The 144179-nt window shown below is 33.9% G+C and overlaps 2 protein-coding genes across 2 annotated transcripts in view; one reads left to right on the top strand and one right to left on the bottom strand.

Annotated features, from left to right (window-relative positions):
* The window catches only part of LOC129231701 (uncharacterized), a 13727-nt gene extending 935 nt beyond the window's left edge, over positions 1-12792 (bottom strand). Inside the window, exons 1-4 of the mRNA XM_054866064.1 lie at positions 12666-12792; positions 9555-9699; positions 7528-7634; positions 998-1066 (exon numbers count right to left, since the gene is read on the bottom strand). Of these exons, the coding sequence (XP_054722039.1) occupies positions 998-1066; positions 7528-7634; positions 9555-9699; positions 12666-12684 (340 nt within the window). The 5' untranslated portion in view covers positions 12685-12792. The remainder of the gene's footprint in view (positions 1-997; positions 1067-7527; positions 7635-9554; positions 9700-12665) is intronic.
* A 22642-nt stretch (positions 12793-35434) lies between these two features.
* On the top strand, positions 35435-114845 carry LOC129231700 (WD and tetratricopeptide repeats protein 1-like). The gene is made up of 15 exons (XM_054866063.1): positions 35435-35503; positions 39569-39634; positions 56402-56448; positions 71696-71807; positions 80353-80540; positions 86340-86541; positions 88487-88598; positions 90416-90613; positions 90726-90855; positions 94480-94653; positions 96323-96461; positions 101646-101685; positions 107624-107813; positions 109618-109810; positions 114642-114845. The coding sequence occupies exons 1-15, from the start codon at positions 35435-35437 to the stop codon at positions 114843-114845; spliced, it is 2064 nt and encodes a 687-aa protein (XP_054722038.1).
* The last annotated feature ends 29334 nt before the right edge of the window (positions 114846-144179 follow it).

Here is a 144179-nt window from a genome sequence, read left to right as displayed (position 1 = left end):
TAAAAATCACTGTAAAATAAATCCTAGCAGTTTGAGATTATTTAAAGCTGGTAACAGTTTTATTCCTTCATTAAAAGATATAGTTTTATTTTGATAACAGGGCCACCAAGAGTCAAGATGGGACACTTGGTCAGTTTGGTACACCAGGTCCTTCTCCCCCCCCCCTCTCTCTCACAAAACTTACTCTGATTCCAAGCTGTCCCCCTCTCTCCTCCAACGGCTGACATGCCTGACATAGCGTCTGGTCGGCGCTGTTTGATATTAAGGGTATTACTCATTTTTAAAACATTTGAACTAATTTAGGGCTGAACCAGAGTAAGAAAGAGAAAGATAGTCAATTTTAGAAATTCAATTTTAACATGTGGGAAAGTGGTATTGCCAAAAATTTTGAATCAAGTTCATGTTATTAACAAATTTTGTGCAATCTACAAAATTTCTTTAAAATATTAACTATGGCAAGGAGTTGAAAAACTAAGACATTTTTAAGTTTAATCTGAAATAGATATAGTTTGATGTAGTTTGTCATTGTCCAAGAAATGATTGTTTCATAACATAAGCCAAATGATGACAGTGTTACATTAGGTAGCTTCGAACTAAACTCTAAAACATTGACAATTTTTAACTAACTTGAATAAAATTTAAAATTTCACAGCATTTTATAAGCTTTGCAATTTTCGTCCTACAAAGTTAATTTGCGTTTTTTCCTTTTTTTGAAAAAAAAAGTAAAAAAAAAACCTTTAACATTTAAACTTCTGAGTACTTTTGTCTGTTTTATATAGTAAAAAAAATATTCCTTTAATCACTTACGGCACTAAATGATAGTCAATATCAACTTTTAATGGCTACCTTTGAAATGAAATTAATTAATTTCTGGCGTAGTATCTGCACCCAAAAAAAAAAAAAAAACAAAGCAAGTTATATCTGGGCTCATTAATAGTCACTGTTCAGAGATTTCACTTCATTGCATTTTAATTTACATTCAGAAATAAAATATAACCTGATGGAGCAATTTTATGACTTCTACCTTGTAGAGCAATGATCTTGCGTTTTTTCTTCCGCTTTAATCCTAAAAATATACAAAAAGGATAAGTTTATTATGTAAGCACAACATTTTGGTAAACTAGTTACATAGAGTGACAACATTGCTGCTAGTATAAAATAATATACAGTCAAACCTCGTTTATCGCGGTTAATTTGTTCCAGGCTTTACCGCGATAACAGAATTTTCGCGAAGTAGGATTCTGTATTAACTAAATATTTTCTTAACTAGAGCACATAAACTTACTTAGGACAATTTAAATAGGTTTTTAACATAGTTATTAGAGCATTTAGACATGAAACAGCACCTTAAGCCACCATTACATTTTTATTACTTAATATATTACACAAAATATGAGAAAATGAGATATATTAGACATAATAGATATCACATAGTTATTTATTGGGAAATAAAACTATATACACAACTGCAGTTCTTACACACTACTACTAATCTATGAAAATAGCTTAACTTATTCGATGAAGAATTAATTGCCAGTTAGTGCCCATATGTACCCCCGTTCTTCTTCTACATTTATCCTCATTAAAGATATTGCGCATACAATTTAAAAAGCCAGTACACTGTTGAACACCATTTACAGATGCGTTTATTCCCTAGTGATTTATACTTTCCAGTTATAGGGTTTAACAGTTAAAATAAAATAGCGATTCCTACACTTTTTTTGGCAATTTTATACCTCCACTCCCTCAACTAGTACAACTACAGCCCCTGAGAAGAGCTTACTTTACTTGGAAGACATACCTTGGTTATTCTTTTGTAGGAAAAAGTTTACAAGAGTGCATAAAAAAGGCTAATTACTATACAGTCAAACCTTGATATCTCGAACCTCCTTATCTCGAAACCCTCGATGTCTCGAAACAAAAATTTTCTCCAGCATTTTCTATAAAAACCCTATGTATTTTCCATAGTTATCTCAAAATTTATTTTTCGAAACCCTTGATATGTCGAAATTTTTGCACAGAAGCAAGTTTCAATTATCGTTTTGCTTTGGCAATGTTTGTAGTAAAACCAGTTCCAGGGACAATTGTTTAACGTTTTTCATCCCTTTTCTTGGAAATTTTGTGAATAGGGGATTGGGGCAAGATAATTAGGGGAGTGTTGGTATGAAGGAGTTGCAGTGTTTTCCCCAGAGTTTAGAATCTTTGTGCATTTCTCTCGAATATGTTGTCCATTTTGAGGAAAGGGGTTTGATTTTTCGTCCGTCAATTTTCAAGCGAAAACGGAAAATGCGTTCCTCATTTTCATCATTCAGCTTTTTTAACTCCTACAAAATGGCTGCTGAGAACTTTTTTAGTGCGAGGTTACTGGCTAAAAATAAAATTAGAATTTTTACATTTTTAGGTGAAAAAAACAAGTTAAAATTGTTGTTCATTTCAAAATTTTATCCTGAGCACTCGAAAGCTTAGGTTAAAAATGTACTCGGCAGGATAAAGCGTTGCGTATAAACGAGAAGATGGCAAATCGTATCTGGAACGGAAATTTTCGTTCCAATGTTTTTTTTTCATCAGCATAGAATTCTAATCCAATTTTCCAATTTTGCCAATAACTTTCGGCTAAAAAAAATCTCATATTTGGCCTGTTTTTAAAAAAGAAAGTTTAAAAGGCTCAGACTGATTTGATTGGGTAAATTAATCCTTGCTTTCTGACCGACTGAGCTGAGTAGCTCAATCAGTATACCATTCGGCTGATAACACAAATTACACTTAAAAAACTGACTCAGTTCAACAGATTTTGATTTTGTTTCTTAACTGCTTGATTAGGAGAAAAACATGTATTGGCATCCAAGCCGTAACACTGTAAAAAAGTTCCGAAACTTTACTGATGATATCCATGAAACGTTGCGGGATTTCACGGGTTTTCACCTATTTCCCCGTAAAATCAAGTATCTTTGCAAAAAAGTTTCCTGAATTGCTTCACGTTGTACGAATGCAGATTACTAACTGGTGTAAAAAATATGTTTAGCTACCAGTTTGAAGATTAACTGAGTTCATTTATCATCATCAGTGTATCGTTTTCAGTTAGATTGTGGCCCATTCAGGGAGACTAAGCTTCCAATGAGAGCGAATAAATTTCTGGATAGCTGCAACTTTGCAAAGCAAGAATTGCAGGCAGTGAGATTGGGCATATTACTAGCAACTCCGCCTTAGCACTCTGGCTATGTTTCCATTGATGCTTCTTGAGCTTACTTAGATAGTCTGGAAGATTCTAATCAATTTTATTACAACTACTGAATTTCCTTTAAAAGCTCTAGATTGGCTTTAACTGATAAGATCTCCATAGTCTTCATAAAGATTCACGACTAATTTCAGGAAGATTGCTGATTTTTAACAGAAACGTTCCTGGTTTTTGCAAGATATGTTAGTAACACAAATTGGGCAAAAAAGCTGCCCATTAATTTCCAGAAACGTTTCTGAATGATTTTTACCGTGAACGGTTAAAGTAGCCTACTATGGGAAATTATAAAAATTTTCAAAAAAAAACTTGTTTTTAATCTTTGCTCAGTTGATTAAGGTGTCATGCTGATAGTCAGAATGGCGTCAGTTCAAATCTGTGCCAATAAATATTGTTTTAATATTTTTATTTGTTTTGTTTTGTTTCCATCAGAGATTCACATAGCCACGATTGTATTTGCCACAACCCGTTTTTTCACATTCACAATTACTGCTGTTTCACGAATAAGAACTTTTAATGATATTTATGTTTGCATTGACGATTCGTACAACCAAAAAGTGAGTAATGGTCACATTATCACTACTAACATTTTATTTACAGGGGCTTTGTTACTGTTATCTTCAAATTACATGCCTTCTTTTGTGCCAACATCCGTGTACTTTTTTTAAATTATTTTTCATAATGTCCTTTCTGTGAAATTTTTAAAGAGTGAAAAACCACATGAAACGATTTAAAGCACAGTGCAGAGTTCCGCACGGGTCCCCAAGTCCCTTATCTTGATAATGGAGCCCACCTGTGTAGCTGAACTTGAGTAACTCCACAACTTTCACACATAATTCTAAGAATTTCTTTCAGTATTTCCAGACTGCATACCTTTTGTAAATATATGTCAGTCTTTCAGACCAATAACAATCTAGTCAGGTCAGCGATAGTTACTTTCTTTCAGCGTATGCTGTAAGTATTGTTCTTCATTACATTAGTTTTATTAAATAATATATATTCTATTAGCTGAAGCAAACACTAAAAGAAATCATTTAAAATTCTTTTTCATATCATAAATCTCTAGGGCGGGGAAAAGATCAAAATGGGAGCGCCAGCGTAATAACGTACCGTCTTAAAGAGACATAACTACACTTGGGTTAAAAGGATTTTTGTCTCTTAAAGAGGTGGTCACATTTTTTTTCGGGAGAAGGGGAGGGGGCTCGATAAAACACTGGAAAACAAAGGTTTCGTTACATGAAACATTTATAGTGTTCCTAGGGTAGTTTTTGACGCTGATTTCAAATATATACTTAGACTTTTTCCCACCACCCGCAGTTTTTGTGTAATCATAGGTTTTTAAGTAATTTATTTTTCCCGGTGTTTTCCCATATCACATAACAATAAACACCCATATTTAACAACTAAAATTTTGTCATAAAGACAAGAAATGTGGAGATAGATCACAGGTTATAGTCAGGTTTGCTGGTACTGCTGTGGTAACATGGTAGACAAGTCTTAATGGCACTTCATTTTTGTGATATACGCTACCTGAATTGAATCATTTTCTGTGTTTTTAAATTTTGATGCAAACAAAAAGAATTCATAGGTTTTACTCTAAGAAACATGATTTAGTATACTGAAATTGTATTGACTCTGTAATGGATATGTTTGTATTTTAATATCAAACAGTTGAGACTTGGTATTAACGTTTTCAAAACTAGTTTAAAAGCTATACATTACATGATTGAAACACGTTGCCTTGGGTATCACTAGCATATTCAATCGAAATGAATATATAATAATCGAAATGAATATATAATCGAAATGAAACATATGGAGATTTGCAAGTCTTTTCTGGATTAATCTTTGTTTAGACTTTGTAACACTAGAGCTGAATTTGAATACTTTTTATAATACTTTACTTTTACTTTTACTTACTTTTACTTATTTACTTTAATAATACTTAGAACCAGAATTTCTAAGTATTGTTAAAGTAAAGCTAAAAAATTGCAGGTTTGAAGAGGTCCACATTCTCAAAATGAATAAATTCTTGCTGATTAATGCTAGACACTTAAGAGAGATGTTCCTGATGCCAAATACACAAATACAGGAAGAAAAGAACAATAGCTAAGTTTTTGATCATTATTTTAGTGTTAGTCATGCATGTTAATTTGTGCATTTCATTCAAACTTTTGTCTCGTGTTACAAAAAATCTGTGGGTGATGGAGAAAAATTGTTTGCATATTTGAATTTTCAGCTCATCATTTTACATTAAGATGAGGTATTTTTCTAAATGTAACAGAAAAAAAGTTTTCTTTTTTGCAGACAAGTGAAATTGAAAAGGGCACCATCACTTTTGTGGGATGGGCTCCCCTAGCTAAATCTGCAATAGAGAAATGCCATCAGGGTAGAATATTAAAAAAAACAAGGTAACTTGAGGAAAATGAAATTACGAGCTGGTCAAAATGAGTACCTACTTGATATGGTTAGAATAAATTTAAATTTCAAAGTTTTAATTAATAAAACTAAATGTTTTATTAACTTGAGAACTAAGCCCTGTATCGAAAAACAAAGGTCACTTGCGGTAAAAGAAATAAAGAACTGAATAAAATGCATATGTACATATGATTAAAACAAAATTAAATTTTAAAGCTTTAATTAGTGAAACTAATTAGCCAGATAATTTGAAAACCAGTCATAATATCAAAAAACCTGTTACCTGTGGGAATAGAAATTAAGAGCTGATTACAATGAAATTAAATGTATTCATGAAATATGATTGTAACAAAATTGGAATTTTTAGGCTCAATCTGTCACATTGATTAACTACAAAACAAGCAAGCTAATAAAAAAGCAGGAACAAAATATTCTAGCAGTTTATTCTAATTATAATAACGAAAGCAAAGGGGGGGGGGGGCATCTATCAGTTTTCCAGTAGAAAACCCATATTCCCCAGTTTTTTATGTATACAGTCGGCGCTCATTATAACGACCACTCATTATAAAGACCAATCCATTATAACGACCAGTGGTAATAGTCCCAACTTTATTCCAATGAACTCTATGTTAATTTGCTTCCGCTATAACGACCGCTCTGCATCATTTAATCCAATACAGCGACCGAATTCAGCGATTCACACTATTCCTGGTGTTTTTTCCAATGCTACTAATATGTAACTTGAAATGACCTACATTACCGTCTACGGACTGGAAGAAGGTGAAGATTACAAAGTGGGTATCCTTACAGCTTTGCATCTTTCTAAATCAGCATGGAATTCAGAAAAGACCATCAAGAATTGCCTCCACCATGTTGATTTTAAAAAGCAAAGGAAAAATGCTTAAACGATTTTTCAGGCAATCCAAGATGAAAATTTCGATCAAAAAGATGAAATGATGTATAAAATTTCTAAAAAAAAAATGAAATTGGTAGAAGTGTTAAACTTTAACTGTTATGCTAAAATCAATTATGATTTATAATGTGTCAAACACGTGTCTGTCAGAAAATGAAGTACCTCTCGATATTGTGCACAAAAACAAATTAATATATCATGATCAGATGAAGAAGAAGAAATTGAGACCAAAGTTCCCAGTATGAAAAATGTTTCAAATGCTCGAGAGACTTTTTAGTTTCTTTGAATGGAAAATTATGTTTTGCAAAAATCATATGTGCAAAGGAAAGCAACTCTTTCTGATTTTATCTTCAGAAAATAAATGATTTGTAAGCACTGTAATACAATTTTTCCTATATTTTCTACTTAGAAATATTTTGTCATATTTTGCACCCATAATTAAAAATGAAAAATCCCATGATAAAAAATAATTTGGACATTTTACTGGAATCTTTAAAAAAGTGCCAATTGTATTGGAACAACGGAACATACATGATGCATGCGTATATTTTTAAAAAATTCTATCTCTTATAATGACCACTCATTATAAAGACCTTTTTTTCTGGCACGGAGATGGTCGTTATATCGAGCGTCGACTGTATAGCTTTCATGCCGTCCTTATAGCACCTGCTGACCTTATAATTATGAGAATCAATGCAATAATTATACAAAAACTAAAGATAGGACGCTTTCATTATTTTATTCAATCAAAAATCACTGCTGATTTCATTCAAAAAAGAAATTCGAAAAAATGCCATAACACAATTTTTTCAGAGAAGTTTTTATTTTTCAAGTTTTTCCAGGAATGTGTCACTGTGTTGTAGTTAGCTTGTGCTTTTTATGCAACATATTTTGGACATGCAGTCCAATTTATTATGTTTAATGAAAATACATTATCCTAACATCATAGTAAAATTTAACTGACCTGCAAATATCTCTTTTGAGGATCGTAGCCTTTTTGGCCTATGCTCTGCATATGCATCCACTTCTTCCACAGGAAATTTCGTCAACAAATTCTGATTCGTTTCCCACCTAATAGGAAATAGTTAACTGAAATTAATTATAAGAAGAAATTGACAATGATAAACAAAAATCCACTGTTTACAGGTACAGATTCACAGGTAGAGGGAAGTGATTAAGGCACCTTCCCTCCTAAATTGTGTTGTTGCACAGGCTTTCAAAAATTACCGAAAAATCACAAAAACAGTTTTATCATTTGTCAGGAACAAGACATTTCAAAGTGATTGCAAGCTTCTAAAAAGTCAAAAATCAGATTGATCAAATTATTACTACACAACAAATGAGCATAAATCAAGACCAATATTTTTAGCAACAGCAAGTACTACGGTTAGTTAAGAAAGCCATTTAACTAAAAGATTAATATATTAATTTTGTATCATCAACAGGAAATGTACTTTGTTTTATACGCCAAGGCCTTTTTTCCATACGAAATTTCCCTAGTTCACCATTTAGGTTTTTGGCCATAAGCCAATGTGTCCAGATTTGTTTCATTCACTCCTGTTCCTGGAGTATCATACATATTGCCCATTATTTGAGCAGCAGAATTAGCCATTGGAGAGTGATCGTTAGAAATATTTTCTAACACTGATGATAGTACCTGAAAGAATGCAGTTGGAGTTTATTGACTTGTAGATCACTGATAAACAGGGGGACAAGAAATAACTTGGACAAACATGATACATTATAATTTTAATGCTAATGAAAATATTACAACCAAACTTCAAAATTAATATAAATACATTATTTTATCCAACATATTTACAAATTTTCAAAGTGGCTACCTTTAGCCTTAATACAGAGCTTTAAACGTGTCCCAAATTTTCGGCTATGGGCCACAACTCACTTACTAGTATTTTATTCAATTCCTTGCAAAAGGATTTTGTTAGGGATGCCAAAGTTTTATAAGGTTTAGCACACACCCTTGTCTCCAAGACCTTCTTGTATTGTTAAATGATGTCAATGACCCCAATAAGTAATGGTTTGGGGTGGGATATGTGCTGGTGGGAAAACACCACTTGTTATTGTTGATCAAGGGGTATAGATTAATCAAGAAATATATCACAAACTCATTTTGGAAGGTGCTGACTTATCTTGGTTGCAAAAGTTCTTTGGAAACAAAAGATGGACCTTCCAACAGTATTTAGCACCTGCACACAGAGCCAAAAGCACTTAAGATTGGTACTAGACACATTTTCGGAACTTTATTGGAGCTCAAGAAGCCAAAAGTATTTCCTAGATTTGAACCTGAATGATTATTAAACAAGGGTGTGTGTGCCAAACCTCATGTAACTTTGGTTTTCCTAAGGAAACCCTTATACAAGGAATGGGATAAATTATCAGTAAGTGAGCTGCAGCCCACGGCCCAAGTTTTTGTGAAATTTTTTAAGCTCTGTGTTAAGGCTAAAAATAGTCACTTCGAAAATTTGTAAATATATTAGACAAAATAATGTATTCATCTTCATTTTGAAGTTTACCACCCCTAAGCACAGCCCTGAGTAGATCCAATTTTTTAAGCACATAGCAAAACATCTTTCGAATTTATTTTCAATCAGATATTTCTTAAATATGAAAATTGGAAAATTCTACTTCCCAAAAACAACTCACATATTTAGTCTTACTACAACATAGTAACAAAGGTCATAGTTAATGAAAAATAATTGTCATTTTAGCATATTGTGCATAATAATACAATTAATACACCGCTTTAACTCATTCTATAGAAATTTTCTATTAATCATTTTCTTTAATAATCAGCCTTTTTCGATGACATGGATACAGCCATTGAAACAGTTAATATAAAAGAGTTAAATCTAAAGTTAATATAAAAGAGAAAAAAAATTCGCTAAATAGTGAAATTTGTTTAATAGAGGTTCGTTAAATTGGGGTACAACTGTTATAATAATAATAATAATAACATACTCTAGTCCATACCTTTTATCAACAAGCTCTTTATATTTCTCTATGTAGTCTCTAATTACTTTAGTTGATTCCTCAAGAATATAGTTCTTAGTTGATGTCAAATGAGTCTCCTTCAGATACACATTTTTCAAATCCATTGCAGGCACAACAGGAAATGCTTAAAAAAATAATACTGTAAGGTATATTTTACAGCATAAGTAATAAAACTGCTATTGAATCTCTTTACTTAATACAACTTAATAAAAATATCTTTTATGCCACACCAAATACATTTTACATTTATCACTTTTAAACTGTTATACTGTATTAACTATAATGTATGAAAAACAAAGCCACAGTAGAACATTGCCAATCTGAACTAATAGGGACTAATGCCTGTTCAAATTAAAATAAATTTGGACTATTACCCAAAATTCTAATAAAAATATTAGGGGGGAAATATGTGCAAAAACAAAATGTAAGCTGGAAATTGTCAGTACTAATATCTCTTAACATCTTTGATTCAAAAGCAGTAGAACAATGATCTGTCTCTCCTTTGTATTGAATTTATTGAATGTACCCGAGGCTAGTGGAGACACAACTGGTGACTTTCGATATCGAAGCCTATCAGTTATATATAGATAAAGAACTCATTTATTTACTTCCGATTAAGCCATAAGATGATTGATCACAAGAAGAAACTGGTGAATCAGAAAATGTTTTTGTTCACTATTCTGAAGCTGCAAATGCACTGTGATATATAGAGCAGAATGAAAATGTGAGATCAAGAGACAGTGTTCATGAAATGATGCGCTGGCATAATATTGCTTCCTTGTCAAGAATAATATCACTTTGCCAGATAAATTTGAGAAATTTCTTAGCCTACATTGTTTTTTTAAACCAGTGTTCAAAAGAAACAGTGATTAGTTGCAGAGGATGCTAAATGGTAGAAGAAAGCTGAATTCATTTACTATCTGATAGTGACTATTATTCTGCACAAACAGTCGAACATTTAGGATATCACTGTGTGAATTCCCGGGAACTGCCTAATATTTAATTAGACAACTGCTGAAATTTGTTTCAGCTATTGGACTCTACTAGGGGTCCTCATGGGGATAGTACAATAGATCAGGGGTTGATGTGCTTGATTCCGCCTCCCCCCCCCCTTTAACCTCATTCATTCAATGCTCATTAGTAATAGTTTGCAACTAGAAATTTTAACAACCATGCTTTCAGATTCAGTCATTTTTTACGCGAATGTTTTTAAAAAAGTAATAATTTGATGATCATAATTTTACATCCAGTTGCATATTTTTACTAGCTTTATACTATATGCAGAATAGATTTTTTTTTCCTTAATTCAGAGATTCCTCTTTCTCTTTTTCAGTCCTTGAATAATGGTGCTGATCCTACGAACAATTGTGGAATTGTCTTCTCTGACACTTTATCACCCCCCAATCTTTAGCAAAAGGGACACGTTTCAACAAAAGGGCTTTTAGATAGAAGCAATTACAAATTGCTGATGGACACATTAATGTGTTTTGCTACATATTCTTACTTTGAATATTTAATGTTTATGTACATGGGTACATTAAAGTAAAGTTGTAAAATAAATATTTAAAAAGAGAAAGTTGATTTTTTACATGAACATTTATGCAAGGCAGCTTTTATAATTAACCTATATCCATAATTTGATTAATAGGCAAACTAAACTTTAGTATTATCTTACAATAAACTGCTAGATTATTAAATGCTGCCTTATTAAAGTATAAAAGTTGTATCTACATCAGGCCAGGATCTTTAAATTTTGCTCCCTCCCCCCCCCCCCTGCAAAAAATCAGCAGGGCCTCCTAACTGCCTACTAGACTTCTACACCACAGAGAGCCACAGGTCCCTGTAGTACAGTGCCCTCCCCCCCTCCTCACACTGTGGGTACGCAGATCTAAGCATGATCTACATGATTACTAAGGAAAATGGAATAAGTGTTGCAGACCCCCCTTTAAAGGCTTAATATTTGTCACTAAGGTTCAAATATCCTTAGCAAACTACGCAAGATATGCAGATACCACTTTTTTTCTAAAGCTTTTATTAATATTTTGCGTTTACAAATCGCCAAAAAACTTGAGAGAAAGTTCAATTAAATTACTAATGACTACCAGGTGACAATAACTCAATTTTGATAAAATGTGCAGATACCATATCTGTGCTTAGCACAGCAGTATAAAGATGATCTTTTTTTCTTCTTTCACTTGTAAAGACATGTTGACTGTCGTACTTTAACCCATACTTAACTTTACATGGCTTATACACTAGCAAATAACAAGTCATTCGCTTGGGTTTTTTGGCATCTGACTGTATTTGGAACATTCCAAATTCTGTAATACAATACAATATACCTATTGTTTCTCTGTAATACAATATACCTATTGCGTTCAAGTCAAAATAATACCAGAGAATATTCAAATATGTGTATATATATTATCACCTTGAAGAGAAGTACTGCTACTTCTTTTCAACAGTGTAAAAAGATACAGCATTCTATTTTATAAGTGTTGTACAGGATGAAGAAAAAGGCGTAAAGGGGAAATGATCCTTTAAAAATCTTCATTTTTTTTTCATTTTAGTTTTAAAATAGTATAATCAATCATCAGTATCAACACCTGCCCACATCTGAAACACAAATATTTTCCTTTAATTTTTGAACAGTACAGTTTTTTCTCTGCTTAACGATTCTGCTTAAAACAAACTTTGTTTGAAGAATATTTTCGGTTTCGGGTCTGCTATACCATAGAGAAATTCCTACTTTAGGACAGCAGCGTTTCTTTTAAACTTCAATTTAAGGGTAAAAAGTTCTGGTTGAAATATTGTGAGGAATGATCGATTATATCTGCAATTTGGGACGAACCTGCCCTAGTTTGAATATACACACACAACTTAATTCACATTAAATGAACCGAAATTTTATTTTTTGATTTTTTGCAGCATCGGTTCACATGACATAGCTTATTTCCAGGAAGCTGTGTAGTTATTTGGGGTAAAATAACCAATGAATAACAAATGTGATGTCCCAGGGAATATACGTTCCGAAGCACATATGTTAGCATAATACAGTGAAGTTTTATATGAATCCTCAAAATAAAATACCTTGGGAACTTGACATCATTCCTAATATCGATTTTGAGTTTTTGTATACCTTTCTCCTCTCTTAAAGTGTAGCGTTTCAAAGAAGTTCTGATTAAATGCAAAGATGTATCTTAATAATGGACATTGCATCACTCTTTGCCGGATTGCAATTTGCAATGTAAACAAACAAAGATTAGAGCGAGCACCGCCCGGCAAAACATATTGCCATACAAAAGAGAAAAACATTAACACCAGCATAGGAAAGTATCAACCATGGACTCCATGGTATCAACTAGAATCCTTATTATAGGAACTCTAGTTTCAACGAACTAAAATTCTCCTTCGCCAAATTTTTAAAGCTAAAGACCGATTTTCAAGCTACATTTGGAAACAGGTACCGAGCCACAAGCGGTCGAAACGGTTGAGTCCCTATTTGAAAACGCATTGAGACTCGATTAAAGAGGCTGCGTTCGGAAATAATCCATCGGTTATTACACCGCGTGATTAGTCCGGTGTGGTTATGACATATCTGGAATTTTTCTAGGAAGCCTGGTAGAACAGCTGTGTTTCCGAACGCCCGTGGTTACACCGCGGTAGTTCTAGTTTAGCAGCAAACGACGCTCCAATCAAAAGCGTAACTTTCGTGATGGAAAAGTCACGTGCGTTACGATCAAAACATGAAACACGACCGGAATGCCCAACACAGACTTTGTGACGTTGGTGATCTCGCTAACCGCTTCCACACAGCGGTGCGACAAGTTGCTACAAAGTCGACCGCCAGAAAACGACCGCAGCGTTTCCGAACGCGGTAGAGTGACACGTCACCTGTTCCACCGCAAGCGTTTCCGAACGCTTGCGGTGGAACCGAGGCGACCGATCCTTGTTCCCGAATGCACCGAGAATGTTCCGCTTATGAGAGGATCGTTCATTCTTTTGATCCCTTCATCCAACTCGTTCATTTGAACGACTTCGTTCATTTAAAAAAGTTGCAGGTGATCTCTCTGCACGACATACTCACGTTGAAATGTTTCATGAGATCAGTAATATTCTTTGTAGGAAAAATAATTTAAAAGTAAGAAAATATGTCTAGGAAAAATGAATAAACAAACTTTATTCAGGTTTAGATGCATAAAAAGCAATTATAGTTAATTTTGTAAGATATTTCTAATATTCCCAAGTGGTAAGATTTATTTTCTTTTCCAAAACTCTCAGGTTCCATTTCAGCATGTCAAAAAATTAAGTTATTAATTTTTTTCAGTTGCAGTACTGCATACATAATTATAGTTTTACTAAAACCAATAGACCATGTATGACGAAAAAAGTAACAACACATATATCAGTAGCTCAGCCGAATACCGGATAGCTTAACTTTAAAAAAAAAAGACTCGCCTAAAAATATTAGGAAGCTTCAAAATTATTCCACGGTACCGATGAGAACAGAAAAAAAGAAACACTTAAATGGGGAAAAAATTAGACAGAAAAAAGAGTAAAAAAATGAAGCCACATTAATATATTGATTGTAGTTGATAGGAATGTTATAAAAGACAAAAGGTTTGCCATAAAGTGATAAAAGGAGTTTTTAGAAATAACTTTGGCGACAGAAAGCGTGAGAAGGATGTTAGCAGTTGCGTGGGATAGGCAGGGGTGTGCACAGGGTGGAGAAGGGCCACCTGTTGGCCCGGGCCGGAGCCTGAAGCATGCCCAATATGTTATAAACTAAAGGTGAAATATAGAGGGGTAAACAACATGGAGAAGGAGCGGAAAAGTCATTTGTGACTCCCCAAAATTTCTGTGAAAGCCCCTGGGGCATAGGCGGATTTAGGACTAAGTTCCTGGGGGAGGGGAGGGGTAGCAGGATTTTTTTTTTTTTTTTTTTTTTTGAGCAACATTAGTTTTAATCAAGGCTGGACTTAGACGTAACATGGCTCAAACCAGTTCAGGTTTTTGATCTCTTTTGTAAGGTTATTAAATAAAGCCCTCCCCCTCTATGTTGTTGTTTTCTATTCCTGTGCCTCCCACGCTTTACTTTTTTTGTGTTTTGTGTTGCTTGCTGTCATTTTGAATTGAACTTAAGAGGGAAAATGCTCTTAAGTAGAGTATAGAATATCTCCAATTTTTGGGGGTCCGGGGGTTTCTCCCCCCGGAGGAATATTTGTAAAATAGATTTAAAATTCTGCGTTTTGAAGTCTTATTAGGGGTAATTGGAACTTACAAAAATCTTGGGGGGAAAAGAGGTAATTATACTCTTTTGGAAATTACGATAATACCCAGTAAAAACTGTTTTTGGGTCGACAAATCAATGACAGCGGTATACTCAGAGAGAAAAAGCAAGGGAGAGCAGATGATTATGCATTGTTATTTGCTTACATCGACTGTCGGTTCAATTCAATTACTTTTTGATCACGCCTCCAACCCACCCACAAATACAACGACGAGTTCAATACAAAATGATCAGTAGTAAAAAATGCTTTAAAAGAAATGATGTACAGATTTAGAAAATAGGTAAAAAGAGAGTAACATGCTGCCCATTTGGACAATTCATAATTTATACACTTGATAATGAATGAAATTGAAGTACGCTTTGCTTAGGAATTTCAAAGACTGACCTAATTCTTTTCAAGGACCCAAGAACAATTAAGATTTTTTAAGGCATTTCATTTGCCCTTTCCAGTCTCTGAAATTTAGTACTAGATAGTACAATTTTACAGTATTGTTCTAACTTTGTAAGAGCAACTATTTTAAATTTAAAAGGAAAAAAAAATCTATACCTTTCCCAATACACCAATTTTTTTCTCAATGAGGAACATGCATGCAATTTTATTTTATTTCATTAAATGAAAATTTAGGCCATTTTATAACGATAGATACCGATTTTAATTCATTCGGGCTGAAAGTTATATTTTAATTAATTCTTAAAATCTCCCGATTAGCCCCGCCGCCTTAGTTTCCCTATCTCCGCTGATGACGTCAAGATTCATTCCGCTCCCCGCTCCTTCTGGCGCAGGACGCACGTGCGTGTATAGAACATCGCTAGCATTCTCAAGATGGCTCCACGTACAAATTGCCGAACTGCAAGTACTATATTGTATCTCATTGCAAATATTCAGCATCGTACACAACAAGTTAAATACTTTAAGTGTACCAAGAGATAAAAATAGTGCAATGCCATCAACACCATTTAAAAAGAGAGAGAGAGGGAAAAAAAAACTAAAATGTAATTTTCACTCTTCTGTTGCAAAAAAAATTTTACAGAGACTCACAGAATTGTATATTAGCTATACAAAATTGTTTTACTTTTTATAAAAGCTATTCCTGATCACTATTCTTTCTTTTTTTTTTTACTCTTCGAATTGAAACAAGTTTATTTTCTTTGAGGATAGAATGTTATTTTTCATGTATTGATTTATTTCATTTTGCTCTGCTTCAACTATTGCATTCAAAACAGTTATTGAACTCAAAAGTCTCTATTTGAATTTTGAGTAATTTTTAAGATTAAAAAAAAATGAAGGGGCTTTTTGAATGATTTGCATCTCTAGTCTGCAAAATTCATGAATAAAAATAATAATAAATAAATAAAATACTTAAAGAGCAAGCAATAAAAATGAGGAAGAAACGTATTGAAGAATTGATCAATTCTCAAAAATTCTTAGTTAAAAATCATATTTCCTTTTTACTTCGAAACATATGGAAAAAAGTATAAAATTCGAAAGTAGTTACAGTAAAGATTAATATAGTTTTCATTTATTAATTTGTATTACTTTGCTGTGTTCTAACTTCTGCGTCCAAAACCCGGGTTGTATGGAGACGTGACGTTAACGCCCCCTCCCCCCATACGAACAGAGAAATGAAGCTGGTTCGTTGTAACTTCAATGCACAATAGACGAGCGTCTTCGTAATTTAATTGTAAATGAATAAAAATCTGAATTATATAGGTGCTAAATATTAAAAAACTATTAAATGAAACTTTTATTTATATTTATTAGGTGTTAGCTTTTCAAAAACAATTTTCGAAAAAAGGAATACTGTTAAAAAACTACGCATTTAAATCAATCTGAAAACCATTGTGTGCTATTTTTCAGATCAATAATAGCAATTTGAAAAGGCAAAAATATATATATATATATATATATATATATATATATATATATATATATATATATATATATATATATATATATATATATATATATAAAGAGAATGGGGTTGTTTCCGAAATTTAGAAATATTTTTTTCTGAAAGAGCATGCTTAAAAACATAGGATTTGACCATTTTTTTAAATAATTTGACAAAGTTTAATACTTTTACAAATCATTTTAATCTGTGCGCAGATTCAACTTCCTTTTTTACACTTCTGCACATGACATCACACGTGATGAAATACCTTTCACTGATGCCATTAGCGCAGAGCGCAATATTTAATTCGCTTCTGAATTATCATAACCTGGAAACGCGCTACACAGCAAGCGTAAACATTCAGCGTGAAAGTGGAGTGCGCGTCAAATTTCATCACTTGTGATGTCTTAAAGACCACGCCTTGTTTGAAAAATTAAATAAAAGTTAAACGTATTGAAAAAAAGATTTTCCTGACTCCGTGTTATTTCTTTTTCATTCTATTAACTTCAGTGACTAAAAGTACTTTTGACTGATGGAAACAACTCCATTAGGGAAAAAAAGCGCGTAAATTTGACGAACAAAGATAAAAAAGGTAAAGTTGATGTCTGCTTAATGTTATAAAGTATTAAATTAAGATGGTTTATTCCCCCATATTCCATGTGGGGAGAGGTATCTTATTTCTAGCTTTGGCACTAGCAATTTGTTTGATATCTTCTAAATTTGTTTTTTGAGCGTCATTATTTTTCATGGCTAAAATGGCAAGTAGTGTTAATTTGCTCTGACTCATTGATGAACACAAACACTGTTTTATGAATGTTAGTTGGCAAGCTATGACAATCATTCAGGGCCTAATTAAGGAACAGGCCTACTAGCCCTGGGCCTGAGGTCCCTCTTCCTAAGGGGCCCCGAATTTAAAAAAAAACTTCTGCACAGCATTAAAAAATTATGTATTTTTGTGAAAATGAAAAAAAGAATCTTTAAAGTAAATGTTAAACATCATTTTGTGTTGACTTAAAGTGATAGAATAGAGGGGGGGGGGGGCTTCCACAGCATTGTAGGCCTTAGGCCTCACATTTATTAGTCGGGCCCTGCAGTCACTGGCACTGCTCTAGTTTGTAAAATTCTTAATGGTAGACTATAAATATAGAAATAAATCATTCATTTTTGTTTTCTTTATGAATTTTAAAATTTTACTTTAAATTGAATTTATTTTGAATTAGTTAATCATGTACAGCTCAAAATGAATTCTTCTTGTGTCGAATTTTTCAAGGGGGGGGGGTCTAAATAAACCCTACGCCCATGACATATAGAGGTGTCAATTAATGCTCTGTATTTATTATATTGTGTAAACAATTGCACTTTGAAGTAATTTACTTGTGAATAAAATATTGATGTCCAATTCAAAGTAAATTTTCTTGTTGTATGAATTTCGGGGGTTGAGGATGGGTGATTCAGCGAGGATGTACACCCCTTCCTCTTCTGAAGATGAAAATAAGAGCATCTTTGTTTTCGATAAACAACGGCAATCCACTCTGCACTCCTATCCCCTTCGTTTCGACTCCTTCGGAACCGGTTCTGTTGTAACCCAGGGACTGAATCTTGACGTGTGCATGCTCCTCCCCTTTTTGTGTCACGTGAGCTTCGCTCCGTTTTAAGCTAACTTTAAGTTGTAATTTTGAGGAATCCAATCCAGTTTTTTAAAAACTGAGTTGATTTTTGGGAGTTTTAAGTATTAGTCTAATCAAATCAATCAACGTTTCGCGATTACCCGACTCATGCAAGTTCCTCATTCTTCAATAAAACTTATATGTTATGAAGTTTTGATTTTTTTCAATCAAATAACATTTTATATTTAAATATAAATTAATTTATAGAAACTCAAATGACGTATGGGTTTATTTAATAACCTTGCCCTCGTGTTATAAACATTATGACAATGTTCCTAATTAAAATCTCTCTCGTTGCATAGTATCTCGGTGACATTATATTGGGTTTAGTATTGTTAAAGGTTCCGGTGCAGCTTCAAACTTTCTTGAAATGGCGACACAGTTCTTGAGAAAAACGCAGGAGATTTATTTACACTATGTACATGAAAGATCGTTAACAACTGCTAAATTCACCATAGCAATTAGGCAAATATCAATTATCACCGTATACTCAACGATGGTACACGTATTTAAATCCAAATACGCAAACCAACACAGCGAAAAAGAAGGCTAATACACACAGAGCAAAATACATGCTCTCAGCCCAACGGCTCAGTCGAAACTGACTTTTTATCATGCGGCACGGCTGTTTGTAGACATCGAAAGAGATCTTCTCAGATATTCCAGAAAATCCTACTCCGTTCTACAAATTTCTCATTTCTTTCCATTCGCAAATTTTATCATTCAGAAATGAGGGGACCGTATACTTCAGCCGAATGTACGGGGGCTGTATATTCATTACAAAATACTATTTACATGTTACGTTGCTACAATAATTTTAGACGAAAGATAATTTAATAAGCGCCAAATTTAGCTAGATTACGACAAATTAATCATAAAAATATTTACTATTTACAGAATTTGTAACATTGCCCCCTTCCCAAGGACTGCACGTCCCGAGCAGTACAATCCCCAGAAAGGGTTTGGGATTCGCTCCCGGAAGTTTTGCAAATTTTAAAACGTTCTTTAAACTTCTTTTAAAACGTTATTTCAGACTTCTCTTCTTCTGACTTAAGGAGGAACAAAAGGGTTCGGCGGTTCTCCTAGTATTTTTTTTTCTTTTTTGAACTGATGAAATTCACTACTAACTACTACCACTACTATCTACTCTAAGAACTCAGTATTAAACTTCCTTTGTGGAGTTAAGAAAAAAATCTCCGGATTTTTTTATTTTTTTTCTAGGTTGGAGCCTTAAAAACGTAGTTTTACGCTATCTAGGGGAATTCTTTTCCTGTTTTTTTTTCCTCAAACTCGATTCTTTATAATGCAAATTTAGGTCGTCTTTCAAATTAAAGAAAGGAAGGAGTGCTCTCGGAGATTTTATAACTGAAAATTTTCAAAATTGAAGTTTTAAAACTGAAATTTCAGACAATACTTGGTGACGTTCGGGTAATCTAACCCAGAATGGTTTGAAATTAAAATCTTAATATTGAGGAAATCTTTGATGATGAAAAAAACGCCGGAGCAATCGCCCCCTTGCTTCCCCCCCCCCAATCGCCACCACTGAACCGCACCGGGTGATTTACCGTTCGACCACACTTTAAGCTGTTTAATTGGTTGATTGAACCACGTGACATTTTTGACCAATTATAAGTACTTTTCTCCTGCGTGTTATTCGTCTGCGCCGTGTCTGCGCAAGTAACCGGTGATCAACCGCAAGCGTTCCATGAAGCATTTGATGGTACGCAACCGGTAGGTAACCACTGATGTCATAGCTGCCATGTGATCAACCTACCGGTAGCTACCGGTTAAGGTCGTCGAACGTAAGCCTCGACTGGTCGATTGGTGACTAACTGCAGCGTTCTATTATCTACCGGTAGACTGCAAATTAAACTGATTGGTTGATTGAAGCGTGTGACTTTTTTGGCCACTAATAAATATTTTTTCACCTGTGTGCTGTTCGTCTAAAGTCATAACTGTCATGTGATCAACCGACCGGTAACTGCCGGTCGAGGTCGACGAACGTAACCTATAACGTTAACGTATAAGTATAGTTACTGAAAAATTGTCTTGCCATATTCTAAGAAACACTGGATCTATTACTTTTACCAGTTATGCTTCATTTTAAAAGAGATAAAAGAAACTAACAGAATAATAAATGCACTGAAAATTTATTTTTTAATGTTGTTATTAACAATATTATTATTAATAATGTGCATGATGAAGGGGGTCTGGGGCGCAAGTCTGTGGCTACAGACGACCTTGTTCAACGAGTTGACAAAGCGGTTAAGGAAACGAAGATTCATGATAAGTGAATTATCGATGCAATTTCCAGAAGTTTCAAGATCGTCCCTACATTCTATAGCTCTAGAACTGTTGCGTTACAGAAAAATTTGTGCTCGCTGGGTACCAAAAACACCGTCAAAAATCACTTTCGATCATTGGCGGCAACCTTCTTTAAGGGGGCTACAGAATACCAGCAAATTTTAGGGGGCCCGGGGTTTTTTCCCCCGGAGAAAATTTTGAAATATATTATGTATAATTCTGCATTTTGTGGACATATAAAGGATGTTTGGAACTACAAAAATATCAAGGGAAAACTGGGAAAATTATTGTTTTTTAAAATCATACACTATTTAACAACTTAAGATGGTTCAAAATAGAAATTGTTTTTTGTTCGACAAATCGTTGACATTAAATGACGGAAAGGAAGACCGAGGGAAATGAAAAGATCACGCATTGTCACTTGCTCAGATCTGCTTTCGGTATAGTTAAGTTTTTGATCAGCATGGTATACACCAGGGCCGGATTAACGTCTATTTACGTCCCTAGGCCAAACTTAGAGATTACACCCTCCTACTCCCTTCACATATTCGAAGTGTATCGAAATCGTATCCCCCCCCCCCTCTTCTTTCTCAAAGGCGTAGCAGCGTCCGGGAGATAAGTGAAAATTTCGCGCCCCTTCCCCAGTTTGAAAATTAAGGGATGGGTTTCATTTTCAATTTTCCCATGGTTAATGTTCAAAAAGGGGGGGGGGGCTGTGGATTTGCCGGTGCACTCCAGAAATTTGCCAAAATTGACGCTTCAGAAATGCAATTTTAGGCCATTTAACTCGAAGTAACGGTCATCTTTGATGATGTTAGAGAAAGGGATCGGTTACGGAACTCTCCCCCTTCCTTTTCGAAATTAAAGTCATAAAACTAAGTTTTTGAAAAACTTTAATGATGCTGGGAGACAACGAAGAAATTGAGGTCCTAAAACAATTTTAGAGGATATTTTCTTGATGAGCGAGTTGCTTTAGCAAGGAACTTATTTGAAATTAAAGACTGCAACATTCGAAGACATCTTTTATGATGTTAGGGAAATGGATGGGGTTAAGCCATTCTCCCCCAGAAAGTTTTCGAAATCAAAAACCTAAATACTTTATTGTGAGTCATCTTTAATAACAAAAGGAGGAGGGATGGAATTGGGTAACTCTCTTCCGTAAATTTTTCGAATTTAAAGTCCTAAAAACAAAGCTTTAGACAATTTTAATAATGTTGGAGAAAGGCTGAACTCTGCAGCTATCCGGATTTTTTTTTTTTTTTTTTCTAAATTCAGGTCCTAATCTTAGGCGATTTTAAATGAGTTGGAGAAGGGGGTAGGGGATACTGAAGTCAAGGTCACTTCCCTGGAAAATCTTTGGGCTTGAGGACTTAAAAACAAAGTTTTAGACGATCTGTTATGATATGAAGCCTTTGAAAAGAAAACTCTAAATATGCATTTGTAGGACTTCTAATGCATCTGATGGTGCTGGGTAAAGGGATTGGGTTTGAGGACTCTTTTCCGGAAAATTTTCGAAATTTTAGACCATCTTCAAAATGCTAAGAAGGGGAGGGGGACCCTCCTGCACAGATGTTCAAAAGTTGAGGTCCTATGAAAAAAATCTCGATAATGTTCGGAAAATATAGAAACACTCGGAAACTTTTTGAAACTAACGTTTCATAAAAAGCAAACTCAGAAAAACTTTGAAGATGTTAGTAGAAGTGGGTTGGGGGAATCTCTTCGGTAATTTTTTTCTGAAATTAAATTTATAAAATTCGCAATTTTAGGTTACCTTTGGTGACGTAACATGATGGGATTAGGCTCATAAAACGCCTCCCTCCCCACATTGCTACGTCCCGAAATTTTCATTCATTTCTTAAAACATGTTATCAAACATCTTGCCTCAATTTTTCTTTTTCAAAAACATTTAACTGTTTTGGTTTTCCATTGTGAAATTTTCAAATTTTCCGCCTCAAAATTTTTATCTGTTTGGAAAACAAATGTCTGTAGCCCAAGGAAAAAGCTTTTACCGGTTTGAGCTGAGATGATATTTAGCAGTGATATCTGAAGTATTTTTTCCCCTTTTTATTTACATTTAGTTATCATGACTCTTGAATTCCTTGATAGTTTCATTTTTTACCTTGAAAATATTTAAAACTGCTGGTCTCTCTCTGTAAATATATTTAATTTTTCTTTTATTTTTATCAACTTTATTGTGATCTAGATGATGTTTTGAAAAAAAAAAAATATTCAGAAAAATAATATGTTGGAAGTGAAACCCAATAACAGAGGTAATTATAAAGGAAAAGATAGAAAATTGTGTCAAAGAAATTATTTATTAGGAAACTTGTATGCAATGCTTAGTGCGGAGAACTAAAGCAGACTATGGTGAATATTTTGTGTACAAAATAGGGGATATTATTGGCAAAGGCCGCAGGAGGTCACCGTGAACTCCCCAAAATTTCCTTATGCGTCAAACAATGTCTGACAGTTTGAAGACAACATAAAAATATTCTTTAAAGGGATGTCTATTGTCTGTTTTCGTTAGATTTTGCTACACGTGCAATTATGCATACTCGTGTTTTGTCATTCCGTAAAATTTGAAACTTCATTCGGTAAATTAATAATTTCATCCTTTCAAAAATTTAAGCTTCGGGCGCCGCTAATTATTGACTGTCAAAACTAAACATGAACTAATAAATTATTAATTGCAAAACATATACTTATTGACATGATTTAAAGACATCAAGAGAAAAATTGTTTCATGAACAAGTTTTTTACATTGAACACTTTCTATATCATAGCTTTACCGAATTTTGAAATCATTGTTCAAATCAAAGATATTGAAAATTTAGTGTCACCGGGTTTTGAAAACCAGTGGGGGTGCTCAAACACCGAGCACAATGGACCAAACAAGGGCAATTTTTCAGAGCGTATAACTCTCAAGAAAATGTGCTTCAGTTTTATAAACAGAAACACTAGGTGGAAAATATCTTATTTTACTTCGGGTTTTTACCACAAAAAAATTTTACGTGAAAAAAATAAATAAATGAAAATAAAATAAAGTAAAATAGAATGAATTAAATTAAAGCAGAGAAAATTTTAGTGAGAATCAAAACACAAGTAGTTTAGGAACAAAAACACAACAGTATAATTTGTTCTTTTTGTTAAGCTTAGCTAAATATTTAAAAATTCGTCCCTTTTTGTATGGCCTCTTTTTTCTGCTTGTAGAAAAAGAGGCCATACAAAAAGGTTTTCATCAGTTTTCTGCTGATAGTGGGGTTGCCCGGCACCCCCGCAAATATTGGGGGGGGGGGGGTTGCTGGAGCATCGCAGCGCCCTCGGAGTCGGCGCCCCTAGAAAATTATCTGTTTTGACCAGAAACAGTACCTAGACTCAAGCATTACGCCCCTTCTCCTCTAATTGCTTTTTTCTGCTCAGTGGTAAGGTCCCAATCAGTTCTAGCTGTATTTTTACTGTCCAAATACTAGCATGCCATTTTCCTTTTATTTTTCTAATGAGCTGTTCATTTTCTTCTCCTCCTGGATATGCGCCCTTTTTGGCTTACGCCCCTAGGCCAGGGCCTAGGTTGGCCTATTGGGTAATCCGGGCTTGGTATACACATTTAGAAAACATGTATTTATAAAGTGGCATCTTGCCAATTCGGACAATTAATATTTTATACACTTGATAAGAAATGAAATTGAAGCACTTTTCATTAAATTTCAAAGCTAAATTTAATTATTTTCAAGGAGTCAAGAACAATTAAAAAGTCATCAAGCTATGGAGGGTCCCCGGAGGGGTGTTGCAAGTTGCTATTGCACTCCCAAGAGAGTCTCACACATGTTCTATAGGATTGGAGTCTAGAGATCTGCTTGGCTAATCCATCCAGTGAATATTCTCTCCTTCAGGAAATTCGTCGACTGCAAGAGCTCTATATGTGGCCTTGTATTAAAATCCATTAAAATTAACTCAGGGCTAAAAATTAACTCAGCGCCCCTCAAGAGGTGAGCATAGGGCTCCAAGACCACATCCCTGTACCTCGCAACTGTCACAGAGCCTCTCTCAAAGACGTGGAGGGGTGTGCAGCCATCGAACATGATGCCTGCCCAGACCGTCAAACCTCCTCCTCCATAATGGTAAATTTTGTGGATATTGGAGGGCACGTATCGGGTCCCGGGGGCAGCTTAACCGACTATTCTTGTCCTGCGTTCATGTGGATAGAAGCAGGAACCCGCTATCTGCCCTCCAATATCCGCGAAATTGACCATTATGGCGGTGCTGGTTTGACGGTCTGGGCAGGCATCATGTTGAATAGTCGCCCACCCCTTCATGTTTTGAGAGAGGATTGGGCGCCGCAGATTAGGCACCGTCACTTGGGCGCCTAGCATATAGGGTGCCGGGAACATTGAACGTTGGGCATATTGGGCGCCGGGAACATTGGGCGCCGGGAATATTGGGCGTTGGAACATTGGGTGCCGGGATGCACCAAATATTCGGTTCAAATAGGTACACGGCCTACTTGACGGACAAACTAAATGTTCGTTTCAGCCGAGTACAGTTAGATCTCGAAAACTCGAAGCTTATAACTCGAAATATTCCTTTATCTCAAAGTTTTAATTGGGTCTCAAACTCTTGAGACAGTTGTGGAAACTTCTCATAGCTTGAACTACCAATAACTCGAACGTTTTAGCAGGTCTCTTGGGACTTCGAATTATCAAGTTGTTGACGGTACTTTGATATTAGGCGCTCGATTTGTTAACAAATGTATATATTCGACAATTGGTTAACAGCAAACACATTAATGAAAGTTATAGTATAGTATCATAGTACAAGTATTGGTATCACATTCAAAGTAATATTAACGCAGGAGAAAGCTTTCGGAAATTTAAATGTTGTTATCTTTCAAATTTTTTTATGTCTATGATATATCAATCTTACAACAGAAGGAAGTTGATCAAGTGATGAACAAAAATGTAATAAAATACCAAACCTGAAAATTAGGTAGCAACTATGAACCAATAAGTGTCTGTGAACTGAAATGCTACAACAGGAGAATTGATTTAGTATGGCTATGACACCAAAGCTTCCTGCCATAGCCATTCTGCGTGAACACAGGGCAGAAGAAACAGCAGAAAATCTTCCATCTTCTTTGACAAAATAGCTTGACAAGAATAGGAATTACGACTTCACCATCGTTTTTTATAACAATTTAAGACCAGTGGATTTTATTCCAGGGTTGACTACCTTGAACAGAAACGGCCAACTGTTCAGCACAGTGGTTGGAAGTAGCGCGCTACAAGTAGCGACGCTACTGTAGTAGCTACATTTTTCAGTAGTTTGTAGTGTAGCGCACTACTTTTAAAAAAGAGTAGTGTAGTGAGTAGTTCGATACAAAAAATAGTAGTTAGTAGCGATTTCGGAAAACTACTTTTTAATAAAGATTTTTTTTTTAAAGAAACAATTCGGTTCAAACGAATTTGACTCGTGCAAATCTTACGCGAGTACATCAACGGATGCAATGAGAAATAAGGCTTATAAAAATACGAGGTGACCTCTGGCATATCATTTTGACGCCATACGTTCTATCTGTTTGACGCCATTAGTTCGTTTGCAATTGTAATTTTCATAGTTCGCCAAAATTTGTATTGAATATAGAGCTTGACTTAAAAAGAAAAGTATATATGAATTAGCGATAACCGTCAATTTAGTAACTCCTTTGTTTTTTTCTGACTGTCGGGAATGTCCCGTGGATGAACGTTTTAAACTTCAAAGAGATCCAACACTGTAAAAACATTTATTTTCGCGAAAATGAAGATATCGATGATTTTGCGAATTGAAAATTTCGTTAATTTTATATGAACAAACCTAAAGTTGAAAAGAAAAAAAATATATAATACATATATTTCGTGAAGCTTAAATTTTCAAGCTACTGTAAATGTTATAGATGAGGATGATATTGAATTGCCCTTGCCGGCTTACAATGAATACGAGAATTACAGTGTTATATAAGAGAAGAATAACGGACATTTGGGGGGGGGGGGAATAAATAATAGATAATTCTTAGTAATGTTCCATGTTGAAATGAGCTAATTTGTCAATCTAAACCTTTTTTCATTCAATCCTCTTACCGTGTGTGTTTGCATTAGTGTGTCTGCCAAAAAGCGAAAATTGATTTTTCAGGTCGCACACCCTTTTATAGTTTCCCGCTTACATCAAACCAATTGTAAAAAAGTTTCATATAATTTGAACAACTGCACCAGTGCCAAATTAAAAAAAAAAAAAAAAAATTTAGAAACTCGAAATTTCTGTTGATAAAACGTTGCCTCCCTATACCCCGCATGCACCACAAAAACATTTATTCAAATTAGAAAACATTAAGGTATCCCCTACACTTGGCCTAAAATTATAACTTTCTTCAAAAAATTGTTTTTTTTTTCGATACATATTTTTTAAAATTTTTGGTAAATTTTACGAAATTACCAAGCTGAAAAATATCAACAGTAAAGTAGGTAATTAGCGTTAAACAGAAATTTTTGCTCTCCTGCAATATTGAAGTCTTCCACATAGTACTCAAAGATATGGATTTTTTCAGGGTTAAGTTGAATTTTTCATTTTAAATGTATTATTTTTTTGTTACTCATTTGAAAATGTTAATCTGAAAATGAGCTCGCTAATAATTTTTGAACTTGATTTTTTATTTAAATTCATGTTTAAATTTTTAAAAGATGAATAGGAAAAAAAATCAATTATTTAAAGAAAATTATAATTTTTAGGCCAAGTGTGGGGTATCCAAATGGTTTTTAATTTAAATAAATATTTTTTGTGGTACATGTGGGAAGTAGGGTTTAGGGGCAACGTTTTATCAACAGGAATTTCGAATTCTTAAAAAGTTTTTTTTTTGGAGGGGAGGTGGGAGCTAGCATACAAGTGCTGGTTTACACTTTCAGACGAAAGTCGGCACGGTTTGCCGTTATTCAACAAATTATATGAAACATTTTTTCAAATTGTTTTGACATAACTGGAAAAATATAAGAGGGTATGACTTGAAAAATCGACTCATTTTTTGTGGGACACACTAAACCCACTTATTTTATTTTATTTCATTTTTATTTTTTATTTTTGTTTATTTATTTATTTTTTGAAAAGTAGCGAAGTAGCGACTACATTTCAAAAGTAGTTTGTAGTTGCTACTTTTTTAAAAAAGTAGTTGTAGTTGTAGTTAACTACATTTGTAAGAAAGTAGCTGTAGTTGTAGTTCGCTACCAAAAAAATGTAGTTTTTCCAACCACTGGTTCAGCATAATATATTCCCAGATTTTTAGTCTTATCAGTCACAACGTACCTGTAGCACAGTAGAGCTGTGTGATTCTTTAAAGAAGACTTTGTGTCTACTTTATTTCTGTTCACGAGGTATTCATAAATGCTGATCATTGAGGTCGCGGGTAATGATCGACAAACGAAGACTCGTTTTCTTATTTCTGTATCTAAAGGATCGGGAAGATCAAATCCGTTGATAGACTATTTTTGAGAATAGCGAAGCCTATTATACTCATTTCATGCATTAAAATACGCAGGGGTGCCCACCCCCCTAAAAATCGTGGACCCCCACTAAAGAGAGAAAAATACTCCTCAAAACAACCCTCCTAAAAACTTCAGTGGCGCAGTCTGCGCCATGACCCCTCCTAGGTGGGCACCACTAAAATAAGCAAAAGATATGATTCTACTTAGAACTGAAAGAAAACAAAATTGCCTGAACGCTGCAAACATCAATCACTAGCAATAGATTCGCGCTGAACCGTAAGTTCAAGGGAACCCGTGACGTCACGTCCTTTGACGTCAAGGGTTTATTTGTTGCTCTCTCGCTAGGTGGCGTGTTGGTTACTTTCAGTTCCCAATAAAGCTGTACCCACTCCAAAGTTAACGCGACGACAGAAACTGAATCGTAACGATAGTAACTCTCACTGTGCATAAGAACCAATGAAATTCGTAGAAACAATTGATTTTTCCCTGCATTGAATGTCGTGTACCGTTCAGACGGTTAAATAATGACTTCAATGTGGATTATGTTTGTTTATGTTAAAATATGATACTCTAACACTTATTTATGTATTTCTTACTTTTGAAGTAGGAAAAATGTTTTTTTTTTTCGTGGCATAGATATTTTTCCAGATAAACTGAAATTTTCACCCTCGGACAAGCTATATATTTTATTAATTTTCCATTGACAGTTCAGGTAAAGAGAATGGATCACATATAGTGACTTTCTATAAAGGCACTTTATGTGGTCTAGAGAAATTGATTAAGCTATGATTTGCATTCCTTTTTATCTTAATATTTTGGGATGCATGAGTTTTTAATTTCAAGAATTCAGCAAATTGATGGGGAAAAACTCGGTTAATTTCAGCTTGTAGGAAAGCAACTTAGGGAATGATACGCATTGAATAAATATTTTGAGATTGTGTGAATTTTTTCATGTGCTCTTCTGTTGCTCATCTAAGTGCACCTACTATTGTTTTCTTCATCTAAGACCAGAAATAAATACCAGAAATAAACATAAATAATGTTTCAAATTTCTGTCATTTAAGTAAAATTTGTTTTAAATTTTTTCTGAAGCTTTTAGTAAGTTAGTCAGCCAAGTACTGACTAAAAAATTTGTACTTTAGATGTAGAGTATGAATTAGCTTCTTTGTAAATGTTACAGTTGCAACAATTAATCAAATGTTTGTGAGCAACACTTTATTCACAGCCCTCAACAAAAAGATAGAAGTTCTTCACATCAAACATCATCATAAATGCATTTCTTGTTGTTTCTCTGGGTGCTGAATTATTCCCGGATGGTTTCTCGAAATTCATATTTTAGTGCAATAAATACATCAATGTCAACTGGAAAAATTGCCCGAAGTTTGTATTTTACTCCTGCATTTTATGATTCTTTTTCAACTGAGTTTCTTTATAAAAACAATGACAAAATAACATCTCTAATAGTTAGAAATTCTGGTAAGTATGATACCTTGCAGGAGGCAGTCAGTACCTTAAAAAAAGGCCCAATTTATGCTGCTGTATTCAGAGCCGGTCTTAGGTCGATTGGACTGATTTAGCCCAATAGGGCCCTGCGATGTCAAGGGGCCCGATGACGAAAAATCATTTTTCTTCTTGAGAAAAATACAAAAAAGTTGCATAAAAATCAAAAGTCAAAAAGTAATATTAACTGATGTTTAGGGAGTGTGGTGCTACTTTTGTCCAATTCCGGGGAGAGAGGAGGTTTCTGAAGCTTTTTCCATCGTAATTAAAGTTATTAAATGTGTATAAAAAACTACTTAAATGCAAAATAAACATTTAGAAAAAATTTAAACAAATGACGGTTTAAAAATCTTAAATCCTTGATCTTACTGGCTACATCCTGTACCCTGTGGTCTAAAAAAAGAAATAATGGGACCCCAATGCAAAATTTATTAATGTTTATCGTGAATTATTAATGTGACTAATAACATAAGGGCCCCTTGCAGCGCCTCATAAGATGGGCAAGCTTCTCTTTTATTCCCATTTAATTAATTAATTTTTTTAATCTGTGTCAATACCTTAATAAAAACAATCAAAATGAACTCATCAGTAGAATGGCAAATGCAGTTATAGCATTTTATGCAAATATAGTAGAAAATATAAAAGCAGCAAAGGTACCATGAACAAATGTCTCATACAATTAGATATGTGTCAGATGGGACACTACCTCATACATTAATCCAGTATAAATGAAGAATTTATAAAAATGTATTAACGGTGTAGAGTAGAACCGGACAAAATTCATATAATGTGCTTAAATGACAGGGTTGTAGTTTTTGGCCAGACAAAATTGATTTTGGCTATGCCACTTTTACATACAGGCTAAAACTGGATTTAACCACCATAGAGCTAGCCAAAACTGAGTTGCAAAAGAATACACTAATATGTGTATACTAGGGTGTTCCCTAAAAAAAAAAAAACGAAAGTCGATATTTCAAGTTGCACATCTTCTTATATTTTTGGTTTTAGATCAAAACAATTGTAAAAAAAGTTTCATATAATTTGAAAGTTTTTTTTTTCTTCGGAAGTTTGAAGTTTCATGTTGATAAAACGTTGTGTACATGTACCTACATGTACCACAAAAATATTTATCCGAATTAAAAAATATTTAGGTGGCCAACAGAAAGCCTAAAATTTGTAATTGTCTTAAAAATATCTATTTTTTCTATACATTTTTATAAAAATGTGAGATATATTTCAAGAAGAAAAATATCAACAGTAAACTTGGTAATTAGCACTAAATAAAATTTTTGCTCTGTTTTAATATTTAAATCTCCTACCTAGTACTCAAAATATGGATTTTTTTCTAGCTTAAGTTAAATTTTTCATTTTAAATATATTATTTTTTATTACTTTTTTGAAAATGTGTTTGCATATGATTTTTGAGCGTGATATTTTATTGAAATGTATGTGTAATTTTTAAAAAGATAAATCGGAAAAATCCATTTTTTAAAGGAAATCTTAATTTTTTTTTCAGCGTAGTAAACATGGCTGGTTTACACTTTCAGGCGCAAAAAGTCGGAGGTTGCCCTTGTTCAAATTACATGAAACTTTTTATTACAATTGTTTTGACCTAAAAGGAAAAATATTACAGGGTGTGTGACTTGAAATATAAACTTTCGTTTTTTTTTGGGACATATGCATACAGTTTGTATGCATAATGTTGCATATTTTAAGGCATAATTAAGAGAAATAGGATGTGTTTTTTATCATAATGGTAATTTTAAAAACTGATTCAATGATTTAAATGCGACTTTTCTTATATTAACATTAATTTAAATTGTTCATAATAAAGACAAAAAACACTTGTTTATTTGGAATACTTAGCAGCCTGCAATATAAACTAATAGCTAGTCTTCGCAAAACTTACAACATGTATTCAATGTATTAAAAAATAAGTTACATACTTTTATTAAATTTGAAATTCATTTTGTGCACATAAAACTATGAAACAAGTAGTAAAAAGCAGTCGAAAACTTTGTACTATGGAATGCGTAAAATGACACAACGTGTATAAAGTACAAATAAAGTATTAAAATAGAGTTAAAAACTCGGCAAACAGCTGTTTTGGGGCTGTCAAATGCAAACCTCTTCATCAGTGCATAAAAAAGAAACGAAAAGCCCGCACAATGCAGACCAAACAACAAATGAAAGAAAAATAGAATCAAGCAATGTAAATGGACATGGAAACCAGAAACATTGCCTCAAAGAATAGCAACGACACCTATAGTGCGAAAAAAACCTTAAACTTGAGGTTAACTTGACAGATGGGGCATTTATAGTATTTCTTGTCAGTGTCAAATGACATACATAGGACAGACCCGACGCTCTCTTAAATTCCGCATTAAAGAACATGAAAATTATGTCAAGAAATAAGATTTAAAACATTCCTCTATTGCACAACACTGTTGGTCTTTGAATCATATTTTCAATTTTTCTTCTGCCAAGGTTATTCATGGTGTCTGTGTTCTTCCATTTATGATTTAGATTTTTGGGAATCCTAGTACATTTGGAAAAATTTTGCTTCAGTAGTTAATGATTTGTCGAGTACCCCCCCTTCCCTGGTGTTTAGAAATCTTATCTTTAAAAACTTTTTTCTGTTTGTGACGTTTTTCTGCACTATAGGTGTCGTTGCTGTTCTGTGACACAATGTTTCCGCTTCCATGTCCATTTACTTTGCTTTATTCCATTTTTCATTCATTTGTCGTTTGGTCTACATTGTGTGGGTTTTTTGTTCTTCTTTTATGCACTGATGAAGAGGCTTGCATTTGACAGTCCCGAAACAGCTGTTTGCTGAGTTTTTAACTCTATTTTAATACTTTATTTGTATGAAACAAGTATATATTGTGCTATTTACACTATTCGAAACATTAAAAAAAATATGTCACAGATTTCTCCTATGATGTAACTAACCTTTTGGGACATGGCACCATTTATTATTTGCGTGGTTTAAATTAACTGTTTACTTAAATAATGATTAGTTACTGATTATAGGATTGATTTTCATATTTCTTTTAATTATGTACTCGTTTATTTTGATTTTTAACTTCATTATTTTCTATATCCACATCCAATGGCCAAAACTGGACAAAACTGATTTTATCCAAGCCGGTTTTAACCGGTTTTATCTATGGTTAAAACCACCAGTGGTCAAAACTCTTACAACCCTGTTAAATAATAACTTGACTCATTAGGATTGAGTGTAAATGATATTCAAAGTCAGAGATATGATATTGATGCCAATCAGTAATGGATCCAGGAAAGGGGCTATAAGGCAGCAGCCCCCCCCCCTGAAAAAAAAGATCTTCCAAGATCATCTAAAATTTTGGCTTCAGGACAAATTTTTGAGGGAGAGCTCCCGAACCCACCTGTTCCGAACAGCATCTAAGTTTATCTGAAACTGCATTTTTGAAACTTCAATTTTGAAAAATTTCTGAGGGAGAAACTTCAATCTCTAATCTTTCCCTTAAGGTCATCAAATATGGTCTACAACTGTAGATTAAACTTCAAGTTTGAAAAATTTCTGTGGGGAGTCTAGAGCCCCGTCTCTTCTACTAACAATTGCACTTTTGAAATTGTAATTTTGAAGACCTTGTACCTATGTTGTACAAGGTAGTTAGTAACTTTTCCTTTATATGTATACGTAGCGGCCTATCCACTGAAATAATTGAACTAAAATTTTAGGTATGGTTACTTGAAGGTATATGCTCCAGATTATGATGATTTTAAACAACACAGTGATAAGGGTTAAGGTTACAGTGAACAAAAATAAGAAATTTCTAAAGACAACTTTAACTTTTAACTTGTGCAAGCTGATCAGCGTATTGAAAAACCACAAACGATCGCCGTGTAATGAAATTTACTTGTTGGCAAATTCAAGCACCAACTGAAGAAACACTCATTTTACTCTGTATTTTAAAAGTTTTTCCCTCAAGCAATGATTTTTGCTTGGTGTTTAGTGATTGGTCCTACTTCTGTTACTTTTCACTCCAGGGTCCCCCTTACCTACCACTGTTTGTGGTTTAGCCAGTTAGATGGAATCCTAAAGACAGCTCAGATTTTTTGATCCAGTCCAGAAACCGTGCAATCCCTGGCCCAGTACCTCCAGAAGTATCGTTTCACTTGGAGGATTTTGTGACCATGAGCATATTTAACGTCCACCAGTCACCATTAATGAAGACAGATCTTCGACCGGCTAAGATCGAACCTGGGTCCCTCTGGTCAAAAGTCTGATGCCTTACCGATCAGGCCACCACGTTGGAAAGTACTTCTGCTACTTTCCAACCCTGCGAGTTACGAAAAGTAAGACAAAAATCCTCTTTTATATTGTCACTAGGACTAAAAATTCTTATCTTTGCAAATGCTTTAAGCCTGCAATTTTGGTCTCGCTCACTCGTTTCAAAGATATTCAAGGTTTTTCAATATGCTGATCAATCTGCCCAAAAGATTTGGTGCTGCATTTCTAAATTTTATTACTGTGACCATAACCATGAGCATTGCACTGTTTAAAATCATTGCAGTAATGAGTATTCATGTTCAAATATCATACATAAAACATTAGTTTGATTGGCTCAGTCTTAGTGGTGAATTGCTGCTAGGACTTTATGCGTAGGAAAAGTACCCTTTTTTTTAATCACCCTGTCAATAATATTTTATATGTGTAATATTTAACAGTAGTAATGCAGGTGGAAAACATGTTAGTTTTAGTGCCAAGCCTTTTTCCCATAATCTTACCCTCTCGAATCTACACTATTTCACACGCCAGGCCACATTTACTGGTAAAATTTTTTTTTTTCTGGATAAAACATCTGTTATATTTTATCTTAAGCACAAGAATGTTTAATCACTTTGGTTTTGGGGGGTAAAAAACTTTAAAATCACATAAATTCATTAATTTATCTTTCTGGTCAATTATTGACATTGATCGCATTTTAGACAACCAGTAATTGACCACCCTTTAATCCTAGCATAAGTAGTTAGTTGCAATTTTTTTTTATTTACATGGAACACATATGAGTGAGCAGCATATCGCAGTAAATGAATCTGTAGAATAAATTTAACCTCGAGAAATGCATTTAAACATTTTCATCTCATGACAGTTCTCACTACTAAGAATAGTGACTTCCTTGAAGTTTCCTAGCTGTCATCTGCTGTAAATGTGCAGTCATAACCGCCAATTAAAACTTGAGTTACAACTATAAATTATACCCGAGCATTTCATGGGACGCTAGAAATTTGTTATAGCAATCTGATTAAAAATATCTACTTATTTATTTTTGTTTTGTAAATTTTTGTGCTGGAGTGGTCAATTACTGCCTGGCAGTCAACTACTGGCAAATCCCCCTAATTGAGCTCTGGTGTTATTTATGAAGCAAGAAAATACCAATTTCTAATATTAAAATGTTGAATAATATTTTTGTTCAAAATTTGTCATGGGTTTTGTGCTGATTGTTTTTAATTTAAAACTATTATCTATCTCAACAATGAAAACATGTTTCAGTGGTTTAAAATGTTCAATTAGTTTTCTCATGAGCTATGAAATCTATATTTAAAAAACTTTGCTACCTATTTTATGGACCACATTGCATTATTCATTTCATTGCTCAATTACTCTTTTAGATAAATATATCTGGTCTCTGTGATGATTGATAGCTTTGATTGAAGAATGTTTGAACTGGGGAATTTGATCAAATACCAGAACAGAAGAGAAAGAGAGGTAAGATTTCTTTTCTATGTAGCACATTATCCCTGCCGTAATACAATGTCAAAAAAGGAAGACACATTTTGTGTCTTGCTTTTATTTTTTAAAATTGTTTCAGTTCTAGTGCAGTTATAAAAAAATACAATTAGATATTATGCTGTAAAATGATCAAAGATGCCTTGAAATAATTTATAACCTTTTACTCAAATTAGTGTTGATATGAAAAGGATTTCTCGGAAAAGATCATTAGCATTCCAGATTTTTTTATTTCTTTTTAATTGCTCCAATATCTATTGCTATCCTTTTATCTCCTCATCCCCGAATGGGAAAAATAACCTATATAGATTTTTCAAAGCACACTATTTACTGGTTTTTAGATCTACATCACTTACGTAGGTAAACATGCGACGGTATAGATGTGATATATCCCCCCCCCCCCTGGCTAGATTTGAATTTTTAGCTCGTTACGAAAATTGCCAACGTTGGGAATAATAATTTTTTCGGTAACTCTAGTAACCCTGGAGCATAGATCTGGGAAGCAGAGACTTGAAGTAATTCTTTTCGCACATGGCCATGGTGGAGATAGGTGCGCATATGTTCCGCTCTTAGGGAGATTTTAGTTTGAAGTAATTTTAAGTTGGATGCTCTAAAATAAAGTTTCAATTCAAACTTTATTTTAGAGTATTCTTCTAATTGTTGCTACTTTCTGTTAATTTAGTTCAGTTTAATAATTTGAAATGAGTTCTGTTTGCAGTGTTGTTGAAAAATTTCAATTTCAATTTATGAATGAAACATCTTTTACTTTTTCATCCGGTTGTCCAACCTTTGGACATACCGGAGTGCTAAACAGATCTTTTATTTACAAATTAATTGTTTGGACGTACCAGAGTGCTAAACAGATCTTTTGTTTACAATTTAATTGAAAATCAGGATGTATTTTTAGATTTTTTGAGGGAAATTGGGTTGATTAAAAATTAAATGATATGTTCTCAATGTTACTCCATAATGAAAATTAAAACAGAAAAAAACTGTTCGTATGGGTATGTGTTTGTTTGTAAATTGGTAATTGGGGGGAAAACTTGTGGCAAAGAAACAACAATCAGGTGGCAGTCATGGTTTAGTTTAAGCAAATTAAAATTGGAAGAGATATTTTTGTTGATCTTTGAAATAGTAATAGGTACAAAAACGGCAGATATAGAAAAACAATATTTTTTTGCTTCGTATACTTTAGCAGACTGGAGAAATTATATAAACTAAGAAATATTATTTCTGGAGAAAATGTTCTAGCTTTTTTTTCCAATTTACATAATCTTCACCCCTCCTTTGGACAAACATAGAGTGAAATTTTATTTTTGCATTTCAATTTCAAATTATTTCTGGTGTGAAACTTCTCCTATCTATATTTATCGTCGCCTAAGTGAGCTCTAAAATATGTTTTTAGGACAGAGAAGAGCTCCTGAATCTCCTTCCACTAACAATACTATAAAAAAAAGCTTAGTATTGCTTTTCTAGCTTTAATGTCAAAATTTTGTGGCAACACTCTCCGTTCCCTTAACAAGACTAAAAAAGATTAATTTTCAAGCTTGAAACATTTCCTTTGGAGACGACTTATTCCACCAAAATTTAAATTAAAATTATATTTTCAGTTCTTCAATATAAAAAAATTTCAGAAGACAGCCACCAAACCCCAATGCATCTTCTAGCTTCGTCCAAGAGATCCTGAAATGCGTTTTAAAGACTTTGATTTCGAAAAAGTTCTGGAGAAGATCTTTGAACACTCACTCTTTTCCTAATATTCTTACTATAAAAGATAGAATAAATTTGTCTTTGAAACTTCAATTTCCAAATTCAGCTGAAAAAGATACCCAAATTCTTTTCTATATACTTAACGTCTTTAAACGCAACCAAAAATTGCACTTCTAAAGCTTCAACTTTGATAAATTTCCAGAGGGTCCCCCCGAGCACCTCCCCCTAGTATCAGCACAGATAGCTTTAAATTTCGTTTCAGAAAACTCTTTGGAATCTCTCTTCTTTACATACAACCTAAAGACTTTTTTAAAGAGATTTTTTTTTTTGGGGGGGGGGGAGGAAAAGAGGCCAATAGAGTCAAGAGAAGGCACCTCTTGACTCTACACACCCTAAGGCACCCTCTTTTTCCTATATCTTTCCCTAACTTAAACCTTAAGTCACATAGGACCTCAATTTTGAAAAATTCCGGAAAAAAGACCTGACATCACTTTTGTGAGGTTAGGAGATCCAGAGGCAGCCTGTGAACTTTTTCCATTTCCCAAATGCAAGGCCACCAAGGACAGCCTCTTGAAGACTTAGTTGTTAAAATATTTTTATAGAGTGCCTCCAAAACTTCCCATTTCCTAAATTTAAACAAACATCGACTAAAATTGCGTCTTTCAGACTTCACTGACGAAACTTTTCTAGACCGGGCCTCTGAACCCTCTTCATTTGCTAAACATCACCAACTATAGCCTAAACTTGAGTTTTCAATGTGGAAAAACTTCCGGAGGAGAGCTGCCTAGTAACGTAAATTCAGCAGAAATTGCGTAAAACTCCTTCTTAAAAGCTCTTAATTTTGAAAAAATTTGAAGATAAATCACCAAAGAATTCCTCTCCTAACGTCCCCAAAGATAGTCTGTAATCTTGTTTTCCCCTGAGTTCTACAGCGAAAAACTTTCAGAGAGAGCCCTGGACCTTCCCCATCAGCTCAACGTTATCACAGATAGCATAAAATTGCGTTCTAACCTTTTATTTGTGCAAATTTCTGGAAAGAGCATTAGATCCCCTAATATCGCTAAAGAAAGCTTGAAATTGACTATAGAAAGGAAAAATACTTGGGAACTAACTTCAATCCCATCTCACCTAACTTTACCATGAAAACCTTACGAAAATAGTCTTTTTGACATCAATTTTTCAAATTCTACGGGAGGGTCCTGACCCCCTTCATGCATCCGCTTCTTTTTACTACCTTTCTCTAGAAATAGCTGGGGTATAACGTTTATACTCTAGCTTTTACCTTTCACTTTTTTAATAGGGAGCCATATCATGTTTGCACTCCTCCTGCTATGCGAATGTATTTTTATCTACCAATGTGATAATCTACTCAACTTTATATGAGGTTTTTGCCTGATCATGGTTTTAGCTACTCATGAGCAGAAAGCTAGAGTGCAGCTGCAATCTCTGGATGCTGTAACTGACCTTTTGGGTGTGTGTTTGCTTGTAATTTCGTCTTAGCTCTGGTCATGGGGTGGTAAATTGTAGCTTTATATCCAACTGAGGTGCATATAGTGTTTTCATACCTTTACAATGTTTGAGAAATTATTTATACTCATCAGGATAAGTTTATTTCAAGTAAAAAGCTGTATTTAAAGTCCTAAATTTTTCGGGAGAGGGACCACTAACAGAGAAAATTTCATGTTTAAAAAGGGATGTCTGTCCTCCTAAGAGAGATCCCCCCCCCCCCCCCCCGAGATTCAGAGTATCTGCAAAAATGACAAAAAAGACCCTCTAAAACAGTGACTCTCCAGTTGGACCGAGGTTAGCCCTCCCCCCTGCTGGAGTTCTAGATCCGCCACTGTATTGCGTACATGAGTTTTTACCTATTTTGTGGATTATATGCAAATTTTTGCTAATCAGTGGTTACCCGGCCATCCTATTCAGCGAATTAATAAGAGATCTGAAACTTACTTATTGTCAGAGAAAGAAGAAACTATTTGAAGCTTATTGCATATGTAAGAAATTCACACATGTAATCGATCCTCTCTTTGCATGTAAATTCTCTTCACATGTTATCGAACTTATGAATGTGTGGATATATTTCATTAATACAGTCAAACCTCGTTTGCGCGAAATCACTTAACGTAAATTATTGCTTTACATGAAATGCTCTTTTGATCCTGTAAGTAAACAATTTCTTAATAATTTGTCAGAAAAGCGGAATTCTGGTTAACATCAAATAACAATCATGGTCCTGTGAATTTTGTGTTAGCGACAAAAAATATTTAGTATTTTTTGAAGCATTATGTTGTATCTTGTTTTCTTATAATTTTTGAAATTTATCTTTTTTAGGATGATTATGCTGTTAAGTTTCAACGTAAGATGCATGTTACTAAAGAGCTTATTAACCGCTTAGGCTTAGAAAAAGAGATGAAGGTAGGCTTTCAGAATTTCTTTACTTATTGTTGCATTAAAATTGCAGTGTAAAAGAAAATTAAATTCTGACTGATACAAGCTTGGGGTTTTTTTTTTTTGAAGTTATGATGTTTAGCTATTGACACATCTTTTTTTGCATAAGTGTAAAATCTTTTATGTCTTTTTCATTAAAACCTGAGATCTTGTCTAATATTTTCCTGAAAGAAAATTAATAAATAAAAAGGGTAAATAAGTTTTAAAAAAAAGGAAATTAATTAAATAAAAAAGAAGCTAATTTGTGAAATTAACACTGCACAGCAAAATATAATATATTAAAAAGCGATTATCAATAAGAGTGATGTATCCTCAGGAAAATAAATATGCATTAATGCTTAAAAGCATAGCGTCAGGAGAGGTGAAATGGTTATGTGGGGTGAAATGGGTAGTTTATTTATCTTTTGAGTTACGGAAAAGAAAAAAATATTTTTTTAAAAAAAATAAAAACACTCATGTTATTTACAATAGTTTGACTTTATTTTGGTTCAAGAAAAAACTGAATGGAAACTGTCAGTTTAGTGGCAGCCTTTTTGTAAGTTATATTGTAAAAATCAAAACTAACTGATATCATTGTAACTTTGTTTTCAGGATTTTGTTTGTATTTAGATAGCATTCTTTTGCTGTTATTTTCATTAAAGGAAGATTCCTTCGTCAACTGAAAAAATCAGAAAAGAAAAATTTCATAGATTTTAATAAATATGTTAAATTTTTTTAAGTGGGGTGGAATGGGTATAATACCAGTGTTGGATATAATTTGAGGTTTATGGCCTACAGCTAAGCTGAAAATTAGGCAACTCATTTCCAACTAAAAATTTGAGGTAGTGGTCTGCCCGAAGAAAATAAAACATGAATCATTCTTTACACTGAAAAACATTTATTTGACACATATTGAAAATTGGTTACAACACAATGATTTGTTCCCCGGGAAAAATTAGAAAAAGAGATCTTACAATGAGTCCATGCATGGATTAAAAGTCCTGTTGGTGTTCCAAGGTGACGCCTCACCGGTCGTTGGACAGCATGGCAATTTCCACGAATTGCAGGCAGGTCGATTCACACCGCGTGAGCAACAGTTCACCACATCAGGGAAAGGTATACCAGGGATGGACGCGATCTTCTTCCGCAGGAGAACAAAAGACCCACATCAGGGAAACTTAGAACTCTTTGCTTTTATAGACGTCATCACAACACGCGGGTTCCAAACTCAAAACATCATCAGTGCTTTTCCAGGAAAAACTAGACCTCACCAAGAGGCCAATAGCAAAAAAATTTAGGATGACATTTGACGAACACGTTCACGGGACACAGACAACACAAGACGAGGAGACGAGTAGAAGTAAAAAAACGAAGCGAAGCGATCGAGCTCCTGCCGGTCTGCGTATTTATAGCCAGATTCGGCCTTTCCAGAAACAATGTGACGTTACCTAATTTGCATATTGCCAAAACAACACAACCCGGAGAAAACACAGCTTGCCGGTTGCACAATTCTTATTTAATTTGGCATTCAGCACTTAACACCTCAACATGATTTCATCACGTCATTGACACGTGCTCTTTCGGAAGTTTACCGACATCTGCCGAATGACAACAACCAATCATAGCATGCCGCATGTTTTCCAAACACTTCCGATTCAAACTCGGACATTTGAGTGTTGGCGGCAGGTGGATGGGATTCTTCGCGCAAAGTTTTCTCTCGGAATGGCAAAAGGTAAGTCACAAAATGATTTTTCTTTTAAACAATATTGGTGAAATCCTTCAAGAACCAAAAATAAAGGCATTTAGCCCAACAAGTTCCCCCCTCTTGAAGGAATTTCATCAAAAAAAACACATTATATACATTAAAAACATTTAACTACATTCATATTATATTTACAAAAGATACATTTGAAAAACAGTTCAAAAATTTGATACGCCCCCCTCATTTAATCCCAATTAAATATAATTTTACAAAGTTTATTTAAACAATTCTTAGATAGGGGTTTAGTGAAAATATCCGCGATGTTTATATTTGTCCTCACATATTTAATCAAAAAAATCTTTTGCTCAATTAAATTTCTTAAAAAATGGTACCTTACATCAATGTGTTTTGTACGGGAATTCTCAATGGGAGACTTAGAAAAATCAATTGTTGCAGTGTTATCACAATAAATAATTGTATCTCTAAGCTGGAGGTTTTCAATATCTAATTCACTTATTTCTGTGATTATCCTCTTCAGCCAGACCATTTCTTTTGCAGTTTCACCAAGTGAAATATATTCTGCTTCCATTGTGGATAACGCAACACATTTATGTTTAAATGTCCTCCAATTAATCGGGACCCGATCAATACACAAAATTGATCCTCCCATTGAGACCCTATCCTCCCGATTAGCGGCGTAATCGGAGTCTGAAAATCCCCGTAGATTTACACTATTGATTGAACTTAAATTTAGTTTGTATGATATTGTATGCTTTAAATACCCTAGCAATCTTAATAGAAAATCCCAATGCTTTCTTCCGGGATTTGCTTGAAATTGGGAAAAAATATTCACCGCATACGAAATGTCAGGTCGGGTCTTCCCCGCTATGTATGCCATACAACCCAACAAATTTCTGTATGGGAGCTTTTCTGCTTCCCTTTTTTCTTCCTCAGTTTTCGGGCAGTCGTCCTTCGACAAAACTGTACCCTTTGAGATTGGGAGGGTTGAATTTGGCACATAGTAGTCAGAGAATAACTCCAAGACCTTCGAAATATAAGAGCTTTGGTGAATGAAAAGATTATTTTTATCTTCCACAAATTCAATCCCCAGGAGCTTTCTGGTTTTCCCCATTTCTTTAATATCATACATACTTTTAATTTCATTGATTACCTTTTTAATTAAATTTTCATTTTTTGCTAGAATTATTATATCATCTACATAAATAAGAAGAAAAGTATTTTTGTCTCTATGGTATACACAATTACATCCTTTTAATTTTTGAAAACCAAAACCACGAAGAACACTGTCTATTTCTAAGAACCAGTTTCTTCCGGACTGGTGTAGTCCATAGAGAGACTTCTTCAATTTACAGACAAAATTAGGGTGGCTTTTACTGACAAAACCCTCTGGTTGTCTCATGTAGATTTGTTCCTCTAAATCAGCATACAGGTAAGCATTTTTTACATCAATTTGTGAGTGACACCATTTTAAAAGACATATAAAAATAGAAAAGAAAACTCTTACAAGTGAAAACTCAATTACTGGACTGAAAACTTCAGAATATGACTCAATTGACTGACGGTCCCCCCTAACAACTAATCTGGCCTTGTATCTTACAACTTCACCCCTGTCATTTACCTTGAGGTCGTAGACCCACCTGTTTCCCAAAATTGGTTTCCCCTCTGGTGGGGGTACAAGGTCCCACACCTCTCTTTGGTTAATGACATCCAATTCAGACTCCATGGCCAGTTTCCAGTTGTCCACCTCGGGGGTAGCCATACATTGCCTATACGAGTTCGGTATAAAAATTTCTACCAAACTTGCTTCTTCACTTTCTCCCGAACTTTCACTGTCGTCACAGATTTCCCCTACTGTTGGATTTTTAGATGAAAAGTCAAAAAGTTTTGGTTTATACTCTATTTTATTTTCACTACAATATTTTAGAACCTGTTTTAATGAATTTAATCTTACTTTATTTTTACCAGCAATTGTATAATAAATATCAGTCCTATCCCCGGTCTTTCTCTTTTTGGCTTCTCTAACCCATTTAATTTTTTCACAGGGAGTTTGCTCAACACTCTCCTGGATTTCCTGTTCAAGTTGAACTTCACTTATAGGCCTGATAAAGTTAAATTTTCTCTCATTTTTATTTTGGACTTTTAATTCCCCCCATCTTTCATTTTCATTAAACTTTACGTTAATAGTTTCTGTGACTGTTCTGGTTTCAGGATCCCAGATTCTGTACCCTTTGGTACGTAAGGCGTATCCGACCATGATCCCCTTGGTAGCCCTCATATCTAACTTTTTTAGTTTGGACCTAGGCTGACCTACATAGGCAGTACACCCAAAAATACGTAGGTGCCTCACTGAAGGTTTACGTCCAGAAAACAGCTCGAATGGGGTCTTGTCCATATTTCCTATTACCGTCCGATTCCTTACATAGTTGAAACAAAGAGCGGCTTCAGCCCAAAACTCATCCCCCAATCCAGAATCCTTGAGCATAGACCTCACACCATTCATTATGGTTAAATTATACCTTTCTACTACCCCCGTTCATTTGCGGGGTGTAGGAATTGGTCCGCTCTATTTTTATTCCCTGATTGGTGAGATAGTTTTCAAAATCTTTGTTAACAAATTCTGTTCCATTATCGGAACGGATAGCCAAAATTTTTGAATTCAGGAATCTTTCAGTCCTTTTTTGAAAATTTACAAAAACATTAAATGCCTCATTTTTTGTTCTTAAAAAGAAAACATATGACTTTCTTGAGAAATCATCTATAATTATAAAAATATATTTCTTTCCCCCCAAGGACTCGGTCTGAAGGGGTCCCATCAGGTCCATGTAGAGCAATTGAAGTGCAGAATTAGTACGCCTTTCTGGCATAGATTTAAACGAGCACTTCCTCATTTTCCCTAATTGACAAGGGTCACAATTGGGTTTTTGCCCCTTCTTAATCTCCAGTCCTTGGACTGCACCAAGTTTACTCGTTTTGGTGATACTTTCCATATTTATATGGCAAAATCTCCTATGCCATTTTTCCATATCAATACTGACCATATTGGCCCCTTCAGACGGGTCCTTGGTCTTAAAAAATTTGGTATAATTAACATGTTCACAATCAATATAAAAATTTGGTTTAACATGATAAAGTTTATTTATTAAATTTGCTGTAAATAATTTAACATTTTCTTGATTAAAGACACAGATCTTTCCGGGCAACCATTTGAGCTTATAGCCCTGTCTATCTATACAAGAACCAGAAATTAGGTTGCGTCGCAGTGTTGGAGCATAGAAAACGTTATTCAATGTGATGGTAACTAATTTTCCATCTGATTCAATTTTAAAAATCACTTTCCCAATGCCCTCTACCTGGCTCTTCACATTTCCTACAGCTACCTCCATTTGTGTGTTTTGTACAGGCTCTAGCTCGGCAAATAACGATTTATCTCTACAAAAATGAGATGTACTGCCGCTATCCAATAGCCATGTATCCTCACATTTTGGGTAGGTAGTGTTTGCAGAAATTTCGTTTTCATTTACTGAACAAAACATTCCTGCCCGAGGGTCTTCTTTGGCTTGAAATTTAAAATTCCTATCCTGTTTTACTTTATTACGGCTCCAACACTTCGACGCAATATGCCCTTTCTTTTTGCAAATGTAACAAACTTTATTTTTAGCAAGAAATTTACCCCTACCATTTGCCATTCCGGAGTTTCCGGGTTTTGAAAACATTGCCGAATTTTCTATATTAGGCTCTTCGGCCAAATACCTAATCCTACCTTCCTCAGCTAGTAGTTCATCTTTTACTTTCGAGAAAGTAAATTTCTCTCCTTCCCATCTGTAGATGGCTTGAACAATGCTGCTGAAACTAGGAGGTAGATACCGTATCAATTGAAAAGTTCTGAGTTTTTCTTCCATAATATATCCATTTTCGACTAGTTGGTTAAAAATTCCCCCCAACCTTGCAGCGAATAATCCCACCGTTTCACCTTCTTGCATTTTGCAAGAGAAGTAGGATTCCCACAATGCGGCTACTCTGGCCAAAGATGGGGGTTCAAAATTTGCCTTAAGGGCTTTCCAGGCTTCATTAGGATCTTCCAAATTATCAATTAACCTTTTTGTATCTTTTTCCAAGTTTAAATAGATGATGGCTAAAGCTTGGCCACATCTTTTTCTGTCAGCACTAGTTAACTCCCCTTCTGGTTTCTTTTGGGTAATCTCCCATAAATCCCTTTCTATGAGCACCATTTTTATATCTTTGGACCAGGTAGCCCAATTATGGGAGCCCAACTTCTCAACGTTTCTATAATCTTTCTCCATAATAAAGAAATGATTCAATTTTCTCCGGGCAGATCAACCACACGACTCTGCTACCACCTGTTGGATATAATTTGAGGTTTATGGCCTACAGCTAAGCTGAAAATTAGGCAACTCATTTCCAACTAAAAATTTGAGGTAGTGGTCTGCCCGAAGAAAATAAAACATGAATCATTCTTTACACTGAAAAACATTTATTTGACACATATTGAAAATTGGTTACAACACAATGATTTGTTCCCCGGGAAAAATTAGAAAAAGAGATCTTACAATGAGTCCATGCATGGATTAAAAGTCCTGTTGGTGATCCAAGGTGACGCCTCACCGGTCGTTGGACAGCATGGCAATTTCCACGAATTGCAGGCAGGTCGATTCACACCGCGTGAGCAACAGTTCACCACATCAGGGAAAGGTATACCAGGGATGGACGCGATCTTCTTCCGCAGGAGAACAAAAGACCCACATCAGGGAAACTTAGAACTCTTTGCTTTTATAGACGTCATCACAACACGCGGGTTCCAAACTCAAAACATCATCAGTGCTTTTCCAGGAAAAACCAGACCTCACCAAGAGGCCAATAGCAAAAAAATTTAGGATGACATTTGACGAACACGTTCACGGGACACAGACAACACAAGACGAGGAGACGAGTAGAAGTAAAAAAACGAAGCGAAGCGATCGAGCTCCTGCCGGTCTGCGTATTTATAGCCAGATTCGGCCTTTCCAGAAACAATGTGACGTTACCTAATTTGCATATTGCCAAAACAACACAACCCGGAGAAAACACAGCTTGCCGGTTACACAATTCTTATTTAATTTGGCATTCAGCACTTAACACCTCAACATGATTTCATCACGTCATTGACACGTGCTCTTTCGGAAGTTTACCGACATCTGCCGAATGACAACAACCAATCATAGCATGCCGCATGTTTTCCAAACACTTCCGATTCAAACTCGGACATTTGAGTGTTGGCGGCAGGTGGATGGGATTCTTCGCGCAAAGTTTTCTCTCGGAATGGCAAAAGGTAAGTCACAAAATGATTTTTCTTTTAAACAATATTGGTGAAATCCTTCAAGAACCAAAAATAAAGGCATTTAGCCCAACAACCAGGCTTAATGACATAAGCTGCCGAATAAACATTTTTTCTCATTAAAAGTTATTCTTTGAAGTAAGTTGTTCATTTTATCAAAAGTTTCATATTCTGAAATCCTTATGTTATGGAGTTGCTTATGGTTGCACTAAATCTGGTTGGATGGAAGACACCATTCTTTAAAGAATGGTTCAAACTTTTCGCAAGGCATCTGAAAAGACAGGCAAGCCAGCTGACCTATGAAACTGTAAAGCATGTTATCGATAATGAAATTATCATTTGCCTACCGCCTAATGCGAGTCATACCATGCAACCACTAGACAATGTCAAAGCTGACTAAATAAATTGAAAACCAATTCTGATCAAACTCCCATTCCACTAAGCTTATTGTTGAATACAAACTCAAATTCTAACAATGAGTTATTTTATCAGGACTGCATTAAATAATGCGTGGTGCTGGAATCCAAGAAGTTCACCTTTTCTTCATAAAAAGGACATTTATTTTGCTAAACTACCAGAAAACTACAGAGCCAAAAACATTTGTGCATTACAACACCATTTTTAAACTCCCACAGATTTTAATTTTATTTTTCAGTGTTCTGACGTTTTCTCGTGCACACATCTATCATTCAATTGGACCTCTCTTCACTTCAGTTTCTAACATACCTCCCCCCTTTGAGACTCTGGGAAGGGTCTCAAACATGTAACACTCATTATTTAAAAGATCCAGTCTTTTTGGTACTTTCACACACCTTCCAGATCTGGTATATTTTTCCAGAACAATATCAGGATAACACTTTTTAACAGAAGTCTTCTGAACACCTTCCTTAGGATTTGATTCCATCACACTCATGGCTTTGTCGGAAATTGCAACCGCCTCATCATCAGTACGTATCTCCAATGGGTAAACACGTTCCACTGGACGAACAAAAATCCCATTTTGAGTTTTGAGCCTAACAGCGCGAACCCTTTTATCTCGTCCAGGAATCAATTCAATAATTTTCGCCAAAGGCCAAAACACGCGTTTTTTATTATCGTCGCCAATTAAAACAATTTCGCCAACTCTTGGCTCTCGGGTTGGCTTCTCATAGTGTTTTTGAATTAATTGGCCTAAATATTCTTTTCTGAAACGCTGTCTTAAATCATTGAACAGCTTATATCTATATCTTTTTCTCTTTTTTGGACTTTGCAAATCCACATGACCAATATCTGTAACATCAAAACTACGGTTTTCAATAAGAAACATTGAAGGTGTGAGAGGAATCAACTCCTGAGGGTTTTCCGACCCGTATGTTAGAGGCCTTGAATTAATTACAAATTCACAATCACATATCAATGCGTTCAACTCTTCATAATTCAACACTGATTTGCCAGGAGTTCAATTTAGTAATTCATTAACAATACGAACCAACTTTGGAGGCAAAAGCGGTGCGTCCAGATTCAGATCAATAGTGGTAATTGTTAATATTTTTCTCTTCGCGTCTACTTCTTTTGGTCTCCAATCTACTTCACATAATAGCCATTTTTCTAGCGCCAACTTCAGCCAGGTCGGTAATTCCCACCAATTGAAGTCAAAGAATTCTCTAGGGCTGAATTCTCGCGACAATACATCAGCTATATTCATTGTTCCAAAAATATGTTTCCACAACTCAGGCTGAGTCAATTTCCATTTTTCTTGCAAAAGTCTATCCCCTATGCAGCAAGCGATAAGCTCTAACCGAGGAATACTCAGTGATTTTAGTGGATCTACTCTAGTTTTAGACCTAACGAGATATATTTCAACTTCAATTTCCACTACTGAACGATCGTAGACGCACGCCACGTAAGCTTCTTTAGAAGCATCCACAAATACATACAGTTCTGTTGTAGAATTGGTTATTATGTAGCATGGCAAAGTTACGTTATTTGACAATGCAATTTCCTTGAAACATTTCAAAAATTTATTTACAATATCAGGGGGTAGTTCTAAATCCCAGGAATGTTTTAACTTACAAGCATCTTGCAGTATCAGTTTAGGAAGCAATGTAGTAGGGCTTAATAAGCCGATGGGATCAAAAATCTTTTGCACTGTAGATAAAATTAAACGCTTTGTAATTTTTGTTTCACAAGTCAATGCTTCTATATTTATATTACACCTTAGAGTGTCATTATCCAAATTCCATAAAATTCCTAAAATAGACGCTTCCCCTGAATGCTTCGTAACATTTTCAGAAGCTACATTGCTTTCAAACCCTCGCAAGTTAAAACATCCCTTTGACATAATAAGTTGCGATTGTTCGATGAACTTCGCTTCTTCTTCGGTATTATGAACCCCTGTTACACAATTGTCCACAAAGAAAGAACCTTCCAACTTCTGTGCAATCTCATATTCAGGAGGGATACATGCCTTTTCAATGCCTACACTCAACCCTATAGGATGCAACCGGAATCTATCAATATCTGGCATTAGTTCAATGAGGTTCATTCCTTTAACCAAGCATTCATTCAAAGAAGGTTTACCTCTCTGGGATGCTGAAGCATCAGAAACAGGCCGAACTTTCGTGGTCTTACTATCGATTTTTATAACAGGCCTATGTGGTAGATAGTGGCACTTATTCTCTAATTCCGAATCTGGTACGCGCTCAATAATATTCAAGTTTTCCCATTCTTTGAATACATTTTGGTAATCCGCTATAAAATTATTACATTTTGACTTACTGATCATTTTTTCGTGCCTTTTCCAGGCTAAATCCTTATTATCTGGTAAGTTCGAAAAATCATACTTCCAAGGAAGCACTACTTCATATCTTCCACAAGGAAGAATTTTCAATTTATCCTCAAATTCAGCTAAATGTTCTCCTATGCATGCTTTCTTATTAACATTGCAAGTGGGATCTGTTATTCCTATACTTTCAAGTTCCCCCAATTCATTCAAAGGAATACTTTTAGCATGCATCGATAATGTTCTGAAAACATCATCTTTCTCATTTGTGTTCTGCTTACCCATAACAGTCCACCCAAGCTTCATTTCTACGGCAGTAAGACCGGATTCTAAATCTACTGAACGTCCCGTCAGCAATTTTCCTAAAACATCTGCCCCTATTAAAAGATCAATTTCTTTTATTTTACAAAGGGAATCAGAAACTTCAATATTCTTTTTCTTTAATTCATTCAAAATATAAGGATTGCTAACTTTTGGTATAAAACTACAAATTTTCCTTTCAGAAAGAGCTTCAAAACTACAAGCAAAAGACCCTTTCAAACCCCTCACTTCAACAGTGAATATCTTATGCCGTTTTGGGTTCGTTTCCCTCCCCCCAAATAACGAGTGAATCACTGTTTCTTCACGAAGTGGAGTTGCTTTCAGCTCAGACAAAACTTTCTGACTTACATAACTACTTTGACTACCAGAATCTGCCAAAGCCCGAATTATTTTTTCTCGATTATTACATTTAATCCGAACACACAGAGTTTGCAAAAATACAGTTTGAGTTTTATCAAAGTTAGAGAGAGAATTTTCAGACTTAGAAACTACTACATCCTTAGCTTCACAACTTTTGCTTTCCAGCTTTGGACACATTACATAAAAATGAGGTTCTCCACAACCATTACATTTTAACTCTCTTTTTACATTACAATATTTACTAATATGATTTGAATTAAAACATATAAAACAAACCCCCTTTTTTAACAATATTTTTTGTTTTTCATTTACAGTCATCTTTTTTGCAATGAAACATCTTTTACTTGGATGACTTTTTCCACAAAAAATACAACTTTCAAATCGCTTACCCTTTTTCTCAGTACTTACTAACGCTGCAGCTGTCGCTAGGTCACTTTCCTTCTCAGTTGTGGGCTCTCGTTTGCGCAAATTTGAGTTCGTGCCGAAGCCAGTTCTTGCGAGGCGAACCATTTCTTCTCCATTGACTTCTTGGCGAAGAAAGTTCATTAACTGCTCTAAAGTGCGACAGTTCTTATCTTCGGTTAGATCATGGTTACGGCTTCTTTCCCACGTTACTAAAACTTCTTCCGGCAGACAGCTCTCAACCAAAGGTGTCAAGAAATCTCCATACTTCTCTTTGGTCCGTCCAAGAGTTTCCAACGCACGAAGTTTTCCTTCCAATTCGTCATAGAGGGATGGAAGATCAGCTTTCCCCCGTCCTGTGGCAGCATTTTTCATAACTAGTCTCAATAAATCTCGAACATACACTTGCACCAGCAGATCATCACGGCCAAATCTTTCCTTTAACTGCTGTATTGCTCTACTATAATTTTCTCCGGTAGCAGGAAAACTCAGCACTAATCTTTCTGCCTTCGAACCAGGTTCCATCGATTGAATTAAATACTGCATTTTATCTTCATTATCAATGCCCTTGTCCTCATGGATTTTCTTGAATTGGCTCCAAAAATTTAAAAATTCTCTTGCTTCGCCGTTAAACTTTTTAAGTTCTATCGTCGGAAGCTTAAAGTTGCGCTTACTAATGTTACCATTACGCTGAACATTTTCAAATTTTAAATCAAGCAGAGAGCAAATTTGAATAAACTTGTCCCGATAATTTTCTGCTTCTTCACAATCTTCATAATAAGCCTCCTCGGCATTTTTATCTTTCAACAACAGCTCAGATATTATGCTCTGACAATCATCTAGCCGCTTGAATTTGTCAGAAATCTGATTTCTTAAAATTAAAAGTTCATCCGAACCAGTAATTTCCTTCAAAAGTTCAGCTTCAATTTTTTTCATACTGAGGGTAAAAGACGCCCTCAGTCCTTTTCTCTGAGCTTTCAATGTAGTTAAATCCATCTTCTTATACAAGTTCCAAGCACCCGTCCTGTCGCGGACGCCAAAATTATGTTGAATACAAACTCAAATTCTAACAATGAGTTATTTTATCAGGACTGCATTAAATAATGCGTGGTGCTGGAATCCAAGAAGTTCACCTTTTCTTCATAAAAAGGACATTTATTTTGCTAAACTACCAGAAAACTACAGAGCCAAAAACATTTGTGCATTACAACACCATTTTTAAACTCCCACAGATTTTAATTTTATTTTTCAGTGTTCTGACGTTTTCTCGTGCACACATCTATCATTCAATTGGACCTCTCTTCACTTCAGTTTCTAACACTTATGTTGAAGTCTACAGGAGATAGGGTGCTAGTTGAATACGGTGTTAAGAAATTTAAAAAGTATTTATTGCTCAAGTTTTAGAAACTTTATATACTTGTGCTTATGTTGTAAAAATTCTTAAGAAGTCTTTGATTTGAAATTTTTTCAGCTTCCCCAATAAAGTGAAAATGGAGATTAAAGAAGAACAGATCATCAAAACCTAAGTCAGCCATTCCTCAATAATCGTGGACCTTTAATTGCAGTTAAATTACAGACTAATAGATTTTTACCCTTATATTAATATATTTTTATGAAAAAAATAATAAATAAATTCATGTTTTCACTCTGAAATTTAATTTAAAACAACTCTACCTATTTCACCCCACCCCAATGGGTGAAATAGGTATAAAAACAGACTGAAATAATAGCTTTTTTACTAAATAATAAAATTATTTCAGTAATAATAACTATGGATATGTGAAGTGCATTGTTGAAATGTAAAAACTCAGTTAAGGTTTTTTAATCGTTCAATTTTTGATATCAAATTTGAATAGTTTATAACCATTTCAAAAGTACCTGTTTTTATACCCATTCCACCCCACCTGACCCTACTTAATTTTATTTTCAATTGTAATTTATCCATGAATGTAGTTTGAATTGATATAAATAATACAGGCATGGGAGAACCCAAAGGGGGCAAGGTAGGTCAGCTGCTCCCCCTTAAAAACATAAAATATTTAAAGTTGAACAAAAAACCCAAACAAGAAATTAAAAAAAAAAATTAATTGATGGTTATTTCAACTTTTGTACTCATAGATAAGTTCAGCTGCAGTAACTTAGTGCCTGAAATGAAATGAAAGACGGGGGGGCTCAACCAAACTAAACACTGTGGCCAGAAGTCTATTGTACTAGTCCCCGAACAGAAGTCTTAAAACAGACCAGCAGCTTAAGTAAAATTCAGCAAACACCCAATAAGAGAATAATCAATATCTCACGGTTCAAGCAAATGATGACCAAGGTGTTCAAACTTATAGGCAGAAAACACTTCGCAACCACATAGGGTGTGAGTAATAGTTTCCTCATAAAAGAGGTAACCTCTACAAATTGGATCATTACTGATACCCATAATAGCATGATGCCACTTTAAGGTGTAATTACCAGTAAGAAGACCAAAAGCCTTCCCAATACTAATTTTGTTAGGAAGCCTTTTGTATTTTTGGCATGTGATCCCCAGAGAGAATCATGTTTGTCCTCTTTAGGATGACAAGCTGAATATGTTCAATGTCATTGCAAGATGTTAGTCGGTGGGTTGCAGACTTGCACCCTCACCTCCTCCAGCAGAAAGGCTGCTAGTTCTCTCCTTCAAACCAGTAACCAACTCCAGAGGAGCTAGGAACTGGGAGGTGGTAAAAGGTCGACACCCGCACAGCCACCCTATACGAGTGCAAGGCTAATTGCAATGAGGTTTTGCCCGGTTCCTCAAGGGGGGCATTTAGACATCATACAACCCAGATGCCATCCATCCATCAGCACAGTGCCTCACACCTTAGATTGGGTATCCATTTTAGTCGCCTTTTACAACATGCATGGATCTGCTCCGGTCACCACACGGAGTAACTTGGTGCCTGGTTTTTAAAGTGTGCATTTCTTCTTTGGAAGCTCAATGAAAAGTGAAAGTTACTGGTGTTTAGTTAGTGTTGCAGTACTGCCATGAAGGTAATCTTACGTAATACACAGCTCCAAAAACACTTTCCTTCCCTACAAACTCCATACGAAAGGTACTTCATAAATGCCAACTCTACTGGTTTTTCCGGGAGATTCCTGGATTTTGATCATTTCTCTTGATTGTGTATGAGATGTAAGGAACATTTGGTTGTACTAAGAAGGAAAATAAAAAATTCTTTTATTTCCTAACTAAGAACGAAAAATCTGTCGTAAACATCTACTGTATTTTTTAATGATCTACTGGATTTTTTCGCAGTAGATATTGGCAGGTATGGTACTTTCTTTTGCAAAAGTATGCTATTACACTCGTTCTCTCCCCATTCAAAATTAAAATTCATAAAAGTCCCTCCTATTGACCGGTCATTTCAGAATTTTCACTCAAGGCAAAGGAAAAATACTTGATTTATTTTATAAGAACAAGATACAAAATACATGATTGCATGGTTATTAGAATCTAGGGGGGGGGGGGTGAGGGGAATTACCTCCCTGATCACAGGGATGGTAGATCTTCTCCCCAAGGATATCATCAATTCAAAGAGCATAGACATTCAATGCAGTTGAATCCAGACCATTGAAATGTATCATTAAATTGAGGAATTCATTAAATTGAGTATTGTTAAATCAAAGCTATAGTGTATATTAATGGTGCCCCATGAGTCTCCCTCCTTACTACAAATATTCATATTTTTGAACTTTTCACCTCTCTAGCCTCTTAGAAAAATGTTGATGATTAATATAAAGCTCTCTTCCTCTCCAAGTAAAAAATAATGGCTATGAAGCTGTCGAAAACTGAAAACAATTGGGGAGCGCTATCTCCAAAAAGGGATGGGTGATGGGGGGAAAACGGTAGTCATATTTGGATTCAGGGGGTCATTTTACATAGCAATCAGTAAGAATCTTCTCAGAAGCATTTTGAGAGGTTCTTATGCCACTTAGTGTTGCTTGTTAATTTGAATCAATTATACTTATTGATGCTTGTAAGAAATGAAGGCTAAGGAAAGGACCCTTTAGAATTTTTCAAAAGCGAAATTATGAGTTGCATATTTGATATTTACTTATCTTTTATAGAAATTTGAAGAGTTTTGTGGGGGGATTTATGGGGGAGAAGGAGCATAGGGGGACAACTCCCTAGTTTTGGGAGGATTTTATATAGCAACAATACACCTTCCAAAATCTTTAAACAAAAAAAATTGTGATGTTTTTTCTTTTTTTGAATAGTTCAGAAGTGAAATTGAAGAGAATAGCGAATGTCCTTTTTTGATGGGAGAAAATAAATGAAAATATAGGCTTGAACTATTCGTTCAGCTGCAAAATTGGAAAAAATCGACATTTATTTTAACAAATTAATAGCTAAAACAAAGGAAAAAACTCTCTTATCCCGTCCCCTCCCCTTTACGCTAACAGAAATCTACTCTTTGCAAATTGTTTTCTTTCTTTTCAGAATGTTCATTTCCAATTTGTGTGATTTCGAAAACAAGATCTTTCATGTTGTTATGGATGAAAGATTTGAACTATCTTCTGGTTTCATGTGTTCAAACAAAATTCACCTATTTGAAGTGAATGTTATTACAAAAAAAAAAAAAAAAACTGGGCTGAAAGGTTTTTGTACAACAAAATCTATTAAACGTAACAGTTTACACCATAGTCCACGATTTTTATGTACCAATAAAACGAAAAAACTGGAAAAATAGTTCAACCAATACACAAACAGAAAGTAAAAGCATTATAAATGAGGCATTGTTTTTTTGGAAATGAAAAAAAAAAAGGAATCTCAATCCTTAGCAGTTCAAAATTAAATTTCTGATTTTCCAGAATCATACATGGTAGGGAAAACTTCTGAATATAAAAAAAAAAGTTTGAAAAACTGGAACCTGACTACAGCTTAAAACACTAAGAGTTAATAGTCAAACAGCATAGGTGTGGTTTGACTATTTTGAAATTATTAGCTTCTTTTTTAATTGGGTAAAGTTTATATGTTTCTGAAAAATTTTTGTTTTGATATTTTTGGATTACACTAGATTCAGTATTGTATGCTAGCCAGGGCAGTTCAACAGTACCCTGATGAAACTTTCAAGTAGTTGAAAAATTTATGAAAACATAAACAATTTTTGTATCTAAGTCTAACCACACATGTGATTCTGATTGTCAGATTTCCAAAAAGCAACAATAAGATAAAGAAGTACTGACAACCTTTATGAAAAACTTGCTACTTTGAAGCATCTGACATAATTCTCATTCTAAAATACTCGGTCACAGAGACAGTCTCATCACATACACTGATATATGCATAGGATTTGTAATCAAATTAATTGTTGCCTTTGAACCTTGTTTGTTTTACTGAACTAACCCAGAAATTGCTGCAAGCAAGTTTTTTTTTGTTGTGTTGCACTACTCACTGCACTATTTCTTTTTAAAAGTAGTGCATTGTGCTAAAAATTATGGAAAAAGGTAGCAAATACAGTTTCATAACTTGTAGCACTTTAGTTCTGACTCAAAAATCATCAACATACATTGAGCTTTTATGTTGTTGATGATTTTTGGAACCTTTTAGTTATTTTTATTGTAACTTTTACTTGTGGTGCTAGGCACAAAAAGTGATGTGGTACAACAGAAGGGTAATCAAGTCATTTGCATAAATATATAGCTTGGCTACCTGAAATGCATATAGATTTCATCATGTATTATTTGATTTGTCATCATCATAGCATTAGAATTTGAATCAAAAATTGCTTCTTCCAATATTTATCATTTAAAGTGTTACTTTATTTTTTGTTTGGTATACTGTAACAATATTAATTTTAGAGCTTAAAGTTCTTTCTGTTTTTGCAGGGACATGCAGGCTGTGTTAACTGTTTAGAATGGAATGAAAAGGGAACGTAAGTATTACAGTGTTTCAAAAAAACTATTTTTCAGCCAGAGTCCAGGACACCCTCTGTTTTTTTTAGACTTACTAATAGTATTTTGCGGTAAAATTTTTAGTGTCTTACTCACATTTTAAGAGGGTGCTCAATGACCCCTCAAGTTAACATTAGCCGTAGCGTATAAAATGTCACATATTTAGAAACATTTAATTTTTCCAGCTGTTTTTTTGTGAATGATTATTTTATTGCAATGTATATGCATATTACTCGTGTATATTATAATATGTAGCATTGTTTTTTTAGTTCAGTGCCTTTTTTACCCCCCCTCCCCCTCCGCATACTTACAGAGTTTGGGGCAGCTGTTTGAACACCCTCTTTCAGTTGAAACAGGAGCTAAAATTCTTCCAGTATATTACTATCCACAAGTCTAAAAATATTGAGAGGTGTCCTGTTATCTAGGAAAAACTTCTTTTTTTTTGCATGTATTTTTGAACCACCTTGGTATGTTTTAAGAATTATTCTTGTGTTAACTTGAATAATACTATATCTTTTTATTAGGTCCTGATTCCTTAGTCTTTCAATATCATGTAAATTATCCCCCCTCTCTATCTTGGAATTTACTTTTTTTTACTCGAAGTTTTTTTTAAAGACAATTCAAAATTTGGCAGTTAAAAGAGCAGAAAAAATTTTCAATTTAAATCTGAAAAATTGTTTATTCTTCTCTTGAAAAACAATAAAGGAATAACACCTGTGGTTTCTCTTGTTCTATTGTTTGCATTTAGAGTTTGTATGAAACTTCAGTAAGAAACTGTTTCGAAAGTTCTTACAGTGAGACTGATTAATAAAGCTGAAGATGCAATTTTCAAGGAGGTTGAAGAAACAAATTGTTATTAACCTGACTTAATAAAATTTTATTGAAAACATAGAGGCTTTTCATGAAATGTTCAAACAAATCACAAAAGAAAATGAATGTGCTGCTGAAAAAGAAATATTTGTTGAAAAAGTTCAGCGTTTACTGTTTCATGAATCACACAACTGTTTATTGCAACTTGAAATGACAGATTTTTCTGCAAGAATAAAATACAAATAAAAAAAGATTTGTTTTTGTTCTTAATGTTTTTAATATAAAGACTTTATTCCTGCATGCAAGTGATTTAACACCTTTTCAGTCTCTGATTTGTTTATGCATGCTAACAATAATATGTTTTTTTATTTTCTGCACAGAATCACTCACTTAAAAAAATCTTTTTTTTTTTTTAGCATAGCAGTAAAATAGGAGAACAAAAGTGTACACTAATTTGCCATAAAAGGGGGCAAGCAAAAAAAAAAAAAAAAGACGCTAAGACATCAGCTGCAAGCTGTTAATCTAGCTGTCTTGCCAACTACTCTTATACAGTAAACTCTCAATTATCCAGGGTTTTTGACATTAAAAAAAAAAAAAAAAAAACTATTTTCAGCAATAATGAACTGAATGTTGATAAATGCGACTATTTCAACTTAGCAAGTGGAAACATATTTTCAGACATTCATATTTCTTTCTTCCCCTCCCTTCCAGTGACATTAAACCTTCCAAGATTGTAGAAAACGGACTATACTTGTTTGCAAAGTTACTTGGCAGTGATGTCAAAATGCATGGAAGAAAAACCGAGTTAACAGATAACGCGTCACACTTACTAGCTACCTTCCCTACCTACTTCACAAATAAGAAGAGATTGCTACCTGTATATGAGCTGCTATTGACCGGCGCATATAATTCAAATGGATGAAAGGCTGTGCCTTCTCTCATAAAATTGAAAATATTTGACAATTGACAGAAATTAACAGAAGAAGCTTATATATGTGTGGGTTATTTTAGTTAGTTATAACTAATCCAATTTCTAAAGTGAAGAGCATATTTTCACCCGAATATCGGACAAGGCGCTAGGAACTATTTCCTTGGCTGGGCCTCAGTTTATTTCTCCAGGGTGGCGACAGATCAGGGAAAAGTCAGGGAACTTTATTAATCAGGGAAAAGTCAGGGAACTATCAGGGAATTTCGAAAAAATAACAAAAAATCAGGGAAAAATGATTTTATGAAGATTTTTTTTTTTTTTGCTTTACAAAATTAAGTATCCTAATTCACTACGCATTTCCTGCCAATTATCTGTTCAAAAAAAAGTATATAATTAATGAGGTGCGATTATACACTGCCGCATATTTGTGCATCTTTTTTCCTCAACGTCAAGGTATTGAATCTTACTTATTAACCACAGGATGAACTTCCTAAGATTGCTTCTGTGTCTGTTAGGTTGTTTATTTTACCAAGCTTGAAATTTCCTTTCACGCTTTCAATGCGACGTAAAATAAACAACCATACAGGCAAAGATGAAGCCTTCATTAATGCCTTAGCTCCTTTGCCTTTAACCTCTTAACTGCGTAGCCCGAGCTGAGCTCGGGGTGAGGTTTATGTACCTTTAACTGTGTAGCCCGAGCGCCTTGAGTAGGGGCAGTGGACTTTCCTGCAGTACTCGAAGCAACTAACCGCGGGTGTCTTAAGATAAATTCCGAAAAAAGGAGCAACCGCGAGTAGGTGGAGAGTCAGTTGTCGATCTAATTTGTTTCCGCTCACTGGACAGGCGCACGTGTTCGAGAGCTATGAGTAAGTTCATCCTAGCGCTGCTTGAAATGGATGTGTACTCAGAAGTTGTGTATTTTTAGATTGAAATTAGGTACTAAAAATGAATATTCTCGCAAAATGCTGAAAATGAAGTTTTCATTATAATTAATTATCAAATACAAAAAGATCTGAATTAGAAATCTTAGTCTGAAATAAATATAGAAGTATAACTAGAGTCCCAGCATAAAATCTTTATTAATCTGTTCAAATATAAATAACCTGTCAATTATACTTTTTCAAAAATATCATAAATTTAATCTCTCTTATCAAATGAAAGTTCATGGTACTAGCGTCCCTAGGAACTCTAAGTGACACTATTGTCCAATGGAATATGAACTTAATCTAATAATGTGGGTTATTTCATGTATCTCTTTTTTTTTTATTATTAATTCTTTTCGATTTTTTGCGTTAAATCCGGAATTGAGAGGAATATTTTCTTGTCACACAACACAGTTCTGTAAAATTAAATTTTTAATATTTGCAAAAAAGATCATGCTTACAAGTGGTTTAAAATAATGAAATAAAAGCACCATTTTGGTTTTAAAAAAATGCAAAGTCCCCCCCCCCCCAAAAAAAAATGCTGTCATCTGTTTTGGAGTTACAAGCCCGTTTTTCAAAGCAAAAAGATACAAGCTTATTGGTATAAAATGCATACTTTTCCATTAATTAAATTATTTTTTATGAAGTATGTAATACCATCACGAAACTCTTATGCTTTATCAACTCTTGAAGAGGAAGTATGAAAGGTTTTTAGAGCAAATTCAATGTGTTCAGAGTACTCCCCTAAACATTCGAGGTAATCTACAATACTTATCACTTAAAATTAATCCTGAACTTGGACTGATATTTGCAATTCAAGTCTTCTGAAATATATTTATTTTCGAACTGTTACGACAAACCCCTCTCAAGATAAAGTTCTAACTTGTTATACCGATATCTGTTTTGCGCTTTTCTTTTCTCTACAGAATGCCTTTCCGTCAAGATCTGAATAAATTTCCTAGTATGAAATAAATAAATATCTGAACTAAAAAGTAAATGGGGAAAAAATCAACAACTTTGGAAACAGCACAAGTTTACCAAAAAACTCCAGTTACATGTTTCGGGAAAGGAGGGGGGGGGGGCAAGGAAGACCTTTTTCATAGAAAAATTTTTTTAACTTAGATATGGACTTTATTGGATATTCTGATTACCTTATAACATTCAAAGCTTACATCTTCTTATATTACAAGTTTCTCATTGCAATCCTCCTCTTCACTGCAATACCCTTCTATCTGCACCTTCTTTTTTTTTTGCAAATTAGTGCTGTTTTAAATGATGTTAAACTTATTAATCAATTAGTGCTTCAAGTTTTTATTTAAAAATAGAAAAATATTACATATTGCACTTTTTATGCAAATGTTTTCAAAGGAAAATATTAATTATTTTAAGATGAAATTGCGAAACGCTTCTCATACACCTGGTAAAGCTCGAACTGAAAAAACTGCAGAGAAACATGATGCATTATTATATATGCAGGGTGTCTCAGTTAAATGTTTCAGAGCTCCTAGGAGGGGTGGGATGCATCCTGACGACTTGAAATTATATCACATTGCGGGGTCGGAAATTCTTTCTCTACCCGAGAAATTCGATATATGCCAGAAGTATTGTGCGAGTTTTGTTGGCAAAAAAAGAGCATTAAATTTAGATTTAAAATAAATATCTAGTACGTTTTTCTCAAATTTTGAGTTGTGTCACTTTCCTTGCAAGAGTGCAAGAGATAAAGATATAATTAGAGAGAACATAAGCAGCTGGTGCACAAAAAAGTTGGAGATACCTGAGGGGAGGGGGGTAGGTAGACGGTGCCTGTACAGTGTACAGGTGACTTTTTCTAAAATTTAATTTTAACGTAATTATTGATTAACAGACCTTTTCTCAAAATGTCCGGGACACGACCTCAAATATTGGGACTAATGGTCATATGGTACTTCTTTCAATTCGATGCTACATTTTTTAATTTTTATAAAATAATAGGAACCTTTTCTTTTGAAAGAAAAGAGGGCAGTTGTCCCCCATACTAGTCGATTATAAATATATGTAAACAGAGAGAGAATCTAGTTGGACGTTTTTATTTTATTACAGAGTCAGCTGAATCTAAACTTGTGCGGCGTTTTAGTTTGTGTAAACTAAACGTAGTGCAAAAAAATCGTGGCATAATGTGAATCAATTAAATGTATCAATCTGCAATGATGTAGTTTAAGAGAACGAAGGGGAAGGGATGCTGCCCCCCGAAATATTTGAATTTCTATGGTAAAAATAATGCAAATTGTTACGTAAAGTCGTTCAAAACCACCTTTACTTATGCTGTTGCTTTTTGTGGTCCCAAACCCCAAGTTGAGGCTAGTCGTTTTCCTTCTAATCAATATGTTCTTCCTGTTTTTCTTTTTTTTTTTAAAAATAAGATTTAAAAAGGAGCAGTTATCACATCGGGTCACTTTTACTATTATAGAGTGACAAGGTAGAAAATACAACACGTGTGTGTGAGCTGTTTGCACCCCAAAAAGATATCTATTCAGAAAGGCTTAGAATCCGATGCGAATAAAAGACTTCAGACACTCCCAAGAGAGATAGATGAATACGGAAACAGGTTCTCTGTCGTATCAGTGCATTCCATTACCCCTACTTTCTTTGCCACAAACACAATTGTGGAATGTGAAGTTTTATAATAGCAAGATTCACTAACAGCTGGTGAATTTGAATAGAAAATCTTAAGTCAAAAAAATGTCAAAAAATAAATAAATAAATAAAATAATAATAAATTTAATCAATGATAAAAAAAATCATTAAATAATACAGTAAAATCTCATTGCAGCGAATACCTATGCAAAGAAATTTCCATTTCAACGAAATAAATATTCAATCCCATTTTTATTTCTAGTATACATTCAACACAAGATGACTGGTTTTAGAAGAAATTGATCAGAGAATATTCTTACTTTTCATTCTGAAGCTGAAAAAGTAAAATATAGTTCTGCTATAGGAAAAAAATATTTAAAATCAGTGAAACATAGTAAAAGACTCTAGGTTTCACGAACAGACATTATGTTTATGAGACCTAAGGAATAGTATTTCTTCCTCGTCAAAAGTATCATCACTTCACCAGTAAAAACTTGACCTGTCTCTTCACCACAAAACATCTTTAATGTAAAGTAAATTTCAAGTAAAGTTTATTTTAATATTTTCAGTTAAAGGTAAATGAGGTAATCCTGTATTGCGTTTTTTTTTCTTTTTTTTTTCAATGTGTTTCAAATCAATATGTGCTGAAAAATTCTTTTTCTTTTTTTTTTCCTTTAACACATTTAGTTCTCTTCCGGTAATACTTTCCATAAAATTAAAAAAAAAAAAATCTGTTCGGAGTATCCGAAGATTCGGACATGCAAGGTTCTACTGCATATAGTAAACAATCTAAAATGTAAAATAAAAAATAACAACGTCAAAAAGCACGATTGCAGACTACTGCAGACACGTGTTTCGGCGTTACAAGGAACGCCTTTTTCAACGCAAAAGAAATGAGCTTATGGAGGGAAAAGACATCCGAAAGCTCATTTTTTTTGCAATGAAAAAGGCATTTCCTTGTAACGCCGAAGATCGTGTCTGGAGTAATCTGTAATTTGTGCTTTTTTGACGTTGTGTCACTTCTTATTTTACTTTTTGACACAAAGGTATTTATTTTACTAATCTTGGATGTATTCAAAACGAAGCAATATTCCTACAATTCACGATATATTTTTCAATAAATATGAACAAGAAAATTAAATGATGCTTTGATTATACACATAAATTGGATCGATATTAGGAGAAGAATACTTCTTATACGCTCTTTTCGTTATTCCCCTCCCCCTTTTATTCTCCTCCCTTTTAACAAATGTTGCAACCGAATCCAAGCAATTTAGTTTTTATCATGATCAAATTTTCACCGTCACTTGGGACGTTTAGCCATGAAGATTAAAAATTAAGAAACAAGAACAAATTTTAATAGTTTGAAAGAAGAAAGGATAAAAATACAAAAATGTATGCTTTCCCCTCTTACTTATATATACACGTATAATATATGTGCATTAGTTTAAACATATACTAACACAACCCAGATCTTTTTCGAGTACTAATTTTAATCACAGAAACTAGATTCTAATGATCATTCAAGCACGAATTCCCACGTTGATTCTTCTACAATAGTTCAGGTTTTCTTTTGAAAGGGGATTAACTCTTTGCTCTTGCTTTTCATGGGTGCAATGTCTGACTGATAAGGTGTATACTGGCTGCGCATGCGCACTTCACAGTAGCTACATTGTTGTATCTACAACGAGAAGGCCTTCATTCTTTGTTGAACATTCGATGCATTTAGAACATTTTCCTCTTAGCGAATACTTATATGCTTCATAATGTCAGACGCAGATTATTCGAGCAACGACAGCTCTGATTATAGTATTTATTCTAATGACCAAGAATCTTCTGATGAAGAAAACTGCGCAGATGACAATTTAGCCAAATACCCCCCCCCCCCTATCTCCGCCGAAAGAATAATTACTCCCACGACCCGACAACAATACTTGAGTCGCTAGTCACCATCTTTATTTGTGGGCCCTCCCCTGCTTGGTGGTTGGGTGGACCGGTACCAGTAAGGAGGAAAAATTTGCCGGTCCTCAGGGTTTTTTGCTCGTCCTCGATTTAAAATCTATATAAATAAAGCATTCAATATATATATACGTATATGTGTGTGTATGGCGCCCTATATAAATCCACAGTTTACGTCGGATCTCGAACAACTTGGCAGGGAGGTACTCGAGCACCCAAGAAAGAACGTAAGGGAGTTTTCGAACGCGAAAAAAAAAACCCGTTTGAATTCTAATTAGATCCAAAAATGGCGTTTTTCTATAATGTGAGGGCAAAAAAATACTCACAAAAATTAGAATAAAATATCCATGGAAACCACTGATTTTTCTGCATCATTTGTTCCAATGTCCCAAGGTGATTAGAACGCGAGTTACAACTGTTTTTAACTAATTTCAATCTTAAAATGTAGGTAAGCCTTCAATTTGAAATTCGTTGCTGCTTACGGTCATTGTTGAACAATGATTTTATAAAAATTAGTAGCGTGACGAAAATCATTAAGAAGAGAGATCTGTTGCCGTTTTTTTTTTCTCAAATATGAACAAAAAAATTCTACCTTTTGTTTTGAGGCTTTTTCAATAATTGGGGGATTTAAAAATTTTCTATTTTGGTAACTTTTTCTCACTTCGTCAGGAAATTTTGAAGATTTTTAATATTATTTAGCCTGATCGTTTGACATAACTTTTATTTTCGAGGTAGACCGATTGAAGCCCAGGTGACGCAGCTATGAAATAAACAAATTAAAAATTCTTTATTCAAAAACAAATAAAGAAATAAATGTGAAAATCTAATAATATCCTATGTAATGGTTTTTGCATGAATTTGGTGATTAATTTTCAAAATTGTCTGATTTTTCTCAAATGCTTACTTATGGATAGTTGTTACAACAATTAGCTATCTACAACCTTTGCTATAAAATGTTTTGCAACAAATCTCTAATATGTAGTAAAAAAAAAAAACTCGACTGCCCACTAACTTTTTCCACAACAATCCGCAAGTCAAAAATTTCCCTTTTTTTTTGAGAAAAAAAAAGAAAAAAAAACAAAAAATAAAAAGAAAAGGAGAAAAAAAAGGGGGGGGGGATTCTCCGGTCAGATTAGATTTTTAGCAGATTTTTCAAGTTGTGCGAGTCATTTTCTTTTTTTTTTCATATAAAAAAATAATAATAAATAAGGCAAGAAAAAAAACTGACCGGTCCGGGATCTTTTAAAAAGATGTTGCCGGCCCGCAGGTCAAGAAAGGCTGAAAGAAAAATCAATTTAGTGCTTAGGTATTATAGCAGTCACTGGCGTAATCAGAATTACCATCTGGGAACTGGGCCGTAGCCAACGGCCCCTGCTTTTGAAATGCTCCCAAGTGACTAAGATTTTGATTTAGCCAATGGCTAAATCCAGTGGCGCACATGACAACCCTGCGGTGCGGGGGGGGGGGGGCGCAAAAAGTATGAGGGCGTACGTTCAGAAAAATAAGCACTATGTTGAAATTTAAATTTTACGGGGGGGGGGGGAGAGCATCAAAGTCTATCTACGCCCCTCTCCCCATATTTTAGTCGGATCTTGCATTTGATTTTGATTTCAGCTACAGTTGAGGTAAACCTAACTTGACAGCGTCGTGATGTTATCATTAGGATCTGCTCAGCCTTCAAAATGCTGCGAGGTTAGGTTTGCCCCATCTACAGTTACATTTTGTAAGCAAACTCTTCTTCAATTGTAAGTTTGTAGACGTCGGTTCCGAATGACAATATAACATATACGAAGCATTCAAGTTTATCGCTTAAAAAAAATACAATCGCTATTGAATTTTTTACCGGCTTGAAATTATTAATATAGAACAGGATAAATTATAAATGTTTCAGTCTGAATTTCATTGCTAGAAAACATTGGTTTTAAGTTGGTTGGAACCAAGGAAACAGTAGCACACCCAAGTAAATGGGTGTGACTCAAGTCATACGTGATGAAAGTTAATGCCCCAGCTTTTAGCTACTATAAAATTTATGCAGCAAAACTGCAAACCGTTAGTTTGTAAAAAAATAACATTGCTTATCATAGTATAATCATGTAGCAAATACTAAGCTTCGCAGTTTTAATAAGCAATCTAATTATCCATAGAATATAAAGAACTTCATGTTAAAGTTTGTGGTAAGGGAAAGTTATTTCAACTTCCATCATTTTTTTTTTTTTTTAAATCTTATTTTTTCAATTTTTAAATTAAATTGATTTAATTGCGCAGTTTTAAAAGTTAAACAGCAAATTTCAATAACTAAACTAGTTTGATTAGCATTTACAGAATATATAACGTCTGTCTGAATATAAGTAAATATTTCGGAATTTCGTAGTAAAATGCTTAGAGGTCCTTTTGAAGCTAGGAGAATTTCAAAATGGTTTCCAGAACAAACCTAAGAAAAGAGAAAGCCAAAATGAATACATTCCAGCTGTCATCGTCAACCTACCCCTTGCACCTCAGGGACAACGTTCCCTCCCACTCTTTAGAAACCATCGTGGGCTGGATCCCCATAATGGCTAGATTGATCAAGCAGAAGCTCCTTTGTAAAACGAAAGGAGTAGCAACCCAGGAGGTCCCGGAACCAAATGCATTGCTGGGAAGTGAACATTTCTCTTCAAAATGTTTACGCATAAAAGGACCTTTTTTGGCGAAGAAGTTCTCACAGTAAAGAGGTTAAAACTTTGTCTTGAAGTGATAAGCGTACTGTAATCATGATTTCAAGAAGGAATCTTTGGTTTTTGAATTCATACCGATAAAAGTTTAAAAGTTATTACTTCTTCGCGTTTTTAATTTAATTGCTAAAATTGAACTTTCAATAAAAACTTTGTTTTTTGCCGTTATACAACTTGCTGTAGCCGCAGATTATAGAGGTTTTCTTTTCTTCAGACTTAAATGATTCTTTTATTTTATAACCAAGTTGTATTCTTCTTTTATATATTTTGAAATTAACTAATTGCTTTTTTTTTTCATTTCAAAGTTGTTTGTTACAAAAGCAATCTAAGATTTTTTTTTGTTACATACTGAAATCATTTGAAATAGAGTTAACTTTGTACTTAAGTAAATACCTTTATTTTTTATTGTTAAAATGCTGTATTCATTCATTAAAACCAATGTTCTTGATTAGAGAAAAGCTCCCTATGAATGGATGTCAAAAGGTTTCATCTGTTTTGCATAAATATGTCAATTAGTTATATAAGAATAACTACATTACTTCTATTCTTTCACTATTACTTGTTATTCTTGCAACAATTATTATACTGTTTAAAAATTTAATAAAAAATAATTTCAATTACTTTTTAGTTCAACCATAAATACGCATATGTTTTTAAGAGTGATTTTAATAGTTTCTTAAACTTCTTATGCTAAGTGGTTTCTGGAAGTAAAGTATTTTTTAAAAATTTTCTATAATCTTTCCATGCAGAAAAATTTAATATACTGTTTTGTAGGGTTTTTTTTCCAAAAAAAATTGACTTGATATGTTTTTTTTTAACCATTTTGTTAAAAAAGTAGCATTTTTTAAAAAATATATCTTTAGTTCAACAACTTCACACAACTTAAAACTTTTAAAAAACTGCATTTTATACAAACATACAATGGAATTCGAGTAGAGCAAAGAAAGGAAATCATTATCATTGGTAACGTAAATCAGGGAAAAGTCAGGGAACTTTTTTTCACAGTTCCTGTCGCCACCCTGTTCTCCATTGCCAAGTAAGCTTGCAGTCGAGTATAGTTCAAACTTGGTTTGTAGATCTAAACTATTTACTGCTTTAGATCTTCACTACTTACTGATTTTCAGATCTACACTGCAAGCAAAACCCAATTTTTAACTCTACACGACTTACGTGCCTAAACGAGAGACTAGACCAGTTTTGTTCATAAAAACTCCCACTCTTCCCCTATACATTTTTGGTAATACCTAGCTTGATCTGTTTCAGGTTATCTGTTTGTATGCTTCCCTCGTGTATGTGTGTAATCAGTTTGTAATGCTAAGCAATCCTTGCTTAGCTGTTGACATACTGTTATCAATTATAGCTCCAGTTTTGATGTATGTGAGTGCTATTGATTTTTTAAAGGTAATGCATACACTAGTATACTTTTTTTAACCTATTTTGTGGATTATCCACAAATTTCTTTTATCGAGGTTACTGTGCCACCTTATTCTGCAGATAATGGGGAGTTAACTGTACATCAAACAAAACTCAACCATATGTCTGTTACTCAAACTCCTTGAAAAGTAGCAGTGAGTTAAAAATTGAATCAGGTATTAATGAATTTAAAAGTTTATGCTGATCCTGGATAGCCCAGTCTCATCTTCGTAGGATTTTAATTACCAAAGGTAAATTTTAAGAACAGCAAAGAGTTAAGAGTCGAATTAGGTACTAAACCATTCAAATTTTCTTTTGGAACCCATTTGGCCTAGTTTCATTTTTTATGCCTTTAATTAGCAAATATATTAAGACATCATCCCCATCACATCCCATACAAGTTATAATCCCATACAATATTTTCAGTCAAATAAGAACATTTGAGATAACAGCAAAGGGATGTTAGTGCCAAAATTAAAAATTTGAAGATATATGTACAAACAGTAAGAAAACATCTCTTCTGGGGCAAGAGATAGTTCCAGTAGCCCCAATAGGCGCTGCTAAACAGTTTGATTTTGAACAAAATTTCAATGAAAGCCTACCTAGGATCTAAGTTTTAAACTTATTTTACTCGAAGCTTTAAAAAGTCCACTTACATCCCTTTGTTTCTCACTGCCTTATTTGACCATAGCAGTGATGAAGTATTAAATAATTAGAACATAAGGATGGAATGAAGTAAATATAAACCATGGTGTGTACTTACTGTATTACAAATAAAACAGGGGTGCCCCAAATGGGATCCATGGCACTGATTGATATTTAATGAGGACGGAGTTATTTGAGAAGGGATTTAATCTCATTTTGAGGGGCTATGAAATATTTGAGAGGATGTGCGATTTTCCTTGGGAAGGGAGGGGGATAAAACTCCTTAGAGAAATTAAAATATTTGATGGATCAAATATATTTTAATATATTGGGAAAAAAGTTAGAGAATGAAATAAATTATATTTTTAATAAACTCTTAAATGCACTCAGAAGGGTGTTTTCTCTTGCAAACTCTCTTCCACCCCACCCTACCTTTAATGATGCTAATGGGTTTTATAGATCAAATATAATTTAAATTATTTGAGAAAATTTTCAGAATTGAATTATATTTTTCATAAACTCCTGAATTCATCTTGGATGCCACATCCCAGAAGGAGGTCAACTGGTGCAAGAGCCCCCCTGGTAGTGATACTACTGTGCCTAATGGAGTAAATATAATTTTGAATATTGGGGGAAAATTTCAGGCTTCAAGTATTTTTTAACACCTTAGTCCATTTGTCTTGATACACTCCTAGCAAGTCGTAACACTGTGCAAGCACCCCTCCCCCCTTTTGTAGAGATAGTACTGCGTTTCATGGAAAAAAGAAAATTTGAAATATTGAAGATAATTTTCAGAGTTGAAGTGTTTATTTTTTCATGAACTCTGAAATCCATTTTGGTGTCTCACACAAGAAGGGTGATGCCCGTCCCTCCAGCACACTCCTCCCTTTTCCATAGGGATGCTACTGTGTTTGATAGACAAAATGTAATTTAAAATAGTGGGTAGGGTAGACCGACCAGTGAGTGAACACCACGCAGTGAATGAACAGCACGTCATTTTTTTTTTAAAAATAAGCTTCCAAAATTTTTTTTCTGAATAAATTCACTACAAAAGCGTTCTTTATTGATATTCTAAGCTATCTGACACCTGATTGGTTACTTTGGATACATATTTTTTCCTGGAAAAAATTTGAAATTTGTACTTCCCTGAATCGTTCTTTCTCTCTTTCAAAACTGGTTTCGTGCTAGCAATTATTTCGATACATATTATTTTTATCAATAAATTTTATTTTTTAACTCTACGAAAGAAAAATTAATGATACATATTTAGGCTATGGATTTAAATTGTTTCAGTCAATGCAGAATGCGTAGACTTTCAGGTAGAGGGGTGTTCAGTCACTGGGTACGAAAAATTGCGAAAACCCAATGAATGAACAATGGCAAAATTTCTTTTGATTTAAAAAGAATTTTGAAGTTTCTTTGAGATATTTTCATTTTCGTACTTTTTTGTAATGCAGATAGTTTTATGTGCTTGTTTATTTATGTATTTTCATTATATATTTTATAATTTCTTTATTTTTGTCTTTGCAAACAATGCACTTTTTACTGAGTTTTATCTTTTATCTATCTATATCTCTATCTGTATATTAACCTACCTACCTACATCTATCTTTCTATATCTTGATCTCTCTTGATAGATAGACAGGTAGATAGAGAGATAGTGAAATAGAAATATATATACAAAGAGAGAAAATAGATAGGTAGATATGTATGTATGTTTGTATATAGATAGATAGATAAATAGATAAAGGAAGATATAGAGATAGATATATTAAAAAAAAGAGGTAAATAGATATATAGGTAGATAAATATATAGAGAGAGAATAGGTAGGTAGATTGATAGATTGATAGATTTATTGATAGATAAATAGATAGGTAGTGGTTAATAGATAGGTAGGTAGATAGACAGACTAATATAGAGATAGATAGTAGGTAGATAGATAGACAGATAGATATATAGACAGGTAGATAGACCGATAGATATAGATAGGTGGATAGATATAGATAGGTAGATATACTGATAAGGAGATAGATAGATAGACAGGTAGATAAGCAGGTAGATTGATAGATAAATAGATTGATTAGGATAATAGATTGGTAGATATTTAGATGTATATACAGATAAATAGGTAGATAGTTAGGTAGATAGACAGATAGCTAGATAGATAAGTAGATAGATGCATAGGTAAGTAGATAAGTACATATATAGATAGATGTATAGATAAGTTGATAAATAGATAAGTACATATATAGATAGATGGATAGATAAATAAATAAGCAGATAGATAGATAGATAGAAAAATAGATAAGTACATTGATAAATAGGTAAATAGACATAGAGATAGATATATAGATAAGTAGATAGGTAGATAGATAGATAAGATATATAAATAGATAGATAGATATATAAATAGATAGATAGATATATGGATAGCTAGATACAGATGAGTAGATAGATAGAAAAATAGATAGAAAGATATATTGATAGATGGATACAGATATAAAAAGATAGATATATATATAGAGATAGATAGATATAGATAGTTATATAAATAGATAGATAGATAAATAGATATAGATAGTTATATAGATAGATGGATAGATAGATAGATAGATCTCAAAGAAACTTAGTTTCTTTTTGAATCAAAATTTATCATGTTCATTCACTGGACCAATTTGTGTTCATTTACTGGTTGGAGGTGTTCATTCACTGGGTCGTTGTGACATTTTTTCTTTAAACACCTAAAAAAGTCGGAAGCGGTACCATTTAAGTTCCCATGATTTTTTAGAGATATTTACATAGATCAATTAAAATGTTTTAACTATCACGATCTGTATAGTATAGAATTTAAAATTACTAGGATTTTTTAAAAATGAAATTGTGCTTAACTGTTCATTCACTGGTCGGTCTACCCTAATGTTTTCAGAATTGAAGTATTTTTATTTATCTTGCAAATTCATTTTGGGTGTCACTTCCAAGATAGGTAAATACCTGAGGTGAACTGCCCCCCCCCCCCTCCGTAGTGACTCTTGTATATCCATTAAAATAATTATAATTATAAAGTAATTTGTTTGTAAAATAATATATGCTAAAAAAATTGTATGTTGCATCCCAAATTTCAAACTTTGAAATCTGGTAACTTTATCTTACTTCTTTCGTGTGTGGAGAGTATTCAAACTTTAAAAGAACAGCTATGTTTTTTCATCCTATTGTTTTTCTGTTTAGGCTCATAGCAAGTGGATCTGATGATCTTCAAGTAATGCTGTGGGATCCTTATCAGCAGAAACGATTGGAATGTATACAAACTGGTCATCAAGGAAATATATTTTCGGTAAAAGTAAGTGTGTTATTAGTAAGAGTTTGGAAACTGCTTGAAACTTATTGTAAAAGGGTATTAATGATGATTGTTTTGATAACATTAAGATCCCTATAAGTAGGGAGCGACTGTGTCTGCCATTGCTGAAAATAATCTTCTTGCACTATTGATGATACAAATAGTGCTCAAAAAGATAGGGCACATGCACTACTTTATCAGTTTACCAAATTAAAAATAAATAAATAAAATGAACAATTAATTGTTAATGGGCTGATTGAACTTGAAACTCAGCAGAGCAAATACATCATTCATTACATTAATATTTAGTTCTTATTTATTGTTAATGTTTAGTAAACTCAAATTAAAAAAAAAAAAAAGTTTTCAGATATAAGACTAGTTTTTATTTTCTCATAAATTCAAACTCAAACAGTGTTATGAAATTTAATGTAAAATCATCATTAGTATCAAATAGTGTTTCTATTTATTATTTGAGTGTTATAATTAATTAGACTTCAAATGAAACATACACTAATAACTGAAGCTGCAATATCTTGCCTACTGCTATCTCCTCAGTTTTGTGATTTTTTTTTCCAGCAATTATGGTTGTCCGTTCGCTGAATTTGTTGTTCGTGAAAGTTTTTTAAAACTTAGTCTTTTTGAAATATGAATTATTTATATTGAAGTTTGATCTAGATTATGCTATCAGTGATAATTCAATTTCTGGGCAAAATTTTTCTTTCACTTAGGAACTTAACAGAGAATAATAAAATTTCACAAAATTAAATGTCAGCAACAACCCTATAGTGCAAATACACAGAGGTACACAACTTAAATTTTGAAAAATATTTGTCCCATTATGATATCTACTTTAATAAGATAATCTATAAATTAAAGCCCTGAATTTGGAGAAGTGCAATTTTTTCTCCTTTTGCATGCTTGACTTTATTTCTTGTTTTATTTAATCTTCATGTAATGTTAAGCTCTTTAGGTATATAAGCAGTAGTTTTTAAATCCCATTCTCAGCTTAGGAGAAAAATAATTCACTGCACTAATACAAAACACAGTTGACAAACAGATAAGGCACAGAGTGTTGTGTAGTCATCCAAACTATCTTGATCCATAATGGCAGATACAGGGTGTTTAAAAAAGAACCTATGTCTTTCAAATTGGAATTGGAAGAGATCAGTGAAGGATATTAAATCCATCCTTGCAGATTATGAACATGATAAACCTGATATGTTCTTTTTTTTTTGTCTGTAGAACACAATTCTAATGATAGGTTGCCCAGCAACATCATATTGCAGAGCTTCCTCCAGGATTAAAAAAGGGCATTTTTTCGAAACTAAAAGGCATGTCATCGCCCCTACTGCTATTCCTGCAATTAAATGTCTTACTGTAGCAAAAATAAAAATTTCTAAATATTCAGGAAGTTCTTCCTAGGACAATTGAATAATTCATAATAATTTAAAAAAAATTATGATGACTAATACTTTCAGCTGTTACTTGCTGTACCATAAATGGGCGTTACTTTGGCCCTAGGCTCCTTCTTTGGCCCAAATGGAAAAAAAAAAGATACAACGTCCTCTGTCAACCTTCAGGGTGCAATTTTTTCAACGTATTTTGACAGATTCCACTAGAAAGCATCCCCAAGTACTCAATTATGTATTCCAAGCAGTTATATAGCTCTGCTCAAGAAGCAACAAGAGTGGTTCTGCTTTTCTTAGTTGTGCAGTGTGTGCACCACACACGGGTGGCCAAAGCAAGGGGCGGCCGCAGGCTGCATCATATATTCAGTAAATTACCGCCCATTAGCCAGGGCTAGAGCAGAAATACGTGAAATACACCGCCAGCTCAGTCATTTCCAGCCGAGGACTGCAGTTTCGTGCTTATTAGCACTCATCAGCCCGGCATAGGAAAGTGACTAAGCTGGAGATGGAAAACCTCTTAAGGGAGCCAAGAGTGCGAAACAAACTGGTTGCCGGGCTGATGAGTGCTAATAAGCACGAAACTGCAGTCCTCGGCTGGAAATGACTGAGCTGGCGGTGTATTTCACGTATTTCTGCATCATATAGTTCTTTTAATCGAGTAAAATTCCTCAAGAATTTCTCACAAGATAAATTACAATAAGTCGAATAAATATGCTGAGTTTTAAATGTTCAGTAATCAAAGTAAGTGTCGATTTCCCGACAGCATAGCATAGTTTTAGAAAAATAGAATGTTAGAGAACATTGTGTTGGTCCAGTGTCCATTAATACCTATTCTTTACACACATGCTTCATTTGGTTGCAAAATTTGTGACAGAACCGGTAATCAGGCATGGATACAGGGGAGGGGAAATGAGGGAAATGGCCCCTTCCTGAAGCATGAAAGGGTGCCTGCTAAAACAAGCACAGAAGGTGGCTACTAATGTTTAACCCCCAAGCTTTTATAGACCTAAACAGTGAAGACATATTATATTATATATATATATATATATATTAAAAAAGCTATACTGGTTAGATACTGTCGCAAACATTTCAAACAACAAATTCTGTGTTCAACAATCCTGGATGCGTGGAGAGACTGGAAAATTGCGACTCCCCTGAGAGTCAAACATATATGAATGATAAACTAAAATTTTGTACTTTTCCCCCTTTACAGAAATTTTTTCTAATTAAAGTCATTATTGAACTTCCCAGTTTCAGATCAGGTAAGAGGAAATGACTCTTTCCCCGAGCTCGAAAACGAAGATCCAAAAGGATGCTATGACCTCCTTGACGAGACTAAAGAAGACTTAAAATTGCACTTTAATTTTGGGAAATTTCGCTGGTTGAACCACCGATCTTAAGAATCCAATTAAGTCTCTGATTCACCCCTTCCACCTTAACTTAATCAAACATTGCTTAAAAATGTTGGTTCCAAAATTTAAAATGTGTTTTCAGAGGACAGCCCTTCCTAATGTCATCAAAAATTGCTTAACGACATTTTTCGGATTTCTTTTTCAAAATTTTTGCGATGGAGGGCCCCGAAATCCATTCTTAAACATTACTACCAAAGATAGTCTCAATTAGCGTTTTTAGAGAGGTCCCTCATCCCACCCCCTCTCACTTAACATATTGAAAAACAAACTAAAATTGCGTTTTTCAAACATCAGTTTCAAGAACTTTCGGGGAAGGACCTCTGATCCCCCTTTTCTCCAATGCAATCACTATACCTCAAAATTTCATTTTTGGGCGGTTCCGTGATGCCACAGAACCCTTCCCGCCTAAACTAGCCTGAAATTGACTTCAGTTTCAAAAAAAAATTCATGAGGGCACATTGAACCCCTGCCCGCTCTTTGTCCCATCATTATCAAACATTGCCTGAAATACGATTTTGGAACTTCAATTTCTAAAACATTCCGGAGAAAACTGCCTGGCTTATGTAACTTTTTACGGCGCAATGGCATACCCATCGATGGTCGGGGTGAAGTGGACAAAAGTCTGCAGTTGTATTTTTCCGGTATTAATATCGAAAAATATCCAAAAGATCCGCCGAAGCTTCCCAGTTTCGTTAACGTCACCAAAGATAGTATAAAATTGCGCTTTTAGAAATATCCGTTTAGGAGCCCCAAAACTCTTCCTTCCCAAAAATAGCCTAAAATGGATTTTAGTTCCGAAAAATATCTCGGTTCGTTTTCACGTTTCCCCTATCTTTTTCAAATATAGCCAAAAATGTTTTTTTCAAACAATAGTGTGGAGAAATTACTGGATTAAAGCCACCAGATCCTCTATCGTCATCAAAGACAGCCTAAATTTGCATTTTAAACTTCAATTTCGAAAACTTTCGGTGGGAGAAGATTGAATCTCCCTCCCTCTATCAACAAAGATAACCCGAAATTGCATGTTTAAAACTTCAGTTTCAGAAAAGTTTCAGGAAGAGCGCTGATCCTTCCTGAGCTACGGTCACAAAAAATAGCTTCAAATCGATTTCAATTTTGAAAGAATTTTAGGAAAGAACTCCAACATTACTTTTCCCTGAAGTCTCGAAAAGTTCCTAAAACTGTGCTATTTGACGTAAATTTCGAAAATTTCTCCATGCACCTTGAATATACCCGACTCTTTTGTCCTTGCAACCAAGCACTACCAAAGATTAACTAAAACTGTTTTTCATATGCCAATTTCGATAACTTTTTGGGAACAATCCCCCCCTCCACTGATTCCCCCCCCCCCTCCTCCATCCTTCCTCTGATGTTATCAAAGACAGACCATAAAATGCGTTTTTACGACTAGCACAGACCTCGAAGAGTTCCTATTTTTCCTATTTTTTAGAGCTTTCTCCTTATTTTCCTACTTTTTCCTTTTTTTCCCTACTTTTTCTTTCTTTAGTATAGCACTTCTAATTGTGCATTGATTCTTATTTTTACAATGCCGCACCGATAATTTTCTGAATGTTTCAATTTTCAAAAGCAAAAGAAACAAGCAAATTCTAAGTTTTTGATTGACTGACCACAGTAATTTCTTTAAGGAACACTGCAGCGTCTGCCTGTTTAAAAGTTAAATATTCGTGAGTAACTTTTTTGCCGTTGCAGAGTTTATGATCGACCTTTCTTATTATCGCCCGGACGTAAGACTTACTGTTTTAACGAAAAAATAAAGAAACAGATACTGGCCCAATTCTGATGCAATTATGTATTATTTACCCCTCAATTAGAAGCTTTAATTAAAGTAAATGGCCGACTGTTCAAAAAGTGCGGGAAAAAGCCGAATTTCCTATTCGATAATTTTTGCATAGATGATTACAAGTGAAATGGAGCTCTATTTAATCTTAGTACAAAATAAAAGCGACAGATTACAGAAATTTGCAGAAACGGACCACTTCAAAAATAATCGATGAAACTTACTTTTTTCATACATAAATATGATTATTGTTCATTCTAAATCAGAAACAAGATTATAGAATTCATAAAATTTAATTTTTTTTCCATTGCAGTGTATTTGCAAAAAAAAAAAAAACCTAGATTACCAAAACATTTTTGCTTTTTGGAGAAAATTTGGAAATCAATTTAAGTACGAAATTCCGTTTTTATTTCTTCGCATTTTTAAAAGTTGGTGGGTAGAGCCACAAGCAACTATGTACTGTATTTTTTTAATTTTTAATGGGTATTTTCTACTCTGATATATTATCAATATCGAGGAGTTGCTCATAATTTTTATGTGCTGCGTTTATGGCAATGCGGCATTTCTGAGCATTTCAAATTTTTTTGACAGATTCTTATTCTTTCCGGCGTGCGGCAGTTATACCGATGCGGCGTATCTAATGTAAGTTATTGTACTTAGGGAGCATGATCAGAGGAGGGTGGGGGAGAAAGATATATGCAGGCATTTGATGCCAGCTGCTTCCCCCTCACTATCAATTTCGTAAACAATTTCCGAGTGAAAATTTTTGTTATATGGTAAGGATTGAGGGAAACTACATGCCTTCCCTTTTATGCACGGAAAAACATTAGTAACTGGTAATGTTTGTCTTTATCAGTTACTAATGTTTGTACATTGTCTTTGATACAAATGTTACGTTTATCATGCATGGATTTTTCCTTCTTTTTTGCCGTGACAAAAATTTTGGAACAAAAAGGAGGTAAAAATTTATCAAACCAGAAAAACAATATTGGTTTTTATTGCTTGATTGAAATTAAAACTGACTTGTCATTTTGATTTTTCTCCCGGGGGTGGCTAGCGAAGTATGTATTCTGAATGCAAATTTTTTCTGAAAACAACAAAAACCGCAAGAACTTGTATAGTTTAGCATTAATTTTCCAAAGCTAGGGAGGGGAGAAATTGACCCCATTGACTACCATAAATGACGTGCTTGAAACAAAAATTTATGTTGAATGCTTGCTAAAAATACATTTTATGTCCCATATTTAAGAACAAATTTTTTCAGTTCTGCATTTTCAGTCTTTTTTCCTTTTTTTTTTTAAATTCAAACATCTGCCTCTGCTTATGCAAGAATGTATGTAAGCTGCTGTTTATTTTTAACTAAAACTAATTTAATAATTGCTTTGCATTTTGTATCACAATTTATGACAACAAGAGCTGAAAGTGTTAGTATTTTCAAATGATAAATGGATGCTCTCGAAGGAATGTTTTCGTTTTTGACAAAACAAATCTTTTAACAAAAATGGTTTTATGGCAACAAAATATGAGATTTTTTTTTTTTTTGAGATCGCTATATATTGCATTTTATTCTTTCACTCTTAAATTTTTTATTACTGTATTGATAAAAGGTGTTTCTTTGTTTGGATTTTATTTTCATCTTTTTATAATTAATATCTTTGTTTCCAACAGTTTATTTTTCATACTGATGATTGTCAGCTTTTTCCTTCCTTTTTGTTTTTGTGACTCGGTCTTTCATTAAATCCTTTTAATACTTCAAAAGTACTGTTAGTTTATTTTTGGGACAGTTTTAAATAAAAGATACTGTTAGTTTTAAATTAGAAATAAAATTTACGCTAAATTTGTTTCCTCTTGACGTGTGTGTAGGCCTATCTCTTCCTATTTTTTCCTACTTTTTTAAGTGATTTTGTTTCCTACTTTTCCTATTTTTTTAAATTTTTGATTCCTTTTTTTCCTACTTTTTCCCCCTGAAAAACCACTTCGGGGTCTGCTAGCAAATTTTGGTATCTATTACTTTCTTCAAAGATATAAATTGTACCTTAGGAGTTTCTTACTATAAAACTTTTCTTACTTTTTATAAGTTCATCATTCTTCTGTTTTCTTCTTTTTTAAAATTAGAACTTGATATAGAAATTTGAAGAAAGATTTATATGGACATTAAAAATGAGTCAAAATATGCAAATTACGTTTGAGGGGCGGCACATTAGGTCTTTGCATGCAGGCGGCCGACACCCTAGGATCGGCCCTGTTCATTAATGAATATATCAGTGGGTGAACCAAGTGAAAATTTAAGTTTTAATTGTCTTTTTCAGCAGTTTTAACAAAGAAAAAACATTTTTCCCTTATTAGGAACATGGGTTCCTTTAAGGAAATCTCTGCACATTTAATTTTGTTAGTTCATATTAGATTACATTTAAAAATTTTTACAGCATACTATTTCTATAATATTTAAAAGGAAAAATTAGTATTTTGGAAAAAAAAAATCCTGATATTGCATTATATCAGTTTAAAGAAATTCATTTCTCACTTTTAAGTAATTAGTTGCTTCATTATTTATGAGTTCAAGTGCATAAAGTGCCTAAAAACCAATTGACAAGTCCCCAACATGAACAATAATATTTTGGCATGAAATCTAATTTAGTATTGAGCCTAGGCATTTTAGATTTGGACTCGAGTTTGCTCAAGATGAAACCCTTATGTCTTTCTTTGCCACAAACAGCTCCTATCTAAGAAATGAGCTCTGAAAAACATCTCAGAAACAAAGCCTCTGTTCTAGCTTAACTATGGAGAGATGGTGGGTAAACTGGTACTAGAGACAGACTACTTCATTTTGTAACAAATAGGATCTGCGAGCAGTCATGTTTTTACTGCTTGTGCAATCCTTCTGACTCTACCTATCACAAAATAAAGTGGCCTGTTTCTGCTTCTAGTTCACCTGCCATCTCTCTGTGATCAAGCTATACTAATTTGACACAGTGTTTAACTGCTTTGGCTGTGACATGGGTACTTCTGAAAGTTCAAAATGCAGCTTGAAGTGATTGGTGTAGAAAAGATTTGGTTGCAAAATGGAGGTACTTTTTTCGTTAGTGAAGGCTCATATGTTTCTATTTGCCTGTTTATGAGTCAGTGTTAAGGCAGCAGTTAAAGTTAAAGTTAGTCATTTTAAACTGTCCAATCATTATAGCTGAATGGTCACTTAGCTAGTGCCTAATCAATAATATATACGAGTATGCTAGAATTCAAATGTGTTTTATATTATAAACCAACATTGATTATAAGTTCTTTAAATAACAAAAAACTGAATTCTGTTGAATTACATCATTCACCATCCTTCTCAAAACGTAGCTGAAAATCATTATTATTCTATAGATATGATGGGCACCTTCTAGACAAGAAGAGTTTTTTTTTAAAAAACTATACAGGAGTATAAACCTTCATGAGGTATATACCCAGCACGACCATATTTTCACTCTGATTCCTGGAAACATATAACTTTAAGACTTTTTTCAATATAACTTTACCATGTGATTTCTTTCTATGATATGTAGGACTATAAGCGATAGATTTTAGTCATAAATCAAAATAAAAAAAATAGTATTCAAATAATTGAGACCAGTCCATCATGCCCCGCGGTTCAACGAGCCCTGGTTCCCACTATCTTATGTGCACTTTGAGAACTATTAATATCAATTGTTCTAACTTAATTAGTGTCAAACTTCAACAATAAGAAGTACTTTAAAAATGAAGATAAGGAGTGCTTTCAGTAGGTTCTTATTCTTCTTCAATTAAAAAACAAACAAACTATGTGATGGTTTGCAGAAGGTAAAGAACAATCAACTGTTTATTAGTTTAACACTTTATATTTTTGTTTATAACATGGAAAACAAACATTTTTGAAATTTTTCTAAAAGGGATTATTTATTTATCCTTAGTTTCTTCCAAATTCTGATGATAGGACTATCATCACTGGTGCTGCTGATTTTCGAATAAGAGTCCATGACCTAGCATCTAAAGAAACAACAATGTCCTGCAGTTGCCATGGTGGAAGAGTAAAACGACTTGCTGTTACTCCAAGTTCACCTACTATGCTTTGGAGTGCTGCCGAAGATGGAATCATCATGTAATTACAAATCATTTTCTTTTCTTTACTTATGAGTGAGTTATGTGAAGTGAAAAAAAAAAATAAGTGAAACAAATGTAGAACCCAAATTCAAAATAATAGAATATCAGAACTGTTTGAACAAAACTTGTCCCTGAGTCAAGAAAAATGAATGCATGCAAATTAAAAAGACTATAACTCGTTATTCATGAATGGAGAAATCAATTTAAACAACTTTTCAAGTATTTTAACAATTTATGGATCATTAACACATTGGAAAAATAAATAGATTTTTTTTTATACGGGTTAATAAATTAGAATAATCTATTCATTTAATGTGAATTTTAAAAGGTAGCTAAAATATTTGCATACCTGTCACCCTATAATTTGTCACAAGTATGGAGCTTGGCGCCCGGATAATTTTACGCTCTTTTTAAAAGCCTTTTATTGCTCAAAATGGGTCGTCGAGGTGATAAATAGGAAAAAAAAAACAAAGTTACATATTGTATCATTTCTTAAAGTTAGAAAACAAAACTATCCAACTCAATTCAAATGAACGTTTTACAATCTATGGTATGTAAGATTTTAATGGAACATACTATTCTTCAAATTATTATTCTCAATATTTAGTACACTTTCAATCAAAAGTGTTTTTTATTTATTTATTTATTTATTTTTGTGAAGTCTGAAACGGAGGTTTTTGCACAATTCTTTTCGAAAGTAAACAACTTTTTAGTAATTAACTATTGATACAAATCCTTTGAGAGTCCAGTATTAATTGTTCTGAAAAGTTTTTGGCCTTTTTTAAGCTTAAAAGGGATTTAAAGTAATAGAAAAATTGTATTTTCTGCAAAACAAACTTTTTTTTTTAATTTCAAAACAACAAAAAAAATACCCTTCTACTTTTTTCTACATAGCAAGAGAATGATTTATCTATGCTAAGAAGAAAAAAAAATTGATGCAGAGCATAGTAGGTACTCCAGAGATATAACTTATTTAATCTCCCAATTGAAAAAACATTAAAACTGATTTTAGATAAAGAGTGGCAACACCCAACTGTTCATATAAAATACTTTCTGTCATTTACACTGAAAGAGAAAAATATTAGCTTGAAATTGATACTGAATTCAGCTTAATTGATTGAAAAATAAAAAAATTAGAGCAATTTTCTGAATTCATGCCAAAACGGTGACTCCAGAAAATGATCAAAAATTGAATTTTTGAAAAAATTCTCCAAAGTGTAATTTTCATTAAAAAAAATCTAAAAAAGAAAAATTTTTGGCTTTTCTAATAGATATCTATTGGTAAAAAAAATAATGGAAAAAATCGGAGACATGGCGGCACGGCCGACTATAATTTAGGCGATTTGACGTGGAATGATCCTTATTGGTTACAGTATTTACTAAAACTTAATTTTTATTTTTTCAGCTGAGAACGTTGTCTAAGATTGAGTGAACAATCTCAATAGTTATACATATTCTTAGATTATACAAACAACTTTCTTACTTAAAAATTATTAATTTTTCACCTAGCATAATGTAAAAGGGTGAGCTTATTTTCACCAAGTGTAATTGGCTACACCATACTGTAACCCCCATGGGTCTGGTTTTCTCAATTTTTCTCAAGCAACTTGCCCCCCCCCCCCCCTTCTTTTTTCATGACCTCCCGTGCTGTGGTGGCTTCACAGTAGGGTGTTGGACTTCTATCCAAAGGTTACGGGTCCCGGGTTCAATCCCAGCCAGGCCCGTGCCAAGCCTGATCGGCGCCATTGTGCAACTGTTTTTTGAGTGCCTTTACGCTGTTGTGTTCGAGGAAAATATGGTTAACACCAGGAGTGAGGTTTTGTAGACAAACATAATGTGGGCAAAAATACGTTAGACATTTAATTTATTTTAAAGAAACAATGTATAAACATTTTTTGCTATGTTAAAATGTACACTTAAATACATTTATTGAAACTTAAATTTTTATTATTTTTTTAAATAGCAATAAAAGAGCAAATTCATACATATGTATATTACATACTGAACACATCTTATACTAAATAAACTGATTGACACTATCAACTTACAGTAAGGAAATAGTGGCTCTACTGGAAAATAGTTCTAGGGGAGGGAAGGGGGGTGCACTTAAATTATTTTTCCATACGCACTTAGCTTCAATTCTGCAACAACCAAGTCCATCTTTCTCTCTCTAGGATGTCAAAAACTGGGAGAGAGCGTGTCTGAGTTTCCTTTCCTCGCAATTTTTTAGAAAATATGAAGCATATGGCTGTAAAAGTCATAATTTCAAGTATCTCTGAAAAATATTTTTTAGGAAAAATTCACATATCTGTTGCTAAAAAAAGATGAGAGTTAGAATAACTTTTCCTGTTTGGTTTAAACTATTTAGGGGACCACTTTGAAATCCTCCGTCTGTCTCAAATAGTTGGATAGAGGGACAGAGAGAAAGCTGATAAAACTTTATGTTTATCACAGGGTCGGTCATTACTCGAATTCAAGCAGGTTGAAATAGCGGCTACGAGGGTTCTTGACCGGAAATTTTTCAAAATTTTATTTCTAATCACAGTTTTATACGATCTTTAGAGTTGAAAGGGGGAGAAAAAGTTTCGAGAACCTCTGCAATATTTTCCGAAATTGATTTCTTAAAAATGCGATTTTGTTGCTGTTAGGGTAAGTAATCATGCTCAGGGAGTTTCTGATTGATTTATCGTCATCTCCCAATGCTTCAAAATGAAATTCCTAAAAATGAAGATCTCAGATGTTCATAATGGCATTTAAAAAACTCAGTTTTTGTCATTCTTTGGTAATATAACAAGGTTCGGGAGCCCCCGCCCTGAGCGTTTCTCAAAATTGAAGACTTAAAAACCCAATTGTAGGTCATTTTCTTTGTAATGTTACAGTCCCGGGAGTTTTTCGAAGTAGAAGCCAAACGCAATCTTAGACTATCTATCTTCAACGTTGTAAGAGCATGCAGTGTTTGGAGGCTCTCCTCAAATTGTGGACAATCTGTAATGATTTTTTTGGGGGGGAGGGCATCCAGGGCTTGACATTTTGAAAATTTTCTCATTTGAGGATACAGATTAAAAAGGGGAATGAAAGAAAGAGAAATATGGTTGGGATGTAATTAGCTGGCCAATAATCTGCAACATGGAAATTTTTAATTTAAAAATTTATTTTAAAAAGAACTAAGATTGTCCCTCGACATTTTATAAGCTGAAGTGTGAAGTTATTATCATTAAAAATGAAAGATTACTAAGTTTTCCTACTTTAGTGATTAAGAATATCATAAAACATTTTACGGGGAATATACAGGAAGATAAAATCTTCATAAGTTGACTAATGCTACTCATGAAAATTTTTCATATGCACCTAAATCATTTTCGAGTATCACCTTCGGTTTCATGCAGGGCGCATCCCTACCCCCCATTGACACTATGTACTTATTATGCACCTTAAAGCATTAAATTAAAAATTATGAACTATTAATACATTCCAAATGTAGCTCAAGATAGGGATGAAACTCTCCACATATTTTATTTAAAATAATAAATCAAATTTGAAGACATAATGAACCAATGAAAAATGTTCCCCCGGTTTTCTATACACCCAAAAATCTAAACATAGCAAGTATTTAATTTCGGAATACAGTGTACATTTTTACTTCATATCTTGAAGTTACTTCGAGTCAGTAACCAAAATGGAGGATAGAAAATTTGTTGCCCCTCGTATGCTCAACTAGAGCCACACTGAAAAAGCATTTACGGCTCCACATTAGAAAGAAAAATGCTAATGTACTTTTTTTTAGTATGCATTAGTTAGCCTCAGGTGTTTTCAGTGTATAAAAGCTTGCGCTTTTGAATAGCATGTTTAGACACAACAAGGCAATAATTTTTCCTTTTAGATAGGCATCGAGACAGATTGCTTGTTTCAATTAGTAGTATTATTTCACTGCCACCATTTCTATTATGAAAATATACTTTTATTTTTTCGGTCGGAGATTTTTCCCCCTAATTTGGAACCTTTTGATCGATAGAGCTCGGCGCCTTTTTGACTCTGGAGACCTTGCTCACAGGCACGGTGCGGCCCTGATCCCAGCTGGTCGAAGATCCTCCGTTTTCATTGATGGTGACTGGAGCATGTTAAATATGTCATGGTCACAAAGTCCTCTTACTGAATCAATGCCTCTGGGGGTGCTGGACCAGGTATTGCTCCGCTTCTGGTCTGGTTTAAAAAATCAGACCTGTCCTGAAAGCCCCATCCAACCGGTTAAACCACAAATAGTGGTAGGTCCAGGGGACCCTGGAGTGTGAAGTTCATGACCTCCCAAGGAGAATAAAAGGCAGTGAGACTGTATTGTTCTCTAAGTTATTTTTACAGTATGATTCAAGCTAAAAGAATAATAAGTCAGGCATCATTAGAGAAAGGGCAAATTATTTTTGAAACAGAAAATGACAGTGGAAAGTTCTGGATGGGGCTTATTCATTAGTGAATTTAGGGTGGGGGAGAAAAGATAATTAAATACATGCTAAAAATAGCCCTCTGTGTGGTTTGTTGAAAAATATCTAAAACGTAGAAGTACTCCCAATTACCATTCTGATATTTCTCTCAATTTCTTCTCCAAGTGTACATAATATGCATAGTAACTACTTTCTCCCTCACGTATCAGTTTAAGTAACTGTGTGAAGAATTGTGGCATAATTTGCAAAATTCAGTTATCTTACTAATTGCTGTAAACCTGTTTCAGATTTTGACTGTTCAGATTTTTTTTTGGGGAAAATCGGGAAAAAAATGCAAAAATTGTTTTCTGACAAAAGGAAGTAGTTTTTTTTAAGTTATATTTTCTCAGAAGATATGAAGTGTAAACAGTTTAAAAGTACATGCAATCTACTATATTTTCATACATTTTTTAATAGAGTTATACATTCAAGCATTCACTGTTAAAATGTCCTTTCTGTTTGATATTTAGAGTACCAAAATTTGTCTAAATTAGCCAAATCATCATTGAACCATTAATTTAGGATAGGATATGTTCTTGTGTACTTAATCAATCTTTTTGCAGTAATTTGCAGTTTTTTTAAAATTAAATAAATTAGGAATTTTGGATGAAAATTGTTTTTTTTTTTTTTTTCAGTTTGTTGCGAGCAACAGTTTGTACACACATCAAATGGATTATATTAAACGTAATCATTTCCACTAATTGATATAGCTAATATAATTCTGTTCTGCGCAGAAGATTAAAATCTTCTTAAGTGAGAACAGTAACAAATAATACTTAATGTACAGAGGCATGAAAATTTAACAGCTTCAGACATTTATCAAAATGAGTGCTTTTTTTTTTTTTGTGGTATACTGAAAGTAAAAAAATAGAAGAAAAAAGGTCTTAGAACTTAAACATTATTCCTTTCTGAGTGCAATATTTTGTACTAGAAAATTTCCAATGTTTCAATTTTTCCAGAAAGAAATAAACCCCTTTGGGAAAAAAAAAGGAAAAATACTTTTTTTCCCCACAAGTTCCGTTTTTCTTCCAACCATTCCCATCTGTAACCATGATCATACATAGCATGTGCAATTAGTGACCACTAAGGCATTTTCTGCATCCTTGCTAATTTTTTTTTCATGCATACTGATATTTTTGATTATATTGGTTGTATTTATTGAATGAGGAAAAGTTACAAGAGTCATTCAGTAAAGCTATGGAAATTCTGGAATTTTTCAAACGTTGTTTGCTTCATTATGTTCATGGATATCATCATTATTATTTCATTAAACACTGCTTTTACTAATTCTTTCTTTTTCTTCTCCATACCATTGAATATAGGCAATATGACCTGCGAATGCCTCACCAGTGTTCTAACATATGCAACAATGTTTTAATAAACTTAGTTTGTCATCTTGGCCGAAACGCTGAAGCTAAATGTGTAACAATCAATCCCATGAGGCCAGAGCTTCTTGCAGTTGGAGCCAATGATCCATTTGTTAGACTTTATGATCGCAGAATGATCAAGCCTACTACTGCGAAGGTGAATTGCATACTTTTTTAACCCCAATCTTTCTCTCCATTTTTCAGAAAAAGTCTTATTTTCTGGCTTCTTACTCCAGAAGAAATGGAATGTATTAGAAAGTTGACTTGGAAATACATTTGTATTTAAAGATAAGCTATGCTCTTAAAATTTTCATTAATTTAGTTTTAATGTGAAGCACAACACATTGGAAAAATTGATTCTAAGAGCTGAGAGCATAGAATGAAGAAGAAATATGAGGGCACTTAAGAACTAAATTCCAAAAATTAATACAAGTCACGATAATTATCAGTTTGTTGCTCCATTTCATTGTTACAATATTTAAATATTGACATTACGAAAAATTCTTCATTGAATGCTTTAAATATGTCCCATTTATAGTACTTAATGAAATGCATGCAAATGATTTGAACTCTTTTCACAACACATACAGGAACAGGAATTTTTCTATTTCTGCAAAAAGAAAAAAATCATATTAAAAATATACATATAATAGGTTTTCAAAAATACAGTCGGATCCCGACTTACGCGAGGGATGCGTTTTCAAGATTCCTTTTTATCATTTATTCACCTAGTTCATACCCAATTTTTAGGATTTACCCAGGCCTAGGGTAAATACCCAAGAATATTTACCTACTCACTGGGTATTTACCGGATCCTAATCACTACTTAAGAGAAACTAATTATAGAATAAGTAATTTGTTTGCATATTTTTGTTTTTTTTTCAGTCATGTATACTGCCGTGCAAAGCACAAAAGTCGTATCTGCAATTTTTGTCAAAATTGAGTTATTGTCACTAGGTGATTCTTTGTCACATATTTTACCCAAATACAATGTTTATGGTCATTTGTCAATAGAAAATATTTTTAAAAAAATTCTGAAAAAGTTTCATCTGAATCAAATACATGGAGACACACGACTTTAAACGGGATTTTCCCATTTTGAATTCAGCTGCAGATACCACTTTTGCACTAAGCACAGCAGTATATCTCTGATCTCTACAATTTCTGGGATTTTCACGCAGTTACATATTTTCTTTTACGATGTTATAATTTATTTTTTATACATAAAATTGATAATAAGGTTTGTTTTCCCTTTAATTACTACATGTTAGTTATTTTGCTGAATGTTAGTTAAGGGCCATTCCACGGAAAACGGTAATAGCTGAGGTTCCAAGGTAAATGATACATGTTTCATTTGTTAAGAAATAATAATTTAAGGCATTGAAAAATAATTATGTTTCTTGCCATTCCACTGAAAACAGTCATTTTGTCCCACAGATCACGCTTGATACATTTCATTAAAAAGAATGATTTAAAAGGGTTATGAACAAAATTTTGTTACCTAAAAATCACAAATGTATGTGCGACTTATTGATCATAAAATGTTGTCATTACCTTTCAATTTTTTTAAATGAAATGTAGGAACCATCACATGCAGAACAAAATGATCCTTTTCAGTTGAATGGCCACATACATTAATTATTTTTCAACAGTTTAAATTATTATTTCTCAACAAATGAGATACGTATTCTTTATGTTGGAACCTAAGCTTTCATAACCTACAATCTGTTTTCTCATTCCTATATCAATAGGGCAAGAGTAAAACATACAACAAACAAGAGGTTGACTTTGGATGTGTCACACCTGACACATGCAAATAAATTAAATTTTAAGTAATAAAGCTATTTAATAAAAATAATACTGTGTCAGGAGTATTTTTGTATCAAATGTAAAGATTAAAAATGTGCTTACTCCTGTTTAATTAAAATATTAAGATCTTTAACAAAATGTTGGTTGAGTTATCGAGTTGGATTGTCCCGCACATAACGTTAGAACAAACCTTAAGTGCTTTGTTTTCTAACGCAGGTTTTTTGAAAAGAATGTTGTAAAATTAAAGTGTTTTCTACTTCATTATTCCTTCAAACTTTCATTTCTGTTTTCAGTTTCCTCGAGAACCATCATCCCCACCATGGGATAATTTATCATATGTTGGAGATTCAGTTGAACCAGGTGAAGATAATTTGCATCCAGGTTGTGTTTCATATTTCGTAGCAGGTGAGCTTTTATGCTTAATACCAACACGATTAAAATTTATACAATTTTTGAATTATTTGTTATTTACTCTCTTTTGGCTACATTTTTGTTTTCAACAAAAAGCTTTACCAAAAGAGGGGTTAGTTGGTAGTACGTTTTCCATACATTCCCTCTTGGTGATGGTGTTTAGCACTCATGATTAACTCCAAGTGATAAAATCTAATATCTATACCTTTTTGACATTTTTTTTTTTTTGATGTCATCAGGAAACTACTTTTAAAATGATGATGCATATTAAAATAAAATGATTGAAACTTGAATTTTTACTTCAAAATGCATAAAAGTTATAAATTTGAAGTACAAAACTTAAGTTATACTTATTGCTATACTACTTTATTTTTTAATTTTAAAAATGTTAAATTGATTTGAAACTTTTTTGAGTGGATGGTTTATAGAAAAGTTAAATTTAGAAAACAATATTTAGCAAATCAGTGCAAATTCTGGCTTCAGCAGATGACATAGACATCATTGTAAAATCTGAAAGTACATTGAAAGAATCTTTCCTTGTACTAGAAAAGGCTGCTAGGAATATAGGTCTAACACTAAATGAAAGTAAAACCAAAAAACATGTTTATCAAAAGAGAGCCAATTCTGGTGATTTCTTTGAAATTAAGCAACATAGATTTGAAAGTGTTAAAAAGTTTACTTACCTGGTTTCTGAGATAGAATACCAAAATAAAATCAGCCCTCAGATACAAAAGTCAATTTTTGCTGCCAATTAGGTCTTAGAAGACAATTAAAATCCCACCTAATTAACTGAAGAACTAAAATTTTACTGTACAAGAAACTCTCAATTAACTGCCATTTTGACAGAATGGTCAAAGTTGCAAGATATTTTGTGCAACAGATCACCTAGTTTCTACCACCTAAATCATTCTTCACCACTCAAGCTCTGACAACGAGTTTATAATTTTGAGGATAGCATAAATGCATATGATAATTGAATGGTCGTCTGGAACAGCTTTGGATTTTTTCAAAATACAAATTTTATAGGAGAATTTTTTTTTTTCTGAGAGAGCAATTAAGTTTGAAAAAGGTGTCAAGAAAATGTCACATCCAATGTTGCTCTACTGTAGTAAATGTTTTTCTCCAAAGGATAAAGATAAACTGAAATTCGCTTTTAACGAACCAAACAACTTTATTTCATCGGAAACCAATTTTGAAAAGTATTCACACACAATGTTGTTCCTGCCGACCATTCAATTAAATATCCTATTGCAAGAGCTGTTCCTACTGTTATTAATGATAATATAAAAGCTTCACTGATAACTTAGCTTCCCTCTGCAACAAATGAGCTGCCTAAAGAGAAACTACCTGCAAAAAATTTCAAAGTGATTAAAAATTAGAATTGTACACTTACAATCTTCTGTAGTCACTTCAGAGGTCTTAGATAATTTTCAGGAGGGAAAAAATGACTATGGTTGTAATGCAAAAAAAAAAAGTACTCTTATGATCTTCTGTAAACAATCTAAAGGTTTTAAGATAACTTTCAGAAAGAAAAGTTTGACTATCATTGTAGTACATTTTTCTAGTGATTTTTATTGACTTTCTCTCTTTCTTTTAGTTTATATGTATTTATTTCTCAACTTTTTAAACATTTATGGAATTTCTATAAACCTTGAGTCATTCTTTGAGTTGTATGACTGAATGGTTAATCTGAAAGTGTAAGGGCAGTGTTTTTATTTTTGATGAATACTTCTAATTGCTTTAGCTTGCTTAGTGCTTATCTGCATGGTAAGTTCATATTAATGTGTATGCTTAAAAATTATTTTCTATAGGTCACCTGCCTTTAAAGCAAGATGACTTCAAGAGAAGATATAGAACTTTAACAGCCACCTATGTTGCTTTTAGCCCAGATGGCAGTGAAATGCTTGCCAATTTAGGAGGAGAACAAATTTATTTGTTTGACATCTTAAAAAGAAGAAAACAGATGTCATTTGACATGAGTGAGTTTATACCACCTACAAAAGAAGCAGGTAATTGTTGCAGGTTTATCTTATGAGTGGTGTGCTGATTCCTCTTTTAAAAATACTTTTTCTGTTGGTGCAGAAATTCTAAATTTAATTGTTTTATATGATTTTGTTTAAGATGATGTCCTTGCTCCAAAAAATGGCTCTACTACAAATGGACTTATGACTAATTCTGTAACATCTTTTCATTGTGAAGAAAATCATTCAGATCCTAATGTAGCCAGGAATGCTGAGTCAGTCAACAGAATGTGGTATTTTTATTTTTGATAACCAAACTGATATAATTTGATGAATTTTACTATATTTGATAGGATATGGTGGGGGAAAGTGGTCAATGGGATAAAGTGGTCATACATCAAATAAATGGCTGTTGCTTGGTACAGCCATTTGATAGGATATGGTGTAGTATATTTGATAGGATATGGTGGGGGAAAGTGGTCAATGAGATAAAGTGGTCATACATCAAATAAATGGCTGTTGCTTGGTAATAAATATTTGTATGACTGTAATTTTTTTATTTTACAGTTTAACGTTTAGGAACTACATTCTGAAGTTAAAATTTTAAAGCTGGCAACAATTTATTTAGTGAAAAACATTCATTCTGTGTGCATATGAAACATTTTAAAATCTGAACACCTCTTTTAACTTCTTTGGGAAATTTTGTTTATTTGAATTTCGAACAGATTGACGGCACGGGAAGCTTCCTGCATGTCTCAAGGACACTTACTCATTAACAGCTATTTGTATTTATTTTACATAAATTTTAGAGCAATTCCGGTAAGATGGGGTAAAGTGGTCATATGATTAGGCTTAAAATAAATCGTTGTTCTGCAGTCAATTAATCTTAACGTATAAGGCAGATATTAGTTAAATATTAGTTTCACTAAACATGTATTGTTTTTACAGTTAATGGTATGAAATCAAGTTTAATTTACAAAAATATATGTGTGATACTACTATATCTGTATACATACCAGTATATACGTACGTAAATACGTATAATAGTGTATAAATGTGCATATGCTGGTAATTTACTGACTGGTAGCGGACTGAGCTGGCGGTGTATTTCTTGTACATGTATATGTGTTTTTTCATGTCAGCAGGAGTATATACTCGTATATACTTCTAAACACGAGTGTAAACACATGCTTTTACCTGTATTTAAGCGAATATATACTGGTATTTACAGGTATAAGTATACTTATATATATGTAATTACATAAATGTACCAATAAACACATACATGGTTGTCTACAGGAATGTGTCTATACAGGTATATATATTCATCTATACACGTATATACTCGCTTATCTGTACGATTATTTCTTTGCTCTTCTGCCTATTTGTGTGTCTGTGTGTCTCTAACCCAATCTCCTCCGTATTTGTAATATCCACCGCATCAATACTGGTACCCTTGGATGTAGGACGTCCAGATTAAGCCATTTCGATCTGTCTCACCCTTCTTAAACTTAAGGGGCCAGATATCCGGAGGAAGAAACTTTAAAATCATCTTTTGTGACCCGCAGTTGGCATTGAGTCACTGCAGGTGAAGAACGGGGTTGGCGAGCCAAGCAAGCAGGGGCGAAGTCCCGTACTCTATAGTATTAATTTCTGTGTGCATCTGTCTGCGTGACTGTGTGCCCCATTTCCTCTGGACTGGCAATGTGTACCAGGTCAAAACTGGTCCCATTGGATGCAGGACATCCAGGGAAAGCCATTTTGCTGGTCTCGCCTCTCTAAACCTTAAGAAACCGGAGATAAGGTGCCCGTTATTAAATCATCAAAAAACGTTAAAATCATCAATTGTCACTGCCGCTGGTGGCGAATGGGGTTGTCGTGCTGAGCAAGCAGGGGTGGAGCCCGTACGTGCACGTAGCACATAAATACTCAACACACACCTATATACTCGTATACTCAAGTATACACGTATATACAAGCATCTGGTATATTCATGTTTTTTCTCATGTATATGCATATATACTCGCATAGACATACACAAGTAGACACATACATGTAAGCATCTGATGCGGTGCATAGACTATGCATGTATAGACCTAAATACTACTAAATTTACTTAAATACAACTATATGTACTTATACATGTCCATACAGGTACACGTACATACATATATTTACTCTTGTTTACACATATATACTTGAGTAGACACGTACATATACGGGTCATTCTCCAGAAAACGTAACTTTTAAACGCAAATATTTTTCTATTTTGAAACCATTTGTTTTCTTTTTTTTTCATTCTTTCATGAAAGTATTACCTACTAGAAGTAACCATAAACAATGGCACAGCTAAGTTCCAATTATTTTACTCATTAATAAAAAAAAAATAAAATGTCTTGTTCATGGAAATAAAAAAAATGAAAAAAACTTTTAATGTTTGAAAATTGAGGCCAATTTAATATCAAAGTAGTAATTTTGTTAATTGTGCATAAATTCAGCTATTTTAATGATTAGTGGGAATATAATATTAAGCTCTCTTAATTAAAGTATGGCTTAGTTAGTAGTTTCAAATGTATGTTAAAAAATAGTATTTAGTAAATCTGAAGAGATACTGGCAATTTATAATTTTGGTATAATGCCTGTTATTGATGTATTTCCCCTCCATCATTTATTTTCACTTTAGAAATAATGACATTGATAAGGTCTGTCATGGAGGTGAGGAATTTCCCATTAATATAGGCCTAATAGATACATTTTTCAGGGATTTTTTTTTTCTTTGTTGATATAATCTGCACATGTTAAGCATATGAAAACATGTTCACTTCTTTTTTTTATATTAATTTACATCCCTGAAATTCAAGTTCACAGAGGTGAGAAGTCAGAGTAACCACACTAAGTTTTTAAAGCAAAATCTGTCTTCTTGTTTTTTGACAAAGATCTCACAACTTCAACTATGGCTGAAAGTAAACAAGGTGGTCCCTTGTATCATGGAAAATAAAAGTCAATGTCATTAGTCGCTACGTGTTAATGAGGAATGGCATTTTGAGTTTAGGTAACGGAGGTGAGAATTTTTTGTGTGACAGCCCTCATTATCTTACTAAAATGAATTAAATCACAACAGAAAAAATTTAAATTCACTTGAGCATTTAGTGTTTGAGACACTTGTGAGGAAAAAGTAAAAAAAAAAAAAGTTCATTGTTTTATTTAAACAAGTTATTAAGCATCATTATGAGCTACACCAGGTGTGTGACATGCCACGGAGGTGAGAAGTCACATGTTGTAAAGCAAAAAAATATTGAAAAATTTTTTTTTTTCAAAAAATGTTGACAGATTTAAATGGATACATTTATGGGGAATGTGAACAATATTGTTAGATGAACTATTCTTTAAAGCTTTTACTGTAAAGTGCTTGTGACTTAAAAGTTACACTTTTTGGAGAATGACCCATGCACATTAGATGTATAAACTTATATTTAAATCAATGTAGGTGTAAGAATGAAAAAGAACTGTTTAGTTCCATTTATATTTCTGGTAGTTCTGAAACAGTGCATGAGTTTTATTAGTCCAGTTAGCAAATACATTAAGAAAATATTTTCGTTTTTTTTAAAAAACATTTTCCCAAATGTTGGACTGCGTAGGTTTTATTATGTGCTTAAATAGTTGTTGAAATATATATTTTTTTACACTGATGAAGAAATTTTAATGAATGTTTAAAAAATCTTTTTTTTTTTTTTTTGGTGAATTGTGGCCATGACATATTATTTTTGTAAGAAAGATGCTTTGTGAAATTCACTTATTTCCTTAAATGATTTTGAGGAAAACTGGGAAGGAGAATTGAATGTTGCAAGAATGTTTTGAAATAAAGAAGTTATAAATTTGAGAAAAGAAAAGTTATGCTTTTGCTTTTAATTTAGGCGTGTTCAGAGCTTACCTACAAGGGTTGAAAGAATTAAAAGAAGAGCAAATGAGGCTTTTGAAAAGCGTGAATATCCCTTGGCTATAAGCTTGTATAGTAAAGCAATTTTTGTCTATCCAGAAGGTGCCACTTTGTATGCAAATAGAGCTGCAGCTTATCTAAGGAGAGCATGGTAAGTAAAAAATTTAATAGTGTTTAGAGCCTTTTTTTTAACCTTTTTCTAAAAAATTTTGGTTTCCCGTTTGCATTAATTATGTTACTGATATGTACAAAGCACCATAATTCCTTGTGGCTCAGATCAGGAGTGAAGCATGATAGGATCATAGTGCATTAGTAAATGTGCAAATCAGTGTGAGCTGTCTTCAAAATCTGTCAATGTAAAAGCTTGTTCATCATTTCTTCATGCCTAAAAATCCCAATTGGGATAAAGAAACTCCCTAAAATTCTTCTTTAGGATAAGGATATAACCTCTATTAGGATATGCATGCCCCTAAAAGTTTTTAATGAGATAAGGACCAAGTTCAAAAAGTATCATTTGGATGGGCACAGTCCATAAAAGTCTCATTAAGATAAGGATGCAGTTCTTATGTACAGATGGGGAACAAAATAATACCAACACCTGTGAAAACGTATGAGGTATTTCACACCTATAGAACAGCCGCACCAACTGCAACAAAAGTCTGCCACTTAGTGAGTGTGAAGAAGAATGTATCAGTCTCTCAACAGCAGTCATCTACGTTACATGCATGCATTGAAGTGTCTGTGATAAGTGGAAATGTCAGACCTAACAGAGTTCGAATGAGGAATGAGTGTTGGAACACCTTTAAGTGGAGCATCAGTTACGAAAATAGCAAACCTTTTTGGGTTTGGCAAGGAGAACGGTATCAGCCATTATGACAGTGTACACGAAAGAGGGTAAGACAATGTCTTTAAAGCAAAACAGTGACCGAAAGTGAAAGCTTGCTGATATGGATGGACGAGTTTTAAAGCGCATAGTAGCCCAAAAGCGCAATCAATCGTTATCCGAGATGACATCCAAAATAAAGTCATCTTTAGGACCCCGTTTCAACAAAATCTATCAAAAGGGATTCATGCTGTGAACATTTACAGCAGAGTGACAATTCTCAAACCCTTGGTGACAGCAACTAATGCTTTAAAGCAATGCCAATGGTGCAGAGATCACAAAGACTGGTCTTAGGCACCTTGTTATTCTGCGTGGTAGGATCAAATCCAATCACTATCCAAGCTTTCTAGGGGTTCATGTCCGTCCTTTTGTCCAGACTGTTTCCTGTGTTTCCCTTCAAGAATGGCTTAATATTCCTTTGACTATTGTCCAGAAACTTTATGCATCTATCCCAAGTCACATTCAATCTGTACTTCAATTAAAGGGTGGTCCAACCTCCTATTATTAAAGACTGCTCATTATTTCACAGGTGCTCGTATATTATAAGCTTTCAAAAGAGAAAAGGGAAGAAAGGCAAAATCGTGTTTTGAAGTTAAAAAATCCCAGCTTTTCTTCATTGTACTGCAAACGTTTGGATGATTTTTGACCTTATTTTTTCTCCTTTCACACCTGTTTAAGTTGAGCAACAAATTCTACTTTATAAACACTTAATTTGGCCAGTTAAACTCATCTCAAACAGAAAATGATTCTCTTTATATGTTTCAAAGTTTATAGCAAAACTTTGTTAATGTTTCTACTCGAACCATTTCCTTGCAATGCCTTAACCAGGGAAAATAAAAAAGTAAGGCATAATTACTATTTATGTAATTTGTGCAAACTTGTTTCTCATGTTTATATGCTGATGATATTCACATTTATTGATAGTTATTTTTTTTAGGGATGGAGATTTTTATGCTGCTGTTAGAGATTGCCATGTTGCCATGAAATTAGATCCAAATTATTTGAAAGTGCATTTTAGATTGATTCAATGTTTGCATAAGTTAGGATGGGTCAAAGAGTCTTGGGATTGCTTGCAGGTAAAAAGTTTTAGGTATATTTATAAGGTGATTGTTTTTTCATGCTGTTTAAATTTATCATGTGATTAAATACTATTTACAATGTACATCATCAAATACCTACAAAAGCCAAACCAAATACATTTGTCTCTGATTTTATATGTGTGTGTTTATATTATTGTTTATTTATAATTAATATTTATTTTTCAGTTTAAAATGGTCTTTTATTGCATTTAAGTCAACCGATGCATTATAATAATTTTTATCATATCCTCATATGCATACATGCAGGGTGTTTCAAAACTCTTGATAAATTCTTGAAGAGGAAATATGAGAGCCCACGGGGGGAGGGGTTTTATCTCCAATTGTTCTCGAATTGTTTAAAAGCGTTGCACCAAATAAGATAGCTCAAAATACAGTTATATTTCAGAAATTGCACAGTGCACAAAGTTACAGAAACAAAGATTGACCTCTTGTATGCATCCCTAACACCTGGGAGAAAGAAAGCCATGCAAATTGGCAAAAACACCTGCCCTATGCTGGCAGCAACAGCAATCTTTACAACAAGGTCCTTTTTGCAGTTGATCGAGCTTTTGTTGACCTGACTTTTCCTTCAACCCTATTAAGATAAGGAAGATCAAGAATTCTGCCTGGCTAAGTTATGGCACCACCCTGCCCAATCCAGCTAAGGTTTACTTACCCTCTGTGTGCAATGCTTTCTGTCATGTTGATGGTTACAAACGGCTTAACTTCCTTGGGAGCTCGTGGGAACTGAGCTTCTTAAATATTTTTTCAATTTCATGTAAGTTTTTACACATTCTACAGAACTCAGGCTATTTACACACGAAACGAATTTCTTAGGGCTATAGAGCTCCCTAACTTTTGTTAGAAATTAATCCCTGGTGGCAGAAACAAGTTGTGATACAATTAACTCTTGATAACTCAAAGTTGCAAGGGACTGGCTAAAAGTTTCCTTATCCGAAGATTGAGTTATCAGAAGTTCCCCTCCCAGCCTTTTCCAGACCAGAATGATGTTTTTTTTTTTTGCCCTTCAGAAATAGTGTGTATTAGATAGACCATAACCATCATAGTTTAGAATAGAAAGAGTTATTAGTACAGTACAGAAATGTTTTGTCAGACAATAAATTTTAATAACATACTTACTTAAAAAAGTTATCACACCTTACATTTTTTTTTCTTTATCGGACTTTTAGAAGTCATTCATTTTGTTAACAAATCAACTTTCTATTTCTAGCTAAGGTGTTCAATTTTCACTTTGACATCATTCTAAAAAATCTTGCGCAGGATGATCCACTGGTTTTCCCGCTCATGTGCCACTGGCCCAAGTAAATACCACAAAACCAAATCTCAATCTTGAGATCTAGATTGAAAATGGCCTAGCAGGGTTGCCAGATTTGTAGGAAAGCAAAAAACCCAAAATGTGAAGAAAATAGCCTGAGATAATACAAGACCGCCCACTTTCTTTTGTTTCCATACCTTTCAAACACTATTTTGTCAAAAAAGCACAATTATTTGTGTCATCCAGAAAAAAAGGCTACTTTTCAAATTTTGACAAAATTGATAGTTGACCAAAAATAGCCAGGTGCTACTCAGTCAAGTTTTAGATCGCTAGATTAGCAAAATGTAGCCCATTTGGCTACTTTTCCCTTAATATGGCAATACTCTACCAATTCCTCATCAATGTCTGGAGGAAAAGGACACGTTGCCAAGGCTCGTCTCCCAGAATCGCCAGGGGGGGGGGAGAGAAATACTGTTAAGTTGAACTATAGCCTTTTGTGAATGAACTCCTCTCTCATACAAGTTTATAAAGCAAAGCACTGTGTGAAAGGAAAAATAAATTTTCTGTCCGTATGCTTTTTGCTGGATTTTTGTGTATGAAATGAAAACAAAACATTCAAAAGAGCTTTGACTTGTTACCTTTGAGATATAGAGGCAACTTAGCATTGAAAAACACTGATAATTTTAGGACCCAATGAAAACTTTGAGGTAATGGAATATTCAAGTTATAAGACTTCGAGTTATCGAGAGTTGACTGTGTATATATATATATATATATATATATATATATATATATATATATAATGTGGGAACATGGTGTCCCTTGGGCAGGTCTATACCTTGAGCCATTTTGTGTGTCCCTTAGGCAGGTCTATACCTTGAGCCATTTTGTCCTGTGTTTTCCTCTACAATGGTAATGTGAAATGTTTTATGTGTCTTTTTGCTTTTTTCATCGGAACATAGAACACTTATTTTACACGGGCAAAAATGTCTACAATGTAGTTGTTCAAATTAAAGATAAATAGACTATGAAAGCATCCTCCCCCCCCCCCCCTATTTTTTTTCCAATCTGTTTTAATGAGTTTGAAAATTAATACAAAAATAGCTTAGTAAAGCCATCTTTAACAGTATATTCATGAGTTTATAATAGCCTCATTTTGTTCAAAAGGCTCATCTGACATTGTACTTTAAGCCACCTTAATGTAAGTTTACCTTGCTTCAGTATAAGGTTCAAATTATGAATTCAAGCATTCAAAAATACATTGTGGATATATCCTAACTGCAATTTAACCTTTTAAAACTGTAATAAGGCAAGCCAATGAGGTATTGTATCATGTAAATAAATATCTGAACTATTTCTTAAGAGAAAAGCTTTTCAATTTCATCTAAGTTCTGGCACTCAATCTCTGAATAAAAAGCAAGACTAAGAGCATTTATTTAGTATTCAATGAGTCTAAACTTGACAGTTGTATAGCCTCACCTTTGCTGTGGATCTATCAAACTCTCATTTGCAATAAGAAATAAACTAGGCACTGTTTTATGTGGAGACTTTGATGTTTATGAAATTTTACTAATTCAAAATATTTGTCAAAGCATTTTCTTTCAGCTTAAAATGAGGTGAACAAGTAGTTATTTGTTTACGATTGTCAGCAGTTTAATGCCTCTGAAATGTTTTTTATTGGATATGCTGGCCACTTTTCTTAATACATAATGTATTCCTCCCTCTAAACCTTAATTAGCTCTTTTCTGGTAAATTTAAAAATTATTATTCTAAATGATCGCATCTCAATAACTTATATTTCCAAATTAAAAAAAGGATCTGATTGAGCGATACCAATATGTATTGAAAAGCTCACTTGCAGCCTAAAGTCAGTCTGCCACCGTCCACAACTATTGCTATTCAGAAATTTAATAAATCAGTTTGTGTAATGGATCAGAAAAACAAGACTTATCCCATGGTTTTTAAAGCCCTTGGTAAGAATGAAGATTCTCTGATCAGTGATGAAAAGACTGCACAAATTTGATTGTCATAATGTAATTTTTCTGTTCTTTGATATGAATCCAGAGGCTTACCCTATCTTCCTTTTAAATGCCACTTTAATATGCACTGATTCATTAAAGCTTATGTTATCTCAAGTTAAATCATGACTGCAATTTATTTTGTTCTTTGACTGTAATATAACATGTACAGTTATATATGTATATACAAATGCAAAATGTGTTTTTTGCAGTCTTTTAAACAAAAGTTTCCATCATATGGAAAGACTACTACCTTTGAGGAATTTGAGAATGAAGTGAGAAAAGCAGTATTTTCAGAAATGGGTAAGCAAAAAAAAAAAAAAAGACTTATTTTACTCTTTAACCGAGCTTCAATGATTTAAATTAATTGATTTAAATCAGTGATTATATGATCAAGAGTAAGTCAATTGCTAAAAAGAAAAAGAAAAAAAAAAGATTGAAATATTTTTTTTAATTTAAACCCAATGAATTCTTTTTAAAATTTGAATTTCAAGAGTTAGTTCATGTTTTCAGTCAGTACAGCTTTTTTTCCTTATTTTTAGTTTTATCCTGAGGGCTTACCCTCACTTGACCATTCTTATTTGTTTGACTAGAAAATTCAAATTTTTAGTAACCAGCCGACTTCCCAGTAGCCAGTGGGGGGGGGGGGGGGGGGGGGGGGGGGAGCACAGGAGGTTCCATCCTGAAATCATTTTTGAAGCTGAAGTCAATTTTAAGATGCCTTTGTGTGGAGCAAGGGACTCTTACATGGAAATTTCACAAAAAAAAAAATAAAATAAAATAAATAAATAAATAAATAAATAAAAAATAATAATAAATAAATAAATAAATAAAGAAGTTCTAAGCAATCTGAAGTGACATTAGGGAAAAAACTGGGTGTTTGTGGGCCCTCTCCAAAAGATTTTTTGAAACTAATGTCCTAAAAATGCAGTTAAGGCAACATTTGATGATGTTAGGAGAATTGTCAAAGTTTGGGGGAAATATTTTTTTTTTGAAAAAAAAAAAAAAAAAACTAAATAGGAAATAATGGTTGTCTTGAAGTTAAAAGCCATATTCCCATATACTTTATACATCACTTTTGACTCTAATAGCCAGGGACGGAGACCATAATACCAATAAAATTCTTTTTACTTAGGCATGAGGAAAGATGTTGAAGGCAGTTAACTTTAAATTGAAATTCATGTACTTTGTCATAAATCATAGTATCACTTAAGGAACCAATTGTAATATAAATATCCAAAAAATTAAAAGTGTTGCAGTTGAAAGTGGTCTTTTCAAGTGTCGGTCCATTAGAGCATTATTATTGATAGCCTCCTGGCTTCTAACAACAGAGACGAAACCCCCCAGCTTTAGTTTTAAGTATAAGCTTCCGTTTATTCATGTGCAGTATAACAGTTTTTGCGTTTGCCAAGTGCTATTCTGATGTATGGATTTTTGGTTCTTGTACATTTCTCTTTTAGTATGTAGTGTTAAAATTTTTGGGTTTATCAACCATAAGATGGAGTTTTCACTGCTGATGAATACTGGCTCCTAAACTTTAATTTTAGTCTTCTATTTACTTTGTATTGCTATCTTAATTTTGTTCTATTTACATTTTTTGTTTCTTTAGAACGCTATTTACTTTGCTTATTTGGTTGGCTGCCTTTGCACATTTTTAACCTTTGGGTTTGGTATTTTCATAACTTTGAAAATGTTTTTGTATTTATTGTGATTGGGCGATGTGGGAATTGCTATATCTTGATGCATTGCCAACCTTACAGCATGATGTAGCAATGCATCACAATGATTTTTTTTCTCACTTTAACTTGCTTGTTTAAATTTAAAAAAAAATCAAGGTTTTAAAATTGTATATAATGCCAAATACAAATTAACAGATTCCAGCACCAGAAAGAAATAATTTATATTCAAAGCAGTGCTAAAAGCACAAGTTAGTGAAAAATATTGAAGACAAGTTTAGAGATTACAATGAACTTGTTTTTTGGATGCAAAAAGATGTGAGTAAATGGATGCACAAACTCATGCATTCCATTCAAAGGCTCACATATTCTAACATTAAAAAAAACTACTACACGACTAATAAGCTACTGGTTAACTTGTAACCAGTAGCGCGGGGGGGGGGGGGGGATCCGCACCGGGTGACACTTAAAGAGGATTTCATGGTTTATAAAAAATATATTAACACTTTAATTCTGAACATTTCCAGCAATAAATCTTAATCTATATTTAATGTAACAAATTTAACAAAAATAGAGTGTCCAATATTGCAGGAGGAGGGGGAGGTTACATACGGCGTCTAGGATAACATAGATTAGCAGTTTATATTTGTCTTCCAAACTTTTGCTATGCCATAAAAAATAGGATGGAGCTGTTTCTGAAAACTGTATAAGTTTCATAAATACATGAAACATTTAAAGTTTTTCTGGGGGCAAAGGAGGGGGGGGGATCAGTGACACTATGAGTTACCAACCTGTGTGACACCTGTGCTAGAAACTCCACTGCTTGTAACACCCAAATACATGTCTGCATTTTTTGTTGCTATTTTGCTCTTTAAGGGTTTTTTTTTTTTTTTCTGTCAAGTGACTATATCAGGAGTTTACTTTCAAAACAGATTATATCCAGCTTTATATTTTTTGGCAAAACAAAAAAAAAGTTTTACCCACAAGCACTTAGAATTTCAAATTTCTCACAATGTTTCGATAGAATAACAAGTGATTATTGGCATAGGTCTCAAAAGTTTTGCTCAATTTTACGAGACCTAAATTGCCAATTTAATTTTGGATGTATTCAATTTTGGTGTAAAACAGTGGAAATCATCCCTTTTGCAAAAGAAACACGCATTTTCTTCATAAATATACTTTATTAGACTTTAAAAAAATATTCAACACCTTTTAATGTATTTCTTTTTACTCTACTTTACTCCTTCCCACTTACTTTGTTCTTTTCATTGAGCATTTCAAGAAAAAAAAAGGACCTTCGATCCAATTAAGTATGATCAATAAAACCACCCAAGCTGATTCAAATAACAATGTTGTATGTATTGATAAATCACAATTTTTATTACAATTAATCACGATTTGAGGTCCCGCTTGCTTAACTGATAACAGACTTGCGCAAGGTGCAAGGTGCTGCAATCTCTTAATACGGACGGGTATCATGCTTGATTGGAAATGCTCAGTAAGTGCTTCGCTCTCCTATTTTATTTGTGAACCACTTTTGAATTAGAAGTGGCAAATTGAAATTTGCATATGTGCCCTTTTAATATGAAAGTGAATGAGTGGGTACCGGCAAATAAGGGATAGGTTCCACTTTGTTGTGAAAGACCTTGCAAGAAATAAGGAGATAGATTTACACCGTTTTGGTGGTAAAACCAATGTTTACTCATTTTTTACAGTAGATATAAACCACTCGAGAAGAAAGAAATTTATGGGTTGATAGTTGTTATATTAGAGATTCCAAAAAAAAAAAAATCCTCCAAAAGTGGATATAATCATTTTTGAAAGTAAACTCTTCATATGATAAACTTACTGGCTCATCTATATGTCTTTTGCCAATAACTAAAACATATTTGCATTTTTTGCATGTTTTGGGAGAAATGAAAGTCTAACTCTTTGCACCTGCATTGCTAAGCCAGATTGGATTGACAGACTGCTAATTTAACATTATTGTGTAAAATTAGAGATTAAACCAGCAGCAACCTTGGACCAGTGTCTGTATATCATTGCACTAATGATGCAGGGATTTAGAGAAAAATTTTAAACTAATTAAAAGATGTAGGAGGCACACCCTTTTTTTGCGATGCATCAATGCATATATATATAGGTATTATAGTCAAATTATTTAAAGTGCAAATATAGGAAATATAAACAAAAATAATAAAGTAAGCACTCAAGATTTTATAAGAAAATAAATTAAGTAGATGAAGCCAGTACTCATCAGTCTTCATATTTTCATTTCAATATATATATATATATATATATATATACACAGTTTCAGCCAAAAAAAACCTGCATCACTTACAAAAACTTACAAAAACTATCATTTTAAAGAATTTCCCAAGAAATAATTTAAATACAAAAACATACAAATGTGAAGACCAGCAACAGGCTCTGGGTCCAGTTAGGCTGGTCCTATTTGTACCCAATGAACATATGGGCCCTTTTAAAGCTATCTATCCCCTTGCTCATTACCACTTCTTCCGGTAAGCTATTCCATGTGCCCATGAACCTGCTAAAGTAGCAATTTTTCCTAATTTCCAGGCTAGCCTGAGATTTGAATAGCTTAAAACAATAACCCCTCATTCTGCTTTCCGTGCAAAAATTTAATCCATTAACATCTTTCATTTTGATAAATTTAAACATCTGAATCATGTCCCCCTCTGACTCTCCTTTGCTCCAGGCTATACATATTAAGCATATAATGTCTGGTGTTATAGTCTAAATCTGAAAGTTCCTTACTAGTCTAATTATCCTTCTTTGAACTCTTTCCAATACAGAAATATCTTTCCTCAGATAAGGCGACCAAAACTGAACAGCAATCTCCAAATGAGGTCTTACTAAACTCCTATATAAAGGCAGAAGAACCTTCTTAAATTTGTTTGTAATAGATCTATTGATAAACCCAAGCATTCTGTTGGCTTTGTTACTTGCAATGCTGAACTGTTGACTAAACTTGAGCTCTTGATATTTAAAGATACCCAGATCAATAACATTTTCTGCCTGGCTAATGACTGAACCCTGTAAATGATAAGTTGAATGCTCATTCCTATGATCTAAGTGTAGCACTCGACATTTCCCAACATTAACTGCCATACCCCACTTATCCGCTCACTTAGTAATGTGATCTAAATCGTCTTGAAGCTGTTTTTCTTGCTCTTCATTTTCTATAATCCCCATAACTTTGACATCATCAGCAAAACAATTCATGTTTCCAGAAATATTTTCATTTCTGTCATTCAGAAAAATAATTAACAAAAGACGCCCTAAAACCAATCGCTGAGGAATCCCACTTAAAACACCACTCTATTTAGAATGATTTCCCCTCACAACTACTCATTATTTCCTTCCAGTCAGCCAATTCCTAACCCAAAGTAAAATTTTTCCTCCTATTCCTATATCAGCTAGTTTGCTGAGAAGAGCAACATGCGGTACCGTATCAGAAGCTTTTCGAAAATCAATATAAACAACATCCACTCAAGTTTTGTTATTTAAAGCCAAGGTAACCTTGTCGTAGAAATGCAATAAATTTGCTGCAAACGATTTCCCTTTCCTAGAACCATACTGCTAACTAGTCAATAGACTGTTAGTCTCTAAGAAATTCATAATCCTAATTTTGATCAAAGTTTCCAAAATCTTGCAAACCAAAAAGTCAGACTTATATGTCTATAATTCCCTGCATTGCCGTCAGACCCTTTCTTGAAGAGCAGAGTCATGTTAGCCAGCTTCCTGTCCTCTGGCACTGTCCCAGAGTTATAAGAAGCATTGTAAATATTTAAGATAACATCCACTAATTCCTCTGCACATTCAACTAAAATTTTTGGATAAGTATTATCATGTCCTGGAGCTTTAGCTGCTTTAATTTTTTTCAAATGAAATAGAACCTCCTCCCTGGAAAACACAAAATCCTTAAGCTGTATAATAGCTTGTGTCTTGTTAGTGTCAACTGTTGAGATACAGTTATCGTTAAACACGCTGGAAAAGAAGTTATTAAGAACAATTGCAATATCCCAATAGTTTTGAATTAAATTTCCAAGCTCATCAACCAATGGCCCAATTTGACTATTTTGATCTTTCCCAGAATTAGCGTTAATCAAAAACTTTTTAGGATTCCTGTCAATGTTTTCTGCTAGCCTTTGCTTTTTCTGAATCTATACCAAATACTTAAAGCTAGGTCTTGCCTTACAATACTGGAGTCTAACAGCACTCTGGCCAGTTTCTTTAAACTGATGAAAAGCAGCTTGCTTATAATTTAGAGCTTCTTTTATCTCCCTGGAGAACCACATGGGACAAATTTAAGTACTAACACCTTTTCTCCTAAATAGAACATAATGCCTATCTTTTTTTGCTAGCTTTTTTTTAAATTCTGCTCTGCCTAAGTCCGACAAAACCAGTATTGCTAAAATTGGGTACAAACCTAAAATTTGCATCTTTGTACGCTTCATATCTAATCCTGGACCCAATACTGTTATCATCACTATCTCCAATATGTTTCTGTATACACAACCTCTGAACAGAACTTTCTTCGTCACAGAAAACTGGATCCAAAACCTCATCCTCTCGAGTTCCCTGAGTTACAACTTGATCTAAGAAACAATCACCAATTACTTTTAAAAATTCCCTTTTCTGCCATTACTGGGGTAAAAATTATTCCAATCAAGATCAGGAAAATTGAAATCCCTCATTATGGTGACGGATCCCTTACTAAACATGTTCTCAATAATACAATACATCTGTTCATCTTGTCCCTGGTTTGAATTAGGTGGCCTCTAAATGTTTCCAAAGTGCAATTTTTTGCCCTTATTGCTCATCAACTCCAGCCAAACCATATCAATATCAGTAGGTTTATCATTTATGACCAATTTATTGCAAATGAAATAGTCTCTAACATAAAACAAAACCCCCACCACCTCTTTTGCCTACTCTATCTTGTTGAAATAAATTTTAGCCAGCAATACATAATAAGAGAACAATTGTTCTGTAACTTTTGCCGCATAAAGGGTATGCTTCGGCTGACATATCTCAATAAAAAATTAAATCACACAGGCAGGAGACAAATTGAAAGTAATCATTTACAAATTTGCAACACTTGTCTGTAATCCTTTGGCACAATTCCTGATAAAAAAAAAAGTTATTTGTGAACAATCCCTTATGATTTGTCACCTCTGAGAATAATTTAAGTTTGGCTCCTTAGGTTGCCAATATCTTTTTAAGTTTTTATGATATTTAGCTGGAGATATTGTATGAGTTGTTAAATCTATTGCCCAAGAAATTTTTAAAGTTATAAATTGCTATACTTCACTCATGCACAGTGAGAAATTGATTGCTTTAAATATTCTTACTTCATCAAATTTTCAAAACTTTTCTTTCCAAATTTCAGTATAATGATTCTATTTTATGCTGTCAAGTTTTCTGAAAGCTTGGTAAGCCAGGACAGAAAACTCCCTATGTTATGAGCCAAAAACATATGAGCAAAGTTGATATTTTTAAAGAAATGCTTATAATTTTGTGATCATAAGTAACACTTTCAAGAAAATGTATAAAACTATTGTACCTAGTAAGTAAACTAATTGCTGAAATGTACAGCTTATTCCTTGCTATATATGCAGGATGATCAGAAAATGGTTTTGGTTTTATCAATTTGTTGCTGATCCCCTAAATGCATAAGGGATTTAATTTTTATTGAAACATGTCAGCCTAAAGCATATTTTATGTGAGGAAAGTTACAGAACAATTAAGGGACTGACTGACAAAGGAAAGACTGAGTCACAAACTTCAAGTTTTTCTTTCTCTTTTTTTTTCACGGAAAAAACAGTAAATGTTCAAGCCAATGTCGTGGAATAATCAGCAAGCCAATCCGCAAAATGGTTTAGTTTGTACAAGCGACTGAAGATGGCACGCATGTAGTCCACTATACTTGGTCTGGCCTTTTCTTTTTACCTTATCCTGTAAAAATAACTTTTTGTGATGTACTGTCTTCCCCATGTCAGCCCCTCAAATGTTCTCTTATTTCTTAAGTAATTCTTTAAAATTTGAATTTTTGATAATGATGCAGTTTTTTCTTTGGCGTTGTATATATTATTTATGCAGCTTTTGAAGTTGAATTTTTATATTTGTGAGGAAATTGTTCACACATTCTCCTTATTTCAGCAGAAGCAGACGTTGAAAACGAGGAAACAGAATCCTCTGGTTCTTCATCGGGTAACCCTGTTAATCCACCAAGAAGTATAGTTATCTCCAGCAAAGAGAAAGCTTGGAGATCTTCTACGTTTGATTATGAATCCCGTTACTGTGGCCATTGCAATACTACAACTGATATTAAAGAAGCAAATTTTTTTGGAAGGTAATAGACTTTTTTTTTTAAATTTTATTTTTGTTTCCAATTCTGAATTTACAAGCTTAAGCAAAATAAGAAGAATATCTATGAGTGCACACAAATTAGGTGCATTTTCCACAGTTCTTGTGGATGAATTGATAAATAAGTTTACTTTTTCATTAATGAATTTTCCTTGACTATTGAGATGCAACTATTTTGTAATTTGTCTTAATGTATGAATTAACATTTACTAAAAGTTGCTTCTTCCACAATAATGTTTTTCAAATTGAGTGACACAATTTGCTATTATAAAGCAACTAATGCTTTAAATCTAATGCTTTAAATTTTTTATAAGTATTGAAATTCTGTGCTGCTTTTGAAGATGCACGGTAATAGTTAATTTATTAGTTCCGGTAAGCACCTGGTCATCTAGCAAAGCATTTCTCATAAATTATTTAATAATTTTGACACTCAATTAATAGTCTTGAGGTGTGTAGACCTGAAAACAAGTCCTTGCCACCTAGCAACTAAACATCTTATTTTGGCAACTAAATAAAATACTCAAGAAGCCTCTTTTTAAAAACCCAATGGGTCACATTATTGTTTCATTGATTTTTATTTTCATCAAAACAAGTCATTTCTATTTTGTTGCACTTATTTTGTGATGTTATAACAACCCTAAGTTTTCACATAGTATTCCATATCGCTAATAGATAGAAAACATATTTGAGTTTTCACTCTCTTTCTCCAACAAGAACTAACTAGCACAAACTTGTGGATGTGTGCAGAAAGATTGAATGCATTGAGAGGTTAAGGGGGGAATAAAAAGGAGGAAATGAGAACTTTTGAAAGGAGTTTAGAGTGTTCTTATGAAGAAGCTATTCTATACAGGAAAGGATTTTAGATAGTAGATTAACTAGATAATATGTCCAATGTAATGTTGGATAGATTTAATCCCTCAAAATTGATTCATTTACGGTGTAATCATTCTAACAGAAAAAGAAAATAAAAAGATCTCTTTCCTTCATGGCTACAATTGCAGCAATTACAATATATTTTACAATTCATTTTTCAAATTTCCACAATCTTTCACTTTGATACACATTTCTTTTTTTATAAACTTAAATATTTTAATTTATGTAGGGGAAAGTCGAGATGAGTACGACAGATTTCAGTTTGTGCTCTTCTTCCCTAATTTAGGCTAAACAAGAGTGTAGCTTGAGGGAATGGTGGGGGGGGGGGGACATGATTTGAGAAAATTTAATTTAACAAATATTGTCAAACTGAAAGAAAAGTAGGATTGGGCTTTTTTGGTATCCCCAAATGTATATGGTTGGGGATAGTTTTATTAAGAAGAGACATTAGACTTCATTAAAAAAAGTACAAAATTAAAAGGCAAAAAAAAAAAAAAAAAAGAGAGAGAGAGAGAAAAGTAGTTTTTTTGAATGTGTCTCTCCGAATTTGCTGAATCGTCAGTAAAGCTTGCTGAATAAGGAAGATTTTTCAGAGGTCGCAGTGACCTCTCATTAAGGTGCCCCTGACCTTTTAGTGTTGTACCTTTTTGTATTTTCCTTTAAAAACATCATGAATCAAGTTTCTACTAATAATAAAAAAGGTGTTACTAAAAGTGTCGACAGACCACTGTGGACTAACTAAAAATTTAAGTTTTCAGATCTAGGCTATGGAAAGTATTTAATTTTTGCTTCTCCTCTTAATTATATGATAGAACAGGAAATGGATACTGACTTTACACTAACCTTTTGGATATTTTTCTAGATGTATAACATATTTTCTTTGGTAAGTATAATTTATTTTGCTGTTAATTTTGCAGCTATGGACAATATATTGTTGCTGGATCTGATGATGGTTCAATATTCATTTGGGATAAAATAACAACTAATATAGTCAGAGTTCTAAGAGGTGATGACTCCATTGTGAACTGCCTTCAACCTCACCCTACCACTTGCCTCTTAGCTACTAGTGGAATAGACCCAGTTGTTAGACTATGGGGACCTAAAGCTGAAGTAAGTAAAAATTTATTTTTTCTTTAGATAAAGGATTAAAGCAGGGACTCCCCTCCTAAATCCTTGATCTTATATTGCCAATTCTAGAGTGTTATTATAATTGAGTTGAACTTGTTTATAATGAAATTATATTGAACTAAATATCATTTTAACTTCAGTAATTGTCTATAGTTGTAATTGAGTTTCTGTCCTGGCAGGCCCCCTTAAAAATAACTTTTAACAACCTTGTTTTTAATACCATAGTTTAAATGGCATCCTCAGTTTTGACATCTGCAATTTCATTTTCAGTTGCTTTTGTTTTGTAAGTAAACACTGTAAGAAATGAGGTTGAAAGAAATTGTAAATCTGTCTCAGCTGCAGAAGGTAGACTGATAGGATTTAATTTTTAATGTATATTGCTCACTGTCCACATCCTAGATCTCAGAAAATTTAGTAGTTCAGTGAGATTCAAGTAGGGGAGGGTGGGATAAAGTGAAATACTTAAGATGACCAAGCTTTTTCAACATGAACAAATTGGAAATTTATTTTGAAAATTACAGGACATAAAGAAAGAACATTCCAAAAAACAAAACCCAGTGGCATGACACCTCATGGGGGCCAAGGCCTACTGTGCCCATCTCAGTCTTCCTGGCGAATGGCTCTGGGGTGCTAGGCAAATGTTCTGGTTAGGTGGTCAGCCTAGAGCGGAACCCCCAGGGCTTAGTTCCCAAACACGCTTGGTACTCATTTTATCGACCCACTGAAGGGATGAACGGTTGAGTCGACCATGCTCGACCCGAGGATAGATCCTGGACCTGTGGGGTGGAACGCTACTACTGAGCCACTGGGCTTCAAAAGAACATTCTATGTAGTTTATAACAAAGCTTGCATTGAAACAGTATTTTTATTTTGGCAATGAATTTGTGACTTAAAAAAATGGAAAAATTTCAACTTTTTCCCCCCCTAGGGCAAAGTGAAAATTGCAAAATTTTTCGAATGAAATATTTTTTATTCAATTTTAGAAAATACTTTTAATCAAATTAATCAAGAAATAAATGGTTGAATGAATAAATGAGAAGATGCTGAAACAATAAACTGAAAATTAAATTAGTTAATTAATTAATATATGAAAAAAAAAACAATGAATGAACAAGTAAAAGAGTGAATGAATAAAAAAATAAGTGAATGAATGAACAAATAAGTGAATTATTTAATGGAGGGATGTAAATGAATGAATTAATAAATTAATACATAAGTGATTTAGTAAATGATTGAGCCAGTAAACAGGGTAAACTATTTCACTTTGCCCCATCCACTTTGACCCGGATGTTCTTTACTGATTGTAGAAAATATTTAAAATTCAATTAAGTTTAATATTAACTATATAAATATTTTACAGAGTATTAGAAGGTATCAATTAATATTTAAAATTTTAATAACAAGAACTTTATCATTTTGTAATAACAAAAATAATTTTTGACTTGCAACAAAATAATACATCATGAATCTTAGGGTGCGCCTTATAGTGCACTTTTTAAAAAGTTTTGGAATTTCTAATGGGGCACTCCTTTAATTGCTTCCTTTTAATGAAAAAACACAGATAAAAATTTTCCAGAATTTGAAAAAAAAATTAGAGGTTGCTACCAGTGATTCACACTATGTTCATTGTGAAATAATTGTGTAAAAATCAATTCTCCATTTGCTATTGTCATATTTTTAATCAAATTGAAATCGAGATGGTTAAGTAATAAACATAACACAGATACCAATCTGGAGTTTGTCTGATCAGAAATGTACCCTTAAAAGCAAATAAGAGCAATACTCTCTTCTGACTAGTAGATGTCAAATAAGATTACTTGAAGCAACTGTTGAAATTTTGGCATTTTACATCTTGTAAGTGAAAATGCTTTTCAACAACATAAGACCAAATCTGGATACAAATTTTAATGTAAATTCTTGTTCTTCTGGATCAAAGTACATTCAAATACAAATATGATGACCAGCAACAGGCTCTTGGCCCAACTAAGCTGGTCCTAGTCAATTTATTAGTCCCCGATGAAGATCAATGGCCCTCTTAAAGCTATCCACCCCCTTGCTCATTACCACCTCTTCCAGTAAGCTGTTCCAAGTGCCCACAACTCTACTAAAGTAGTAGTTTATCCTTATTTCCAGGTTAGCCTGAGATTTTAATAGCTTAAAACAATGACCCCTCATCCTGCTTTCGGTACAAAAATTAAAATCCATCAACATCATTCATTTTGATAAATTTAAAGAACTGAATCACATTCCCTCTGATCCTCCTTTGCTTCAGGCTATACATATTAAGCCTATTAAGTCTGGTATCATAATCTAAATCCGAAAGTCCCCTTACTAGTCTAGTTATCCTTCTTTGAACCCTTTCCTATACACAAATATCTTTCCTCAGATAAGGCGACCAAAACTGCACAGCATACTCCAAATGCTGTCGTACTAAACTCCTATATAAAGGCAGAAGAAACTTCTTAGATTTGTTTGAAATAGATCTATTGATAAACCGAAGCATACTGTTAGCTTTGTTACTTGCAATGCTGCACTGTTGACTAAACTAGAAGTCCTGATTTATTAAGATACCCAGATCAATAACATTTTTTGCCTGACTAATGATTGAACCCTGTAAATGATAACTTGGACGCTTATTTCCATGACCTAAGTGTAGCACTTGACATTTCCCTACATTAACTGCCATACCCCACTTATCCGCCCACTTAGTCATATAATCTAAATCCTCTTGAAGCTGTTTTACCTGTTCTTAATTTTCTACAATCCCCATAACTTTTACATCATCAGCAAAACAATTCATGCTTCCAGAAATGTTCTCATTGATATCATTCATAAAAATAATAAACAAGAGATGCCCTAAAACTGAACCGTGAGGATCCTCTCTTAAAACATCACTCCAGTTAAAATAAGTTCCCTTCCCAACTACTCTTTGTTTCCTTCCAATCAGCCAATTTCTAACCCAAAGTAAAATTTTTCCTCCTATTTCTATGTCAGTTAATTTGCAGACAAGAGCAACATGCGGTACCTTATCAAGAGCTTTTTGAAAATCAATATAAACAACATCTGCACACTTTTTGTTATCTAAAGCCAAAGTAAACTTGTTGTAGAAATGCAATAAATTTGTAGCACACTATTTACCTTTCCTGAGCCCATACTGCAATCTAGTCAACAGTCTCTAAGAAATTCATAATATTAATTTTGATCAAAGTTTCAAAGATCTTACAAACCACTGAAGTCAGACTTACAGGTCTATAATTCCCAGCATTACCTTTAGACCCTTTCTTGAAGAGCGGCGTTATGTTATCCAGTTTCCAGTCCTCTGGCACTGTCCCAGAGTTACAAGACGCATTGAAAATATTTAAGATAACATCCACTAATTCCTCTGCACATTCAACTAAAATTTTTGGATAAATATTATCTGGTCCCTGAGCTTTAGCTGCTTTAATTTTTTTCAAATGAAATAGAACCTCCTCCCTGGAAAGCACAAAATCCTCAAGCAGCATAATAGCTAGTGTCAACCGTTGAGATACAGTTATCATTAAACACAGTGGGAAAAAAGTTATTTGGGGCATTTGCAATATCCCTATCATTTTGGATTAAATTTCCATGTTCATCAACCAATGGCCCAATTTGACTATTTCAAGCTTTCCCAGAATTAGCATAAGCAAAAACTCTTTTAGGATTCCATCAATGTTATCTGCTAGCCTTTGCTCCAATTCCCTTTTTCAAATCCATACCAAATACTTAAAATTTCATCTTGCCTTACAATACTGGAGCCTATCTGCACTCTGACCAGTTTCCTTTAGAATTTTATTGTTATGTTAAGATACTTATTAAGATAATTATTTATTAGAGTTTACTGTTAAGATACTTATTAATTAGTTAAGATACTTATGTTACTTGTATTGTTAAGAATTTTATGTTATTCGATTACAGCAGGGGCTAAAACTACACTTTCATTAGATTTTATACAGATTCTTTACAATTTGATTTTCCTTCTTTCTAAATCTCTTCGTTTCGCACAAGTTCTGTTTCCGTTTTAGTTTTTACTTTAGTCCTTTTGTTTTGCTGTAATGGAAATCAAGCTATGTAATGGTGATATGACTGAGCATTTATATCATTGAAGCAGATATGTCAATGTATTGGTATTAGCTGTAATTAAATTTTATTGTGTGTTTTTTTAAAAGTTGATCAATATTTATTATTTGTTAGGGGTTAAGAATGCGTATGGATCTAATACTTTTATACAGCTTACCTTAAACAGCTTGGTCCAGGAAGTACTAGAACTTTCACAAAAAAAAAAAAAAAAAAAAACTATTTTCTGAAATTTTTGACTTAAGAGTAACAGTGCATTAAAAGATGGAATACAAAAAGAAGAATTTAACTTGACAATAAACCAAAGGGGGATTACTCAAATATGTCTTGTGTAAAACATTTTTGTGTTATTCTTTTTGAATGTGACTTATAAGATTTGTACCAGATTTCTACCTATAGTAAGGAATGTTTTGCTATTTATAGAAAGAATTTGAACTTTTTTATTGTGTTAGCGAACTATGATTCAGTTCTCCTTAACCATAACGTTTTTATGCTAGCAAGCAACTCTTTTAATTTAAAATTATTCACCTCTAATTAAATCAAATAACCTAAAATTTTTTTATATCATATGATCTGTAATCAAGTGTGGAAGATATTACTACTGTTTCAAAGTTGCACAAAGCATTGAATTTTTCTTAGGTTACAAGAGCAATTGAAATTTTTATTCCCACATAAAAAGACTACGATCTAATGTGATATGTATTATTGTCTTTTTTAGGATGGTTCAATAGAAGATCGGGAAATAATTGATTCTGAAGAAGCAGCTATTTCTAATCAAAGAAGAATGAATGCTGACCCCTTGGAAATAATGTTAATGAATATGGGTTATCGTCTACCTGGTGTATTGGAACAGATGTCTGAAGAATTTGAGCAGCACAATGGTGGTGACCGTGCCAGCATTGTACAATGTCGAACAAGCTAGAATTTGCCTATTTAGCAACAAGAAATCTTTTTAAAAAAAGTAGAATTTATCATTTTTAATTAATTTTAATACATTTTATATGCTGGGTAACAAGCATTTTCTTCTCGATTTATAGAAATCTCTTATAACGTATTAAAACCAGACTGGTGATCTCGAATCTGACGCTTTTGGAACTGATAGCTTTGCCACAAAATTTCAGCTTCATTAAAATATTTTAAATTGTCGATAAAAATGCAGCTATGAGCCTATTTATGTATTGACATCATTTAGGGTGTTTGTTTCTGTGCTCAAGCCTTGCCTGAAACTCATATTTTTTTAACACATTGACAACCAAACTATGAAATAATTTGTAGCATATCAGCTTAGTTAAAAGAAAAGATTATGAGTTGGGTTGTAGTTGCTGGACTGGCCATTTTCATGCAAGTTAAGTGCATATGTAAGCACATTAATAAGGATATTTATCTTCTACAATGATAGCAGTATTTTAAAACTGGCTTATGGATACACTGGCCTAACTGCCAACTCTCTCAGTTGGTTGAGGAGACTCTGAAACTCCTGAATTTTCATCAATTCAACGAAATTCCCTAAAAGAGAAATTTAGTAATTACAATTTCGTGAAAAATCCCAATGGTTTAATTATTTCGCGATCATGATCGATCGCGAAACAAAACCTTTTTACACACGAGTACAAAAATTGTATTTATTCTGTCATTTTTGAAACATGTTTTTTTTTTCACTTTGTCTTTCTTCTTAAAACTTCTTTCATGAAAAATAATGTACAACATGCTTGGATATTTTTTTTCTGAACTTCCCCTGTGGCAAGGAATGTTTATTATCATTCATTAGAGAAAACAAAGTTATGTTTCTTTTAAATCCCTTTTTAAACCTAAGAGTGGAAGTGCTTTTTGTTTTTAACTTAAAAAAAGTGATAATAGACAATAAAGCTGTTTGATTTCCGAGCACCGATTTTCGATCCTATGCAGCATGTTCCCATTTAACCTGCAAGCTCTTTATTTTCGCAACTGTTAGCCCTAGATGTATACTTCTAGTTACGAAAATGATCAAAATCAAGTGCAGTGTTAAGATATTGAAAGTTTTAGGTGAAAAAGAAAATTAATGAAAAGATGCCTTTTTATACGAGCCCTAGGTCCCTTAACTTGTATTGCTTGAAATAATCTCCATTGAAACATGATTCTAATACAAAAATTTGAAACTTTGCTACTGAAACTTAAGGAGATATTCGAGTTCAAAGTTTTAAGGAACCATGCAAAAGATGAGATTGCAACTTTTCACTCTTTCAAAAGAATGACAGGTTGTCAAAGTAAAAACAAAGTATTGATGTTTTCCATCACTATTGAAAATTAAATGCAAATGTTATGCTATTAAACTTAAAAACGCATTACAAAAGCTCATACAATTAAAAAAACACACTCTATCCACACATATAGTTCTTCTAACCACTATATTTCCTTCCTAAAAGGTGCTGTTGACTGCGAGTGTAAAGTGGTGTAAGTCACAAAATGCTGCACTTCATATCTCGATAAATGTTTGTCTTTCTAATGCCAAACTTTTTGTGTTGGAATTATTTTTCAACAGAGATTATTTCCCTAAATACAAGTTAGGAAACTTAGGGTCCATATAAAAAGTTAGATTTCATACTTTTTTACAAATTTTCTTTTTCACTTCAAATTTTCAATATCTTTACCCCCCATGTTAATTTGACCGCATTTGCAATTGAAAGTGCATCTAGGACCAACAATTGCGAAAATAGTGTCTTTGCTGGTCAAACTGGGACATACTGTACATGCTCAATTTAAAAAAATCCCTGCGTATAATTTTAAAACCCCTTTTCTGTTCAATTTTTTGTGGTTAAATTTGTTAATTCAAAGTCTCTAATTTTACTCATATGTCTCCCTAGTTTTAATTGTTCAATGTTGACAGCTATGCACTGGTCTTTGCCATGCTCATATGCTATTTATTTTTCATAGTTAGGTAGTCAAGTTAATGAGAATTTGTGCAATTATTTTGCTTTAAGTCTTTTTGTACATCAATGCTTCATTTCAGGTACAAGTATTGATTAGAATATACTATTCAACTTTGAAAGTTCCTTTTTTCAGCAAATGTACGTTTTAAGTTTTACTTTGTTTCATACTTCAAAGTGCTATTAAATTAAGATTCTATGAAATTATGTAACTAAAAGTATATTTTTAATGAGTATAACGTGACTTCTTTTTATATGTACATATGCACATACACATATATTTGTGGCTTTGTGTGGGTTAAGGTCAGTGATATAAATTGTTTCATATTGTATTATCATTGTATTAGAATTTTTTTTTGCTGCGTGTAGGGTAGTCAAACATCCCTCTGCTGCTAATGTACATATCTGACCATTGTCAGGTATGAAAGTCTTCCCTGATAACACAGGTTCTTTTACAATATTTTTAAGACAATCTTTTCTTCTCTAGTGTGTATACTGTGCTTTGATGCTGATCAGAAAACCTTATGACAATTCACAGTTAAGAGTAAGAATATTTCTTTTTTTTTCTTTTTTGTCCCAGTATTTCATGCCTATTTGAATAATACATTTTTGTTAGAAGTACACAATTTTCAATATTTAGATTTACTTTCATGGAATAGGTTTTCTTCACTTATGATGTGTATTTTATTTCATCAAAATTTATTTTAAAGAGAATTCTGACATAGAAATTATATGTAACCAAATTATACTGGAAAAACTATGATATTTACCTCAAGTTTTGTCTTTAGTTGCATCCTAGTTTTGAAATTTGTTAAAACAAAAATATATTGCTAGTTTTCTTATTTTCAAATCTAATTTGAAATTATAATTCTATGTTTAAAAAAAAAAACCCTATCTACAAGTTCTGCTTTTGCTTTATTTTTGTCTTCCTTTTGCATTCTATCAGGAATGACTTAAGTAACTTTTTATGATATGCTTTATCATGAGTAGTTCATTAAATTAATTTTAAATTTTGATTTTGCTGGGCCCTCTGCATAAGCTCATCAGCAAAATTAAGAAGATAACCATTGTATTTATATCTAAATTATGGCAGAACATGCCATGTTTGGTAGCTACGGTGTACAGTGTATAAAATTTAAAAAATAGAAAATTGTTTATATTTGTCTGAGCACTCTATAATGTTAAGAAATCTAGGATTGCCTATGAATTTTTAGTTATATGCCAACAGAAGCCATGAGAACTCTCAACAAATCAGAAATGACCTGTAACAAATGTTTGGAATTAATTGTGTGTTGGCTATGTACCCTTAACTTTCTACAGAAGACTTAGTATAAACATTTGAACTTCCTGAACAAAAGTGGTCAGAACATTTTCCCCTATTAAATGTTATGCTGTGATCTCACACAAGGCCCAGTATATCCACCCAGGATGATGTCTCGGAACCATTTTCTTTGATGTCCCATAATCTTCTTCATACTATGGCATTTTTGTCAAAACATTCAAATTTGCACACCTTCTATAGCAGTCTGTAAAACCTGATGCAAGTGATCATGGATGAAACAACTCCTATACTGCTGTAAGAAGATAAAGGACAGTATCTGCAGAGATGAGTTCGTGATCTTTGAAGAAATGCTTTTCGGTTCCATATTAACTATGGAATCGAAATGTTTGAATTAGACTTTTCTTCGTTCTTTATTTTCAGTGGAAACCAAATAAGCAAGCTTGTACAGTAGAGCTCAAGTATGATAGATGACAAAAATGCAATTAAGTTAAGAATAAAAAATTTGCAGATCCTGCCTTTTACCTTCCACGACAGTATATGATTATCCACCAATTTATTGAACTGACCTTAACAGTTTTGAAGGATATAAAGTCGGAGCTTTATATGTTAGTCTGCTTTAGTTTTTCCGTAGAATCAAACTGATGAATAAGCTGCTAGTTGTTATTTATTATTTCTATTTTATACATAAATTAATATTTTGAATTTTTTTAGATGAAAAATATTTTACAATGCTTTCTAAGCATTGCAGTCACAGCTCGGATAGATAAGTTATTTAATTTACTTCAACTGCTTGTATGACTTATGAGCTTTTCAATTTTATTGATGTATGGTACCATATTGCATCATTTTGTTAAGTAATTGAAGGTAGCATAATTTGAGTCACAATGTATCTAGCAGCTTACTGGCTATATTAACCTGTAAGTTGAGGAAAAATTCTGTTTAGAGATTATCCTTAGGTTAAGTGCACAGTGAGGATACTATGCCCTAGTTCAGTTGAGTTTGTGTTCAAATTCAGTGCTGAATGACACTAAATTTGGTCACAATTGCTCTAACTGTATTTTATTCTGTTTTCACTTATCCTCTTTTGCCGTTCAAGGTGAGCAGAGTTAAAAACTACTTTTAGTTCTAAGTTGTTAAACATATTTCTGCATGGCTACTTTAGTAAGTAACATACTAAATTTTAACAATTAATATTTATAGCCTAAAAGATATGGTCAGATATGACATGACCTCGAGCACAAGGCATTGAATTTTTTAGTGCTAACAGTATCTTTTTCTGTATGTTATTGCTTAAACCATACTTGGGCCTTCTCTAGTTATTTTATATGCAAAAGTAGTTCTACAGTCGGCTCATGATAACTTGAAGCCTTTTAACTCAAACATTCCTTTTTCTCGAAGTTTTCATTCAGTTTCAAAATATTGTAGTGTTTTCCATATTTTGAACATAAAGTTTTTATGAGAGTTTCATTACCATTTTATGCATAAAAATGCAGCCAAAATAAGAAAAAACTTGTTTTTTGTTTTTTTTTCTTTTACCCATTGCTTTGCTTATGAGCTTGTGTGAGGGGGATGATTAATTTCAATAATGCTCCTTAATGCACTCAGTCTTGCAAGATTGCTTGAGAAGTAGCCGATTGGGCAATTGTTTACCATGACTGACAACCTTAAATTTATTGCTGGCTAATCTTTGAGAGACTTAAAATCATGGCATTTAAAAAAAAAAAAAAAAAAAAAAAAAAAACCTTTAATTTCTGGATGACTCAAATAATCGGCTTTTAGAACAAAAAGAAGTTTAAAAGCAATACTAACTGAACTCAAGAGACAAGAAATTGTTCCTAAGACACAGACGTTTTGAGATCTGATTAAAAAAAAAAATGTTAGCCATCAAAAATAACTTTCCTTTTCAAAATGTCTTAGTAAAATTTATTCTCTGTAAGGATATTTTTGTGTAGTACTAATAATACATTTTATTCAAACTCTAAATGGGATAATCTCTCTACCTATTATGCATTATTCCTGAAAAAGAAAATAAAAAATATTCTTCAAAATGCTGGGAAAGGAACTTCCAATAACTGGAACTACTGATTATTTGAAGGTTTTAGCCGATCCCTTGGGACTTCAAGTAATCAAGAGTTGACAGTATATCATTTCATAGATCAAATAATTTCAATCACAACTGCTAAGTGCAAAACTTTTAAGACTAGTGGGAAGAACTTCCTTCTTTGTCTAACCACAAGAGAAGATAAATCTCCATAATACAAAGTGAAGGACTATTGATTGTCTAGCCAAAACCAATTTCACAAAATTCTCGTTTTTAGTTTTAACAAGATGATGGACTTAATGTGTATCCAAATATTTGTATGATTTTATTATTTAATTAACATCTTAATATAAAAATAATATTTCTTCCTTTTTTTAAAAACTTTTTAAACTTGTATTTTAGATTTTCTTTAAGATAGATTCTTATAAATATCATTGTTTCAATGCAACTAATTTGTTTTTAATTTGATTTAAAAAACCAAAGGTTTTGAGAATTTTTCAAACTCACTATCTTTCAGTTATGCCATTCTAATAAAAGTTAGTGCTCATTTACAGTCGTTTTACATTTTTTTTTAAATATTTAATTAAAATTTGCTTAATTTTATACTGTAGAATGTAGTTCAAAGTAAAAATATTGCAACCCAAAGTTTACAATATTATTGTCACTCATGTCATTTATCGGTGTTCCATGCAGTTTAAATAACATTTATAATAATATCAAAATTGTAATAAATATTGCTTAGAAAAAAGTGGCCCAATGCACGCTATCTTCCCGTGTTTTGCCTAACGATACACCAGGTATTTTAAGTTTGTTTGAAAAATGTCACATCTGAAAAACTAGCAGACAAGAAAGCAGCTTCACTTGCAAAAATTCATTTTTACAAATTTCTCAAGAAATAAGAGACCAATTGTTCTGCAATTTTTGTCACATAAAGGGTATGATTCAGCTGACAAGTTTCAATAAAATTATATCACCCATGCATTTAGGGTACGAGCAACAAATTGAAGAATTCTAATATATTTGTTGATCCACCTTCATCACAAATAGCTGGGAATAAACTGTAAATTTCAGAAATTAGTTTACTTACTATGTACAATAATTTTTTTAGATTCGAGTACTCCATGTTTCAACAAAATTGAGGCTGTTTTTGATTCAGCCATCCACTCCTTAGTCCAGTTTTTTGAGAAACTACTGTAACTTTATTGTTAAAATATGTTCACCTTTTCCATCTGTATTACATTCTGCATGTTTATTGGACTAACACTCTGTCTAGTGTCAGGATGGGTTCTGTTGGACGGCTTCAGGACATTCAGTACAAGCCTTTCCGCCGCACCTCACTCCACGCAAGCTGTATCCTCTTGGTGGGTGCCTTCAGTGGCTGCTTGGTCCCGGACTTGGTGACCCCTGTGTTATATATAGCTAGGCTTGCCAGAGGTCCCGGTTTTCAGATAAAATCCCGGTGTCCCAGCCGGTTTACTTCACATCCCGGTAATAGATAAATTTCATTACAGACCAAAAAAAGTCTACAAATAATTTACTATGAAGGATTATTTAAATAATAACTTTATCATTTCTGTACCTCAGAGCCAGTTAAGTTCAAAAATTGCAATTTTCTGTTTATTAGTGCATTGTATGCAGAATCTTAGTCCATATCGAGCCATGCAAACATAATTCTAAAAAAAAGAAAAATCTTCTATAATTATTTACCAGTGCTAAAAGAGCGTGTGTCCTATCCTTTGCATGCGCCATACAAATGTTTTCCCTATCTCCTGTAAACTAGCGATTATGTGACTTAAGTTAGTCTGGCCCTAAGGTACAGATTTGTAACATTGACCTGTAAAATCATTATCCGATTAGCCTGTGAGGATTTTTACAACAAGATCAAAAGCAAAAATTACTTTCTAAAAAAGTCCTATCCAATGCAATGAACAAAAAGTTCAAATTTTTATTACTCATTTAAAGTTTTTCTTCTTACTTAAGTAACTAAAATGTCAACATGTAGGAAATAAAATGTTTGAATGTATCTGTGTGTGCCTGCGTCATGTACTACAGGATGTGGCAAAAAAACTCATACAAGTAATCAGTGGCGTAGCTAGGGAGGGGTGGAGGGGCGGTTCGCCCCGGACGGCACTTTTTGGGAGGCGGCAATTTCACACTTTTGATGCGAAAAATTTAACTCATTTTTCCAATAAGTAAACCATGTTTTTGATTTTTTTTTCTGGAGTCAAAAAAAAGTCTTGGAATTCTAAGGTTGTGGTACGACTATGATAATAAAATTACTCAAATACAACATTTGTTGATCTTATGGACACCTCAGCATTATATTATTTTTTTCTCTTCCTTTGTCTGAAGCTACAGACTGAGGGTGATGTCACATTTTTCAGAAAGAGCAACCGAACCTCCTATCCCTTAACTTCGCCAAACAGCCCAAAAGTGAAGTATTAGACCTCGAGTTTTGAAACATTTCCAATGGATAACGCCCACCCTATCCTTTACATCTCATCTTTTAGCCTAATATTGAGTTTTTAAAATTTCTGAGGTTGGTCCAACAAATTCCTGAGAGTGGTCAAGCCCTGACCCTTCCTGTAATGTGATTCAAGATAGCCTAGTATGTGTATTAAGGACATCAACTTCGAACTTTAAAATTCCTATCGCATCCAATGTCTTCAAAAATAACTTCAAAGCTGAAAAAATAAATTTATTTCAAGTTTGAAAATATTTCGGGAGTTAAATCCAGTCTTTGTTGAAGTTAAGGGAGGGCCTTACACCGCTAGAACAGCCTACATTTACGTGTTTTTCAGTTCAATTGAAAAGCTTTCCGGACAGCGTAGCTGAACCTCCCCCAATATCTTCACGCATCCAAAGATCATCTGAAATTGCTTTTAGACTTCAATTTCGGTACATTTTCTTGAGTTCTTCATTCCCAACTCCCAAACGTCTCCAAAGAAAGCATAAAACTGATTTTGATAAAAAAAAAAATCTGGAGGGAGCTCAAAGCCTCTTTTCTATAAGCGTTACCAAAAATTGCTTAAAATTCCGAATTTTGACTTAACTTTTGGAATTTTTTGATGGGGCTCTGAATTTCTTTTCTTTTTTCTTCTGTAAGAAAAACAAGAAGGAAAATTATTATTTTATTCTTAATCAAAATTTTATTAAAACAGTTTTAAATATTTAATGTATTAACTATTTCCCATCAAAAGGACAGCAAACTGAGGAACCACCCCGGGCCGCAGAAAGCGTAGCTTCGCCACTGCAAATAGCATTTCATGTAACTTTATTGAAAATAAATTATCAAAACACAACAAATAATAATAAGAGTAGATCTTCAGCAATATATAAATTTATCTGGCTTCAAAGGGGCCACCTTTCATAGCAATGCAGAGGAGCAACCGCTTATTGAAAATTTCAGGCATTGGCTGTCAGTCTTTTACCTTCAAGGTATCCTTCTCACACTGAAGAAATGGCTTTAGAGAGTCCAAATTCTTGTGTAGTTTAGGTAGACCCAAGACTCCGAAATATACCAAACATTGCCACCTGTGGGATTGAAATGTAGCGAGTAAGGTGTCCATTATACAGGTGCTATCATGCCAGGAAAATGCTCCTAGCACCATTTTTGTCTTTTTGGCCATATGAGCTGACGCTGAGTCTCAGTTGAAACATCCAGTCTACATTGCCGAGGTGCTTATTGGCCCACAGAAGTACAATATCCTCTAAAATGTCCCGCTGGTACACTTTTTGATTAATTTTAATGCCCACACAAAACTCAGAGATTTTTTGCCATAGACTAAGACCAACTTCACATTTTGGCAATGTTCAACATTTGCTAAGGTGCGTGAAGTCTCTACAGACAAAGTCCTATCATTCTAGGATTTATGAGCTGGTTAAACAGTAAAGAGCTGCTCATCAATGAAAGGAATCTCTCCCAGTGTTGACTTGTGGCCCCTCAAGCGTTTTCGGCATCTTTGGAGCCACCCCAGGTTTGTTCACTTCAGTGAAAAGCTGAACTTCTTGGAAGTTGTAATGCTTGTGCTCAATTTTTGCCATAAGCCTCCCTAATCAGTCTCATATTCCAGTTTCAATAGTGACCTACCTCATGGAATCCCCAAAACTTCATTGAACTTGCATTTTGACTTGCATGACCTTACGATTAAAGTGAGCAATTCCTGTACGTTTTTGTACACTTCCTGAAAGTCGAATGTCATTTCCAAACTCCTTGAAAGGGCAGATTGCATCAGCACTGTTTGCCGACGCACATTAAGCAAACAAACTGTTGAAATACACCGCCAGCTCAGTCATTTCCAGCCGAGGACTGCAGTTTCGTGCTTATTAGCACTCATCAGCCCGGCATAGGAAAGTGACTGAGCTGGAGATGGAAAACCTCTTAAGGAAGCCAAGAGTGTGACACAAGCCCTGGCTAATGGGCGGTAATTTACTGAATAAACAAACTGTTGTTCTCTTAGCCAAAATAACTTTAAAATAGCAGGTCTTTGGCTTGACATTGTGAAAAAATGAAAAACAATACTAGGAGATACATTATAAATTATTTTTCAATTAAAGTGAGAAACAAAAAGGAAAAAATACACTCATGGAGATATTAGTTTAGTTCTAAACAGTGATGCAAACTTTGTTAGAGTTCTTTTGCCACACCCTGTATTTATTACCCCGGGTTTGAGCTCATAATTAGAAACTATTTATTCATAGCATTAAGAATGAACTGCCCTCTAAAATACTAGAAACCATCCAGGGACAACCACCTTTTTTAACACTCGCTACGCTGGAGGGGAGGGGGGCGAAGTATTCCGGTGTCTTTGTTCAGAAATCTGGCAAACCTATATATAGCCAAATTTGGTACTAAACTATACATCAGCCCATTAAAGTTGAGATTTTAATGTGTTTCACAGGTTAAAGTCTAGTATGAATGAAACCAGATGAAGTCCCTTTTACTGGATGTCCTGAATCCAACGGTACATATTTCTACTCTGGACAGAGTGAAAGGCTTGAGAAAGTAGCCTTTCAGGCAGGCATGCAGATAAACAGACACATGAGCAGAGACTTTATTTATTATAAGTAAAGGTTTTTGCTAATCCATAGCCAGATGCAAAGCTCAAATGTCACTCAATGTTCGCTGTCCAGCTTGGTGAGCATAGAAGGCACTGGGGTTTGCAAGTGCAGTAGCCAGGGGGCTGAGCCCTCTAGTATAAAAATCGCTTATTTGGTCAACCATCTGCATTAGGAAATATAACTTCTTAACTTAATACCTGCAGGTATCTATACTGTTAAAACCTATGTGTGTCTCTGTAACCTTATCTCCTTCGAACTACCAATGTTTACCTGATCAATGTTGGTATCGTTGGATACAGGATATCTGGGGAAAGCCATCTTTCGTGAGTAAAATAAAAATAGATAAAATGGGGGGGGGGGGATTGAAGGAGAACGTGTCTAGTGCTTTAAATGTTTGTTAAATGCAGAAACTTAAAGATGTGAGAACTTAAAATTATTGTTCCTTTTATCATCAGTGATCATAAACTGCATTTGCATGCTTTGTTGAAACTCTGTCTCTCGTTTCTTGATGAAGTAAAAATGCATCTTTTAATTGATATATATTACTCTTGACTATTTCCTATTTTCGAAAAACAATTAAATTGAAACAAAACGCCAGAATGATCAGGAAGTGTTTACAGGTTGTCAGAGGCTCTTAGGTATTTGATAATTAATATAACTGCAACATACTTGCTTAAAACTACTCAGCTCTGAAAAGAATTTTAGTCATAATTTCTTCCATGTATTTTCCATTCTTGTAAAAACAATATCTATTTTTCGATTTGTATAACAAAAAATTTTCTTTGATTTTTAGGAAATGTGTTTTGTCCTTTCAACTTTGGTGATTAGTTGGGAGAAAATGCAAAAAATCAGTGATAACCTTAAAAAAAACATGCTTTTTTTTTTTTTTTTTTTTTTTTTTTTTTAAATCTCATCTGAAAATGTATCAATGAAATAGCGAAATTGATTATTGGCTTTGACTGAAATAGGATATTAATTCATTCATTTAAAGCTTGTTCGATATCAAAAATAATAAATTATCTGTGCCAAGGGTGCCAAGTATATTGTTTGGCTAAATTGTGTTAAAAATTAGCGAATTTTAATATTTGTTTTCATGTGATTATTTTAAAGCATAGTGACATATTCAAAATGTATTTCATATTGTTTTGAAAATCAACGAATTTTATTGTTTGTTTTCATATGTTTATTCAAAAGCTTATAACATATTCGAAATGCAATTTGAATTATTTTGAATATCAGCACATTTTAATGTTTGTTTTCGTGTGATTATTTTAAAAGCGTAGTAACGTATTCGAAATGTAATTTGAATGGTTTGGAAAATCAACGAATTTTATTGTTTTTATGTGTTCAGTTTAAAAACCTAGTAATGGATTCGGAATGCAGTTTGAGTTGTTTTGAAAATCAGCGAATTTTAATGTTTGTTTTCATGTGTTTCTTTAACCTATTAAAAATTATTTATTTGTTATTATTGTTATTGCACATTTAAAATGTGTGAACTACTTTGCTGTGATAACGTTTCGTTCTTTCCTTCGTGTGAATTTTAGGTTTACTCGTAAATATATATTATGGCTGTTTTTAATGTAAATGTGACTGTGAAAAGTTATAAATTAAAAAAATGTGTGTTTAAAATGTAAAGAATTAATGTTATTGATAATCTAACATTACTTGACATATGCAAACTTTAAATTTATTTGGACTTGAAAATGGAATCACATTGTAATTTAATCGAATTAAAGTAAATTTATTTTCTTTAGAATTTTGTTGTTGTCTTTACTGATTGATTTATTTCCTTTTTGATGCTGCTATAAATGTACTTGGATCTGTAACTAAGCGCACTAAGCATCCTATGAACCTCAGCCTTGATGATGAACTGAGATTTTCACAACACCTTCAACAAACATCTAACAGAGCCTTGAAATGATTAAACATCTTAAAAAGATTATGCAGTGCGTCTTGCGGCTCTCTTAATGCCTATACTTTGCTCATCCGGCCAGTTCTGGAGGCTTCTCCCATTTTGGCACCAGCTTCATCCTCTGCAAAAAGCAAGATCGACAATGTATTGTACAGAGCATCCAAAATCATCAAAGGTGCTGTCTCATCCACAAATGAGACAGTGAGAATCAAAGGGATGCAAGTGGCAAAACTAAAAATATGGAGATAACCAGTACAAATGGTAGGTGAAGCTCTCCTGTCTTGGGGCAAAAGTTAGTACTAGTAACTCTGGTAGGTGCTGTTATACGCAGGATTTAGGAAAACGTTTCAATGTAAGTCTACCTAGAGTCTTATCTTTAAATGCGTTTTACTCAAAGTTTGAAAATATCCACTTACATCCCTTTGCTTCTCGCTGCCTCAAATAACTTTAAAGCACAATCTTAGTGCGGCCTAACGCCTCTAGAAAATAGAAGGACATTGGCCATCGTTAAGTTTTCAAACGAAATTCGAAGGCTGACAGGTCTCCATATCTCATACAAAACTTTCATGGAGTGGAATGGAAAAAAATGAGACTGAAACGGTCCTCCACCCACCAATTTGGCAAAGAAATTAGAATGGAAATCAACTTACAGCACAAGGATTTTAATTTTGTTAAGGAACCTCCTCTTCCCATCAGTCCCTCACCAAAGGCAACGATAAACAGTAATCTTCTTCAACCCTGCACGAAAAAAGAGCCAGCTGCAGTTATCAAGGAGAAGGGTACTCATACCATTCATGTTCTCTCAAATTCGGCTGAAAAACTTGCTATCACCTTTACAGATGGCTCCTCAGACTCTAACTTGACCGGGGAGGTGCCGGCATCTTTTTCACTTTTGCTAATGGCAACTTCGAATCCCGCAGTATACTTTTCTGTAGGTAAAATTACCTCAAACTACACCTGTGAGCTGACCATCAGAGAAGTTTTAAACCTCTACTTCTCCAAGGCAATCCGTAATTCAAACGGAATCTTGTTATTCTCGGACTCTAAATCTGCTCTCCAAGCCATTTTATGGGCCAAATTCCAACTCACTCAAAATATCATCCTGCTGTTGAACAAAATAACAATAACCCAACGGATCTGTACTCTTCAATGGATTCCAGCCACACGCCGATATAGACGGCAATGAGAAAGCTGATGTCCTCGCCAAAGAAGCCCGAGACGGCACTCAGCTTTCCAACATCATGACGCTTACCGACCCTGACGCAGTAGCCAGCCGAAGACTGCTTCATGCTTCTTCCCAGAAGTACTCCATCCCTGCTCTAAACTGTAACTGTGCTATTTCTGCAGCCCCACTGCCAGGCTGAGGACCAAGCATTTCCAGGGAATGAGGGTACATTCCGATGACCATCGAAGCTATAGGAGCTGTCTTCACTGCAGACACTGAAGATTTTTAGATTTCGGGTACCCTGAAGCCTAAATCCGCTCATTAAAGTGCTCTTCAAGCAGATCAAGCATTTCATTGGAACGATGAGGTGGTGCACCGTCTTGCTTGAGCCACGTGCTGTCGAAATCCAGCTCACTTTGACTTGCTGGAATGAACTAATTTTCCACATCGTTCAGAACAGGAGTCTGATCGTTGTTTTAAGCTTTCACTCAGTCGCTAACTTTCTTTGAGTGAGAATTGGGCTATTGTTGTTCGTATAATACGTTCGAACCATGAAAACGCGCTCAGAAAAGCTACTTCTCGTCATTTTCACTGAAAAATAAACAACCAAAGCCAACTCAATGAGACTGCGCAAAAAAAAAAATCTGCCACCGCATTGAATCTAACCGCCAAGTTTGGACTTCATACGCCAAACGGTTTTCGAGAGATTGAGATTTCTTTTCACCGCGTTAATTACTGGTCACCTAAAAATTGGTTTAATCAATAGATAGGAGCGTGCTTAGAGTTTTAGCGGCCCTGTGCGAAATTTGTTTTAATAGTCGATAAATATTCTTTTTTGTTATTTATTTATTCTCTCTCTAAACATAACCCGCTATAGTGTGTCACTCAGCTGTATAAGTTAGTTCGAGATGTTTATAAGTAATTACAAATACAAATACAAATACAAAAGTGACGACCAACAACAGGCTCTGGGCCCAGCTAGACTGGTCCTAGTCAATTTGCAATCCCAGTGAAGATCAATGGCCCTCTTAAAACTGTCTACTCCTTTGCTCATTACCACCTCTTCCGGTAAGCTGTTCCAAGGTTCCACTACCCTGCTGAAATAATAATTTTTCCTAATATCCATGTTAGCCTGAGATTTAAATAGCTTAAAACAATGACCCCTTGTCCTGTTTTCAGTGCTAAACTTTAGCCCCGTAACATCTTTCGTTTTAATAAATTTAAACAGCTGAATCATGTCCCTCGGTCTCTTCTTTGCTCAAGACTGTACATTTTTAGCCTTCTAAGCCTGGAATCATAATCTAAGTGGGAAAGTCCACTTATTAGCCTTGTAGCCCGCCTTTGAACCCTTTCCAATACATTAATGTCTTTCTTAAGATAAGGAGACCAAAACTGAACAGCATACTCCAAATGGGGTCTTACCAAACTTCTATATAAGGGCAGAAGAACTTCTTTAGATTTATTTGAAATAGATCTATTGATAAACCCAAGCATCTTATTGGCTTTGTTGCTAGCAATGCTGCACTGTTGGCTAAACTTTAAATTCTGACTTATTAGGACCCCCAGATCAGTAACTTTGTCTGCCTGACTAATGACTGAACCTTACAAATAATAACTTGTACACTTATTTCCATGCCCTAAATGTAGCACTTGACATTTCCCAACATTAACAGCCATACCCCATTTATCAGCCCACTCCGTAATATGATCTAGATCCTCTTGCAGCTGATTTGCTTGTTCTTCATTTTCTACAGTCCCCATAACTTTGACATCATCAGCAAAACAATTCATGTTCCCAGAAATATTTTTGTGAATATCGTTCATAAAGACAATGAACAAAACAGGCCCTAACACTGATCCTTGAGGAACCCCGCTTAAGACCTCACTCCAATTAGAATAATTTCCCCTTACAACTACTCTTTGTTTCCTTCCGGTCAGCCAATTTTTTACCCAAATGAAAGTTTTCCCTCCTATTCCTATATCAGCTAATTTGCTAAGTAGAGCAACATGCGGTACCTTATCGAAAGCTTTTTGAAAATCAATGTAAACAACATCTACAGGCTTCTTATTACAAAATTAATGCGAAAAAATATATCACAAAATATGGTTGCAAAAGAAAATTTTTGAAATCCGAAAGAGATGTTATTGATGAAATAAAGACTGGTATCCAAATTGCGTTGTTTTCAGCCGAGAGGGGGGGGGGGGGGGTATGAAACGTGAAATTGAAATCTAACTTCAGAACAACGTTTGGAAAAAGAATGAAAAATTGTGTACAGATGCCTTTGAAACTAACCTATGCAAATTTTCATCTTCCTAGATCCAAATCCTGAGGATCTAGGATCTCCGAAAAATGTGATCCAAATTGGCGGATCAGCTTTTTGTGCCAAATTGCCAAGTTTAGACGAAGTTTACGTAAAATTTTATCTCGCTGGAAGCCTGAATTTTTAGGCGCTTAAAGTATGTTTGACCGTTAATACATTCAAGTATTTTTGGAAATTTGAGCTCATTAGATTTTTTTATAGCACGCGTGTAAACTCGTGAAAAAGCGCGGCAGGAAAATTTTTCCCTGGATTTTAGGTTGTGTCATAAAAATTTGTACAAAAATAATTCAAAAGCTCGTACTTCGTGATTACATTGTAAAAATACTTGTTTTTAAAGGGTTACAGTTTCAGAACTTAAATATCTATTTTTTAAAAGACATTGTTATCCAAAGTGGCTATCAAAAACGTTCAAGTGAAAAATAGCTTATTTTCAAAGCGCTGTAGCTCAAGTTTGTCATCTCGCATCTTCTTTTCGTTAATACCATTACAAAGAACAGATTTGTTTCTTTCAAAATAAGTTTTTTCTTCCATGGTGTTCTTCCCAATAAGTATATAAAAATGAGTTTGAAATTCTCTCTGTCGTAACGAATTGCCATGTTTAAGCTCAGATTACGGGAAATTTTATCCCACTGGAAGCCTGAAATTTTAGGCGATCAAAGTACTTTTGGTTGTCAATACGTTCTAGTAGTGTTTTGAGTTTGAGTTCATTAACTTCTGTGTAGCACACAGATTCGTCCAAAAATTTCTCCGAACTCCGAATGCAGCTTTTGCAATCATTCAAAGAGCTACTGCGCCATGTGTTGGCAGCCCTGCTATGGGCATACCTTTTTCTTTTGCGTCGTATATGCGTCAATATAACTAGAAACCTTTCTAAAAACTGCTGTTCGATAATTTAAAAACTTCTTTGTATCTTGACATGAACATTTTGAAATGAGAAAACTTTTGTTTTCATGTAAAAACTATAAGTTCAACCAACTTGTCCTGTTCCGAACCAGAAAATGATTTTTGAGGAAAGAACCTGTCAGAACTAATCCCTCTAAATCTATAAAGATTATCTTCTCCCTGTCTACTCGTCTTACCGTGAGTTGAACTATTTTTCTTTCGATAATATTTCCTATGGCACGACTGGAACTGCGAAACAAATTCAACAGTTTTCTGACTCTCGCATTTTGCCTTTTTTTCTTATAAAATAATATAAATATTAGGATTGTATTTTGTCTGAACAATTATGGTCAATATACTACACAATTGTACTTTTATTTAACATGAAAAAATAAATTAATTAAAGAATTAAAATAAATAAATAAATAAATAAAACGATAAAAATAAATTATTTAAAATTAAATTTAAGGAGAAAAAAGTTGTTTTGACGGTACACATTAATCATACAGTTATTTAGGATAACTTTTATACCGTGTGGATTAACTTTATGCTACTTAAAATATAAAGAAGACTTGATGCTACAATATGCTGTCAAGGTTTTTAAGTATTTTACATTTTTTGCAAGATCATCTGACAACTAGACCTGAAAATTCTAATGTAAACGTGTAAGTCCTATGTTTTCTATCTAAATGGTAAAAATAATGCACATTTGGCTTTCACATGTTAATCACTTTGAATTTTTGGCATATTTTTGATAGTTTATTCGATCCTACATGTCGAGCGTAGTATTAGCGTTTTTTCGTTACAGTTATTCAGGGTATCTTTGAGCCATTCAGGTTAACTTTGCACCCTTTTAAAATATTTAGTGTATTCAAATTAAATAATAATAATAATAATAATTAGAAGAACCAGTGCTGCACTCTGCTGGAAAGGGTATAAAATTAGTTTTCTACTCTTTATTTTAGAAAATTATCTCGCAAAAACTGTGTTCTGCATTGCGCAAAATGTAACTAATCTAAAGTTACTATTTGGAAAAATGAGAAAGAACACCAATTCCCAATACACAAACACCCTCACTTCTAAGCAAATGACGACGAAAAGAAGAAAGTGTTTAGAGGAATCATGTTCAGGAAAGTCAGATTTTCGTTTCTCTTCTTCAGACTAGAAAATCGCCCGTCAAGGTATGAGGTGTGAAAATTGCTTCTACATTTGAACGAAGCAATTGCCCGTTTGGTGATATTTAGATAGTTGAAATGTTAACCGTAACTCCAGTAGATAGCGTTCATTGTTGACCACTTTTTCGTTTCGTCATTCTCCTAAAATGAGTCTTAGCAATAAAACAGTTGCGTCACCGGATCCGATTCAGCCTTGTCAAAATAAAGCATTTCCCTGCGTGCCAAACATTACCAAAAACTATTATCAAATTATCATGCTGTGGCACGAGCTTCATTGTTGGTGACGTCAGGAGCGTTAGTGAATTCGCTATTATATATATATGCTAGAAAATCACAAGTCAAGGTATGACGGGTGAAAATTGCTTCTACATTTGAACGAAGCAATTGCTTGTTTAGTGATATTTTGATAGTTGAAATTTTAGCCCTAACTCCAGTGGATTAACCCTTAACTCCAGTAGATGGCGTTCATTGTTGACCACTTTTTCGTTTCTTAATTCCCCTGAAATGACACAGTCTTACCAGTAAAATAGTAAGGTTACCGGAACCAGTTCAGCCTTGTCACAATAAAACCTTTCCCTGCATTTTAAACACTACCAAAACAATTATCAAATTATCATGCCGTGGCGCGAGTTTCATTGTCGATAACGTCAGGAGCGTTACTCGATCATTGGCTAGAATGAGAATGAGGAACAAAAGCTATCTAAATGTCAGATGAAGGAAAACAAATGGCTCTTTGAAATAGAAAGCTGCCACCCACTAAAGGAAGAAAGTCTCAAAAAGTTACGAAAAATGATATGTTCCACGTTGTTTTTCTTTATATGATTTCAAGTTTGAAATGCAAATAAATGATGTCTGAAAGCAAAAAGGTACATTTTAGTGTTATTTTTGTGGTACCCCATAATAGATGAAATTCCGTGCAAACAAAACTTTTCCGGATTTAAAAAAAAAAAAAAATAGAATCATACGTCGAAAATTTTGGTTTTAATACTTATTTTTCTCGGATTCCTAAATTTCATGTTCTACTTGATTTTATAATTTCTTTCCAAAACAGAAGTTACAGTTAGTTGTGAGAGGCAAACAAAAGCCACGGTACTTCTACCCAATAAATTTGTAGAGACAGATTGCATAAAATTTGAAAAGGAAGCTACCAGATAACTATTCAAATTCTGCGCAGTTTCTCCTTGGAAACTATTTGAAGTGATGAATTATTTTTACACGCATGTATGTTTCTATTTGATATTACCAAAATCAATATTAAACATAAATCTTCAATGTTTCACTTTTAAACGACATGTACGCGTCATTACTTTACTTCGCAATTTGAGAGTTCGGAGCAACATCTGAAGTGTCTCTAATAGTTCCCCCGTATATTGGAAACTAAAAATATTCCGCTTCTTTCAAAAGGGAAATATTCATATCGTCAAACGCTGTGGAATATTGATTAAAATATCTATAGATTACAGTCTTTAATTTTTACTACCCATAAAAGCAGAAGGCTTTGAGTCGGTAAGGGGGAAAAAAACCCTCTTTGCTCCCTTTCTCTTTAAGTAAAAGAAGCTTTTGTGCAACTTGTCCGCTAGTCAAGAACTTTGTACATACACTTGCACTACAGAAACCGGATATTAATCCATGAAACATGAATAAGGGGTTCTCGGAGCATTTTTTTCATTGGCACAATAGGCTGGATACGCCAAAGCTAAGGTTTCTGACATGTTTGCCTTCATACAATTGCAGTTTTCTTCGTTTTTTGCTGAAGTTTGCTTAGAAAGGAGCGGTGAGAGTACTCCTTTAAAAATTTTAGAGCAATGTTTGTAATTGACCGCTCGATAAAAGAATTTTAAGTTCAAAATCTTTCTAAACCGGAAATATAATATTTGTGTCGAATGGCTCGCTCAATATTATCTTACGATTGAAATGTTTTAAAATATTATTTATAACTGAATTCTAATATAAAAGAAAATTACACCGCAATACTTTTTTTCTTCCTTTCTACATTTGTGCCGAGAAATGTCGATATGAGCCTCTGATTGGATGGACTCCCTTTTCATCAGAAATTTTTTTATTTATTTGTACACGCGAACAGCTTGGCTTGTAAAGGAAGACTAAACTAAATGGGCTGCGCAGAAAAATCACAGTGAAAACAGCTACTACGCGTTAAATGGCATCATGGGCGCCCAGATACAAAATTTTAAGGGGGGGGGGGGCTTAGACATGTTCCCCATGGTTTAGCAGGATATTTTCCCCATGGAAACCGACTTCAGAACAGATTGGAGTTAGTAAAATTTGACATTTTTAATAACTTATTCATTAATGGCTGGAAAGGAAATGTTTTTACATTTTTGCAAAGAAAAAGTTACTAAAAGCAAGAAAGATCTAATTTATAAGAGGGGGGGGGGGGCGGCTTGAGCCCTTACTTGCCCCTCTATATGGGCGCTCTGGAATAGCTTTGATTCCTTCACTTTTTCTTAAAAGAAGGTGGAATGAAAACATTTTTTTCAAAAACATGAATTTTCGGGAGTTATTGTTATGTTCTTTTCCTAATGGGAAAAAAAGAAGAAAATATAAGTTGAGAAATTTCAGTAAAGATAATTTTTAAAGACTGCACCTAAAATCAGTTTTGTTAAAGACATTGTTAACGTATCGAACCCCCCCCCCCCCTTTTTAAGAAAAAAAAACCTTTCATTATTCTCTTCAAATATGTAGAAAAAGTGCAATAATTTCAAAAGAAAAATACCTTATTCGAAATAATTACTACCAATGAAAATAGAAGCGTTTAGTATTTCTATGACTATCATGCATTTATTTCAGCGGCATGTACGATGGTCATTCAATAATTAAAAAGACAAATTGGTGGTGTGAGGAAAAGATTGTTGGTAACATAAGTTGGATACATTTGAATCTTAAGTTGGTCTCACTGGAATGAATTCTAATCAGCTGATTGATCAACACTGCTCTGTTTATAATCTCGAAATTAAGTTAAACTATGTCGGGTCTCCTTGAAAATACCACATTGGTTCATCAACATTCTGTGATTCATTTTTTGATTGCGGACAGTGAAAAACTCGCTAATGTATACTCTAGAACTAAAGTGTATGAAAAACAAGCTATTTCATCATAGCAGACTTAGGAAGAAAGCATCGTTTAACCCCAGTGGCGGATTGGTTGAAAAAATCGGCCCTGGCATTAGGAGATGTAGCGGCCCCATAGCTCTTATAAATATTAAATTTTACCTAACGATTGGGATATCACTTAAATATGAGGAAATTATTATTAACAACTAAATATATGTTTTATTTTTAAAAAAAATAACAGATAGGAACACTTCTGCTCTTTAATGGTGAACAAATTGATACAGTATTAGCTAAACCTTATTTTGGGGGAAATTGTGATTGTAATTGTCTATTTAAGTATTTTTACAATGCCTGGAACTTGATTGAATATTTCCGTAATGATAACACTGCTTGACTAGCATGTCCTTTTCTGCAGTCATAACAAGTAACTTAATTGTCCTGTTTAATGAAACTGATCTAACGATGTTCATAGGTGAAAGACTAGGGTCGTTGCAGAACGTGATGGGTCCCTCGATACAAATACAAACATACATTACTGGGTCCTGTCATAAACACTCCCTTTTTTATACTGCCATACCCTGACTAACCCCAGACTCGATGCAAGGTCAAAAACCTGGTGGGACGGGTCGGGTACGAGCTTGGCAGCCCCTTGATTTTTTTCAAACGCATGTATCAATATAAAGAGAGAGAGTGAACTCAGCTTTCAGTAGTGTAAAAAGGCCGGTTTCGCTGCAGCAGGCGCAGCCGCGCAGCCGGCTGCGCCTGTGACCTCGCCTGGTTGCGCCTGCCGATCCCCCTCCCGACCTTGGGGTTGACCTTGGGTTGTGCCTGAATCTTGAAGAAGATGACGAGGATATTTTTGGCGCGCTTTTTTTCCCGCATTTTTGGACTTTGTCATTTTTACCGTGAAAGGTTACAGGGGGTATTTTTGGCGCGCTTTTTTTTTCCCGCGTTTTTGGACTTTGTCATTTTTTCTAGTTGTAGAAGACTACCATCCTGTTTAGGGTATGGCAAAACGTCACAATTGTTGTCATAAGAATGTGTGATACTTTTTGTCATGCCATCTCCATAAAGTTGTACAGAGCTATTTCCAGTGTTTTTACAAACATATTGGACTATGTCGTTTTTAGATGCACCCGCCATTATAAATGATGATGGCTCATGTATTTCTATTTTATTCTTAAACATGCCTCCTAGAGAAGAGGTTGTATGGATTGTTGCTCTTTATGTTAGTTTATGTTGCGTCATGGGAATCATCTATATTCTGACAGGGAAATCGGATTTTGCTGTTGATTTTCTACTTAAACCTAATGATACTTCTAATTCACTCATTACGTTCCGAGGATGATTCATTTCAACGTGTCGAATAATCATTTTTCCTGCTGCAATGAAGAAGGCTTACCTGGAACCGGCTCAAGAAGCAAGTTTTGGCGGTGTCAATGCATTATTTCGTGCTTTGGAAGGAGAAGAAAGCAAGAAAGCCATTCAGAATTATCTAGCGGGAGTCGATGCGTACACTCTGCACAAACCTGTGAGAAAGAAATTCCCGACGAATCGCGTATTCGTTCATCATAAAGATTTCCAATGGCAAGCAGACCTCGCCGATTTAGGAAGTTTACAGAAACATAATCGTGGTTATCGGTATATATTAACATGTATCGACATTTTTTCAAAATATGCATGGGCGAAGCCTTTAAAAACGAAGCAGGGCCGAGAGATTGTCGACGCTTTCCAATCTATTTTTACAGAGAGAAAACCCAAGTTACTCCAAACGGATCAAGGTGGTGAATTTAAAAATGCACTGTTTCAAAAGTTTCTACGAGACAATCAAGTCAAGTTCTTCACAACGTTCAACGCAACAAAGGCTTCAGTAGTGGAAAGATTCAATCGTACTTTGAAAACTAAAATGTGGAAATATTTCACGAGTCAAAACACTTACAACTATATTGACGTGTTAGATGATTTGATAAAGAGTTATAATACTACTTACCATTCCACCATCAAGAGGGCACCTGTGGAAGTGAATGCGAATAATGAAGGACAAGTGTATTTCGCGATCTACGGAGATAATCAAGATGCGGAAAGGAAACCGTGTGTTTACAACGTTGGTGAAGTCGTTCGTATTTCTAAACAAAAACTCACTTTTGAAAAAGGATACGAGACGAATTGGACGGAGGAATTATTCATCATCACCGAATGTGTCAAAAGAACTATTCCCGTGTACCGTGTGAAAGATTTAATGGGTGAACCCATCCAAGGAACTTTTTATCCTCAAGAATTACAAAAAGTCAAACTGAAAGAAGATTATACTGTCGAAAAAATATTACGAAAGAGAAAAAAGGAAAACAAAACTGAATATTTTGTCAAGTTTCGTGGTTATCCGGAAAAATTTAACCAATGGATTCCGGCCTCACATTTATCCAACCTATAAATACTTGAGACACGATATCATTTGCTCACTCTTCAAGATGGGCTCGTTCTATGTGACTTTGCCCAGCGACAGCTCATTAAACTATTTCCCGGATAATAAAATATCCCATTTTATTACACGTCTACCGACCCCAATTGAACTGACTGGACATTGGGATTGTGCGCTGGTAGAAGTCATTTACCCGCATACTTGGTATAATGTGAATCGAGAGAATAATTTAATTGGATTCGATCTAGGTGATGGAAAAGAATTAGGAAGAAATATTCCACCCGGATGTTACGAAAATGTATCCGACATTTTGAAGGCAATCAACATACCTGATCATGATAATAAGATTTCCTTCAATTACAATCATGTGACGAAACGTGTGCGAGTTAAAGTGAAAAACAATGCACGCGTTGTCTTTCATGAAGGATTATCGCAGATGTTAGGATTTCCCCCAATGGTTATAGGGGGTGATAGCGATAAAAATGTGGAACAGACCGTGTTCAGCCCGCAGATTGCAGATCCTAATGCACATTTCAGAGTGCTAATGGTTTATACGGATATAATCGAACCTCAAATCATAGGCGACGTGTATGCTCCGCTCCTGCGAACAATTAAAGTCAGCGGTTCCGACGGAGAAATGGTCAGCGTGGAATATGAAAGACCTCACTATTTGCCCGTGAGTCGAAAAATTATTGACACTATCGAAATCGTTATAAGAACCAACACAGGAATGTTAGTGCCATTCGAGCGTGGAAGGTCGTACGTGAAACTTCACTTTCGTCAGAAATTCCTCTCATGATGTATATTCCATATCAATGCTGTCAAAAATCCTTTGAGGATTACTACACCCATCAATCTGGAAATGGTCTTAATTATTATCAAGGTGCACCCTATCAAAGAGGCTATGGCTTCGGTGGACTCTTTAAATCTTTCTTCAGAGCTGCTGTCCCGCTTTTCAAGTCGGGTGCCAAAGCAGTTGGAAAACAAATTTTGAACAACGGAGTAGATGTATTCAACGATGTCTCACGTGGTGAAAATCTCAAAGTGGCTGCTAAACGGCGTTTGAAGGAAGCCGGTAAAAACTTGACGGATAAAGCTGCAGTTAAATTAAAGACCATGATCGGCTCCGGCAGAAGGAATAAAAAGCGCAAACTTCCCAAGAAACAAGTCAGTGTTCGTAAAACCAAGAGAGTGAAAACACATCACGATATTTTCTCTTAAAAAAATGTCTTCTCTCATTCATCGCGATTCTCCAGTGTGTGTGAAATCAGAACTGGACTTATTCACACTGCCTCCCACTCAAGCTGCTATTGAAAAAGGACAATTTGTCGAATATCATCCCATCGCAAGCATTCGAGACGGATCGCCTCTCGAATTTTCAATATCTGGAAGCGGTGTGGAATATACAGATCTCAACGCATCCTACATTTACGTGAAAGCGAAAATCGTCAAAGCGGATGGATCCCCCATATCACCGAAAACCTCCAAGCCCGATGGATCGGAAGTTGAAGAAGTTGTAGTGCCAACCAACTTATTTCTCCATTCTCTGTTCTCGCAAATCGACATCAGTTTGAATGAACGAAATATTTCATCTGCAAGCAACACTTATCCATATCGTGCATACATTGAAACTCTGCTAAATTATGGAGAAGATGCTAAGAAAAGTCAACTTACCTGTGAGCTGTTTTACAAAGATGAACAACCTGAAGAAATCGACCCCAAGGCTGTGAACGCTGGACCCGGATTGAAATCAAGATATGAACTCAGTAAACACAGTAAAACATTTGATATGATCGGACAATTACATTGCGACTTGTTTAATCAGAACCGTCTTTTACTAAATTTGGTCGATATTAAAATTAAAATGACTCGAAGCAATGCAGCGTTTTGTCTTCTATCGTCAAAAGTGGATGCTGCATACAAAGTGGTATTAGAACATGCGTCATTATTTATACGAAAAGTTCAAGTGAGTCCTGGAGTTTCACTCGGTCATGCAAAAGCTTTGGAAAAAAGTTCTGCCAAGTATCCCATCGACAGAGTTTTATGTAAAACTTATTCCATTTCGAAAGGAAGTTTTTCCTTCATGCAAGATAATGTATTTTTAGGTGTGATGCCGAAAAGAGTCGTGATTGCCTGCGTCGAAAATGCCGCTATGAACGGGCATTATTCAAAAAATCCTTTCCTATTTTCACATCATGATGTGAATTTCATCTCTATATATGTTGACGGTCAACCCGTACCAAGTAAACCTATGGAATTGGATTTTAAAAATAATAATTACATTCGTGCTTATCACAGTTTGTTTGACGGATTTAATAGTGATAAAGGCATCTATTTGTCTCGTGAACAATTCGCACGAGGTACGACACTTTACAATTTTGATCTCTCAGCAGACTTATGCAACGGTCCTCATTTAAATTTACAACATCAAGGAAATTTGAGAGTTGAAATTAAATTTAGCACAGCCATCGAAGAAACGCTCTCGTTATTGATTTATGCCGAATTTCAAAACGTGATTGAAATTACAAAATCTCGTCACGTGCTGTGTGATTTTGCAAATTAAAATGGATTCGAATCAAATACAGAATATTCTACAAAGTGACTCAATTACCAAAAAATATTTTCTGGGTGTGTTTCCCAGTGATCATCTGGCGGACATTGTCATCGATACAACCCCCACCTGTTTTATTGCAAACGTGGATACTTCGAAAGAATCCGGAAGCCATTGGGTGGCTTTTCATGTCGACGGAAAACAATTGGAATTTTTTGATTCTTATGGAAATCCGCCTTCTTTTTTCAAAGGAGCTATTGATGATTTTGTATCACAATTTTCGAATGTAAACTTTAATCCCATGACATTGCAAAGTAATGTCACGGCAGTATGTGGTCAATATTGTATTTATTATTTGTATTCAAAATGTCGCGGTCATTCATTGAAAAATATATTGTCTTCTTTTATAGATTCGCATGTTTGTAATGATAAGATTGTATACAATTTTATTGCGAAACGTTTTCATGTATTTCCGAATTTTAATCAATAAATATATTTAAACGAATATTTTCTTTGTCTGTCTCTCATTCGCCATGGAGTTTCCAAAGTTGGAGGTTCCTTTTACGATGGTCGCAGCCGGACCAACTTCTTCGGGAAAGTCATTTTTCGTTGCCGATCTCATCAAACATAAACGTGAGATGTTTTCAATCATCCCCGACAAAATTGTATGGTTCTACGGGATCTATCAAGAATTATATGATACGATTCCCGACGTGACGTTTGTGGAAGGATTTCCTTCAAATTATCGAGAGTATTTGGGGAATTATACGGTTTACATAATTGATGATTTAATGCATTCTTGCGGTAAAAATGAAGTCATGACTAAATTGTTCACGCGTGGAAGTCATCATATGAATATATCTGTAATTTTCATCACACAAAACTTTTTCCACAAAGGAAAAGAAATGCGTGAAATTACTTTAAACGCACATTATATTCTTCTTTTCAAAAATAGAAGAGATGTGAGTCAAGTGACTCATTTAGGAAAACAGATTTTTCCCAGACATTTAAAATTTTTTCAAGAAGTGTATGAGGATGCGACGAAGGAGAAATTTTCATATCTGTTAATCGATTTGAAAAATGAAACACCCGAGGAAATGCGTCTGCGCACAAATATTTTACCCAATCAAACACAGTACATATATCAGAGAAAAATAGTATAAAGTGAAAGGATATAAATAATAACATTCATTTGTCATCATGACAATTACCAAGCAACAGCTGAGCGAGCTACATCTTCTGCAAATCTGTCCAGCAAAACTTCAAAAAGAGTTATTAAAAAAGATTGATGTGAAATGTATCAAGGCAATTTGTGAGTGCTGTCACAACACATTGAAAGGAAATATTCCTCTATCAAAACATCAAAAGAAGAACTTGTCAAAGCACAAGACAACTTTGCGCAAATTAGCAAATCGTAAATTAGCTTTGTCGAAAAAGCGGAAGCTGGTTGTTCAAAAAGGTGGATTTTTGAATTTTTTAATCCCCGCAGCTGTAAGCGTACTATCAACTATACTAGGAAATGGAACACGCTAAGAAATATTCCTTGGTTCCCGAGGAAATATTTCTGAAACATACAGTCACTTCCAATCAGTTGAGTGAATTGGATCGTGAAATGTTAAAGATTTTACAGAGCAAGTTAGCGGATCATGAAAAGTTATGGAAATATACAGAATTGCTACAAAGGAAGTTGAACATGACAGAATTCAACCCAAGATGGACCCAACCTCAAGAAAATAAAGTTATTGAAAAAGAAGAAGAAGAAAGAAAAATAACAAAAACTGAAAATTATGAACCTACGATACTGAAAAGCGTTGCAAAGAATTACCTGCATCAAGCAAGAAATCTGTTGGATCTCCTGAAGAAACATTCCGATCTTTTATCATGGAATGAAAAAGGACAAATTATTTATAAAAAACAAAACATTCCGAATAGTAATATTGCGGATCTGATGAATTTAATTTTCAGCAATCGAAAAAATATTCATGTACCATGGAAAGATGAATTTTTACACACGTTAAATGAAATAAATGTACCCAAACATTTTGTGAAAAATAAGTATTTAACAGATGTGACTCCAACTTTTGTACCTAAAGCTGTCAATATGTCTCTCGATACACCGAGAAAGAAAAGGGCGAAAAGACAGCCCGATTTTGTATGGGATACTATGTATCAATAAAATATTTTAGTTCATTAATTCTGTCTCGTTATTATTTTCGCTGCATGCAAATGAAAACAATAAAAGCAGTTAAATGGAATAATACATTTATTGAACAAATAAAAATAGTATATACAAAAACTACTTACAGATCAGCCGTTCGCTCCTTCAAATAATCCACTGTAAACATTGCAATTTGAGTCTCACTTAAACATATTTTTTCGGAAATGCTATCGCAAAGTTCGACAAAGTTCATAGTAGTGAAAATATTTTCATTTTCACATAATAGAGTGTATTTGTCCTTGGATGTTAACGACATACATTCATGTCTTCTTTGTGAGGGATGATCCATTTTACAGCCGGCACATTCAAAGTTTTTTAATACAGTTCGCCGCATTTCTTCAATGAAGTAATCGTGTACAAGTTCTTTCGCTTCAACTTCATCAATCATTGGAGCTTGAATCTTTTTTTGTTCAGTACAAAGCATTTCGCGAAATATAGTGAACATTACACGGAGGATCTCTCCTAGAATACCGTCATCTTCTTCTTTCAAAATTTTTCTTACATCGTCTCGTAATAAAACGGGAGGTTTTTGTATGCACATTTTCTCGCCAACTTCTTCTAGCTGATGTACTTCACACTGGTTTTCACGAGTAATAACAATAGCTTGTGTACTAACGATAAAGTTACTAGTCGCGTAGTGGGAATTAAAGTCCCACATTTTTGTTAAAAAATATAACCAACTCTGTGGTTGAAAATTCACTTCAGCACCTGAAACAGTATTTTCCAACTGAATCACGATTTTTCCACTTTGCTGAAGACACACAAAAATGTTCAAATCAGTCGGCAAGCTTCTAATGTTAATCTTTTTCTCTTCAAAACGCTGAAGGGAGCTCAAAAGGAACTTTTCCAGCCAATCGTTCTGGGGGAACATAGAACTTTCTTCGCTAAACGGTGAAACGACGGGGGAGGGATCCACTGAAGCATGAGGCGAAGCAAAGTTCATTGTTGTATCGCTTTCTTGAAGTAGCGCACTTGTCGAAATTTCCGGTTGACTGAAGAGGGAGGCATCATCATCCATTCTCATTCGTTTCGCTGTAGGCTGGTTTGCGTCACTTATGATGTTTCGAAATGTAATGCTAATCCTCGGTAAAGTCACAGTTCTGTCAGGTTTAATTCCATGCGTAAATAGTTCATTGGTAGGTGGTAGCATCACATATAAACTGCCATGGCGACATAGTAATTCTTGAGGTTGAAATCCACGTCTTTCAAATGTTAGCGTTCTGGATGCACCCAGACTCACACAAACAACACCGTT

The sequence above is a fragment of the Uloborus diversus genome, chromosome 10, assembly GCF_026930045.1.
Source record: "Uloborus diversus isolate 005 chromosome 10, Udiv.v.3.1, whole genome shotgun sequence".
Taxonomy (NCBI): Eukaryota; Metazoa; Arthropoda; class Arachnida; order Araneae; family Uloboridae; genus Uloborus; species Uloborus diversus.
This window is presented reverse-complemented; position numbering and strand designations above follow the sequence as displayed.

Excerpts from the sequence above, each read along its gene's own strand:
- LOC129231700 (XM_054866063.1), top strand. The coding sequence starts at position 35,435 with ATGTTTGAACTGGGGAATTTGATCAAATACCAGAACAGAAGAGAAAGA. Across the intron at positions 80,541-86,339 it reads GCCGAAGATGGAATCATCAT|GCAATATGACCTGCGAATGC; the intron begins GTAATTACAAAT and ends CATTGAATATAG. Across the intron at positions 96,462-101,645 it reads AGTCTTGGGATTGCTTGCAG|AAAGAAATAATTTATATTCA; the intron begins GTAAAAAGTTTT and ends TTCCAGCACCAG.